The 144,179-nt window shown below is 45.9% G+C and overlaps 1 protein-coding gene across 1 annotated transcript; it reads left to right on the forward strand.

Moving 5' to 3' along the window:
- The first annotated feature begins 29,420 nt into the window (after positions 1-29,420).
- FABP3 (fatty acid binding protein 3) lies at positions 29,421-99,803 on the forward strand. Its single transcript, XM_069224897.1, has 4 exons — positions 29,421-29,744; positions 63,691-63,863; positions 87,167-87,268; positions 97,376-99,803. The coding sequence occupies exons 1-4, from the start codon at positions 29,672-29,674 to the stop codon at positions 97,427-97,429; spliced, it is 402 nt and encodes a 133-aa protein (XP_069080998.1). The 5' UTR covers positions 29,421-29,671; the 3' UTR covers positions 97,430-99,803.
- Positions 99,804-144,179: the final 44,376 nt, after the last annotated feature.

Raw genomic sequence — 144,179 nt, forward strand, 5'->3', positions numbered from 1 at the left:
CCTGATCTTCGACAGGAGAGGACCTATACTGCAACTGCTGCTGTGACCTCGGTCTGGAAGAGAAAATGTCTTGTGCGTCTGGGGAAAGGGCCCCTGCCTTCACATCGGAAGAGTTGGAGAAGCTTGTTGATGGGGTCCTACCCCAGTACACACTACTCTACGGTCCTCCAGACCAACAGGTAAGTACACAGGGAGCATGTTGTATGGGCTATGCCTGTGTGGAGAGGGCTGGTTGTAAGAAGGAAGGGGGCAGAGTTCTGAGTGAATGAAAGACGGTGGGTGCATGTGCCGCAAGGGTAGGGATGTGGGCCACTCACTTTGACGGCGCAGTTGGTAATGACTTCTCTTCTTCCCCTGTACATTTCATGTAGGTCAGCGCCCACCAGAAGAAGGATATTTGGCGTGCCATCGCCAAGGACGTCCGGACCCTGGGGGTCCACCACAGACGGAGCACCCACTGCCGTAAAAGATGGGAGGACATTTGCCACTGGAGCAAGAAGACAGCGGAGGCTCAGCTGGGGATGGCCTCCCAACGTGGGAGGGGACCAGTCGAACCATGACCCCCCTGATGTTCCGGATCCTGGCGGTGGCCTACCCGGAGTTGGATTGGCGCTTGAGGGCATCACAGCAGACACAAGGGGGTGAGTACACTCTCATTCAGCTGACTTTGCACGCAGTGGAGTTGTCTGGGTGGGGGAGGAGGGCTGTGGGTTTCCCTAGCCCCGGGCGAGTTCCGTAGGCTAGGCCCCTAAGTAAGGCATGGCCCTGTGGTCTCCAACCCCACCTCTGTAGAGTGCAAAGTACAGCTATTAATGCACCTGTGTCATCTATGTGTGCAAATGTCATCCATAGCCTTGTAGACCATTTCCCAGGAATTGCACTGTAGAGCCCAACAGCGCGACGTAGTGCAGGGGGCTTCTGTGTCTGTCTTGTCCGCCAATGGTAGCGGTAAGCCATGCACTCAACATGTCTTTCTTCTGTTCCCCCCCCCTTTTTTGCGGTCTCCCTGTTCTTGTGTGCATTAGCATCATCAGGCGGAGGAGCAGTGGCACCGGAGCACGAGGGAGCTGACTCCCACATGGCCATGGAGGGCCACACTACGACTCTGAATACACCGGTGGGACGGAGGGAGAGGGGAGTACCACTGCGGTGACAGGAGCTGAAACCAGCAACACGGACTCGTCCTCCGATGGGAGATCCCTTGTGGTGGCGGCAACATCTGTGCCCCCCACTTCTACAGGTACAGCCGCCACCCCCGCTACCAGCGCTGCCCTCCCAGCAGCCCCTCAGCCTTCGCCCCGTGCTCGCTCACCCAGGAGGGTGGGCATCACCTTCGCCCCAGGCACCTCAGCCCCTGCCCCTGTCACCTCTGCTGCCCTCAGTGAGGAGGCCATTGACCTCCTCAGGTCCCTCACTGTTGGGCAGTCTACCATTTTGAATGCCATCCAGAGTGTAGAAATGGAGCTGCAACAAACCAATGCATTCCTGGAGGGCATTCATTCTGGTCAGGCTGCCCTTCACCGTACCTTTCAAACTCTGGCCTCAGCACTGATGGCAGCCATTGTCCCTGTGTCTAGCCTCCCCCCTCCAACTTCCTCCACCCAGACCCAATCCCCTGTACCTCTGCCTATCCCAAGCACACCATCGGACCAGCCTGCACACACCTCAACACACAAGGGAAGCTCAGGCAAACATAAGCACCACACATCCCACAGGCACTCACGCAAGCATCACACACATACAGACACACCAACATCCACTGCCTCCACTGTGTCCCCCTCCTCATCGTCTCCCTCCTCCCTCCCAGTCTCGTCTACACTCACACCTGCATGCACTACCTCTACAGCCACTACGTCCCGCACCAGCACACCCACCAGCACACGCCGCTCACGTGCAGTCACCACCCCCACTACCATTCACACGCCTCCTGTGTCCTCTCCCAGTGTGTCTGTGACGCCGCCTCCGAAGATACACAAACGCAGGCACACACCAACCCAACATACATCCACCTCACAACAGCCTCTAGCGCATGCACCTGCACCCAAAACCACAAAACTTACACCTCCTACAACCACCACCTCCTCCTCCACTCCCAAACCCCCTCCAGCTACCCATCCCAGTGTCTCCAAACAACTTTTCCTGTCCACCCTTAACCTATTTCCCACCCCCCCCTGTCCAGCTCATAGGTCCTGAACTAGCACCTCAGCCACAAAATCTACGGGCCCAGTGGTGCCTGTTGTCACAGGTATGTGGAGTGCACCGGCCACCAGAAAAGCCAGTGTGGCACGCAGCCACAGCACAGCCAGTCCCCCCCCCTGTGAAACACCAGAAGTTGGCCAGTGCCTGGTGGGAGAGGGGGAAGACTCCAGCCACCCAAGCCGCACCCAGGGGTCCCGGGGGGAGTGTGGACTCAGCTGTGACTCCTCCCAAGGTGGGGAAGGGCCCGAAGAAAGCCGGCAAGTCTGGGAGGAGCAGCACGGCGGAGAAGACAGACATCATCCCCGCTGCCCAGGAGGCCACCGCCAGCCACAGCCCAGCTGCCCAGGAGGGCCCCACCAGCCACAGCCCAGCTGCCCAGGAGGGCCGCTCCAGCCACAGCCCAGCTGCCCAGGAGGGCCCCGCCGGCCACAGCCCAGCTGCCCAGCAGGGCCCCGCCAGCCACAGCCCAGCTGCCCAGGAGGTCCCCACCAGCCACAGCCCAGCTGTCCAATGAAGGACCGCCAGCCCCAGCCCAGCTGGACAATGAAGGACAGCCAAGTCAAGCACTGCTGAACAGGGCAAGGACCACCAAGTCAAGCACTGCTGAACAGGGCAAGCACCGATGAACAGGGCAAGGACCGCCAAGTCAAGCACCGCTGAACTGGGCAAGGACCGCCAAGTCAAGCACCGCTGAACAGGGCAAGGACTGCTGAACAGGGCAAGGACCGCCAAGTCAAGCACCGCTGAACAGTGCAAGCTCCGCTGAACAGGGCAAGCACCGCTGAACAGGACAAGGACCGACAAGTCAAGCAGCGCTGAACAGGGCAAGGACCACCAAGTCAAGCACCTCTGAACAGGGAAAGCACCGCTGAACAGGGCAAACACCGCTGAACAGGGCAAATACCGCCAAGTCAAGCACCGCTGAACAGGGCAAGGACCGCCAAGTCAAGCACCGCCGAACAGGGCAAGCACCGCCAAGTCAAACACCGCTGAACAGGGCAAGGACCGCCAAGTCAAGCACCGCCGAACAGGGCAAGTACCGCTGAACAGGGCAAGGACCACCGAACAGGGCAAGCACCGCTGAACAGGGCAAGCACCGCTGAACAGGGCAGGCACCGCCTACTCAAGCAACGCTAGCCCATGAGCGGCAGGGGCACCTCAGCCACAAACTCTACGGGACCAGTGGTGCCTGTTGTCACAGGTATGTGGAGTGCACCGGCCACCAGGACAGCCAGTGTGGCACGGAGCCACATCACAGCCAGTCCCCCCCCCTGTGAAACACCAGAAGTTGGCCAGTGCCCGGTGGGAGAGGGGGAAGACTCCAGCCACCCAAACCACACCCAGGGTTCCTTGGGGAGTGTGGACTCAGCTGTGACTCCTCCCAAGGTGGGGAAGGGCCCGAAGAAAGACGGCAAGTCTGGGAGGAGCAGCACGGCGGAGAAGACAGACATGATCCCCGCTGCCCTGGAGGCCACCGCCAGCCACAGCCTAGCTGCCCAGATGGGCCCCACCAGCCACAGCCCAGCTGCCGAGGAGGGCCCCTCCAGCCACAGCCCAGCTGCCCAGGAGGGCCCCGCCAGCCACAGCCCAGCTGCCCAGGAGGGCCCCGCCAGCCACAGCCCAGCTGCCCAGGGGGGCCCCGCCAGCCACAGCCCAGAAGCCCAGGAGGGCCCCGCCAGCCACAGCCCAGCTGTCCAATGAAGGACCGCCAGCCCCAACCCAGCTGGGCAATGAAGGACCGCCAAGTCAAGCACCGCTGAACAGGGCAAGGACCGCTAAACAGGGCAAGGACCGCCAAGTCAAGCACTGCTGATCAGGGCAAGCACCGCTGAACAGGGCAAGGACCGCCAAGTCAAGCACCGCTGAACAGGGCAAGGACCGCTGAACAGGGAAAGGACCGCCAAGTCAAGCACCGCTGAACAGGGCAAGCGCCACTGAACAGGGCAAGGACCACCAAGTCAAGCACTGCTGAACAGGGCAAGCACCGAAGTACAGGGCAAGGACCGCCCGGTCAAGCACCGCAGAACAGGGCAAGGACCGCTGAACAGGACAAGGACCGCCAAGTCAAGCACCGCTGAACAGGGCAAGCTCCGCTGAACAGGGCAAGCACCGCTGAACAGGGCAAGGACCGCCAAGTCAAGCAGTGCTGAACAGGGCAAGGACCGCCAAGTCAAGCACCGCTGAACAGGGAAAGCACCGCTGAACAGGGCAAGGACCGCCAAGTCAAACACCGCTGAACAGGGCAAGGACCGCCAAGTCAAGCACCGCCGAACAGGGCAAGCACCGCCAAGTCAAACACCGCTGAACAGGGCAAGGACCGCCAAGTCAAGCACCGCCGAACAGGGCAAGCACCGCTGAACAGGGCAAGGACCGCCGAACAGGGCAAGCACCGCTGAACAGGGCAAGCACCGCCTACTCAAGCACCGCTAGCCCATGAGCGGTAGGGGCACTGACGCAACAGGGACCGTCAAGGGGTGAGTGATGCACTCTGGGCACTAGTCCCCCTCCAGAACCAGTGGAGAATCACATCCACTCTGTCTGTCCTTGGCAGGATGAAGCACTCTGGGCACAAAGCCCCCTCCAGAACCAGTGGAGTATCACATCCACTCCGTCTGTCCTTGGCAGGATGAAGCACTCTGCGCACAAAGCCCCCTCCAGAACCAGTGGAGAAAGGCATCCACTACCTCAGTCCTTGGAAGGATGAAGCACTCTGGGCACAAAGCCCCCTCCAGAACCAGTGGAGTATCACATCCACTCCGTCTGTCCTTGGCAGGATGAAGCACTCTAAGCACAATGCCCCCTCCAGAACCAGTGGAGTATCACATCCACTCCGTCTGTCCTTGGCAGGATGAAGCACTCTGAGCACAAAGCCCCCTCTAGAACCAGTGGAGAAAGGCATCCACTACCTCAGTCCTTGGCAGGATGAAGCACTCTGGGCACAAAGCCCCCTCCAGAACCAGTGGAGTATCACATCCACTCCATCTATCCTTGGCAGGATAAAGCACTCTGGGCACAAAGCCCCCTCCAGAACCAGTGGAGAAAGGCATCCACTTGAGAGACTGTGGCTTTGCACTCCCCAGGATAAAGCAGTGGGCAAACCACCCACTGTATAGACTTGGGAGACTGTGGCTTTGCACTCGCCAGGATGCAGCAGTGGGCAAACCACTCACTGTAGAGACTTGAGAGACTGTGGCTTTGCACTCCCCAGGATAATGCAGTGGGCAAACCACCAACTGGAGAGACTTGAGAGACTGTGGCTTTGCACTCCCCAGGATGCAGCAGTGGGCAAACAACCCACTGTAGAGACTTGAGAGACTGTGGCTTTGCACTCCCCAGGATAATGAAGTGGGCAAACCACCCACTGGAGAGACTTGAGAGACTGTGGCTTTGCACTCCCCAGGAAAATGCAGTGGGAAAACCACCCACTGGAGAGACTTGAGAGACTGTGGCTTTGCACTCCTCAGGATGCAGCAATGGGCAAACCACCCACTGTAGAGACTTGAGAGACTGTGGCTTTGCACTCCCCAGGATAATGCAGTGGGCAAACCACCCACTGGAGAGACTTGAGAGACTGTGGCTTTGCACTCCCCAGGATGCAGCAGTGGGCAAACCACTCACTGTAGAGACTTGAGAGACTGTGGCTTTGCACTCCCCAGGATAATGCAGTGGGCAAACCACCCACTGGAGAGACTTGAGAGACTGTGGCTTTGCACTCCCCAGGATGCAGCAGTGGGCAAACGACCCACTGGAGAGACTTGAGAGACTGTGGCTTTGCCCTCCCCAGGATGGAACAGTAGGCAAACCACCCACTGTAGAGACTTGAGAGACTGTGCTTTGCACTCCCCAGGATGGAACAGTGGGCAACCAACCCACTGGAGAGACTTGAGAGACTGTGGCTTTGCACTCCCCAGGATACATCAATGGGCATGGAGCCTTCTCGTGGATCTGGCATCGTGCACTCATCCGGCTGAGGTGCCCCACCTTCCCTTCCCCCTGAGGTGCCTGTTGTATTTCTATCTGATGCCCCTGCAGTGTTCTCTCTGTTTTGATCTGGTATCGTGTGTGGGCCTCGACCATGCATTTTGGGCCCAGTGGTCCACGGACTATGACTGGTGCAATACCTGGACTACTAATCTTGGTTTATATTTTGTAAATAGTGCATATATGTATAGATTTGCTTACTGAATTTTGATATATTAGAATGGTTACACTCATTTCCTTTTGCCTTTGCATTCTTCCGGGGGGGATTGGGGGTGTAACTGTAATGTTTAGATATGCATTGGTGTGTGTGTTGTAGTGGGTTAGGGTGGGGGTGAGGGTGGGGGTGTTGCGTGTGTGTGTCCCTGTTTTTTGCCTCCCCACTCCCCTGTGTCGTAGGTGCAGTACTCACCGTGATCTTCGCCACCGGCGTTGGTGCTCCTGGTAGAGGAGCAGGAAGACTATCTCAGGAAGAATATGGAGTTCCGGCTCCATGGAGTCCTCGTTCCTCGTGGAGTGTGTAGAGGTGAATGTTTTTCCTTCGAAATTCCTGTTTCCGCCATGTTTTTATCCGCGGTGAATCCGCCCGGAAAAGGTAGTGGATTGGCCTGTCATAATAGTGTGGGCGGTACATTGTCCTCCGCCTGTCTGTTGGCGGCGACCACAGCGCTGTTTGTTTGTACCGCCGTGGCGGTCGGAGTGTTAAAGTGGCTGTCTTTGTCGGCGGTTTCCGCCACGGTCGTAATTCCAAATTTTTACCGCCGGCCTGTTGGCGGTCTTACCGCCGCTTTAACACCGTCCGCCAGGGTTGTAATGACCCCCAATGTGTTTTCTTTAGAAGAACATATAGAAGGAATTTCTGATTGTTCCATCCCTTCTTATAGAGGATGGGAGTTGGTGTTCCCTGCCAGCTTAGTGGGACAAGAAGGGTAGGCATGTTGCAGATGGTCTGAATTGCCACAATAGAGACACAGTCCCTGCTTTCGTCTGTGTTCAGGTTCAGTCTCAGATAATGGTCCTCAGGCCATATCTATTTGCGTAGGTTCATCTCCAGAGGTAGAAGGAGCATCAGATCGGGTTTCCTCTTGACGATGAACAGCTATACATGAAGTTCCCATATGTGATTGAACACAGCTTTTCCGCTTCTCCAATCGACCATCTGAGAGACGATATTCTATGGACAATGCTAAGTCCATAAGACCTTTCATTTCATCTACTCGAAGAGAATGTACCAATTTGTCTTTTATTTCTTCACGCAACCCTCTACGAAAAAGGGTGACGAGGGTGCAATCCACCGAAGTGGTTTCTGCCATCAGTCATCTGAACTGTGTTATAAATTGTATGACGTTCTGGTTACCTTGCTGGATGTTGCACAACACCTGTTCCACAGAGGACACCAGTCCAGGTTGCTTGAACACTTGTTTGAAGGCATCAGCAAAGGCGGTATAATTGGACAACCTGGGATCATCCGTGGCTAAGAAAGGAGTCGCCCAAGCCAGAGCTGGATCAGACAAGGCGCTGATCAGTTATCCCACCTTGGACTTATTCTCAGTAAATTGAGGCAGACGAAATCAAGGAATTCTTTCAACTTATTAGGATCCCTGGAAAAACATGGTGTAGTAGCAGAGAAGGTTGGATTGTCTTTGGTTCTAGAAGCCAAGGCTTGTCGTAATAATGCATTTTCAGCATGTATCTGTTGCATCTCTTAAGCCTGTTGTTGCACAATGTGCACTAGCGACTGTGCTGTCTCCACTGCGTCCTCCAATGGATCTTCCATTGTTTTCGGACCAAAATAGGGTTTTGTGCATTGCAATCTGTCACGTTCTTCCCTTCTCTTACTGCCCTTGTCGGATGGAACTGGAGTGCAACTTTGAATCCTACACGGTCTGGTCTGGCCGAGATAGGGGCAACGCTTTCTGGTTGCACCGGTGCTGCTGACAAAGTGGATGCCAAGGCAGTCCATTCCTTCCAGAGAGAGTCCCAGAGGAAAAACCCAAAAGAGAAAAAACCTCTTGCGCAGAAACTCCAAGAAGCAGTATAGAGAGAGCGTCAGGAAAACAGGACTTAGAGGACTGGAACAACTGGAAAGTCGCAGGAGAAGCAACAGGAATATTCCACAGGAATAGCAAGCAAGAGCGAGAACCACCACCAACAGGAAGTGTTACAACGCAGTAAGAAAAGAGCCCGGGCTCCTTATATACTGATGAACAGGAAGTGACAAACAGGAAAAAGGAAAAACGCTATCTTGGATTGGGAACATACCATTTTTAGAAAAGGACAAAGAAAAGATACCAATGCATGCTGGAAGGTGAATTGTATTATGGGAAGAAGGAATGTGGCCCCAATGCCCAGGAGAAGAAAAAGAAGAAGGAAGAAAAAGAAACAAGGACAGGGCCCCAAGGACTATGGAAAAGGTTAAGTATTGTATGAGCGTCGTGGAGGGCACCCGCCAACTCAGGAACTACAGCCCCATCTCTCTACTTCCCTTCCCCACTAAAGTCCTCAAGAAAGCCATCAACCACCAACTCACCAAACCCCTGGAGAGAAACAACCTGCTGGAGCCCTCTTAATTAGGTTTTTGCACCAATCGCACCACTGAGACCACCCTGATCGCTGCCACCAACGACATCAGGACCCTCCTCGACCGGAGTGAAACAGCGGACCTGACCCTTCTTGACCTCTCAGCAGCATTCAATACCATATCCCACCACACACTCATCAAGAGACTCCACCACATCTGGATCCAGGGTGAAACTCTCAAATGGATCGCATCCTTCCTCGCAGGATGAACCCAGAGAATTCATCCCCCACCCTTTACCTCGGAACCCAAGAGCATCATCTGCAGCGTCCCTCAAGATTCATCCCTCAGCCCCACCCTATTGAACACTTACATGGCGGCGCCTCTGGCTGAAATTGTCAGATCCCATGGCATCAACATCATATGCTACTTGGTCGACACCCAACTCATACTCTCGCTCTCAGAAGACTTCTCCGCCTGTAGGACTAACTTTTAAAACTGCATGATAAGTGTCTACAAATGGATGAAGACCAACTGCCTTAAACTCGACACAAACAAGAAGGAAGTGCTGATTTTCAGTGACAACTTCTCCCCGTGGAACGACACCTGGTGGCTCTTTGAACTCGGGTCCCACAGCCACACCGACTGACCCCGCTAGCAACCTAGACATCATCCTGGACAGCACACTCACCATGAAATGCCAGATCAACGCAGTCTCCTCAGCCTGCTTCCACACCCTCTGCATGCTCCAAAAGATCTTCAGATAACTCCCCATTAACACCAGGAAAACCGTCACTCAAGCCCTAGTCACCAACCTGCTAGACTTCAGCAATGCACTCTACGCATGAGCCACCACCCAACTCCTGAAGAGAATGTAGATGATACAGAACCCAGCTACCTGACTCATCCAAGACCTCCCCAAATGAACCCTCTACCTCAGGAAACTCCACTGCCTCTTCATCCAGAAAAGATTCCAATTTAAGATGCTGACACACGCCTTCAAGGCCCTCCATGACCAAGGACCAGCAAATATCAACCACCACCTGAACTTCCACTAATCCTCCAGACACCTGTGCTCTGCCTCCCTCACACGCACTCCCTGCAACTGTCAAAGCTACTGTGGAGAATGATCTTATCCTACCTTGCTGGCAAGTCATGGAACGACCTTCCCCTTCACCTCTGAACATCCTCTCTCCCAGAATTCAGAAAGGGACTCAAGACCTCGCTTTTTGACTGATTCCGGCAAGAACCTAGCGCCTGGATAACCTCACAGGTGATTAGCTGCGATCTAAAAATTCTAGTTGAGTTTAGGTTTGTTGCCGCATAATTTACTCAACCCTTCTGCATAATTTGGTACTCCTCTGCCACATAATTCCAGTGGCCCTGACTATTGGAAGGACTTAAAGGCATGCTGTGGCAGGTTGCCTCATTGTCATTTCATGGCCCAGTACCTCAGGAGCACTTTATGGCAGAGGACTGATATGCACTTTATGAGACATGAAGCCATTCCCATTTCATGGCTCATGATCGGTGCGTTCTTTCATGGGTCAAGGCATTGTTGACATTTCACGGCACACAATTTGGTGGGCATTTAGTACCCAGAGATAATAAAGGAATTTTCTGGCACATCGTCTGGAACTAAATTTATTGCACGGTCTCACATTTCCAGGTCATGGTACAAAATCTCATCTGCATTTCTTGGCACAGGACAGCGTTGGTATAACATTAAGGTGTACAGTCGCATGGCAGAGGACCTCATAAATCCTCTGCTTAGGGGATTTTAAGAACACTATTGTGCCTTTTGATGATTTATTAGGTAGGTCAGTAAGTCAGTAGTGGGCCTCGGACTTGCAGACATCTGTCCACCCGTGCCTATGAGGAAACATCATCATCGTTCACCAATCGACACTACCGTCTCATCCGTTATCTGCAAATGGTCGCCCTCTCGCAAGCTCAGGACAGCAGGCTCGTTCTCGCAGGCATATCCTTCCGGCATAGGGCCCCTCCCTATTTAACACAGAGGCCCGCTGTTGTTCAAGACCACTCTCTCACTTAGGACCCCCAAAGCCCCTCCTTAGCTCCGACGTGTTCCCCAGCCGACCCCTGCCCCCATCAGTTCAGCCAGCGGAGCCGTGACAGGTGCAGTATTGTTCCGTCTCCAGCACACAGCGGACATCTGAGAGCCGGGGTCAAACCTCAAGATTAAGCCTCGCCACTGGGCCCGAGATGGGAATGCGGGGCTTCGCCGCAGAACCCCAGAAATAACCCCTGCTTTTGTGTTGTAGATCATTAGGAAGACAGCAATCTTCAGCAACGGGCGTAGAGCGATGGGGGGCGGTGTTTAGGGAGGGGGCCGTCGGAGGGATGCCTATGCACCCGTCTTTCTTGCCCATGACTTGGGCCTGGTTCCCAGGGCTGGGGAGCCCTTTGTCTGCTCCAATTATTTCCAGTTACAGCCCCCATGGGAAATCTCCCTTCCTCCCCCCATTCCTTTGTACTTTGGCACCTCACTAGTGTTACACCAAGTGCAGGCGAAGGGCACAAAAAGCAAGACCATCCCTGGGAAGGATACAGTGTATTGGCGCTTTAATGCCTCGGGGGAAGTAAAGGCTTTTCGTCTCACATGGAAGAGAAAGTACAGCCCGCAGAAGGCGGGGCCAGCAGTTGGACAAGCACCACGGACTGTTTGCCTTTCGACACCGGTTCTTTAAAGTTCTTAGGGATAGCACAATAACTTTACCAACCTTGTATCACGTGGTGCAGGCCCAAGTGCATGCCCTGGAATGGCAGAAATGCGGGGCATTCTGACCCGCAGGTTGTACTTTGTTGCCTTTTGTAAGTTTTAGTGTCATATTGTACTTGTACTTGTATTTATGTAGTGCTTGCTACCGCCCCGCGGCCCCCCCATGAGGCTTTCATGCGCTTTACATTAAACAGCACACTGCTCCAGAACCCAAAGTTAGTGGTTAGTCTAGTGTTATTGGTTATTACTTACAAAGTAGTTTGTTATGATCTTTATAATGAAGCTGTAGACAATTTGTAGAAATGCAATAATAGAGACTAAGGAAAAAACACGTGACAGAGTAGGCTGTGTCCTTTGAGAGGAGCTGGCCAGGGGTGGAAAGTTTGAATGTGCTATTGAAGGAAAGGAAGAGGGTGACAATCAGACATTTTGAGAGATGGTCGGTTTTCATGCAGGGTTTTAGGGGTACAAAAGGCTTCTTCAGATAACATACAATCTGAGGGTGCAGCACTGTAGAAAGAAGCGCCATTATTTGCATATGATGTACAGTTTCATTAGAGACTTCTGACTGACACTTGATTCAAATGAATAGTATTTCCACTGCACAAATGCCACTGCACCACCGCTTCAGCAAGTGCAAGGGCTGGAAGCAGAAAATAATGAATGGGTGGATGTATATATTGTGAAATATCAAGAAATTTAGGCAGTGCTTGAAAAAGAAGGAACCTTGTGATTGTAACCATGTGAAAAAATAAAGGGGGGGGGGGGGGAATTCAGACATTGAAAGGATATCCTGCACATGCTCAAACAGATTTCTGCTAAAGTTCACCCTTAAAGTTTGGCTGACAGTACGAAAGGGGTCAGTCGGAGGTCCCTGGTTTAGCATGGCATTCGATGAGAGTAGAGGGGACTTCCCAGACAGTGGAAGTGTACTGCCTGCATTCCTGTAGGTGGGAGGTAGCGATCCTGACGCCGAAAGGAGAGGGGTGGAGTCAGGATTAACTCTAGAAATTCATGCGCACTTTATTAGCAAGAGGCTGCAGATTAGTTTTTCCTGGGCACTGTTCTTTGGTAGCCCCAGGGGTGAGAGTGGGACTGCAGTTTCTGTTGTTCAAGGTGTGGAGGTTTCTTGGCCAGGCCTGTTCTTGTGTCTGTCCCTAACTGCAGTGTCTAGAAGGCTGAGATACAGATATTTCACACCTCCTTGTGACTCAGTTGTATGCTCCTCTGCTTGGAATCAGCCTGCACCTAGGCTGAGTCTGTTTGTGCTTAAGAAGGACACTTAAAAAGAGAACAACACTAAATCTGTCCTGCTGAAGGAGATAACGGGGGCACTCTCTAAGATGCTATTTGCTTAATTTAACAATTGCACAAAATCAGCTTTTTAAAAAGGCAGAGAAGTAAGGTGTGGTTTCCAATATCATCGGATTTAGCTCTGCAATCTTCCTGTACCTTGAAGGTCATTTGTAACACACAGACATAGACCTGTGCACACAAGTTTATATTGGATTATTACTATTGAGGAGTGACATTGGAACATATGGTGCATTAAATGCAGAAACACAGAAAGGGGCAGGCAGTGGTGGCCCCTCCACGAGAGCGGAGGAGCATCGCCCGCTAAAAAAAATGCCTCCAGAACAGAAAATTAAAATGGTAATAAACTTACTTTATTACCAAGTGTCAGAATGGGGTAGGGAAATTGTTGCCGAGTGGCAGCAGGGAACTATGCACTTGTTTGAAGTGCCTATGTCCCTTTGGCTGGCCATTTTGTGACGGACAGCCTGACATGCGCACTTTAAACTTCTCTAACCCAGCTTAAGACAGCTGGGTTAAAGAAAACACAGACCTACAGCGCTTTTGTGAGCTCTGAGAGAGACCACACCCACCAATCCTGATACTTCTTTCATGCTGGTTTGGCTAGTGCAGCTTCCAGGGTCCCGTCACGCGTGGGACCCAGGAGAGAAGGAGAGACGTCAAGAGGAGGACGTCTACCCTAAGGTAAGTGCTGTTTTTTATTTTTTATTTTATGATTATTGTACCCCCGCACTTCCATTGTAAAAAAAGAACGATCCGCCTCCTGGGGGCAGGCAAGTCAGAACATTGTGTTGTGGCAGATGCCATACCCAATAATGGCATACAAATAGAACACAGCTGCAACCCCAGAAATATTAAGAACCATTTCAAATGTACATCTTGTTAGGGTACAGAAGCGAGGACTATTCTAGGTTATAATATGTAGTGGGGTAGAATATGCTGGGACATGAGCCCACGCGAAAGAGGGAAAGTCATGTTGCAGTAGAAAGCAAACTAGGTTTGTAGCTAATGATTACTTTCCTCATGCACATCACATTTTAATTCACATCTGATCATTTCTGTGCCCAACTTTTCAGAAGGAATCCCCCAGTCTACCATTCAAAAAAGAACCAGGAACGTGGGGTGCTTGGTTGTAGGGTGCTCTGGGGGCTGTGGCAATATGATCCTTTCCCAGGGTTGTGGGGGAGCAGTGCTTGAGATTAAAGGCCAAAAATATAAGAGCAGTGACAGGGTGAGATGGACGCTCTGCAGAAAAGATGAATAATTTGCTTTGTGTGGATCCTGGGCTGCAAAACCCCAAACAAGGGCAAACAGCAGGAAGGGCTCACCCACAAGACTTTTCTTGCCACATAAACTGAAAAGTAAAACAGTTTCACATAAGCAAGCCTACGGCCGCCATGAGCGCAAAGCGGACACACAAAAGGAAACAGAAGTTCGCTCACAGTGAAACGTATCAGCAAAAGTGAATTTATCCAAGTAACCGCAAAAGTGCAATTGTTTATGTAACAGGCAAAAGTGCAAATATCCATGTAACACGATCGATGTCATGCAAAGCACTCTACTACTGACCTGCGAGATTGCACTGCCTACACAATAAAGAGACAATATAGTGCAGAAACCATACAGAAAACATGGAGCCTCGTGTGTTTTCAGTAGTTGGCCAGTGCGCTCAAGGAGGGCTAAACACAGGAAAAGGCATGATGTATGCATGCTTTTCACTAATTAAATGAAGCTAATTTTAAAATGCAAGCCCACGCACCAACCAAACGGATGGGCTTGACATGGGAGTGGTTAAAAGCCCACAGAGAGATTACACCAGGGACAGAGCGCTTTGCACTCAACCCTAAAAAGAGAATCTCCATGCACATAATAAATTGGCCCAATAAAACAATGCATACACTGGCCCCCACCAGCTAGTGACCAGCACAGTGTCTCCTCCAGTTCGATCACCAGAAAGAACATTTTGGGGTTCACGGCAAGATCGAGGTGCAGTCGATCCCAGAGACCAAGGTTTGGTGATGAGAGGGTTCCTCCCATAACCATCTAATAAAGAAGGATCCTTACCACTTATTTTTCCACAACAGAGCCCACCAGGTTAATTATGGAGCTGTAGAGGAACGAGAAATGTAACACAACAAAACCACACGTTATGTATATGCATAATAATACCATAATCGGGCAATCCCACTAAGCCTCTTCTTCAGACTTGTACTTTTATCCCCTTGCATTTTGGCATCCCCAGTTGGGAGCACAGCTACAAATAAGCATTACTCTTACCTAATTTACAGCATCATAAGGCACATGAGGTAATAACTGTGGAAAAACACTCAGGTGCAAATAATGATTTAATATCTGATGGCTGCAGCCAATCAAAAAAAAACACTCCTACCACTATCCCCAAAATGATTCACTACAAGAGCGAGTGCAAGTAACCCAACTAGCATACTCTCGACTTAATGGAATGGGTGATTTTATCTCTAAATATTCAAAATGCCATAAAATGACCAACAGTTCAGTCCCCTGTTGCCAAGCACCCGTCCTCTCCTTGAACCCAACCCATGTAATCCAGCTAGAGTACTCTCGTCATAAAGTCTGTGCTGAGAGTACACTAGTTGGGTTATTTCATAAAGAAGAGTGGTGCTTGGCAACGGGGGGTGAACTGTTCGTAATTTGATGCCATTTTGAGTATGTTAAGATAAAATAGCTTGTTCCATACTATGTTTTGGGACTGAAATATCCTTCAGGTCTGAGAACATCGTCAGAAGCAGAAACTTACAGGAACTATGGGGCATATTTACAAGCCCCTTAACATCATTTTTTTTTTACGCTAAGGCGGTGTTAAGGAGGCCTTTCTTCATATTTACAAAGTGGCGCAATGCTTGCATTGCGCCACTTTGTAAACCCTTGTGTCACTTTATGGCTGCACCAGGTGTAATTTATGCAAGGTGGGGCATTCTGACACAGAGAGGCACAAAAAATGGCACAGTGAAATTTACAACATTTCACTGCACCATTTTTTCTGTCATTTTTAATGCCTGCTCAATGGGCCTTCCTGTAGATTGCTGCACTAGTGTCAAAAATTGTTATGCTAGTGCAGCAAAGCGCCACAGTAGCGTCAGAAATTTTGACTCTATTGTCTTAACGACTGCCATGGTGCGCCATAGTTTAAAGACTGCGAAACCATGGTGTTGTTAGTTGGGGCAGTGGGCGACGCAAAAAAAATTGCACTTTGGGAACGATGCACCACTTTCTTGTAAATATGCCCCCATATATTTTACTGCTTATCAAGATTGCATTCGCCTTGAAGAAGTTCCAAAAGGGCGAACCATATTGGCTTTTCCAAACTGGCTACAACTGAATGGATTTCCTGTGTGATGCATGAATAAATAAACTCTGGATTACTCATTACTTCAAGGACTCTCCTTTAATCTTGCATCACAGATTACTTTGGATCAATAATGACCCTCATCATGTGATTATAGTAATAACTACACGGTAAGAGTGCTAGGTTATATTTTACTTTATAGTAGCACCGGCGCAAATAATGTTTGGGTTGGCGTACCACATGTGTTTTTGAACTGGATTATGATCCAAGTGATAAAGATGGGAAATTACTCCATAGCAATTTTGGCACCCATTTTGTCTGTTTTTATTGTAGACTCTTTTCTACAAAGACAATAACCAGCTACAAGGTAAACAAGCATTTGCAATGCAACGGGTTGCGCGTTTGCTTGAGTCAGAGCTATTAGCATTGTAAATTCCGAACTGGACTTTTCTTGCCACACAAATTGAAAATAAAAAGTAAAACAGTTGGCATAAGAGTAGATTCAAACAGCCACGGCTGCCGTGAGTCTGAGCGCGAAGGAGAGACACAAATGGAAAAAGAAGTTCGCTTGCAGTCAAACATATCGGCAAAAGTGCAATTATCCATGTAACAGGGTCGATGGCCAAGGCGGTAAAAAAACTGCCCCAAGGAGGGACAAACATAAAGCATTTACCAATGATAACAAAGGATTTTTGAAAGGCAAGCCCATGAACGAGTGAAAGTGATGGGCGTGCAGTGGGCATGGTTAAAAGCCGACAGATCAGTGCTTTAAATGGGCCGGAACTGTCCGGTACTGCGTACCGTCACTTTTTTATTTTGAGAGGGAGAATACCAGCACTTCTCAGGAAAAACGTAATACTTTTAATTGGAGAGTACCACACTTCTCAGAAACAAGCACTTCTATTTTTTCATTTCAAGCACTGCCACAGATAGATTACAACAGGCCAGAACGCTTGAGCACATTACCTAAAAAGCAAAGTTGAATTCACACTCAGCTCCTTCCTAGGAGTAAGTGCTAACCCAGATACAAATTCTCCTTGCAACCCTGTAGAACTTACTGGCTCAAATGACCAAGTTAAAAAGGTATTTAACTGCTTAATCAATGAACTAGGGGCAAAAACATCTAAATGGGATCACTAGTCAACTCCATGTCACCTGCCCTGAGTCGGATCTCATATGCCTTTGTTGTTTTTCTGGTCATCCTCATTTGTGTAAAAGGTATTAACTTGATATTTTATTTTAATCAGGAGCCTAAATAGGGGCCCACTTAAATCAGTATTGAACCTGTTCCTCTTCGATATAGTGTATCCGAAACCTCAGTCAACCCTCCACCCTCCGGCATACTGTTTTTCATTTGGGAATTTACGATGCAGCCCCCCACCCACCACCCCCCAATCTCACTGACTAAGCAACGCCCCTGAGAATGATGCACAAAGTGCCGTCCAGTAACGATCGCTGCTCTTACATGCGGAGTCGGGAGACCCTCCACGATCTCGGCTCCTATTGGCGGGGTGTTGATGGTGCCAGTGGGTCAAGGAAGAACATTCCATTTAGTTTCCATCGAAAACCACCCATCTACAAGGGTGGTGGCATACTACCACTGCAGCGCCACCACTTTAAGTGACTCCAGGCAGTCTAAAACACACATAGCACGAAATGGCACTTTAAGCGCTCACTTTATGTGCTCCAACCCCAAATCTCATCTGCTGCGTTTCCATTGTCTCTACTTATAATGACTTAACTCTTATCTTCTCATTACAGTCCTCAAACGTTTTTCTTTCGTTTTTAAATGGTGCCCGGAATACAACTTCCGCCCCTTTCTACGTTTCGTTGGGCTTGTTGATCCCCTCACTCTTCCTTTGCGTGAATCTCCAGTTTTCAGCGTTGCTTGTCTAATGTTTTATTTGCTCCTTTCTCTTCCTGTATTGCCGACAGGCACTGAGCCTCTTCTTTCCGTTAGGCTTTGTTGATTTAAAGCTCAGTTGTTTCGTTTGATGTTCCCCCGATGCACTGCGCTGCTTGCTCTCCCATGGAAAGTGACCAGCTTTACATGAAGGTCAAGTTTAACGTTGAAGGGCATGTTAGGAGTGCAAGAGCTTCACTGATCTCACATCAAGTGCCTAGCCCCTGAGGCCAACCTGGGCTAAGGAAATGCCATTCCGTCATGGCAGAACTCTTATAACACCCCAACATTCCATCAAGAATTAAATATGCACGTGTTCCTCGCACATGCATGTCTCTCCTCATCTTGGTTCCAGTCAGGCATTTTTTAAATCAATAATGCCTTATTGCTGCATTGCCGCAGCTTCTGCTGAAAACATCTGGCGATTTCCAGCAATGATTGAAAGGCAAAACTCGGCACAAGCAGTGGACCTCGGGGAGAAAGGCACAGAAACACGTACTCCGTGGCTGTGTGTGTAAAAGGCCGCTTTATTGGAACAGGTGCACTTACACATTAATTCCCCTCGGCCTTCGCCTTACAAAACTAAAACCTCACTAGACATCAAGTTCACCTAACACCATCCTCCCCCCTCCCCTACCCTCCACCTCCCCCCTCTCTTTCAAGCCCCTTGGCACCCCTCTCGAGTCATGTGTATCTACTTCTCAATCCTGTCCGTTCGTTGTCATCCTGATCCTGTAAATCTCCCTACCCGCCCGTCGCGACCTGCTGCTGTCCCCCCCCCCGTACTATCCCAAATTGCCGATCCATCCTGCCCCTCCGCACGTGTTTAGTTGGCTGCAAACTCTAATCACCGCCAATCGCACCTGTTCCCAGCGACACCACCATACATAACCCCGCATGCACACCTGCTCCAATAACCACGTCCCTCACAGAACAAAAATATATATATACAACCGACAAGAAAAGACCCCCCCCCCCCCTCAGCCAATGACAGTAGGAAAAACAAAAAACCCGTATGCAATGGGGAGGGAGGGTGGGGAAAATTGCTTTTTGCCCTGACAAAAACGGGACCGGCCACCGTGTCACCTAAGACAAAATGGTGGCCGGTCATAAAATGGAGGACTATATATTCCCCCGCCCAGGTAGCCCAACATAGCCCAAATGCAGCCCACGTCGCCCGGGCTGTACCACCCTCCCCAAAAGCCCCGGGGGGGAGACCTCATTCTTCGGCTGGTCCCCCCCGGGACCCCATTGGGGAGAAAGGCACAGAAACACGTACTCCGTGGCTGTGTGTGTAAAAGGCCGCTTTATTGGAACAGGTGCACTTACACATTAATTCCCCTCGGCCTTCGCCTTACAAAACTAAAACCTCACTAGACATCAAGTTCACCTAACACCATCCTCCCCCCTCCCCTACCCTCCACCTCCCGCCTCTCTTTCAAGCCCCTTGGCACCCCTCTCGAGTCATGTGTATCTACTTCTCAATCCTGTCCGTTCGTTGTCATCCTGATCCTGTAAATCTCCCTACCCGCCCGTCGCGACCTGCTGCTGTCCCCCCCCCGTACTATCCCAAATTGCCGATCCATCCTGCCCCTCCGCACGTGTTTAGTTGGCTGCAAACTCTAATCACAGCCACCAGACAAACCCGCTAGGGTTTGTCTGCCACCCCCCCCTTCCTGACCGGGGAGCCACCCAACTTAAATTATTATGTCACCCGAAGCAACGCCCGTAAAAAATCCTTCAAATTAAATAAATACAGTTCCATGCCAACGAAAGACAAGTGGACCCCGTCGTCCCTAAAAAACTCTACATCTTCGAACCGAATGTCTCTGTGCTCCATAAACGAAATACCCTTGTCCACACAGAACAGCCGCAGCTCCTTATTCACCTTCCGTCTGGCCCTCTCCACTGCCCCTGGTTTCCTCGCCCCCCTCCAAAACCGACGCGGAACAAAACCCGTAACCACAATGTGACAGCCACTCCACTGGGTACTAATAGTCAACAAATCCCTCTTCATTGTCTTTAATAAATCCAGGCCTGTCCTACGCACCCTGTCATTTTCCCCAACATGCAAACACAAAACATCTGGGCATGGACCTGCCCCCCGTATCCCTGTCAAACGTGCGAGTAATTCGTCCCAAAGCATGCCACCTTTCCCAAACCATCTAATGTGATAATGTCGTAAGTCTAAACCCAGATTCTCCCCCAAAGAATTCCGCTGCGCTTGGCGATGAGCCCATTTCACGAAGGAATGCCCAACTATCCATATCCGGACGAATTCATCCTCTGGGCCCGCCACCACACCTAGAAAAGAAAATTAACAATTAGCGCTCGCTCGCCTGCGTCCTAACATACCTCCTAAAACAATCCGATCTCCAGCGACCCAAAGACATAAGTGCCTCCTTCGACCAACCCTGCATCCCGCCTCCGTCGCTATCCCTATGCGGAAGGAGTGTGTGCCAAAACGGTATGGGTCCTCGCCCACCATAACTAGCCCCTTTCGGAGAACTGCTAGTAGCTGCCCCGCTGTAACCCTCCTGCCTTCTGCGTGCTGGAAGACCACGCCGGAGCCCCATGCCTCCCGCCCATGCCAAAGCCGCGCCGATACCAAAGGGCAAATGTCAGACATGGGGTACCTGCGCAACCACACTACCACCCCTTCCGCCCTCTGATCCGTCTTCGAACTGCTTATTCTCACCGCCACTCCGTTCCTAGACAACTGTACGTTACTCCAAGACAAGGCCGGCCTGTGCGGGGATCCCAAGAGCTCCGACACTCGGAATGCCCCGAAGAACATCCACGACATAAGTGTCCGAAAGAGCAAGGCCTCCCCGACGGAGTAACATATATCCGGTAAAATTCGCACCACCGCCTTTAGCAGAGGCAGCGATAAAGGACACCTGGGTCTACTTACCGCCCCCTGTTCTCTCGCCCAACCTTCCAAGATTCGCTGCCCTAATTCCCCCGCTGTTGGATGGTAACCCCACAAACACTTACCCATGAACCCCAGCGCTGCCAGCTTGCCCGCTATAGTAACGCGCGACTGACCTTTTTCAATCAATAACAGTATGAATTGCACCACGTCCTCAACAACCTCGACCATGCTGGACCTCCGGCGTGCCCCCGACTGCGTAAACTCTTCCCATGCCTTGATATATGCCCGTCGCGTGGAGGGGGCGAGGGACTGTATTACCAGCTGAAGCATCCTCGCGTGCCTACGGTCCAGAGAGAGCCGGGCATCACCGTCCTGGACAACTCCATGCCCGTGGCCAACCCATGGAATCTGTCCCACTGTGAACGAGACAAAGCATCAGCGATGTCATTGTCCACACCAGGAACGTGCCTTGCCCGAAACGAAATATCATTCTTTAGACATTGCAAGACAAAAACCCGAAGCAAGCAAAGCACCTGGGCATCCCGTGCCGATTGCCTGTTAACCAGATGCACCACTGCTAGATTATCGACTCGGAACAGAACCTTCTTGTGAGCCAGCAAACCTCCCCACAGACACACTGCAACGACTAGCGGAAAAAACTCCAAAAAGGCAATGCTCTTTCCTCCCCTTTTCCATGCCTCCGGCCACTCCTCCGCACACCACCGTCCCTGCCAGAAAATTCCAAAACCCGACGCACCGGCCGCATCCGAAAACAACTGAACGTCCCATTCCCATTCCTGCCATACCTTTAACGGAATGCCGTTAAAGTCCTCCAGAAATATTAACCACATCCTAAGGTCCTCCCGCACGCCAACCTTAAGCCGTACATGGTGATGTGGCAATTGTGTACCCACCAGCGCCAGAGCCAAACGCCGACAGAAAGTCCTCCCCGCCCGAACCACCCTGCATGCGAAATTGAGATGTCCCAACAGAACCTGTATCTCCTGAACCGTGACCTTTTCCTTCCCCAACATGTGTGCCGTCCTGTGCAACATATCCACCTTCTTGTCCTGTGGAAGCCGCGCCAAGCCCGCCACCGTGTCCAGCTCAATACCAAGAAACGACAGCGCCGTACCTGGCCCCACTGTCTTCTCAGGGGCCAAGGGCACACCAAGGTCCCCCATAAGTTGCTGAAAAGTGTGTAACACCTCCGCGCACCGCGGAGAGTTATGTTCCGCCGCAAAAAAGAAGTCGTCCAGATAATGCGTCACCATCGCATGACCAGACACCTCCGTAAAAATCCATTGCAAAAAGGAACTAAAGCACTCAAACAAAGCGCAGGAACTCGCACAGCCCATGGGCAGGGCCTTATCCACAAACCAGCACCCGTCAAATTGTATACCCAACAGCTCAAAATCTTCTGGGTGCACCGGCAGCAAGCGAAACGCCGACTTTATGTCAGTTTTTGCCATCATTGCCCCTGGCCCCAACCTTTCGACCATGTCAATCGCCACATCCACGGACGCATATGACACCCGCGATCGCTCCTCCGGAATGAAATCATTGACCGACGAGCCTTCCGGCCAGGACAAATGCTGAATCAGGCGGAACTGCCCTTTTTCCTTCTTAGGCACAACCCCTATCGGGGAAACAATGAGATTGGGCAATGGCCACTGTTGAAAAGGGCCAGCCATGCGTCCTTCGGCCACCTCCTTCATCAGCTTCTCCCTTACCAAGCTTTCTTTTCCTTTCACCGAGCGTAGATTTTCCGCCCACCGACGCAAGCGCGGCCCCTCGTACCCCAAACGAAAACCGTGCACAAAACCCTGCCGTAGTAAGTCCGCATCCTGCCTGCAGGGATAACGAGTAAGCCAGGCCACCAACCTTTGAACATTAACCGGCGTACGAGCCCTTTCCCGCAGATCCAGTCCGGAAACGCTGCTCTCTCCCCCCGGGACCTGACTGCTCCCGCCCCCACGCGCCTGGGGTGGTACCCGACGCAGACCCCGCTGCTGCCTGTCCTGAACAGCTAGTGACTGGGTGTCTTCCTGCACATTTCGAGCACTCATGCCGAAACTTACAATATTCCCGTGAACAAAGTCCTTTATTGTAGTCCCAGCACGCCCCCGACGCTCCACCCGCGGTGGTTGAAGTACCGTACTGGGTGCCCCTGGTATTCCCCACCCCGTGGGTGGGGCGCTCTCGAAAGGGCCGATATGTAATAGGAAGGCCGCTCGCCGTAAACACTGTCTTGCCAAATTTGGCAGGACCCATAGTGTGCTGCCAAAGATCGGCATCAATTTCCCCCCATTGAACCTCGGAATCCGCCGCTAACCGCGCCCGAAATTCCTCGGCGTAAATACGCCACGCATATCCCCCAAAATTGAGGTGAGCCTTGCGTATAATATCAATATATTTAAACAACGCTACTGCCCGCTCCGGGAAGCGTTCGCAATAAACGCTTGCAAATATTAGAAAAGCCGCCGTCCAGTTCTCGATTGTCACCGGCACCCTAGGGCGCTTAGAGAGCTCCAGCTCCTCCTCTTTGGAACCCTCCTTCGCCCGCACTTCTCTATGTAACAGTTTAAAAACCTCCACATACTCTCCCTTCCAAATTTTCTCTTTGGTGGACTGCATAAGGTGCGCCCCCAAAGGTTTTGCGGTGCCCATATATGGCAAACGGGTCCGCTTCGTTGCCGTGTGTTCCGCCTTGTCCCCTACTCCTTGCTCCCCTTGCTTGTTATCAGCCTCCTTCTCCCCTTTGACTGACTCCTGTGCTGAGTTCCCCTTCGTTGCGCCCTGCGCCGCAGTGCCCTCCGTGCCAACCCCCGCGTCCGCAACATATACCCCCTTTGACAAGCGCGCTGCTCCCGCCCCTTTCGCCTCTATCGCCTCCACGGCTACCGATACCATAGTGACGCTGGCGTCCTCACCTGCCGACAGTGACGGTGGCCGCTCCTGTGCCTTCCGCCGCCTCCTCTGACCGTCTTCCCGCTGCTGAACCCGCGCCCGCGGGTGGTCCTGCCGCTCCTGTAATGACTTAGACAAAGCATTAGCGGGCCCCATCCCGCCCTGCCCCCACCATTCTTCCTCTTCACCATCATCGACCAGCTCCCCCTCCTCAATGCTGGCCTCTTCATAATCCAACATATCGTCCTCACTCTCGAAAGCGCTACCGGAATCTTGCTCCTCCTGAGCCCACCTTAAAGACGAACCTGCAGTCATTCGGACCGCGTGTCTCATAGGCGCCCCTACTGTAACCTCCAATGGGCCCGAACTCCTCTCCCGGGAAGCGGGGGCGCCGGCGGATGCAAAACCCCTGCCTCCGCACCGCTCCCCAAGATTGTCCGCAGCCACCCGTCTCACTGTCAGGCCTCCTGTTGATGCGCTTCGGCCAGCCGCACGAGGCTCCGCCTGTCCTTCGTACCAGGGTGCACGAGCCGCTCCACGCTCGCCTGGCTCCAGCTGCCCCCCACGCTCCCCCTGACAAAAAAGGTCCGGTGTGCCGACCGCCTCAGAATCTCCCGACGAAGGAAAACCAGACATGCCTCGTCCCCCCGAAACCACCCGCTGTCCAGCCTGTGTCCCAAACCCCTCTGGCTCCGCCCCACCTGCCCCTTTTGACTCCTTCTGCACAACGGCCCCGTAGACTCTTTGCGGGGGGCCAGGTCGCGTAAGTAAGTAAGGGGAAACTCCTCCGAGCTCATCCCCTTCAGCCCCCCCTTCCTCCCCGTCGCTGCCCGAGTCGCTCCACTCCAACATGGTGGGCCACTTCGCTGACACCGGGATCAATGGGTCATCTTCCACTAATCCACCCGCAGCCCCCGCCTCTCCTTCAATTTTTGGTGTCTCCCCCACCTGCCTGGGGTCCAGATCAAGATCCTGGCCCTTTTGCACCACCACCTCACCAGCTACCTGGTAGTGTTCCCGCTCCCCGACGCGTTTTGCCGCATCCCGCCGTAAACGCGGCACCTGCACCTTGCCTTGTGCCCCCAAACCACCCTCCTTAGACGGAGCCGCCCCCCCCTTTCCTTTTTTTGTCGGCATGCCAATTAGTTTGCCGAGGCCCGCCGGCCTCGCGACAACGCGTCCTCGTTTCCCCGGGGAGGACCGCCCCCCTCCCCACCCCCCTCTCCTCACCTGTAGCGGCCTCGCTCCCGCCCGCGGCGGTGAGCAGGCCATAACCGCCGCCGCAACACCTTGTGCGGCCTTCCTCGCCGGGCGCGGTGCGGGCAGGGCCTCCTGCCGCACCAAATCCATGCGCCCGGCCTTCTCTAAGAGCGCCAGTGCCGGGTGCACGTAGTCGCGCTCCATCTCCGACTCCCTGGACTCACAACCGCCGGCAAGCGAAAAGCCCCAACCAGGAATGCTATGCGCCCGGAGCCCCACGATCGTCGCCTGACAGCCTCAGGTAAAATGGAGCTAGGAATTCCCTTTTTTTTTTTTTTTTTTTTTTATAAAACCACCATGCCTCGATCTGTACCCGGTGTGAAACCGCTGTGCCCGGGACGAAAAAGGGGTATAAAATCGCCGAATTTCGACAATTCAAAAATTGCTTTTTGCCCTGACAAAAACGGGACCGGCCACCGTGTCACCTAAGACAAAATGGTGGCCGGTCATAAAATGGAGGACTATATATTCCCAAGCCCAGGTAGCCCAACATAGCCCAAATGCAGCCCACGTCGCCCGGGCTGTACCACCCTCCCCAAAAGCCCCGGGGGGGAGACCTCATTCTTCGGCTGGTCCCCCCTGGGACCCCATTGTACAGTGAATGCCCTGTGTGTGAGTCAGGACCGGCACGTGGCAATAATCACCAGAATCCTGAGTATGTGTTGGTGAATAAGTGAGACGGGACTGATTGTGTGTGCGCGTGAGAGAATCGGAAAATTAGTTTACAAGCGAATGTGAGTGAGATGCAGTGCTTAATTTGTAAATAAAGAGGGGCCGGTGCCCAAAGCCCTCCTCAAACAGGCAGCTGCTGCAATTAAATGTGTGAACACGGAATAGTCAAGCAGCGTAATCCTGAAGCCATCTCGGGCCTCTTCAATCAATATAAAGCCACTCCCTGCCCCTTCAGCTCACTCTTGTAGCTTTCTACTTTCTCTCTTTGTGACGCTTTTTCGTTTTTCCCTTCATCCGTCTTTCCCATATCTGTCTTTTGCTCGCAGGAAATGCTTGAGGCAGAAGAATAAGCGCCGGCCCTCAAAAATAAGAGCCGGCACTCAGCACCGGAAACAACAAGCACAAATTAAACACTGGTGAGATGGGTATAGAGAGGGCATTCATGAGTAACTAGAGAGGTAGGCCCAGGTTTATCAAACTTTCACGCTGTGCAATGCAGAAAGCCACCGTGTTGTGCTATGTGAAAGGGCACAAATACACTGTGTTTAAATTAATACAGCACATTTCTGTCCTTTACTTGCTTTGGTGCACTTTTGGCTGCCTAGCACCAATGCAGCCACTATTGCAGCATGGTGCAAGGGTGCTTGCATTGCAGGCAGGATTATTTTTGAGCAGGAAGGATCACCTCTCTGCACATGAACCATCGTCGGAGGCATTTTCCTCTTTCTGTGTGTGCTGCAAAATGCACACATAGAAAAAAGGAAAACACACGGAAAAATTAAGATATTTCTCCTCTCCTGGGGAGATGTAACATTTTGACACATTCCTAGGTCTACGACGAGTGGTAAATCTGGGAATGCACCAAAATCCTTGGGTGGTTGTCAAGGAACACCCACCTGCCACCCATTGAACGCCTCTCTGAGGTAGAGTATGCCAAGACAGCGAATTTTGCTGCCTTGTGTTACTTCAGATTTATCAAGCCATGCAGGGCCATGCAAGGTGGCCTTGCGTGGCTTGATAAATCTGACTTTAGTGTTGTGTCACCCTTGTGCCCCCTTGCTTGGCGCAAAGGTGACACAACACTGTGATAAATCTGGCCCAGAGTTTAGGACTGTTTGTGCTTGTGCATATGCGTTGGAGAGGTATATATTACAGTGGCGTAGCTGAATGTGAGCAGTTTACAAGTAAGTGTGTGTGTTAGCAAGAGGATGCACACACACAAGTATGAGAGAATGAGTGTGTGTGGTAGAGAAACAAAATTTATGAGTGCGAGAGAATTGTTTGAGTGGCTGTCAGGGAATGACAGTGGAAACTAATGGGTATGAGTGTATGTTAGAGAGGAGAGGGCTGTATATCTGTTTGCGCGAGGGAATGTTAAAAGAGTGCGTCCGCAAAAGTGATTTAGTGATGACAGATTAAACTACAACGTTCAGTGGTGGCAGTCAGAGCCGGCACTTGAGCGAAGTGATGGCGTTGATGTATAGCGGCTGGAGATGAAAGTATATGGGAGGGCACAGATGGGGGCTGATAGGATTTTAATTTCAGAAATTGTAACACATTAATATTGATTAGAACAACTTTAAACTCAATCTTTGGAGCCAAGGCAGAGGGACGTTGCTGTGCACAGAACCTTAAGGCAGAGCCCCTTTGAAAGTACCTCCAAAGATTGGTGCCCTGGACCTACCCTGGGCCCAGCTAGCTCATACCAAAAGTCAATACTGGTACCAGTTTTAGTGATGAGTCAGGAATACAGTACTCTTTCTGTATCTGCCTTCCACATAGTTTTGCTTTTCACATTAATGATGCAATAGTAAAAAAAGAAATATTGTATTGTATTATAGATGTATTTATACAATGCTTACACTCTCTGAAGAGGCATTGAAACACTTTTTAGTGAGTAGCATGCTACTCTAGAACCTACTATTAGGAGATAGCAGGATGATACCATGATTTTTTTCTTTGTTTTCTTTTGCATTTGTTGTGATAAGTTGGTGCTCTTGATTTCATGCATGTTCAGTATAGTTTTGGGTAGGGACAGAATGATAGGAATGAAACTGAAAAGGGGAAGTACAAGTTGTTTTTGTTAGTAGTGTTTGTGTGCTTGTTACTTAGGTAGCATGGATAGAAAGAAGGGTTGAAAGCTTGAGAAGGATGTTTTGGAGTTCAGACTAATCAGTTAGGTTTGGGATGAGATAGAATGAGGAGGGATGAAAAAGACATAAAGCATTTTTTTTTGCAGAACCTGGAGGCAAACACCAGTGAGAATGAAATGCCCAGAAATGACATGGGACAGTGCGAAATCTGTGAATACTAGAGAGAAGGATCAGCTCAGCGTGGCCCAAAGTACCAATCCCATGAGAGTAACGTCCGATGCATCTCAATTTGAAGGGTTGGGGGTATGGCTAGGGGCAGGAGGACATCAAGGGACAAAGTGACAGGTTTAGTTTGAGTGATAAAGAAGATACGGGTAGAGATAGCCAGTGTGGCTGTAGTTAGAGACACAGTTAGCAAATAGAGTAAACATTTTGGTTTGTGCCTCGGTTTGCAGGCATGGCAAAGATTAGAGGTCACAGGTTTAACAATAGGACTGATGTTAGGACTAGAGGGCAGGGTAAGGTTAGATTTGGAATTAGCATACACTGTCACAGTTAAATATAGTGTTAGACGGAGCTACCTGTAGGTATAAGTTTAGCAGCCTGGGTCAAGGTTAAAGAGAGTGGCGGCCACTTGTCAAGAGGAGTGGTGGGGAGGGGGGTATTAAAAAAATAAAAAAATCTTACCTTTATGGTGGGAGAGACGCTTCCGTCTCTCCATCCACCTGGGGTCTCGGAAGCACAAGCCTTCCAGACTCCCCTCCAATCACGACGCTGCTGTGAACAGCATGACAGCAGCGTCATGCTTGGTCTAAGCGCCCTGCTTTGGGGGTCAGACAGGGAGTAGAGCCATGTGCACTTTCTCCTCCCAGCTGTCCAGGACAGCCAGGTGCAGAAATGCAAAGTGAGCATGACTGTTTGGCCCGCCCAACGCAGCTGGCCAAAGCGTCATGCGCACTTATGTGCACATAGCCCTCCTCAAGCCCAGCCCAGTCTAGCCCCGCCCTAACCCTGCTCTATGAAAAATAAAATGATAATAACGTTAAGTTACATTTTATTTTTCGTCCACTGAATAAAGCATTGGGGCGACGCTCCTGTGCTTTAGCGAAGGAGCTGCCGCTGGTTAAAGGAAATGGTTAGGGTGATTGTTGGGTTTAGCAGAAAGGGTTGAGGTTAGGATAAGAGGGCAGTGTTATGGTTAGTATTAGAATTACTATATTGGGCTAAGGTTAGGGTTAGAATTAGGTTTTGCCAATTGGGTTAAAGTTATGGTTAGTGCCAGTGTTCGCAGATAGGGTTAAAGTTAGTGTTAGCAGCCAGGATTAAGGTTAGGTAAACAGACAGTTTTAAGGTTAGAGGAAAGAGTTAAAGGTAGGTTTAGGATTTGCATACAGTGTGAAGGTTGGAGAATGGGGCTGAGGTTAGTAGCAGGATTAGAAAATGGGGTCAAAATTAGGTTTAGGAATGGCAGGGTTAAAAAACAGGGTAAAGGTGAGAATTACAGTCAGTGATAGGGTGTAGTTGAGTGTTTGGGCTAATACCAGGGATAAGATTACACATCTGGTTAGAAGACGTCGTAAAATTAGTGTTAGGATTAGCAGATAGGGATAGGATTAGAAGACAGGGCTATGGTTATGATTAGAGGGTCGGTTTAAAGTTACCACTAGAAATGGCAGATACGGTTAAGGTCAGGAAACAGAGTAGCGGTTACTTAGCACCTCCCCTGCTCCCTGGCTGCCGCTCTGCCTCATCAAGGAACCCGCTGCAGTGTTCCTTTAAATCGCTTCACGTGGCCTGCAGCTATTTAAGGCCCGGCAGGGGCTGCGCAGATACACTGCTGCTTTCTCTCGCCCGCACACACGCTCCATTCATTCTCTCACCATGGCTGAGGCGTTCGTGGGAACCTGGAAGCTGGTGGACAGCAAGAACTTCGATGAATACATGAAAGCCATCGGTAAGCGCTGTGCTCACATGTATGCATTATCCCGCTCTCGCAGGCGCTATACCCCACAGGCGGTTGCATACGAGGGGTATGTCTTCCTGTGTGTAATCTGGTGTGCAGACATATCAATAACTGCTAGGTCTGTTGATTTTTAGCTGAGAAGGCTACCAGGCGCCGCCGGCGGAGGCTGGAGCAGAGACGCTGGAATCCAAATCTTATTTTCATTTTGCATTCGAGTTTCATAGGACTGGGGGGGCTATAACCAGTAAAAATATACATTCTGGTTCAGTAATACCAGCTGCGGGTCTTGGTAGCCTGCTAATAAACATACATATAATCATGAGTTTAATATACATACCGCATGTGTAGGAAATGATTAACTCGCCAGTATTTATATGATTGTCTTTTAAATGCACCTATTTATGAATGTCTGACTGCCACCTTTGTTAAGGCTACAGAAACACAGGCCTACATAGTATCGGGAAAATCCTCTTGGAAAAACCTGGGTTGTCAATGAAAACGCCCGATCTACACACTAGGGCTTCTAAAATTAAGCAGTTGGGGAAACATGCCGACCCGTCCAAGGCGAGACGTTCTGTGGTACCTGATATGCGAACACTTGAGTGATAATGGATTTTTTAAAGCATTTCTAAAGCGCCCAGTGGCCGCGGGTTGAGCGCTGGTGTGTTATAAAGAAAAGCGGAAACCTCTCATTCCGAGCAATCACCCCCTTTATAGTTAACTGAGCTGGGGCGCTTTGCTGATGGCACGAATGGACTCATCAGCACAAGGTGTTTCTGGAGTGCGAAAAGCAGGTTTAGAACCCAGGCCTCCCGACTTGTGATTGACGCTGACCCAGCCCTAACAGCCTGTGTAAAATGGCTCTAGAATCACTAATAGCCTTCTACTGCTCCCTCCCAACTATTGCAAGAGCCCTCTATCCAAGTTCACCTTAAATAGGGGGCTTTGGACCCCTCGGAGGCACATTACCAACTATGGGATGAGGTTACAATAAATATTTCGCAAATGTACAGTTTTAAGGAGAATAGAAGATAATTTAGGCCGGGGAAGCAGACCAGGCTGAAGAACATTACATGTTGAACCCTGCCCAGAATAAAAAGTACATATTTTATATCTGTTCTCCCGCCGCCTCGACACACACACACGCACTCTCTGTCTCTCTCTCTTTCTCTCTCTCGGTAAAAAATAACCCTTATCTTTTCCAAAATGAAGAAAAATTGCAACATCCTACACATTGTGACCAGAATAAAAGGTTCACGTTTTTTATTCTCCTAAATAAAATCTATTGGGAGAAATGGATAGATAGCATGTTTTAAAGGAAGGGAGCATCTGTCCCCGGATAAAAGCAGGGTAGGCAAAATAAACGTCCTGTATTACTGGGAGGAAAGGTTTGAGACGCACAAGAACAATTGGATTTTGTATTTCAGCCTGCTTGTGAGCGGACGTCTGCTCGCTACATTAGGACGTGGGACCCAGAGGCATTTTGTGCCAACTGTGAATTGATTTTCCCAGACACCCTCCCCGCCTCCCTCCCAGCACACAGACAATCCGTGAGTGATGTGTTCTTAATTCTGTACAGTCAGGAAAGGGGGCCTATGCTGCAGAGCCTAGGATATGTGTGTGGGGCGGGGGGCGGGGGGTGGGAGGGGGAGGGGAGGTGCTGTTAGCTGTTCTCTTCTGGGCAAGCAACCTGCAGCATAAGCCAAGCACCAAAACCCATACTTGCGTGTTGGTCATCAGTTGATTTAACCCCTTCTGGTCGTTACTTGATAATTACGGTCTGACAAAAAAAAATGTTGCCCTCTTTGAAGTAAGGTGATCAGACTATACATATGTGTAGAGACAAAAGTCGTCGTGTGATAAGGAAGGCCGTGTTAGTCTGCCCCTGCTTGACTTTTTCTGGCCTGCCGCGTTATGCCTTCCCTCCCTCTCCCCGTGACTCTGGAATCAACAATATGTGAGTCGGTTGGACGTGCGCCATGTTTTGCTGACATTCCACGGAGCACCTCTCTCGGCTGGTCGGCTGCAGCCAAATGTCATCCCCGCCCTTGTTTGGGTGCGGCGGCGACCCCTTCCAACTGCGCATCGGGGAGTCTGATGCAGATTGTCTTTTTTTTATTACGTTATGGGGCACCTGACTTTTTACATCCAGGCCCTCAATGGATTAAAGTGTTCAGTTCCCTAAACTGGGCTTCACAATTTGGCCCCAGTGATTGTGGACTGCGTCATGTGTATGTGGCATGCACGTACCCCTTTCAGAGAATACACACAGTTCTGTAACAAGAGGGAACTTTCGCAGTAGTATAATTCCCTCTGGTTGTATATGTCGGTTGTGTAAATACAACCTACACTCTGCGCCTCGACCTTCAGCCCAGAAAACCCACATTAGTCCAGGTGCACTGGGTGAATGAATCCCTTTGCCGCTAGTAGTCTAATTCAAAGGGCGCTTGGCCTTGGCTGGTTTTAGCTTCTCAGAAGTGCCTCGAAAGAAGACCATAACAGGGTTCCTATAATCTGTGTTCACTAGCATGGACACTGATCACCAGAGCCTGGTGGTCCACTACCTAGACATTTTAGTTCATGAAAACCAGACCATCACAACACTAAATCTATTATTCACAATTTTGGTTGCCATCTTTTTGGTGGTTGGATTATGGGGACCGTAGGGATCCTTGATTTTGGAATTAATTTTGGCAGAATATCTTCCACCTGGGATCAATCAATTTCAGCTATCTCTTTTTGCATCCAGGGGCGCTGAAAACCTATCTCTCTTTCCCTCCAGGTGCGCTGAAAACCTATGTCCAAGCAGACTTGATAAACTGTAAATTGTTTTCTGGGCAGTATTGCCCTATTTAATACATCATGCAAACAATTCTTTAGTAAAATATTTGTACCTCAAGCGCTGCCAAAGTAGTCAAACGCACACAACTTTCACTACAGGATGGCATTGTCTGGAGGATACTTGTTTCTTTGTACTTTCATATCTTACACGGTTGTAGATCACTTCCCATAAAGCACAGCACTATTCATCTGTTTTCCCTGAGAGCGGATCCACCCTAGACGTTTGTAAAAGGCACTGCAAGTGAATCCCATTTTGATTCACTGTATGTAAATCAGCCTTATCTTGGTTTTGTGAAATTCTGGCATATAAGGCTTCCTGGACTCTCTTCCTGAACACCCCTTTGCTAGGGCTTTCTGTTTATTGTGTTTGCACTTATTGTGACTCTCCTACTTGCCCATCTTTATTTAAATGACAAATTAATTTTAAAATGTACATCACTGAACTGGACATAGCGTTAACCACTGATGGCCCCAGGACCTCAAGAAAAGGTCTCGCACCACAAGCCCTACTCAAGTTTGCAAAGGTACTTCCATAAGTAGGGCTGTCTCCTTGTTCAATATATTTCACAGCATGGTAAAATCCTATATTGTTCACTTTTTCCGTGTTGTGAAATTGCCTCAGTACTGGTCAGTTATGAGTATACAGACATACAAAGACAAAACATATATAACAAAGTATTTTACAGATACATATACACCTACTGTGAGATGCACATGTAAATAGCCTCATACATACACAAAGTGAAACGGACATATGTGCATACATAGTTGGTTACATTCACTCATAGAGAGGTATGTACGCACAGGGAGTCAGACCAATGAATAGAAAGACAAACACATGCAGCCTGACATGCATACACAGACATAAGGTGCAAATATATAAATAAAAACCGACAAATACATACGATCCATGAATGTGTGTGATGCTTTGTTTTCTATATGATTTAGGTGCCCCAGTTTTGGACTTGAGAGTGGATTTTTGTGCTAAGAAATCGCTTTAAGTGCAGAATTACTCTTCTTGTGTAATTCTAGCATAATCTTGTGGAATTCCATGTGATTACACTACATGGAATTATGTGAGTTATGTTTACTCCTTCCCTTTACCCAAGTGTGGCCGTAAGTACAGGTGTAAAGTATGTACATTTGTTAGGTTGGTGTGTACAGAAGTGGTGTGTACTACATGTCCCCAGCACTAATTTCCAGCTCTACACATTTAGTCAGGATAGCTTCAATCTCAGATCTCATTAAAAGGAGCTATCTGTCTCTGCTCATCATCATTTTCTGTGTCCTTCACCCCTACACAGTGAAACTACTGCCATTCATTGCCCAACCATCAATCTTATTCTGCCTCCAAAATCTGAAGCTCTGTGAAAAACTATTGCTGGCGGACAGACCAGGAGCACCACACATGTTCTCTTCAGATGCAATAGAAGACCCTGTTGGCTCTTAAGCCTTCTATTCTATACAGGATAAAGAAATGCATTTTCAGGATCTTGGTTTTCATGTGCAAGTGCATGGCTCCTCTCCTCAACCATCCCACATGTAAGCATTGTGTTACTGGCCTAATTCCATTGCCACTGTCTCAGACTGCCTCTTTCTACCCAGCCATGCTCATTCCACTCACCGTCATGCTTCACTATCTTCCATCTCTTTGTTATTTTTTTATTTCGGTCTCATTGTCTGCTTACTTTAAGTGCTACACACATTTGCAATTGTATTTATATAGTGCTTATTACCCCTAACAAGGTGTTAACTCGTTTTTCAATGAGTAGCACTACTCCAGAACCCAAAAGGATTAGTGGCGGATTAGTGTAGGGACATATGAGTTAATTTTGAGCGGTGGACATGTGAGTCTGTTGGTTGGATTGAATAGAATGGTGAAGAATCTAAAAAGTGTTAATTGGGACATCATAGTAGTAAGATGAGGGTTGGGGTGAGTCAAAGGAGAGTTACATGAGAGAAGAACTTAGAAGGGTTGTTTGGGAGATCATAGTAGTGAAATTAGATTTTGGTGACCCAGGAGGGAAAGAGGAGGGAAGAGTCTAAAAATGGTTATTTTGGAGATCATAGTAGTGAAATGAGATTTGGGGTGAGTCTGAAAGTGGAGATAGAGGATAGATTGAGAGGCGTGTAGGGTGAGACAGAGTAGTGCATTGGAGATAGTGAATATTTTTTTCTTCTCCTCCTGTAGTAGGATCAAAGTAATACATATATAGATGCATGCCAACATAGAAAGAGTATATATGTTTAAAGAAAATAATATATTGAGATTTAAAGTTGTATTGTATAAACACAGACTTTGAAGTATTGCAGTACTTTAAGGTAAGTTTTGAATTTGGGTTGAAGTGCCAATCCTGGAGTAGATTATATTACACACCGTTTGGATTTTAGTCATGTATACAAGGACACGGGGGATAACTTTATGAGCAAATTCATCAGAATATTTTATTAGGCTTTTTTCAATAATAGTATGGATCATTTCTGGACAGAGCAATAATGAATGCTAGTGTTTAACTCTGTGCACCTGCCATTACTCCTTTGCTCTGCCCACTGAGCATTTAAAGCCACAGTCTTATTTTTAAAACCTATCCACTTTGACTTTCCCTACCTTTGGATGTCTTTCATACGCCAACTTCCAATAGTCTGCACCCCATCAATAACTGAAGAAAATCACTTAATTTCTTCCCCCTTTCTCATTACATCCAACTCTTCTTTATGTATTCTACATCGACTTTTCTCAAGCCAATCATCGCTTCTTTCTCACATTTCAATCACCCTTAGAACATTGTTCATTCTAAGACAATGCTTTCAGTATCACTCCTCGTTGCTTAAAGTACCTTAATCTTATCCTTTCCGTGCCAGCCATGTTTCTAACAATCCTGGACTGCATGCCAAATGCCACAGCTCTTTGGGCAACTGCAGGGATCAACTCTAATCCTTCCATGCTGACCAAGTCCCAGTCTTCTATGATGCCTCCACCTTTAACCTCAAAGGCTCCTTCCTGCCCATGTTCTGCCTCAAATGGCGACTTTTTCCTGAAAAGGTTTCAAGTGGAACTCTTCCTAACTGTTTCTTGAGCCAATGAAATTTTTACCCAAAATACACGAGCAGGTCAAGGGAATCTTTAAGTGTGTCCTCTTCAAACTATGTTCTGGTGGTAGTCACCCCAGTCTACCAGAGCACCAACTACAGACTGTGTGACCGTTCCCTAAAATCTGACCTTACACTCACATACCAGAAATTAGTACCCTGCTGCTTCTCAATGTACAAACATATATGTAAGCTTTAGGTATGAATGCACAAATATAAACACTTTTTAAGAACTGTTAACAAAGTTAATGCAAAAATGCATTACAGGTTAGTTTCAACAAAATAATCTATTTATTATATACATTTCATACAAAACTAACAAATCAGTGACCTCACAATAACTGGTTATATTTCACCACATTGGTATGGGGATGCTCAATAGTAATCTCAAAACCACAGGCTTTCCTTTTCATGGGGATGTAAGGATTGTTTTCGGACCCTTAGCGGGTCTCACTGCAAGGAACCCAATCTAGAAACACACAGTAGCCATTCTCAGTTGGGGCACCTACCCTTTCAGTCCTCCACCATTGCCAGGGTTTCCTTTGTTTACCTTGATGGGGAAACTGTGGACTCCCTCCCCTCCACCCCCCCAATATGTTAGTTGCCATAGCAGCTGTATCAAAATGCACTGCATTCCAGAATAGTGTAGATTGAAAAATGAAATATACGTCAGAACAAGGAATGTTGGAACCACGCATGCCTGAACAACGACCACGTTGTTACCACTAATGCCTTTACCACGAAATCCTTAACAATGATTTTTCATTGTAAAGGCATGCATGGAATGGCATCCATGGTTCCAGCATGCGACCCCCACTCCTAAAACCTAAAACTACCGTAACCCCCACCCTTCCCCTAAAACTACACCACCCCTAAAACCTAAACTACCCCGACCTGCCCCACCCCGCCATTAAAACCTAAAATTACCCCAGCCCCACTTATCTGACCGCGTCCTCACCGATCCTGAGTCTGTCTTCCTCTGCCTTAACCACGCATGTTTGTTGTTCAGACATGCGGGGTTAAGGCAGAGAAAAACAGGGTCGTTGTTCCGCTTTCGTGGATAACGCCCGTCGTTGTTCAGCCAATGTTGTTTAGGCTGCTTCCCAGAAGAATTTATTCCATCAGTGACACATGCTGCTCTGTCCTTCTCCAGCACCACAGAGTACTGCTATGAGGACTGGACTCAGTGCACTTACGCTAATACATTTCTATTTATATGCATTTCAGTATACTGGAAAGATAAAAGGCAGAGTTCACCTCACCAAGATTCAAACTGTTCACAGAGCTGTGGACCTTAACTCACTGAGCAAACATTCAATAAAGTGCTAACATTTTGTTTTATGACTTATGAATATTTTTGACTATCTATCTGTGTTTCTGTTTCCCCAGCCATACTCGAGTCATTCATCCGAGGACACTCCATCCATCCATCCCAGCATCTTACCAACTAACCCATCCATGCAACACCTTCCCAGCAATCAAAACACCCTCCCATCTATCCACCCGAGTACTCATCCAGGCATCAATCCAAGTACTCACTGAGGTCTATATCCACTCACTCACCAAAGCATTCATCCACCCATCCGGTCATTCACCCAACCACTCACCTACTCAGACATCCGTTCTAAACTACACCATTTGTTCTTAAATGCTCACATTGTCTGGAATGGAGGAATATGGTGTTTTGCAACCGTGCAAGCACACTCTGAACTCAAACACAAGACACTTGCGGAAACAAGTATAGACTCAAACTAAAGTGCATTTTCTATGCTGTGCTTGGTGGCATTAAGCAGATTCCACATGTCTTTTTTTTATGTGTACAAAGGAGCTCTACTCAATCAGGTTGGTTCATTTATAAAACACACTGACTGCACATTGATATCTAATGGAGCCAAATTACTTAGGAAGCTGACATTACAGATTAAATAGATTTCTCCTGCACCTGTGCAATGTTTGTGTTGACTGCCGCACTGATTCATTGTTGCACAATATATATTTTTAATTACCCAGTAAGTGCAAATGTTGCCATTCCCTTTGAGTGATGCAAAGATGCACCAACCACTGCAACAACAGTGTAAGCTATGTTAACTGAGATGTTAGTGCACATAATCCATCCCCAGACGGTTATGCCATGACATACCATGACAGTGCACTTTCACATGCATGTCCCAAGATCATCCAGAGATTGTCCATTAATTATGTTCATATTGTATCCGCCTTCATCACGGACAGTAGCTGACCACCAATCACTTTAGTAGGTCTGGGCAGAATTTCAATTACAACAGAGTAATTTTGGAGATTCGCATTACTCTGTGACGGGGAATTTCTGATAATACCATGAGTAACCCTGCCTGCGTAATTAAGACTAATTTGGGGGAAAACTACAGCCAGAGCACATTTAGTGAGTGCGAGCAGCTGCTTGTGCTCACTATTCATGTTCTGCTGCATGTAGCACGGTTTCTTAGTTCAAAAGGCATCCTCTCATTCATTTTGGACACAAGGGTGCCGTTTGTGCTAAGAAAATAGAGCTAAATGCCGTGAGTAGGTTGGGGGAAAATCTTACCCCAGGAGCACATTCAGCAAGTGCAAGCGCCTGCTTGTGCTCGCTATTCGCGCTTTGTTGCATTTAGCTCTTTGTTATTGTAAAATGTATAGTCTTGTCAACTTTGGATGGGAGGGGCATTTTTGCACTAAGAAATAGCACTAAATGCAGGATTACTCTTCATGCATAATCTTGCAGACTTCTTACGTAATTCCGCAGGATTACGCTACTCGGAATTACGCAAGTTACATCCACCCCTACCCTTTACGTGAGCATGACAGAATGAACATAAGGGTGCATACCAATGAAAGAACATACCAGAAAGATCCAAGCCGGGGGTCGTTATGCACAACATGAGGGTGAGGAGGAGGCAGCTTCCACAATTTCTCATGGGCACGCCCACAAGTCCCCCATATCTGATGTTTTGAAAACAGTAATACAATGTTTATTCAAAATAGCTTGAATGCTCAAATCTCGACATGAACGCACCAATAGCTCTGAGCTTGTCTCATAATCATAACTTGATCCCGACTTTGAGAGTCTCTCCTTATTTATGGTCTTAATCATGAAGACCTCTCTTCAAATTTAGCAGCGAGCAAGATATGTCTCAAAATCCTAGATATGCCCTTTCGTAAAGTTCTCAAGCATCTGAGTTCACAAGTAATGACCCAAACTAGAGGGTTTTCATGTGGAACCTCACTTGGTTTCAACAGACCCACCCGGTACATACCAGGATGTGCCTCACCTCCTCTTATGTTACCACTCACTGCATCTTGATCAGACAACATGACCAGCCGTCGCACATAACACCAACACATACATTTAGCTGCACCTCTGCACTCCTACAAACACATGTACATCAGGCAACAAAATGATACATCAAGCCAACTGTAGCATGACCTTAGAAACTCCCCCTTATTACTCACTCAACATCTTCCACTCCACATACAGGTCATTCCAACTAACACCCTTTTGATGCTTACTTGCTTCCATCAGTATGTCTCCAAAGGAGAGCCGAAAGTGCCTCAGAACAACAGTGCTTACATCAGTACCTTATATAAATGTCAGTAATATTGATGACACTGACATGCTATTGCCAATGTATATTTGGCCATGTCATAGTGATAAAATAACTCTGTGGTGGTATATCAATTATGAACCAACCAGTAGAAGGTTGATGGAATTTTATATGACCAAGCTACATATTCTGGTGGGATGTGTCTCTGCTGCAGTGCATACATCTTTTGTGAATAATGCTATCAATAGACAGGCATTTTTTTAAACTAGATTTAGCCACGTCTCGTTCAGTCAGTATGGCTGGGCTGCTGCATGCCACCATTGCATGTTGCTATTAGCATGGTAACGGAGCCATGTAATCAACACAAGACATGGAAACTCAATGAAAACACAATAAGGCCATGCTCATTTTCAGAAATTGCAATTTTTCACACAGGCTAGTGCTGAAAATTTTTGTTTTGCCCTGGAGAAGATCCTGGAGCTTAAAATCCATAGTTCGGTTTGAATGGAATTCTTCCATAAACCATCATAACATTAAACCACAGCTCCACTAATCCTAGCCCCGACTCTAACGCTAAACACACTTGTAACCCTAGCTCTCACCCCAGTGCTTGATTTGAGCCCTTTTTTGTGTTGGGGTCCAGAGACATTGTTTTTTAGAGACCAGGACACATTTTTAATAATCAGAATGACTTAGAACAACAAAGAGGGAGTAAGAATGAGGAACTTAAATATGAAAAAACAGTGAAAAAAATGAAAAGGCAGGGATGAAAACGAATATGCAAAAGTGAGATAAAAGGGCAGGAACACTTGGTGGATGAAAGAGGAAGAAGGTGAAATCAAGACCATAAAGCTGTTGTTATTTATCAGCCTCAATATTAGGCAGCACCAGCTCTGGGCTTCTGAGAAAAAATTGTGCCACAGCACGTATGCTTTCATAAATTTAGTGCTATCTCACCCTAGACTTAATTATACAAGTGTAAACAACACTAACCTGTGCCCTGACACCTCCAGGGCCACTTAAGTGGTGCAAACATGGCTGCATGAATTGTGCAGCACTTGCGCCATGCAGGGTGATGCAAGGGCAACACCACCCTTAAGCCATATTTACCAAACCATACAAAGCCACCTTGTTTGACTTGGTATATCTGGAGTAACTTAAGGCAGTGCAAGTCTCTGCTTTGTGTTGCTCTGCACTGGGAAGGTGTTACATGGGTGGAGAGTGGGTGTTCCCACGCATCATCCATGGATTTTGTTGCATTCCCAAAACCGTATACCTCCCCAATAGAGGTGCAATGAAGAGAGATATATTTATTTCTCCTAGTTATTCCCTCTGTGTGCTTTATAGAAAGAGGAAAATGCCCCTAGGATTGTTTTGTGCAGGAAGGTCTCGTCCCAAAAACAATCCTGGGTGTGACACAGGTACCTTAGCACCATGGTGCAAGGTTGTCTGAGATGTCACTTGGTTGCCACAAGTGCGCCAGATGGGGTGCGAGTGAAAGAGAGAGATATATATATATATATATATATATATATATATATATATATAGAGAGAGACGGTGTCATATGTTGGTAAATATGGTGCATTCCTGCTCTCTCTATTTGACGGAGTGCAGCAAGTTGTCTTGATGCTTTGCGCTGCGTCATATCTTGATAAATCTATCCCACAGTGATTGCTACCACTTGCGCACCATTAAGGGTAGAGCGTAAATTACACTCCCATAGAGTTCTACTCTTGCATCACTAGCAGGCCTATAGTAAAACTGAACGCAAAATGCTGAAAATAAAGAAATAACAAATGCACACTAAATGCTTACATCGGGCACAAAAGAACGCTGTTTGTCTAGCAAAACAAAATGAAACCCCTGTGAAAACGATACTCTCACCACGCATCTAAATGTAATTAAATCTTCCTAATGTCAGCAAAGTCGGTTATAAAAAATAGGTTTGTTTTCAGCATATTTCAAATTATTTGAACTTTACATTTTCCGTAATTAGGTATTGGGCGATTCCATTTTCTCTATTTTTTTCTCTACCACACACAGCTGTAGCCCAGGCCCCCCGCCCTCTTTCTAGACAAAACATCAGCCACTAAAAAGCCTCAGACATCACCCCAGAGTGGGCTGTACCACTGCACTGAATAGATAAGGAAGCTTCGTCTGCTGGTTTATCAGGATCCTTTGAGTTAAAATTACCCCTTTGATTCTTGAACATGGCAAGTAACGTCGCATGTGTTTGTAGGGAATATTTTCCCATGTGAGTTTAATACATACCGAATGCTGGCAGCTGGAGCGGGGGATGGGCATCCTCCCTTACTGGCACTTGGTCTCTCCCAAGCCATCTTCCGATGAGCAGACAGTGGGCGAAGGCTGCATGGGCGGCACTTAGCTGGCTGGTGCTAGAGTTTTTTTATTGATCTTTGCAAAAACGTGTCGTGCAACGGAGGTCTATTAGAATGATCTGTAAATTTATAGGATGCGTCTGAAAGCCCAGTGGTGCAATTTGCAATCAGAAGAGCAAAACTCATTTTAGGGTAGAATTTAAAGACAAGAAGCACATTTTCCACCCGTCTGTTAGCTTTGAGCAGCAGGTTTCAAGTTATAGGCATCATAAGACTGCACACATTTTCACAGACGAATACACTCCTAACCTAAACAGTTGGACACGCACTTACAAAGGATATGACTTAATCAAAGCTTCTCTTTAAAAGGAGCTCGTTATTGGAAGACTCTCAAAGTCGTTCAACAATGAGACACTGCCAGAAGCATTAACTTCCCTCATATTGCATACACGCACACACATTGCCTCAGCTAAATTACCTATGAAATAAATTATTCAAAGTTGTTGTGGGCCACTAGGCGGATGACTGCAGCAAGCACTCCTCAGGCCAGGTGCGGCCGCTGGGTTAGACGAAGGGTTAAAAATATGGAAAGTGGCCGTTCAGGGGTCAGTCAAACTATGACCAACTAGTACGACTTAGGTATTGCGCAGCGTCCAGCGTGTCCGCCTAGGTCGCGGACGTAACTCTAACCCGCCACTGTCTGCATTTGACATTGCTTGTCAGTCTCTCCCGACGCAGCCCACCGGTTGCATCTCCCTGCAGCCCCGCCTCCAAATTTCTGGTGATACCGGTGACATCCAGGAAGCAATCAGTGCGTGGGCTTCGGCGGCAGGTGGAGTGAAGGGAAAAGAGACTGGGCACAACATATTCTCCCTGGGAAGCCACCGCCCACACAGTGGCCTCCAAGAAGCATGAGATGCCGGCCCGGAATCACCGCAGGTCAGGTGACCACCTGACATGGAAGCAAATTCTGGACAGGACTGTAAAAAAATCAGGACAAAGGGTCAAAGTTCAAGACAGAGGGCCTGATTACAACTTTGGAGGAGGTGTTAATCCGTCCCAAATGTGACGGATATACCACCAGCCGTATTAGGAGTTCCATAGGATATAATGGACTCGTAATACGGCTGGTGGTATATCCGTCACATTTGGGACGGATTAACACCTTCCTCCAAAGTTGTAATCAGGCCCAGAGTATCTAAAATTAAGGACAGAAGGTTAAGTTTACTGGTACTTCCAACGAGAGGCCATACTTACTCCATTATCAGTGCATTTATTTACTATTTATACATGGAACTATTGATTCACATGGTCTTTATGTGATTGCCTCTAGGTATGCTGCTACATTCAGGTGGCACATTATGGGGGTCATTCCGACCCCGGCGGGCGGAAACCGCCCAAACACCACCCCGCGGTCAAATGACCGCGGGGACCATTCTAACTTTTCCGCTGGGCCGGCGGGCGATCTTCAAAAGATCGCCCGCCGGCCCAGCGGGAAAGCCCCAGCAAAGATGAAGCCGGCTCCGAATGGAGCCGGCGGATTTGCTGGGGTGCGACGGGTGCAGTTGCACCCGTCGCGATTTTCAGTGTCTGCCAAGCAGACACTGAAAATCTTAATGGGGCCCTGTTAGGGGGCCCCTGCACTGCCCATGCCAGCGGCATGGGCAGTGCAGGGGCCCCACGACACCCGTTCCCGCCAGCCTCTTCCTGGCGGTGTAAACCGCCAGGAACAGGCTGGCGGGAAGGGGTTCGGAATCCCCATGGCGGCGCTGCATGCAGCGCCGCCATGGAGGATTCCCCCAGCCGGGGGAAATCCGGCGGGAAACCGCCAGACCCGGCTGGTCGACCGCGGCTATCTGATATGGCACCGCCAGCCTGTTGGCGGTGCTACCTCCGGCCTCCACCGTGGCGGTCTATGACCGCCAGGGTCGTAATGAGGCCCTATGTCCTTGTTCAATAGTAAATTAATGCCTTTGAGCACGTGCCAAGGGCATCACCCCTATCAAGATTTACCCAAACTTTTCTAGATAGAAAGCAACAGCAACATTTTGATTATGTTTCTGAATATTTTAAAACCTATGGCAAACAGTTTGGGAGACATGAAGGTAAGTGAAATCTGCTACGTTAGACAAGTAGAACAAAAACATCTGACTCACCTCAAGCTCTAGTCAATGTTAAACCTAAAAAAATTCATGAAGGAGGGCAGATGGTGTGGGCGACAGTCTCCAACCTGTTAGGATGTGAGGTACCCACAACTTGTCTGCAGGCTCACAGCGCTAGAGTGCTAGAGTGTGCTAGAGTGTGCTTACGGAACTCTACATTTAAATCCGAATACCAGACAAATAGAATTAAAGATTAGGATGAAATTGAGATCAAATGGGAGATCCACAGCAACTGATTCAAAGTATTGTTGCTAAGAACCGGACAAATATGAATGAGAAGAACAAGGTGGGGCACTTCCTAAAATCAGACAAGATGGGCCCGCCCTGAGGGTCAAAGTATTGTGTACTTAGGGAATTGTCTCAGCAGAGAGGAGAAAAACAGAAGTCATTGTCAAGTGGTTGAACAAGCGGCACCCACCCATCCTGGCCAGTGGTGGCTGCCCCCAATCAAAAGTGGTGAGGCAGAGGGAGTAAAAATTAAAGAAAAAAACGTACCTGCTGCTCCGGTCCTGACACCGGCCGCCTCAGTGCTCCTTGTCCTCCTGGCAGTTATTGGGGCAAATTGCACAGGCTCCAAATCCAGATGCTGCTCTCATGCTATACCAAGCATGAGAGCAATGCCATGATTGGCCTCAGTGGCCTGGTCTGACGCTAGTTCAAGCACAGGGACCCTATGCCATTTCGCCTCTCCTAAGATGGTTGGCCAAACCAACATGCACACTTTACAGTCCCCACCACTCCTCCTCACTATTGCCCAGCCCCGCCTCACCCTAGATTCCATTGCTGTCAGAGAGACAGTGACAAATGAAATGATAACATTGTTTTATTATCTTTTTTTTGTCACTGCCTAACTGAGCGGGGGGGGCAACGCTCCTCCACTGTTATGGAGGATCCACAACTGACGCTGGCCCACCGAGAACACCAGGGAGTTGCCAAGATAAAATCATGCCTCTGAAAGAAGGTGTGGTGTCCTGGGCCTGAACAGGCAGTTGAGGATACAGTAAAACAGTTAATTACACAAGCAAGGGTTAGCCTGTCTAGAAAAGACAAAAGTCTTAAAGGTCAGTTAACTGGTCTCAATATATCTTAGATGCACCCAGGTAAATATGTGCATCCCTGGCATCTCAAGGATATATCCGTATGATCCTCACCCACAGGTACCACCAGTGGCATGCTTCCTCATCGGATCCACACCCACTTCATCTAGTGTGAGTGGGCTCAACGCAGTTTGTAAGCAGAGCTCTTTGTCGGAGGGATAACAAGTGCAAGTTAAAATTGCCTTCAGGATCCTGAATCCTATTCACTAGCAAGGTCCTTTGACGAGAATAAAAGCAGTGAGATGTTTTGTGGTTAAAATGACCCATAACATCAGTGTGTTGAAATTATTTATCCTCTATCTAGTGCCAGAAAGGGTCTTCTTCAGGACTGGAAATTTACGTAATATCCCTGCGATAAATAGTTGGCAACCACCAACTGTGATGTGATTGACCAAGGTGCAGATCTGGAGTGGAGTCTACAACATTTCCTTCAGCTATATAGGAACACACGACTGCCTCCCGCGTGCTCTTCCATGACCTGATAGGGCAACCCTTTTATCTTTCCAACCTTGAAAGAAAGGCCAGTTTCACACTGAGGATTGGTGCATTTCAGTTTTGGTCTTTGGACTCTTAGGGGCTGATCTAGATGTTTGCCTAGAGGGAACTCGGTTGCACCAATGACCGTGTTCACAATGGAGTTCCCTCACAGTGAGTTTGGATGGACGGTGACTACTCTGTCAACACCTTAGACAAACTTTTCAGATGGACCAACAGAGTAAGGGCTGTCGGAGAACTGGCTATATGTCCGCCACCCAATTAGGATGGGAGTATAGATACATATAGCTTTTTTTACTGTCCTTCACTGGCAGGCATATCCTGGTGGTAAGGGACAATAAAAAATACAAAAGCCATGGGAGATAATTCCCATGGAGTGTTGGGCATTATCTTTTTTTTTATTTTCAAAATGAAAATCCTGCTTCGGGGATTTTCTTTATGAAAAGGAAAAAGAAAACAATTTGGTGGGAGGCACCATCATGTTGACAGAGGTCTACACCAAACTGTGAAAAGCATTGAGAACTGCCGTAACCGCGATACCTGACAGTGCTCTAGAAATGACCAACAGCTAACCTGCCAGTACACAAATCGGCCCCTTAGTGTTCTTCCTCTTCGCTTAAACTATTTAATTACTTTTAGTTTGATTGTGTGGGAGTTTATTTGTGAGATTTGGTTAGAACATGATAGGGTGCCATTTTTTTTTTTTAGATGACCGGGAACCCTGATCTATATTGTCTGGAATGTTTAATGTGATTAGATGTAACCTGTAGAGGTTTTATAGGGCATGCTTGATGTGTTCCCATATTCTGAGTTTTAGACTCTGTCTGGCAACCTAGATTTGGATTCATTACAGTCTATTTAGGATTTTTTGGAAAGGCCTGTGTTGATTGTATACCAAAAGTCCAACTAAATCATCACCAGAGCGCTGGTTAACCCAATGCGCTTGTTCATTTGCATGACCGGTAGGAATCTTTCCAATAATGAAAGTCAGAAGTTGGTATTCTTGAACTTTTGGTTAATTTACATTGCAGTTTATGCTTGTGACTTGAGTGTGCCTTACGATTACCCAGTCCAGTGCTTAATTTAAAAGAATAAATGCTGCTTCCAAAATATTTCACAGGAGGCTGCCACCCACTTTCTTTATTGGCACTAATCACTTCTATCAATAGAATGGACCACTGCCAAATGGCTCCACTCACTTTCTGGAAGGACACTGCCCCAGCCCCCATCCAAACCCAGGTGTTTCTTAAATGGGAGCAGGTAGCACATGTTACTGTACAGTAATATTGAACACATCAGGCCCACTTCTCAGTCAGGTTGGTAAGGAGTCACTAGGGTCATGTGCCATAGTTAATCCTGGTGGGTTCAGGTTCGAACAGTTATTTTTTGTAACTGTATCAGCAGTGACATACCCATGACCGGGTCACGCAGCATCACTGCTGCACCACCAATTTGACCAGGCTGGGTCTAACAAGTGGTGATGTGCCCTTCCTTGGCTGGTTCCAGCCTCCCAGTCCTGTTTCCACCATTGCTACTAAGTGACATCCAGACCATCTGCCATCTGTCACAGTAAGGACATGCCAAAGACAACCTGACTCATGCACTGTGTGGCCTGCTACAGCACCCCCTTCTTATGCTGTTGCCTGCCCATCCCCAGCTCGGGTCTGTTGTGTGGCTTCACATCTGGCACCTTTCAGGCACCTCAAAGTCCACATCATTTAGGGCCAACTGAGAACAAACCGAGGATAATACTTTGCTAGACCCTTATTCTATTGGTCCTGGGTGTGCACATTGCATTCCACTTGTCTATGTAGGTGACATTAAGACACCTTAACAACTTGCAATCCCTCAGGTACCAACCTGTCTCGGGCTTACGAGCACTTAGCTCAGATATGTAGTTTGTAGCAATCAGTGTCCTTTTTAAGTATGGAACGACTGTGCTATTTTCAGTCTTTTCATCGTCAGCACGGAGAGGCAAATACATCCAAGGGCTAATGTCTACACAAGAAGTCGGTGATGTTTCCCTTCACTACTTTGCCTGGGTTTTTTTAGTGTGAGAATGTTGTCCAGAGGAAGAGGGTAAAGCTCCCCACCTCCAACCTAAAGCCCTTCGGTTATGTATGGCAGAACCAAAGTATTGGGGACGTCTACATGGTAATCTGGGGATAGGATGGCAATGGTGAGTTAGTGATGAGCTGCATTTTATGCAGTGGTACTCCCACCGAAGGTATTACCCATGCTGACAGTGGTTGGTGGCAGTGGTGGAAGTGGGAGACCCAGGGAGTAGTGATGGAAAATGCAACACTTCTCAATGCAGAAGTATGGAACCTACTAATTTTACAAAGTAGGCACTGAGTTGGAGGAAGGTACTTGTTGGCAGTTGCGGCTCGTTGACCTCTAAAGGGACAGGGTGGCTCACTGGAGGGGGGGGGGGCATTTAAAAATAAAAAATATATATATAAACTTACCACCTCGGTTGCCGAAGCGTCGCTCCTCTGTCCCTCCTCGCTCCATGCTGAAAGTAGCATTAGGATTGGCCTGGAGCGCCCAGCCAGGGTGCTTCCGGGCAGACTGGAAGCCTGTGCTCGAGGCAGCCGGCCAAGCACACATGCGCTCTGAGGGGAGTGCTGGGTGCACCCCCCTCAAGTGCTCGTCAACTCCAATGCCCCTCTGTAGGAGGCTGGCCTGGTTTGTAGTGGGTACCTTGGGTACTTACACCTTATACCAGGTCCAGTTATCCCTCCTTAGTAAAGTAGTAGTGTTCAAGCAGCTTAGTCTGATAGAGGTAGCTACAGCAGAGCAGCTTAGGCTGAACTAGAAGACATGCAAAGCTCCTGGATTACCACGTATAGGTACTCAGTACTTGTAGACAAGCAAAGACAATAGTCAGTGTTACCAAAAATAAAGGTATTTATTTGGGGTGACACAGTTCCAAAAATATCTTATAGGCAATACTCCTTCTGGAGGTAAGTATTATACACAATATATACACTAGACACCAAAATTAGACCAGGAAATCCTATAGAATGCAATGGGAGAAAATAGGTCTAGGGGCAACACAAACCATACAGGGAGTGCAGAATTATTAGGCAAGTTGTATTTTTGAGGATTAATTTTATTATTGAACAACAACCATGTTCTCAATGAACCCAAAAAACTCATTAATATCAAAGCTGAATATTTTTGGAAGTAGTTTTTAGTTTGTTTTTAGTTTTAGCTATGTTAGGGGGATATCTGTGTGTGCAGGTGACTATTACTGTGCATAATTATTAGGCAACTTAACAAAAAAAATATATATACCCATTTCAATTATTTATTATTACCAGTGAAACCAATATAACATCTCAACATTCACAAATATACATTTCTGACATTCAAAAACAAAACAAAAACAAATCAGTGACCAATATAGCCACCTTTCTTTGCAAGGACACTCAAAAGCCTGCCATCCATGGATTCTGTCAGTGTTTTGATCTGTTCACCATCAACATTGCGTGCAGCAGCAACCACCGCCTCCCAGACACTGTTCAGAGAGGTGTACTGTTTTCCTTCCTTGTAAATCTCACATTTGATGATGGACCACAGGTTCTCAATGGGGTTCAGATCAGGTGAACAAGGAGGCCATGTCATTAGATTTCCTTCTTTTATACCCTTTCTTGCCAGCCACGCTGTGGAGTACTTGGACGCGTGTGATGGAGCATTGTCCTGCATGAAAATCATGTTTTTCTTGAAGGATGCAGACTTCTTCCTGTACCACTGCTTGAAGAAGGTGTCTTCCAGGAACTGGCAGTAGGACTGGGAGTTGAGCTTGACTCCATCCTCAACCCGAAAAGGCCCCACAAGCTCATCTTTGATGATACCAGCCCAAACCAGTACTCCACCTCCACCTTGCTGGCGTCTGAGTCGGACTGGAGCTCTCTGCCCTTTACCAATCCAGCCACGGGCCCATCCATCTGGCCCATCAAGACTCACTCTCATTTCATCAGTCCATAAAACCTTAGAAAAATCAGTCTTGAGATATTTCTTGGCCCAGTCTTGACGTTTCAGCTTGTGTGTCTTGTTCAGTGGTGGTCGACTTTCAGCCTTTCTTACCTTGGCCATGTCTCTGAGTATTGCACACCTTGTGCTTTTGGGCACTCCAGTGATGTTGCAGCTCTGAAATATGGCCAAACTGGTGGCAAGTGGCATCGTGGCAGCTGCACGCTTGACTTTTCTCAGTTCATGGGCAGTTATTTTGCGCCTTGGTTTTTCCACACGCTTCTTGCGACCCTGTTGACTATTTTGAATGAAACGCTTGATTGTTCGATGATTACGCTTCAGAAGCTTTGCAATTTTAAGAGTGCTGCATCCCTCGGCAAGATATCTCACTATTTTTGACTTTTCTGAGCCTGTCAAGTCCTTCTTTTGACCCATTTTGCCAAAGGAAAGGAAGTTGCCTAATAATTATGCACACCTGATATAGGGTGTTGATGTCATTAGACCATACCCCTTCTCATTACAGAGATGCACATCACCTAATATGCTTATTGGTAGTAGGCTTTTGAGCCTATACAGCTTGGAGTAAGACAACATGCATAAAGAGGATGATGTGGTCAAAATACTCATTTGCCTAATAATTCTGCACTCCCTGTATACTAAGAAAGTGGAATGCGAATCACTAATTCCCTCCTAGACAAGTGTAGTGTTTTCTGAATTGCTGGGAGAGTAAGAATACAGTAAAGGTAAGTAAATTACCCCAACTCAGAGCCCAGAAAAGCAGGAGTAAAGTACTGAAAGTTTCCTTAGGACACACTACACCTCATTTTTGGGATTTTGCAGCAGCCAACCAGGTCTGCAAAGAACAACTGCTGGATTATTGGACCTGAAGACCTGCAAAGGAAGGGGACCAAGTGCAGAAGTCAAAAGAAGTTTCAGAAGGACACGAGCCGCTGCCAACCCAGAAGAGGGTGCAAAAGAAGAGTCCCCAGTTAGTCGAAGACTGCAGAAATACACCCTAGGAAGCTGCCAGCAGGTTCCTGCATGATGCAAAAGATGTCCCATGGCGTGAAGATCGTTGCAGACAAGATTTTGTGTTGGAAGGCGCCAACAAGCCTTGGCTACAACAAAAGTGTGTTTTTGTGTCAAAATGGCGCTGGATGGACCCAGGACGGACCTGGGGGCCTCATCTCTGTATGAGGAAGAAGAGGGGGCTCTCTGCACTTTAGAGAGCCCTCAGGATGGCAGCCAGCACCCCCAGAAGCCGCAGGATCTGATTTCAAAGGCGGTGCAAAACGCGGTTGATGCAGCACAACAAAAGAAGGTCCCACGTCGCCGGAGAACAACTCAGCGAGTTGTGCGTCGCAGGATGGAGTGTTGGGGACCTGGGCCAGGCTGTGCATGAAGGAATTTTGCAATGAGTGCACAGAGGCCTCAGGAGGCAAAGAAGACGCACTACATAGGGGTACCATCGCTCTCGGGGAAGGCAAGGTCTTACCTACTCCAAATTGCGCCAGCAGGACCTCAGGACCGTTTATGCCTTTGATGTCCACCCTCTGTGTCCTTAGGAGCACGCTCGTCACTGTGAGAGGAGTCCCAGGGTACTGGTCGTTGCCTTGGAAGGTGCCTGCTTGGAGCAGGGGAGTGACTCCGTCACTCCACTAGATATTTCTTCGTTCCTTCTGGTGCAGTATGAAGACGAGTCCCCAGAGCATGCACACCATGGAAACTGTTGCAGTTGCTAACTTGGAGCTGAGGTTGCTGAAGAAGAGTGTCTCTTGTAGACACTTTGTTGCAGTTACAGCGTTTCTTGGAGCAGGCTGCGGTTGATCCGAGGTCAGAAGAGTCTGAAGTTGTTGCAGAGGATTCCTGAAGGAAACTTGCAAGCATATTCTGAAGAGAACCCGCAGGAGAGACCCTAACTAGCCCTTATAGGGGGATTGGCTACCTTATCAGCTAAGGGCCTATCAGGAGGGGTCTCTGACGTCACCTGCTGGCACTGGCCACTCAGAGGCCTCCAGAGTGCCCCCACACCTTGCAAAGCAAGATGGCTGAAGTCTGGGACACCCCTGTGGTGATGATGGACAGTGGAGTGGTCACTCCCCTTTCTTTTGCCCAGTTTTGCACCAGAGCAGGGGACAAGGGGTCCCTGAACCAGTGTAGAATGGTTTATGCAAGGAGGGCACCATCTGTGCCCTTCAAAGCATTTCCAGAGGCTGGGGGAGGCTACCCCTCCCCAACCTGTAACAACTATTTCCAAAGGGAGAGGGCGTAACACCCTGCTCTCAGATTAAATGCTGTGTTCTGCCTTCCTGGGACTGGGCTGCCCAGACCCCAGGAAGGCGGAACCCTGTCTGTGAGGTGGCGGCAGCTGTAGCTGCAGTGCAAGCCTCAGAGTTGGTTTGGCAGTACTGGGGGTCCATGGTGGAGCCCCCAGGATGCATGGAATTGGCTTCCCAATACCAGATTTGGAATGAAGGGACAATTCCATGATCTTACACGTTACATAGCCATATTCGGCGTTACTATTGTGAAGCTACATATAGGTATTGATCTATATGTAGTGCACGCGTGTAATGGTGTCCCCGCACTCACAAAGTCCGGGGAAATGGACCTGAACTATGTGGGGCACCTTTGCTAGTGCAACGGTGCCCTCACACTTCGGAACTTTTCACCTAACCTTCAGCAAGTGAAGGTTAGACATATAGGTGACTCTTAAGTGCAGTGAAAATGGCTGTAAAATAATATGTGCGTTATTTTACGCAGGCTGCAATGGTAGGCCTGTGCAAGGGTTTGTCTGAGCTCCCTATGGGTGGCAAAAGAAATGGTGCAGCCCATATTTATCTCCTGGAACCCCAATGCCCTGGGTACGTAGGTACCATATACTAGGGACTTATGGGGGGGGGGGGGGGGGGCCAGTGTGCCAATTGAAATTGGTAAATATATTCACTGCCCTACTGTGACAAATTTAAAAGCTGAGAGAGCATAAGCACTGAGATTCTGATTAGCAGAGCCTCAGTGACACGGGCATCCACATTCGGCCATAAACTATGAGCACTGGGGTCCTGGCTAGCAGGATCCCAGTGACACAGTAAAAACACACTGACACACACTCACAAACAGGCCAAAAGTGGGGGGTAACCATGCTAGAAAGAGGCTACTTTCCTACACCCACCCCTTTTCAAGAGAATGATAATAAACACTGTTTATTGTCTTCTTGAAAAGGTTTTGCAGCTACTGCTGCTGGTGGGGGCGGGGGCAACACTCCTCGACCCTAATGGAGGAGCTGCTGCTGCTTGTTGGTACTTACCATCTCATGCTGGGACTACTTGAACCTAGGTGTAGGCATAATGGTGAAGCCAGTGTTGTTGAATGACCTAGTATGGACTGGAAAGTAAGTCAGCTAATAACTACCGGGAGGAATATTTATTAAGTTTTAGCACAATGTAGCACAGCAATCAAACTTGCAGCGCTGCCTTATTCAACAGGAAGAAAGGAACGCAGAACTGTATTTATTAACAAGCATTGGGAAAGCCAATAGGTCTCTGTTGGGACCAATTTGCTTTGCCAATGGTTTTTAGTGATGTCGGTATGCATCATGGTTAGAGGATTAGACTTGTTTTTATGATGCAGTAGACATCGTCAATTTGTAGGTGTGTGCACCAAGCATGTGCAGGCACCACACAAGCATGTGTCTATAGATTGACTAAGCCCTTTCTTAATTTACCCATTTGAGTTGGCTCTTTAAATGAAACACAAAAACTCTGTGGGCGGAAGCAATATAGGGTGGGGTAGAAGGAACACGGAGGGACCAAGAGAGAAGAAAGCCCATTCAAGACGATGAATAAGGATCAAGAAAATGAGAGTGGGAATACAGCCATTCAATAGTAAGCAAAGGGCAGTGTAAGTGGGAATGCTATAAGCAAACAATATGTCTTTCGCAAACAGACAACTTCTGCTTTCTTGTAGGTAAGACCTAAAATTGGCCTGCTGGTCCTGTGATCCCCACCACTGGCTCATAAACAGAGTGCCTAGTCCTACACACAACCTTTGCACCATGGTGCAGTGCTGTGTGTGTGCTGTCTAACATAGGAATGGTACTGGAGGCACATCCTTCCTTTCAATGAAAAAGAACGTGCCTAAGCAAATTCAGATACATTCCACACATTGGTTGTGTGCTCTATAGTTAGCACACATCCAAAGTGCTAAATAATTGGAGAAATAAAAACATTTTTCCAAGTAGGTATTATTTTTTGACACAAATCTCGGTATTAGCATTTTAGTAGTTTGGGCATTGTATCAGAAACTGTGGGTATTTGCGTCATGGGGACGTTAAATTGGTGTGACATAGGCAGATCATTGCAAAGTGGGGCAAAGCAGCAAAACCTGCAATTTGCACTGAGAAAAGGGTACCTCTCCGGTTCAAAATAGGTTTTACACTGGAAAGTAAATAAGCTGCAAAGATTTTGTGCCTCTTTGGGTCACTGTGCATCAAGGCAAATTTTTAGTAAATCTGTCCCAGCTGTTTGCCACTCTTAAAAGGACCCCCTGGGTTGGTGTGTGTGTGTTGGTGTGTGTGTGTGTGTGTGTGTTGGTGTGTGTGTGTTGGTGTGTGTGTGTGTGTGTGGTAAGTTGTGATCTGTGTACATTGTGCTGTTATTTTTATTAGTAGTTACACACAACGGAATACGTTTTCGAAAATAAAGTATATGTAAATGTTTTAACACTTTACATTCTCTGTCACTCAGATCAGCAGCATAATTTACTTTGTGCAGAATACATATCAAAGAGGAATCCTGTCTGAATGTTATAGGTGCACATTATTTCCCACATACCTGAGTAATCCTACATTCGTTGGTATGCCTCGCCATGCACCAACAATGTTAATACACTAAATATGGTAATTGCCTGGTGCCCACACCTTCTGAGGGGTCATTTGATAAAGTGGTCAGGACATTAAGAAGGTCTGGTATGCATAAAAACAGATTCTTTTTTCGTCTGCCAGCCAGGGGAAACACTTCATCGAATAGTAATGTGCATAGCAGACCTGCCAAATCTTAACCTTGGAGTTCTTCGGAGGTTAATGGAAATTACACTTAGATTGAATCTTTTTGGTTCATGTTACTGCACCTTATCTCTACCACCTCACTCCTCTGTGCCTGTTCCTGTATTTAGCTGTCCCTTTCTTTTTCTGCTTTTTGGCTGGCAGCCGGTTGTGGCTTGAGCTGGTTTTGTGTGCATTTGTTCCTGAAAGTTGAACCTATAATTAATTATTGTTTGTCACGACAAGGGTTTGAATTATCTGAAAATGAGTTATAAATTAAAAGGTCTGTTTATAGGCCCCCCAATATTTTTCACCACCGTTATTTTTGCTCTGATAATTACTTCTAGATACAGCTGAAGCTCCCAACATTCAACAGTTGAGTATTAAACTGTCAAGTAGGCCATTTTATCAGCTGCTCGACCAAATTCCAGAATTCTTGCAAACAGTGTTTCAAGTTGCATCGTTAGTGTAACAATGGCCTTCATGAAAGTATCAAAAAGTCCAACTCATGATCTTCATGCTGCAATTTCATGTTCCTCTAAATATGCAAAAGAACGGCCTTCTGAACTATTTCCAATATAGATCAAGGCCACAGGGTCAAAAAACAGGCTGGGCTTAGCTACCAGCTGTAACTGACAATATCAAATAAGTGTTCCCAAGGCACAGACTAGCCTCCTTTGCAGATCCAAAACGTTCTACTTGAGATGTGGCTCCAGAAAGTGAAGTATTATCTGCAGGACCTTCCATAAAGAGAGGCGAGAATGCTGTCAGTGTTACAGTAAAAAGGGGAATGCTAAATCTCGTGCATTTCAATTTCTTTCCTGTTTCTGGTGGTCACATCAAGCTCTCGAGCTTCTTTAATTACCACCCACCATTGTGTTATACCACGTACTGACTTACATCCTTGCAGGGCGTTTCCAGACTGTCTAGGTAACGGCAGTAGTGATTGGTATGCGGTGTGTGGTGTGTTGCTTTGCAATTGATCTTGTGACAAAAAAAATGATTGAGTGAAATGTGCTTTATGTTATGTGTGATAGGTCTGCTATGCTGTATGGCATGTTTTGTTATTTGTACAATTACCAGTCTGATATGTAGTGTGATTTCTTCTACATTGTGTGGCATGTTACTTTTCCAGAAAGTTTTCTTATGTGCATCTTTCATCATGTGTTATGTGATGTGTTGAACGTGTGTTATGGAATTGTGTACCACGTGCATTTGTATTCTGTGATATTTTGTGGTATGAGGTATGCTGTTTGTCTAGCATGCTGTGCTGCAAAAGGTGTGTTGTATGCTTCGTGGTGCGTTGTACAGTATGATTTGTTCTGTGGTATACTATATTGGGTGATGAGTAATGTGTGGTACACCACATGTTCTGTGTTTCAGTTTGTAGCAGAGTGTTATGTGTTGTGTTGCATGGTATGTAATGTGGTTAGTTCTGATTTGTGGCATGAAGAATTGTTCATGTATGCACATTTATGGAGGCCACCTTGTGCGTTTCTTATATTAACTTGAAGCTAGTGGTGGCCGCTGCCAATGTTCAGGGGAGGGAAGAAGGGAAAGAAAACATTTAAAAAAAACAAAAACACTTACCTTTCTCATCGCCACAGCCCACTGCTTCACGCTCTTCTTCTGGTGTCCCAGCATTCACCAGCACAAGCTCCCCAGCAATCCTGGCGCTGCTTTTATGCTAAACCTAGGATTGGTCTCAGCGGCTCGTACTGCCCTGGGGTCTATGCAGTTTCTCCAGCCCGGCTGTTCAACACATCCAGGCTGGATAAACCTATGTGCGCATGTGTGTTTGGCCGGTCTCAGATATATGGTCAGTTATTGTGTCATCCACATTCTTCCCACTGCAGCAATCATATGGCACAATGGGTCAGCCTTCTTCAGATATTGGTTAACTTCACTGTGAGAGATGCCATTCTGCCATTTCACAAGGACCACTTCAACAAACAAAGTAGTCCTCTGAAGTGCCATGCATCAGAAAATGATGATTTCTGTTTCCAATTTTTTTTTAATTCAAAACAAGAATTGTTAATGACAAAAAGGCTCACCCACATGTTCTTTGGAGATGAGGGAATGGTAAGAGAAGAAGGCCCAATAAAGGCCTGTTTTAATGTTTTTTTTGTTGTTGTTTTTTTTGTTTTTTTTTTTAGGTATCACTACAGACAACATAATCTAAGAATATTCCTTTTACCAATACTTTTAAAGTGCATCTAAAATGTGTGTGGGCTTTGAAATAGCCCACTTCGATCACTGGATTTTTCTTCATTTTTCATGGTTTGCCATTGCCCTGATGGGCTAACCATCAAGGCTCTACCATTTCATGTATGGTTACACTATCCCATTTGTGTTGTGGGTTTGATGATGGGCTGAAGTAGACCTTCTGTTAGACTGCAGAAGTACTGTGATCTGTAGGCTGTAATACAGAGATGGTGTGTTTTTGTTGATGAATTTACTGGCATGATGGCATAATTGCTCATGTATATCTAGTTTTTGTTTAGGAGGTGCTTCCTATTTGTCTTTGTAACAGGCTAAGATTACTCAAAAATTGCTGTTGCATGTTCTTTTGTTTTACTTTGTCCTTATAAATGTCAGAGGAAGTACACACCCCTAGCACCCTCAGAGCCCAGTGAACTAAGCTTTGTGCTAAACTGTGGTAGGCAAGAAGCACTGGGTAGGACGTCACCACTTTAGTAAGTACTGAGTGTCTCGACGTCCTTTGGTGGTCCCAGAATTTCTATCATGGAGATTTTACTCCCTTTTTCTATGGTGCTGCTGACTGGAGTATTGCTGGCAGCAAAACAATACCCAAAGTGCTGAGGCAAAGCCAGACACCAGCAACCACCTTCTTCACAAGGCAGCAGTACGCAGGTGAGTACAGAGAAGTTCTGCTCAGACACTGAAAGAGAAACCCTCATGAAAATGAGTTATGAGAAGGCTGTTGCAAAGTTGCTTTGAGCAGCCTGTCACAGAGACCTTGTATGCCTGAAGATACAGATTGTAAAGCTCAGCGTGTGTTTTTTCCCAATTATTCTTGGTCGTGTGCAGCCAGTCATCGCCCATCCGTATACAGTGACAGAGCTGTTGTATGCTACTAGTGACAAGGCACTCATGAGAAGGCAATCACAAAGCAGTCAGCACCAGAAGGCAGTGAAGCAGTGGTGTGCAGTCACCCACTGAACTTGCAGTCAGCAATAGAGAACCACTGGTGTAGTTGTATGCAGGCAGTCATAGGCATTCCCACTGAATAGAGACATTCACTCACATTTTATTTATTTTCACTGCCCTGAATTCGTCAGCTGTTTTTTTTTGCCAGAGGGAATTTTCAAGCTTACACGTAAAGAATTTTCAGTTCTATTAAGGACACGGATGCAAGCATTATGCTTTCTCTTTTACTGTTCCAAACAGCAGCCAATCAAATAACAGTAAAACAAAAACATCAATACCCATGATGCTCAATAATATTATTGCATGGTCCAATCATAACACAGGACATTAACCCATAAAAGCCATATCCCCAAAAGTCACTTCCTCTTTCTTTGTCTTAGTCAGATAAGAACCAGAACTCAGTAGAAACGCAACTCCTTACAGATTAACTCTCCATGATCAACCAATCCAAAGTCCAGAACACCATAATTGGAGCTCAAAAGGTGGCAGGACATGTTGGAACACAAGCGCTTCAGCAGAAAAACTGAGATCCATAGACCTGCCTTCTCAGAAACAGGATTCAATAGAACCAAACCATCAAGGTGTCTTCTGATACATTCCTAAAGGTGACAAAAAATTGAAGGTAATATTTTCACCAAAATAACAGATACTCAAATATGAAACATCTGTATACAATCCATAATTCAGGGTGGGCAAAACCCAAAACATTCACAAGAATGAATCACAGAACATTCAGACCTAAAACCAAATATAGTTCATATAGAATCATGGGAGGGGTAATCCTCGCATATGTGGCCTCAATAGAATTGAAAATTCTCGACGTGTAAGCTAGAAAATGTTTTATCCTATGTTAGGACCAGAGGCTCCGATTATGCTTGTTTAAAGCTGCCCAGTTACCACAGTAGCTACATCAACCATCGGTTTGTGATAGAATTTCCGAAAATTAGATTCTGAAGACCAATCCTCTGCTCTCATGTCCTCCAGACGCCAGCCTAGCATTTGGGTCTTGGTAGCCATTGCTCCCCTAGCTGAATGAGCCTCAAATTTAGTAGTGTCTGTTCCTGCTTCATTTATCTACCATCTCATCCATCTGGACAAAGTAGCAGGCGACACTGGTTTAAAAGGGTTATGTAACAATATTAACAATTGACCCCTAGAATCTTGTCTGATATCATCCGTAGCCGTTTCATAATCTTTCAAACATTGAACTAAACTGAACTGTGGATTTTCAGGAAACATAGGATATGCTATCAACCTGCAATTGTTTTTTGTTCTTCTAGTGATGTTAAATGTAACACCCTCTGGAGAGAAGACTCACCCTGCTAAATCTAGAACCCTAACATCTGACACATGTTTACAAGAAATGAGACAAAGTAACATAGTTAACATCACTGCGATTTGCTTTCTGGAAAGATAACGATTAGATGGCCATTTGTCTAAGAACCTCAAAACTATGTCTACATCTCAAAGGAAAGAAGAGCTGAGTTGAGGAGGAGACTTCATGCGAATCCCTTTCACACTTTGCAAAGTAAGGGATGTTCCCCAAGCGGCTTACCTTCAATCTGTTCATGACCAGCTGAAATGGCAGACCTGAAATTATTGACTGTATGATAGGTATGCCAGAGCCTGCAAGTTCTGCTAAGAAATTCACAATCATGTTAACGTTCGACCCCCACAGGTTCGATACCTCGTCCTTCACACCAACTATACCATCTCTGCCTAGCTGAAGCATACCGTTTATGAGTGCGTGTTGCTTGAAACTTGCAGCTTGTTGCAAAATGCCTAGGGAATTCCATCTTGACCAGAAACCGTCCAAACCATCAACCACAGTTTTCTCAACAGGACCAAAGGATGTAGAAGGCCTTGCTGACTCATCAGAAGATTCTAACGAGGCGGAATGAGAAGTGGAGGAGCGCAGGCTAACAACAGAGCTTGGGCTAGGCCCTTAACACAGGGGTCAGGAGCACAGTCTCTGCCTTTCGTTGTTGAACCTGCGACAGAACCCTGGGAATCACCATGAATTTAGGAAAGGCATACCCCCGAAACTGACTCCAGTCCTGGAGAAAGGCTCCTGTCGCCAGAGCCAACGGATCCAGGCACCAGCTGAAGAAAGTTTTAATCTGGAAATTGAGACGTTACGCAAAGAGATCTACATCGCAAGGACCCAACTCCAAAAGAATTTGGTGGAAAAGATCCTGATCCAATCTCTGGCATCCCTCAAATACCTGGAATTCCAGTCTGCTATGGCATTCTGAGACCCCAGCAGATAAACTGCAGTGACACTGTTGGTGGCTGAGACAATAATGCCGTGGCTGTTTCCGCTAAAATTATGGATTTGGTCTCTGCTTGTTGACATATCACTGACAAGATATTGTCCATCCTCAATAAAATACAACAATCCGACTTCTGAGGGTAGAGACTCTTTATGGCAAATAATCCCTCTAGAAGTGCCAAACAATTTATGTGGCGAAGTAGCTCCCACCTCGACCAACGGCCCCCCCATCGCAATCGATCCACATCGTGCCCTTCAGCCCCACTGACTGGCATCCGATTTGATTACTATGTTTGGGTGAGATCTGAAAATGGCTCTGCCGTCCTAGGCTTCCATATGATCCAACCACCGGTGAATTTCCTTCTTGACTTCCTCAGATAATGGAATCGGTTCTGAATAAGCCAGACCCTTCCGAAGGTACTGAATTTTTTATCTCTGAAGAGCACAATAGTGAAGTGAGGCCAGGAAGATGGCCTGAATGGAAGAGGACAGAAGTCCTACTATCCTGGCAATTGCTCTCAATGATAGTCTGGTTGGCTAAAGCAGACTTCAACTCCTGCTTGATGTTGCAAATCTTTTGAGAAGGGAGAATCAGCTGGGATAGGACTGAATCTATCACCTGAGAAGAATTCAACAATGACTTCTGTGCATTGATCATGAATCCCAGTTCCTGTAAAAGTTGAACAGTCTATTATAAATTACTCCAGAGAGTCTGAGCATCCTGTGCCATCAGCAAGATGTCATCCAGATAAATTATCAAACGAACCCCTTTTGCTTGAAGGGAATTGACCACTGGTCTCATCAGTTTGGTGAAGCACCAAGGAGCAGATGACAGGCCGAAAGGGAGAGCCTTGAACTCTAGACACTGGCCTCTTCACAGAAATTGTAGGTAGCTCCTGGGAGGAGGAAATATGGGAACTGAGAGGTAGGCGTCTTAGGTCCAGACAGACCACTCAATCACCCTCTAACAAAATGTCCCTCAGCATGTGTATTCCTTCCATTTTGAAGTGTCTGTAATATCCAGTGATTAAACTCTTTTAGGTTTAATACTAGACGATGACCTCCACCTTTTTTGTCTCCCAAGAAAATAGGGCTGATGAAACCTAAAGTGTGAGGGGAGGAAATACCCACTGCTCCTTTGTCAAAAAGGAACTGAACCTCTAGATCTATGAAAGACTGATCTGCTAGGGAAAAATACATTGAACCTGGGGCCCATGATTGTTTTGGAGTACTGAAGAACTCGAGGGTCCCCAGAAATCAGTTTCCAATTGTGTAGGAATAAACCCACACTGCCCCCCAACATCACCCGAGAAGAAGGTATGACCCTTACCGGAATATCCAACGTTTGGATCGCTCCTTGTTGTTCTAGTCTGGGACCTCAGCAGAATCTGGAGTGTCCTCCTCTGGAACGGGTGGGGGTAAAAGGTGGTGTCCGCTGATTCTCCATACCAACCGCCTCTGAAGTAGTAGGCTTGAGGGCTTGCATATGATTCTTGGCTGGGCATACGCCTTCCATAACGACTAGCACTGAGAAAAAAGGCCACATTTGAAAACCTTTTTTAAGGGACATCTGTACCTTGTCGACGGAGGAGTAGGTAGAGCAGAATTTAGATAATTCTTTGACGAACAGTGCTCCAAAGGGCATCCCTTCTGCTGCAGGACCTGCTTTCGAAGTTGCTAAATCGTTTAGGTTGGGATCGATACGCATCAGGAAGGTCCTTCTGCATTCGGAAGAAATAGCACAGTTAGTATTGCCTAGTTGGCAGATGGCTGGCTGTGCCCAGCTAATCAATATATCAGTGTCCACTGCTGCTCCAGACTCTTTGGATTGAAAAGCCAATTCTAAAATCTTGGTTAGGGCACTTGACATGTCCAAAAGCTTGTCCTGGCAGTTACACCACACCCTGTCAAAGCCCTTCTTTGGGTCCTTGGAGAACTTCCTCATGAACATGACCATAGTGGGGTCCACTTCTAGGGTGTTAGCAACTTTACCCTCTAAGTCTGGCCGGGGAATTCCGCTCGACGGTGGGCTCAGACCTCCTTATCAAAACTCTTGCGTATGTAAGATTGTACATACTTAGCCACTTCCGGAGTGGGGACCCAATTGGACGCTCTCGGTGAATAATCTCAGTAGGGTCAAAATTGAGAACTTTCAGAGGCAAGACATGTTTCTTAGGTCTTTTACTGGGACCGGGAATATCCAGGTCATCTGAGTCTGAGGAGGAGTCAGTATTAGAAAAGGATGGTGAAAAACTAACCTTTTTTTACTACAACAGTTACGTTTGCTGGCTCCTTTGCTTCAAACTCTTTCAAAGGCATCAGCCTGTGCGTCAGAGGACGTAGACTCAGTGTTTTTCCCTTTGTCCTTAGGCTTAGAACTTTCACCAGGCGCCGAGTTCTCTGGCATCCAACCTTGAGTACGAGCGTAATCAAGCAACTTAACGGAAAAAGGTCCCACTGCCCTCACAAGGGCCTCGTTGACAGATTGTTGAACCCTACAATCAAGGTCACTGACCAGATTAATTTACAGATGGTCAGTATTATCTTCAGCCATTCCATTGAGCCATTCTCCTGACTGAAATTTTTGGTATTCAAACAGAAGATTGCGCAATAGAGATCAAAGGGGGAGTCTAAGAACCCCTGCCAGGCTATTTTCTGATATGCCTATAGAATGTGGAGGGAGCAGCCTGTCATATACACTCTAGGAAGTGCCTATTCTATTTATACAACCCTACACTCTAGCAGTAGGGTTTCAAGGGAGCACAGAGGGCAAAAACAAAACAACCAAAAAAAACGAGGGCCACTGCTTCTCAGTTGCGTCGTGGTGAAACGAGCCGGCTTCTCCAAGAAAATTGAGGGAAGAAATGCCAACTCGTACACGCGCCAGGAAAATGGAAATAAGACTACGCGAAGGCCGCATAGTCCGCCCCCGCTCCACTAGGCAGTGAGATGGCCAGGCATCCAAAATTGAAATTCAGCACCCACCGAGCGTTGCACATTATAACTATCAAAGCGAGCAGAAATACTACGCTAGTGCTAAGACACAAATAAAATTCAAGATTAAGAGAGAATCGCAATGCTGTACTTTTCTGGCTGCTGGAGCAGCAAAGAAAGAGGAAGTGACTTTTGGGGTCACGCTTTTATGGGTTAAGGTCCTGTGTTATGATTGGACCAATTGTATTGAGCATACTGGGTACTGATGTTTTTGTTTTACTGTTATTTGATTCACTGCTGTTTGAAACAGTAAAAGAAAGAGAAAGTATAATTGGAGCCTCCTGTCCCGACATGGAATTCGTTCTTCCAGCAATGCCGTTGATTGTTTTGTCTCAACTGCAATGATTTTCAATCATTTTGTAAAACAGATATTTTTGCAGATCTGGCCATGTAAAGACTGCTTGCCAATTTTTGAATTGTAAAATAGATTTTATTGTGATTTCTTTTTTTTTTTTTTTTTTTGCATCTCTTTTTCTGGTTCTGGAAAAGCCACATACTTGAATGTATTACTGGATGTTGCAGATTGTTTGCACACTTGTAATTACTTTCTCTGCACACCCCTTTGCAGCAATCAAAATAATGCCGCTTTGGAAATTGTCTGTTTCAGAATTCAGTTCAAATCCATTTGGTCTTAACCCAAATCAATTTTCAGTTGTTTGTGAAATCTGATTGCGCTCACCAAAGCTTTGTTATTTCTTATTAAAAAGTATTTTTTTTGTGTTTGGGAGTCCACTTAAGGATTCCATTTCTAAGTGAGGTTTACTACACTGTATGGTGGTTACAAGGTTTTCAGACATGGCAGTACTTTTTCTCCATGGGTCAAGATTTGTCAAGCGAACCCGCAACTAGCCATTCCAAAAGCTTCTTCTTATTGCTGATATTTCGTCTTGCTGTAGGTGTCGGCTTTGCCATGAGGCAAGTGGCCAACATGACCAAGCCCACCACCATCATCAGCGTGGATGGGGATACGATCACCGTGAAGACACAGAGCACTTTCAAGAGCACGGAGGTCAACTTCCAACTGGGGCAGGAGTTCGATGAGATCACAGCCGATGACAGGAAAGTTAAGGTGAGCCCCTGGGAGAGGGCGGTATGGAAAGGATAGACTGTGGCTATTGTAAACTCGCAGGCTGGTTTTGTAGACAAGGGATATGAGGGAGGCAGTGCTATTCCACCAGATATGATCATGCTGGATCCTGGACACAACTGCATAAAACTGCGCTGTTCCAATGCAACTCATGCATCCGCATTGACTGACCAGTAATAAAACACATTTTTACTGAATGAACAGTGCAAACATGGTTTTTCTCAAGTCCACATTTGCAGATGTTCCCTTTTACTGATCAGTGAGTTAAACAGTTGTTTTTGCATTCCTCCACAGGTACAAAAATATATTTAAAATGCACATAATCTGCCCTCCGTTTTAGGAAACAGGCCTATCGCTCCAGGCTAGGTGTATGAACACCGGTGTATCCAGGGGGTGGGGTGGGGTGTAGGGTCAGATTGGTCCTGTGCCCCACTCTGTCTGTCCTTGTTCCCCCTTGTGCTTTGCTACCACAGCTACTGAATGTACCAAGGGCAACACAGAAACAGACACTGCACCTTACCCCAAACATTAATTTGTCCAACTCCATTTCATTGCAATGGCGTATTGTTTGCTTAAAATTATAACTCTGGCTTTGTATGTATGTGGGCATATGTCTAAATATACTTATGTAGATATAGAGACATATATGCAAAGCCAGAGTTAAGCATTTTAAGCAAACATACACATGTTTACGTATATAAAACCTTTGTAGGTGGCCCCAAAAGTTTTATCTGGGACCCAATGAGTGCCACCATTAAAATCTTCTTCTAGAGATGTCACACTTTACAACTTAGGTAGCAGAGGTTCTCCTTCTGAACATCGGATATTCTGAGAAAGGTAAATCTGCTATAGCGCTTTCACTTTGAGGACTTTCGTAATTAGATGTGGCATAGTTAGACAGCCGAACTATCAATTCACCACAGAGATATGTATACTAAAACGTTCATACATTATAATGTCAAAGATTATACATTCAGGTTCATATATTGATCATACTCATTTCCACTACAAATAGTCTAGTATGCTTTAAAGCATATGCTTGCATAGAAATACAAAAATATAGGTTAAATACACTTGAAAAGTGAAGAACCAACTCTTCTAAGTAATGCAGAAACTAAAGTCATGGGACTAGACAGTAATCCTATCTTGATTATACCAAGACTTAATTTCGTCACCAACTGACACATTAATGTTTTGCATAAAACATTCATACCTTAGAACTAACACCATTTATTTTTTTGCTTACGGGTTGCCAAGACTGCTGAGGGGCTTCACTACAAGGAAGTGTGCAGGCTGGCGTTCAGGAGCTTCACTTTTCATTGTGTCAACATTCCGTTATCAGAATGTTTCATATTCTGACAGTCACTGAACCTCACATCTAGCCGTCTGCCCTATCCAGCAGTCATCCTTCTTCGCTAATTTGCGAAAGGCCTATTCACTTTCATGCAAGATCTTTCTGTAACAATCTCAAAGGTACCATGGACAACCGAGGGGCTAAGCATTTATCTATACTATGTGTACAAGTAGCATACAGAAGCAAGTGTCAAGGCTTACCTTAATCATTTACTTAATGGAAGGCTTTATGTAGAGAGCGTGTGCAGCTCTGAAGAAGACTCACAACACTTAAACATTCAGCTAAGGGCCCAATGTCGGTCTTTAAGGGGGAAGGTGAAGCCTCTGAGTACAGTTAAAGAAAAGGAAACCAACAGTTTTATGCACACTTCCCCCGAGGCTGTCAGAAAAAGCACAAAAAGGAGAAAAGGAAAACAGTAAAACAGAACTGCACCGAAGTGTACGTTTCTTTTTTGGCATAATATTTTGGAAATCTCTTGACATCTTTCAGCCAAAATTTGTACTAACCACTGAGGGCCAGATTTAAAGAAAAGTGGCAGAGCACGGTGCTGTGCCAAAATTGGCAGCGCCACACTGCGTCACTTTAGAAATGCCGGAATGCACCGTATTTAAGGGAATACGGCGCACCCCTGCGTTCCCCCTGCGCTGGCACTAAAGTTAGCTGCCAACGCAGGAATCCTTGCACCATCATGCAGGGATGTCTGTGTTGAGGGGTGTGATTGTTTATGTGCGAGAAGGTGTCCCTTCCTGCACATAAACAATCACTAATGGCGCTTTGGCACTTCTGTGTGTGTGCTGCACAATGCAGCACTCACAGAAGTGCCAAAGCATCATTTTCAAATCATTGTTTATGTGCAGGAAGGGACACCTTCCTGCACATAAACAATAATTTCTGGCATTTTGCTATTTCTATGCATGCTGCAAAATGCAGCACACATAGAAAAAGCAAAAAATGACTAGGAATAAAAGTATTCCTCCTAGTTGTGCCTTAGATTTTGGCGCTGCCTCAGGTTTACGAGATTTCATAATGCAATGGGTGTTGCTGTGGCACGCCCACAGCAACACCCATTGCACGCCCCTTCCACGTACTGTGCTGTGTGGGAAGGGGGCCGTATTTACAAAGTGGCGTTAAGCTACAAAAAGTGGCTTGATGCCACCTTGTAAATACAGCGTTGTGCTTAGCGCCACAGGAGCGTCACTAAAAGTGACGCTCCTAAGACGCTAGGGGCCTATAAATACGGCCCTAAATCTCTTAAACCTGAGGCAGTGCCAAAATCTAACGCCACCCCCAGGGGTGGCATTAGCAGGGTACAACGAGGAGGAATACTTTTATTCCTCTTCTTTTTTTTGCTCTTTCTATGTGTGCTGCATTCTGCAGCACGCATAGAAAAAGCAAAATGCCAGAAATGATTGTTTATGTGCGGGAAGGTGTGCCTTCCTGCACATAAACAATCATTTGAAAATGACGCTTTGGCACATTTTTGTGTACTGCATTGTGCAGCATACACAGAAGTGCCAAAGCGCCATTAGTGATTGTTTATGTGCAGGAAGGTGTGCCTTCCCGCACATAAACAATCACACCCCTCAACCCAGACATCCTTGCACAATGGTGCAAGGATGCCTGCGTTGGCAGCTGAATTTAGTGCCAACGCAGGGGTGCGCCGTATTCCCTTGAATACGGCGCATCCCTGCGTTTCTAAAGTGACGCAGCGCGGCGCTGCCAATTTTGGCACAGCGCCGCGTTACGCCACTTTTTAAAAAAAAATCTGCCCCGAGATTATTAAGAACAGCTTGATCTCATGAACTGGCAAATCATCTCGTGTCACCAAGAGGTCCTGATTTCCCTTTCTAAAACTGGAGGCCGACATACTGCCGAATTACTTCTGTTTGTTGAGGGACTGGTGCTGTGCACCACACAAAGCGAACTGAATGACATCCAGAGCAATAGGTACATTTTATGTGTGTATTTCAATTTGGCGAAGACACCCGATGCCACGCCCATGGCCCTCCAACAAAGCAATGAAAACCCACCTGTGCTCACTGCCCGCAGCCGGATTCACAGACCTTTTGCCCCATGTTATTTATCACTCACATCCAAACATGATCCCATCAGTATTTTAAATGTTTGCGTTTTTTATTACTTTATGAAAACATTACAAATCTTTCTGTATAATTCCCAAGATGTATCCAAGGAATGCGCGTGCTGTTCCAAAGCCTGTCTCCCTCCCCCATCTGAGGGAACCCAGAGTTTTCACCTGCCCAGCTGCGCTTCTCTTTGAGAATGGTGGGCACTGCCGGTTAATGGAGCTGTGACTGGCATGTTCCAGCAGCAACGGATTTAACCTATGACACAGTCTGAGCTGGCACCCAGAAGCTGCACGTGGTGGAAAGTATTTTAACTCTGCCTCTGTTGTCTGGTCTGCGAGTCGTGTGAGCCATGGATGTGTATGCGTGGCCCAGGCTCACGCCGCGCCCTTCAGATGCCCTCAGCTGCTGGCACACACAATAGGAGTGAGCGGTAACTCCAGCCAACAGGCGAAGGATAACACTGTGGAGCTGCTCAAGCCCTCAGGGGCAGTCGAAGGCAGGCAGGGAGTGTTAAAGGCTCCTCCCTTCCTAAATGAATTATGGGCGACGTAGTTCTCGCTGCTTCCTGCATTATTAAAATATTGTTCCAGTGCATTTGATGGAATACTAAATGTTTCAAGGTTCCTCAATGAACGGATTTTGAAATCTTTCTTAAATATTAAGATCTCCTCCTCCTCTTCAACATAAATCCAGCCACTGGTCCCCTCCTCTGACCTTACAGAGAGCTTATTCCTTTTGTGTGAACAGCGAGGGAGTACCTACAGTTGCGGCTCTAGGATTGTGGACCTGGAAAGGCCACGAAGAACCACGGATGGCCCATAATGATGCACCAGTGAGAAAGTGAAAAAAACAATCAATTGTCCTAGGAAACCTACTGTTTAGTGCACTCAGAAAGGTTTCCAGGTTGTACAAGTCTAGGAATGGAAAGTTGCATAATCTTTAGTAATTATGAATCTTGTGGTGAAGACCAGTGGCCCTACCTTGTGTCCGGTACAAAACGGGACCTGTGAGTAGGGGGGGGGTTAGGAGTTGGTCGCAGAGCATGGATGTGGACAGTCTGTCCAGGGACCACTGTGCACAGCTGCAGGCACCGCAGGACAGGCACTGGAAGCAGGGTGTTGGGCTCTGTGGATAGGTCTAAGGCCATTCCTTGACCCCAGTGCCTGTGGAGCAGATCCACGTCCACCATTTACCAAACGGAAGGGGCTTCAGAGTGAACGGGCACGTTTGACGCATATGAGCTGTGAAGTACATTGATAACACTGTGAACCATAAACAGCGAAATTCAATATTTAAGTGGATGCTTTCAGTTTGTCGATCATTATTAAAACATTCTTTCAGCAGTGGTTTCTGAACCCATATTTCACAGGAACGTAGCATACCCAAATGTTACTTATTATATTATCCTTATTAATTATGGTTGTCAACAATTAAAAAGCCTTGAAAGCAGTGTAGTAAATTTAAGCACACGGCAGTGCGATGTAGTGATTTTTCTCGATACGCATTTTTTTGTTTAAAATATTGTAATTCAAGAAATACATAACAGATGATGTGACATTCTGTGAATATCTGCAAACCACTCTGCCTTTTGGGTGATCATCCTGTCCCAAGAACCCCCGCTTTTGTATTACAGAATTAAATGTGCATTTTATTAACACTTTACACATGCTCATTACCAGTCCATTGTTTGCAATAGCACAAGAAGAACGAGTTCATATTCAGTGAATTTCTGAAAAATGTCAGCACTGTTTCACAGACCCATTACCAATGTAAGTTCTGCACATTTTCAATAGGAGTTAAAGGTACAGTGGATCCGGACTGACACACTGAATAATATGTATAAAAGGTACTGATACACTAATTAATGCAAAAAACAAAACTGCACATAGTAGTGAGGTACAACATACTTTACTAAATCTGAATGATGATGACTTCGCTTCTTGGAAATTTCAGAAATTAAGGAATCTGTATAAGACTATGACGTGTTTTCATATTTAAAAGGTGCATAACTGATGTGTTTCAGTACTTTTTAGACTTTTGTTTAAGTCTTGTAGCACGCATCCATTGTAATTTAAACATCTGGTGAAATCTGTTTTTCTTATACAAATACATGTTATGCGACGTTTGCTACAGAATATTTTGCCAACTTGTAGCACTGAAAATGACAAGTGTCCCTATTAATGTAATCCAGTGTCACTTATTTTATCTGTCCTACAAGGACGAAACACCAGACGTGCCCTAGCTTGGATTCAAAACAGTGTCCCGCACATTATCCTTTTATCCCATCTAAAGCACATATTCACATGTAAATGTACTCAAATCTTGTGAATTAAGTAGAATCATCCATACAATGTTCCGCATTTAACCTAGTGCCTAGGTGTAACATTTATTTCATCTTTCGTTTAATTTGCTTTTCATATATCATCAAGAGTTAAGAATGTCTTCTCAGAAGGAAGACAATAAAACAAATTACTATTGAGATAGACAAATTGTATGCAGTATTTACTTTTCTTGAAAAGGCAAAACCCCTTTCCATCATATTATTGTTTCTGTCTTATGCATCTAATAGTGGGAACATGCAGTCTCTTTTGTTGTTGTCGGAGTGTTGCAAGGTACCCCTGCTACATTGTGCATGTTAACAGCAGCCTCCATCCCTGTTGACGTCACTCATGATTCTTGACAATTAACGTCCTTAAGGAGCCCAAGTCATTGCTCATTATCATGAAAGTTAAGCAGCTAAGCAGAGTGTGGCAGAAGGGCCGTATGAAACACTAAAAAGAAAGAACAAACAGTGGATCTCCAGTTGTGAGTGGACATTGCGTGGGTCAGTGAATGGTTAAGGAGACCTGGTCCTCCTGACACCCTCCTCTAGAACGGGGCCTGGTAGTGGCGTAGCAAGGGTGCCCTGGCCCCCAGGGCAAGCAGTGAAAAGGGCCGCCCATAATTGTTTGTTGGGTAGCAAAATACATCAGTAACCAGGATTCAGGGAGCCCTGGTGCCTCTGCACTTACTGAACCACTGATATCCATGTCTCTGCTCTCCAGTGCCTTCTCTCCCGTTTGTCCTCTCTTGTCTTGCAGTAGAAAGAGGGGCACAGAAGGGCAGAAAGAGTGGCAGGATAAACACTCACACACCCCACGCCAACCCCTACATGCCTCACAACAACGCCAGCGCGCTCACCAGCAACAGAAATACCACTACCCACCCACAACACCATCATGCACCACCACATCAGCCCCCGCAACCACCTCAACTGCATACTCCTAAACACCCGCTCCATACACAAACATGCCATCGAACTCTGGGACCTGATCACGTCGCACTCCCCTGACATTGCCTTCCTCCCGGAAATTTGGATGAATCCCTCTTCCGAGCCCGACATAGCCTTAACCATCCCAGAAGGCTACAAAATCCATTGTCGAGATCGTCTAAACAAACCATAAAGATCACCACCAACACACTCGATACCCTTGACAGTGCAGAACACCTACACTTCCTCATTTACATAAACACCAACACCACCCTCAGAGGTACCCTCATTTACAAACCACCGGGACCTCGCCCCTCCTTCTGTGACACCATCGCTGACATGCCCTCACCTCCATAGACTACATCCTCCTTGTTGACATCAACTTCCACCTGAAGAACCACCACGACCACAACTCCACATCCCTTCTAAAAAACCTCACAAACCTAGGACTCAAGCAAATAGTCACATCACCCACCCACTCAGCAGGACACATGCTAGATGCGATATTCACTTCCAGCAACCACATAACCTTCACACACACCACCGAACTCCACTGGACCGACCACCACTGCGTCCACTTCTCCTTCTCAAAACCCCCCCACACACCAGCACCACCACACCCTACCGCATGTGGGACAAGATCCCCACAGAACCTGAACGCCCAGCTCGCACAAACCGCTCCCCCCAACACCAACGACCCCAACATTGCTGCCCATAACCTCACACAATGGATCACAACCTGTGCAGACTCCCTCGCCCCTCTTAGAAGAAACATCACCTCCTGCACCAACAAGTACGCCCCTTGGTTCACCACTGAACTCCAAGTCTCCAACCGCGAATGTCGCAAAACAGAAAAAGCTTGGCGCCAGGAACCCTCCATGACCAACTTCTCCACCCTCAAAACCACCATGCGCAAACACCACTAACTCATAAGGACCACCAACAAGGAACGCATAGACAGTAATTCACATAACAGCAAAGAACTCTTTACCATCATCAAAGAGCTTACCAAACCCAAATCCTGCAACATCGACCCCACTCACACACATAACCTCTGCAACTCCCTCTCCAACCACTTCCACTCCAAAATCCTCGACATACACAACAGTTTCACGACACCAGCACCCACCACATCCCACACTGACACAGCCAACAATAACACACCTCCCCTCCTCAACACACTACACAGCTGGGCCCCCACCAGCGATGAAGAAACTGAAGCAGAAATGAACTCCATCCACTCAGGCTCCCCCTCAGACCCCTGCCCTCACCGCATTTTCAACAAGGCCAGCCCAACCATTGCTCCCAAACTTTGTGCCATAATCAACAGCTCCTTCAACGCCGCCACCTTCCCTGACTCATGAAGAAGTAACCGCTCTCCTGAAAAAACCCAAAGCAAACCCCTGATGACCTCACGAACTACCGCCCTATCTCCCTTCTCCCCTTCCCCGCCAAGGTTGCTGAGAAGTGAGTAAACGCCCGCCTGTCTCACTTCCTAGAGGAAAACCATGCAACGACGCCTCCTAGTCTGGGTTCCGCAAGAACCACAGCACCGAGACCGCCCTCATCGCCTGCACCGATGACATCAGAGTCGAAAAATGCAAGACCGTCACACTCATCCTCCTGGACTTCTCCGCAGCCTTCAACACTGTCTGCCACCAAATACTCCGCACACGCCTCTACAACGCAGGAATCCGACACAAGGCCCTGGACTGGCTTGCCTCCTTCCTTGCCGAAAGGACCCAGAGAGTCCTCCTCCTCCCTCCCAATCTCCAGCAACCAAGATCATCTGCGGAGTTCCCCAAGGGTCCTCCCTCAGCCCACCCTCTTCAACATTTACATGGCCCCGCTCACCAACATCGTCCGCCCACACGGAATCACCATCATATCCTACGCAGATGACACCCAGCTCGTCATCTCCCTCACCAGGAACCCCACCACCGCCAAGACCAACCTCCACGCCGGACTCCTAGACACCGCCAACTGGATGACAGCAAGCCACCTCAAACTAAACTCCAACAAGACCGAAATCATCATCATCATCTTCGGCCCCAACAAATCAATATGGGACGACTCCTGGTGGCCCACCACCCTAGGACCTCCTCCAAAATCCGCCACCCACGCACGCAACCTCGGATTCATCTTAGATTCTTCCCTCTCCATGACCCAACAAATCAACTCAATCACCTCCTCCTTCAACACCCTCCGCATACTGCGAAAAACCTTCAAATCAATACCCATAGAAACTAGAAAGACAGGCACTCATCAGCAGCCGGCTAGACTACGGAAACGCCCTCTACGCCGGCACCACAGTCAAGCTTCAGCAGAAACTCCAGAGGATCCAAAACGCGGCTGCATGCCTCATCCTGAACCTTCCATGCCATGAACACATCTCTACCCACCTCAGATCCCTCCACTGGCTTCCTATCGACAAAAGGGTAATCTTCAAAGTCCTCATCCACGCACACAAATCCCTCCACAACACTAGACCAGCCTACCTCAACGAAAGAGTGAACTTCTACACTCCCACCCGCCACCTCCGCTCCGCCGACCTCGCCCTCGCCACAGTTTCTCGCATCCAATGCACCACCTCAGGAGGCAGATCCTTCTCCTACCTCACCCCCCCCCTCTCAGCGCCTTGAGACCCTCACGGGTGAGTAGCGCACTTTATAAAAAAAAATGATTGAGTGATTGAGGATCACAGGTGCAGAGAAAGAGGGCTAGTTAAAGATTTTATAGTGAGGCAGACAGACAGACAGACACATAGGTGCAGAGAGAAAGAGATAGAGAGAAATAGATAGGCGCAGAGAGAAAGAGATAGATAGGCGCAGAGAGAAAGAGATAGATAGGCGCAGAGAGAAAGAGATAGATAGGCGCAGAGAGAAAGAGATAGATAGATAGGTGCAGAAAGACATAGATAGGTGCAGAAAGACATAGATAGGTGCAGAGAGAGATAGATAGGTGCAGATAGAAAGAGATAGGTGCAGAGAGAGAAAGAGATAGGTGCAGAGAGAAGCAGAGAGAAAGAGATAGGTGCAGAGAGAAAGAGATAGGTGCAGAGAGATAGATAGGTGCGGAGAGAGAGAGAGATAGATAGGTGCGGAGAGAAAGAGATGGGTGCGGATAGATAGGTGCAGAGAGAGATAGATAGGTGCAGAGAGATAGATAGGTGCAGATATGTACAGAGAGAGAGATAGGTGCAGAGTGAGAGAGATAGATAGGTGCAGAGAGATATGCGCAGATAGGTGCAGATAGATAGGTAGGTGCAGATAGATAGGTAGGTGCAGATAGGTAGGTGCAGAGAGAGATAGATAGGTAGGTGCAGAGAGAGATAGATAGGTAGGTGCAGAGAGAGATAGATAGATAGGTGCAGAGAGAGAGAGAGATAGATAGGTGCAGAGAGAGAGAGAGAGATAGATAGGTGCAGAGAGAGAGACAGATAGATGGGTGCAGAGAGAGAGAGAGACAGATAGATAGATGGGTGCAGATAGATAGATAGATAGATGGGTGCAGATAGATAGATAGATGGGTGCAGATAGATAGATAGATGGGTGCAGATAGAAAGATAGATAGATGGGTGCAGATAGAAAGATAGATAGATGGGTGCAGATAGAAAGATAGATAGATGGGTGCAGATAGGTAGGTGCAGAGAGAGATAGATAGGTAGGTGCAGAGAGAGATAGATAGATAGGTGCAGAGAGAGAGAGAGATAGATAGGTGCAGAGAGAGAGAGAGAGATAGATAGGTGCAGAGAGAGAGACAGATAGATGGGTGCAGAGAGAGAGAGAGACAGATAGATAGATGGGTGCAGATAGATAGATAGATAGATGGGTGCAGATAGATAGATAGATGGGTGCAGATAGATAGATAGATGGGTGCAGATAGAAAGATAGATAGATGGGTGCAGATAGAAAGATAGATAGATGGGTGCAGATAGAAAGATAGATAGATGGGTGCAGATAGAAAGATAGATAGATGGGTGCAGATAGAAAGATAGATAGATGGGTGCAGATAGAAAGATAGATAGATAGATAGATGGGTGCAGATAGAAAGATAGATAGATAGATAGATGGGTGCAGATAGAAAGATAGATAGATAGATAGATGGGTGCAGATAGAAAGATAGATAGATAGATAGATGGGTGCAGATAGAAAGATAGATAGATAGATAGATGGGTGCAGATAGAAAGATAGATAGATAGATAGATGGGTGCAGATAGAAAGATAGATAGATAGATAGATGGGTGCAGATAGAAAGATAGATAGATGGGTGCAGATAGAAAGATAGATAGATGGGTGCAGATAGAAAGATAGATAGATGGGTGCAGATAGAAAGATAGATAGATGGGTGCAGATAGAAAGATAGATAGATAGATAGATGGGTGCAGATAGAAAGATAGATAGATAGATAGATGGGTGCAGATAGAAAGATAGATAGATAGATGGGTGCAGATAGAAAGATAGATGGGTGCAGATAGAAAGATAGATAGATAGATGGGTGCAGATAGAAAGATAGATAGATAGATGGGTGCAGATAGAAAGATAGATAGATAGATGGGTGCAGATAGAAAGACAGATAGATAGATGGGTGCAGATAGAAAGATAGATAGATAGGTGCAGAGAGATAGATAGGTGCAGAGAGAAAGAGATAGGTACAGAGAGAAAGAGCTAGGTGCAGAGAGAAGCAGAGAGAAAGAGATAGGTGCAGAGAGAGAGATAGGTGCGGAGAGAGAGATAGGTGCGGAGAGAAAGATAGGTGCAGATAGGTACAGAGAGAGAGATAGATAGGTACAGAGAGAGAGATAGATAGGTGCAGAGAGAGATAGATAGGTGCAGAGAGAGATAGATAGGTGCAGAGAGAGATAGATAGGTGCAGAGAGAGATAGATAGATAGGCGCAGAGAGATGGATAGATAGGCGCAGAGAGATGGATAGATAGGCGCAGAGAGATGGATAGATAGGCGCAGAGAGATGGATAGATAGGCGCAGAGATGGATAGATAGGCGCAGAGATGGATAGATAGGCGCAGAGATGGATAGATAGGCGCAGAGATGGATAGATAGGCGCAGAGATGGATAGATAGGCGCAGAGATGGATAGATAGGCGCAGAGAGAGATAGGCGCAGAGAGAGATAGGCGCAGAGAGAGATAGGCGCAGAGAGAGATAGGCGCAGAGAGAGATAGGCGCAGAGAGAGATAGGCGCAGAGAGAGATAGGCGCAGAGAGAGATAGGCGCAGAGAGAGATAGGCGCAGTTAGAAAGCTGGGTAGGCGCAGTTAGAAAGCTGGGTAGGCGCAGTTAGAAAGCTGGGTAGGCGCAGATAGATAGAAAGCTGGGTAGGCGCAGATAGATAGAAAGCTGGGTAGGCGCAGATAGATAGAAAGCTGGGTAGGCGCAGATAGATAGAAAGCTGGGTAGGCGCAGATAGATAGAAAGCTGGGTAGGCGCAGATAGATAGAAAGCTGGGTAGGCGCAGATAGATAGAAAGCTGGGTAGGCGCAGATAGATAGAAAGCTGGGTAGGCGCAGATAGATAGAAAGCTGGGTAGGCGCAGATAGATAGAAAGCTGGGTAGGCGCAGATAGATAGAAAGCTGGGTAGGCGCAGATAGATAGAAAGCTGGGTAGGCGCAGATAGATAGAAAGCTGGGTAGGCGCAGATAGATAGAAAGCTGGGTAGGCGCAGATAGATAGAAAGCTGGGTAGGCGCAGATAGATAGAAAGCTGGGTAGGCGCAGATAGATAGAAAGCTGGGTAGGCGCAGATAGATAGAAAGCTGGGTAGGCGCAGATAGATAGAAAGCTGGGTAGGCGCAGATAGATAGAAAGCTGGGTAGGCGCAGATAGATAGAAAGCTGGGTAGGCGCAGATAGATAGAAAGCTGGGTAGGCGCAGATAGATAGAAAGCTGGGTAGGCGCAGATAGATAGAAAGCTGGGTAGGCGCAGATAGATAGAAAGCTGGGTAGGCGCAGATAGATAGAAAGCTGGGTAGGCGCAGATAGATAGAAAGCTGGGTAGGCGCAGATAGATAGAAAGCTGGGTAGGCGCAGATAGATAGAAAGCTGGGTAGGCGCAGATAGATAGAAAGCTGGGTAGGCGCAGATAGATAGAAAGCTGGGTAGGCGCAGATAGATAGAAAGCTGGGTAGGCGCAGATAGATAGAAAGCTGGGTAGGCGCAGATAGATAGAAAGCTGGGTAGGCGCAGATAGATAGAAAGCTGGGTAGGCGCAGATAGATAGAAAGCTGGGTAGGCGCAGATAGATAGAAAGCTGGGTAGGCGCAGATAGATAGAAAGCTGGGTAGGCGCAGATAGATAGAAAGCTGGGTAGGCGCAGATAGATAGAAAGCTGGGTAGGCGCAGATAGATAGAAAGCTGGGTAGGCGCAGATAGATAGAAAGCTGGGTAGGCGCAGATAGATAGAAAGCTGGGTAGGCGCAGATAGATAGAAAGCTGGGTAGGCGCAGATAGATAGAAAGCTGGGTAGGCGCAGATAGATAGAAAGCTGGGTAGGCGCAGATAGATGGAAAGCTGGGTAGGCGCAGATAGATGGAAAGCTGGGTAGGCGCAGAAAGATGGAAAGCTGGGTAGGTGCAGAAAGATGGAAAGCTGGGTAGGTGCAGAAAGATAGAAAGATGGAAAGCTGGGTAGGTGCAGAAAGATAGAAAGATGGAAAGCTGGGTAGGTGCAGAAAGATAGAAAGATGGAAAGCTGGGTAGGTGCAGAAAGATAGAAAGATAGGTGCAGAGAGAGGGATAGGTGCAGAGAGAGAGAGAGAGAGAGAGAGAGAAAGATAGGTGCAGAGAGAGAGAGAGAGAGATAGGTGCAGAGAGAGAGGGAGAAAGATAGGTGCAGAGAGAGAGGGAGAAAGATAGGTGCAGAGAGAGAGGGAGAAAGATAGGTGCAGAGAGAGAGGGAGAAAGATAGGTGCAGAGAGAGAGGGAGAAAGATAGGTGCAGAGAGAGAGGGAGAAAGATAGGTGCAGAGAGAGAGACAGTTAGATGGGTGCAGAGAGAGAGACAGTTAGATGGGTGCAGAGAGAGAGGTGCAGAGAGAGAGACAGATAGATGGGTGCAGAGAGAGAGACAGATAGATGGGTGCAGATAGAAAGATAGATAGATGGGTGCAGATAGAAAGATAGATAGATGGGTGCAGATAGAAAGATAGATAGAAAGATAGGTGCAGATAGAAAGATAGATAGATAGATGGGTGCAGATAGAAAGATAGATAGATAGATGGGTGCAGATAGATAGAAAGATAGATAGATAGATGAGTGCAGATAGATAGAAAGATGGGTGCAGATAGAAAGATAGATAGATGGGTGCAGATAGAAAGATAGATAGATGGGTGCAGATAGAAAGATAGATAGATGGGTGCAGATAGAAAGATAGATAGATGGGTGCAGATAGAAAGATAGATAGATGGGTGCAGATAGAAAGATAGATAGATGGGTGCAGATAGAAAGATAGATAGAAAGATAGGTGCAGATAGAAAGATAGATAGAAAGATAGGTGCAGATAGAAAGATAGATAGATGGGTGCAGATAGAAAGATAGATAGATAGATGGGTGCAGATAGATAGAAAGATAGATAGATAGATTGATGAGGGCAGATAGATAGAAAGATAGATAGATAGATTGATGAGGGCAGATAGATAGAAAGATAGATAGATAGATTGATGAGTGCAGATAGATAGAAAGATAGATAGATAGATTGATGAGTGCAGATAGATAGAAAGATAGATAGATGGGTGCAGATAGAAAGATAGATAGATGGGTGCAGATAGAAAGATAGATAGATGGGTGCAGATAGAAAGATAGATAGATGGGTGCAGATAGAAAGATAGATAGATGGGTGCAGATAGAAAGATAGATAGATAGATGGGTGCAGATAGAAAGATAGATAGATGGGTGCAGATAGAAAGATAGATAGATGGGTGCAGATAGAAAGATAGATAGATGGGTGCAGATAGAAAGATAGATAGATGGGTGCAGATAGAAAGATAGATAGATGGGTGCAGATAGAAAGATAGATAGAAAGATAGGTGCAGATAGAAAGATAGATAGAAAGATAGGTGCAGATAGAAAGATAGATAGATGGGTGCAGATAGAAAGATAGATAGATGGGTGCAGATAGAAAGATAGATAGATAGATAGATGGGTGCAGATAGAAAGATAGATAGATAGATTGATGAGTGCAGATAGATAGAAAGATAGATAGATAGATTGATGAGTGCAGATAGATAGAAAGATAGATAGATAGATTGATGAGTGCAGATAGATAGAAAGATAGATAGATAGATTGATGAGTGCAGATAGATAGAAAGATAGATAGATGGGTGCAGATAGAAAGATAGATAGATGGGTGCAGATAGAAAGATAGATAGATGGGTGCAGATAGAAAGATAGATAGATGGGTGCAGATAGAAAGATAGATAGATGGGTGCAGATAGAAAGATAGATAGATGGGTGCAGATAGAAAGATAGATAGATGGGTGCAGATAGAAAGATAGATAGATGGGTGCAGATAGAAAGATAGATAGATGGGTGCAGATAGAAAGATAGGTGCAGATAGAAAGATAGGTGCAGATAGAAAGATAGGTGCAGATAGAAAGATAGATAGATAGATAGATGGGTGCAGATAGAAAGATAGATAGATAGATAGATGGGTGCAGATAGAAAGATAGATAGATGGGTGCAGATAGAAAGATAGATAGATGGGTGCAGATAGAAAGATAGATAGATGGGTGCAGATAGAAAGATAGATGGGTGCAGATAGAAAGATAGATAGATGGGTGCAGATAGAAAGATAGATAGATGGGTGCAGATAGAAAGATAGGTGCAGATAGAAAGATAGATAGATAGATAGATAGATAGATGGGTGCAGATAGAAAGATAGATAGAAAGATAGATGGGTGCAGATAGAAAGATAGATGGGTGCAGATAGAAAGACAGATAGATGGGTGCAGATAGAAAGATAGATAGATGGGTGCAGATAGAAAGATAGGTGCAGATAGAAAGATAGGTGCAGATAGAAAGATAGGTGCAGATAGAAAGATAGGTGCAGATAGAAAGATAGATAGATAGATAGATGGGTGCAGATAGAAAGATAGATAGATAGATAGATGGGTGCAGATAGATAGAAAGATAGATAGGTGCAGATAGAAAGATAGATAGATGGGTGCAGATAGAAAGATAGATAGATGGGTGCAGATAGAAAGATAGATAGATGGGTGCAGATAGAAAGATAGATAGATGGGTGCAGATAGAAAGATAGATAGATGGGTGCAGATAGAAAGATAGATAGATGGGTGCAGATAGAAAGATAGATAGATGGGTGCAGATAGAAAGATAGATAGATGGGTGCAGATAGAAAGCTAGATAGATGGGTGCAGATAGAAAGCTAGATAGATGGGTGCAGATAGAAAGCTAGATAGATAGGTGCAGATAGATAGATAGATAGATAGATAGATAGATAGATAGATGGGTGCAGATAGAAAGATAGATAGATAGATGGGTGCAGATAGAAAGATAGATAGATAGATAGATGGGTGCAGATAGATAGAAAGATAGATAGATAGATGAGTGCAGATAGATAGAAAGATGGGTGCAGATAGAAAGATAGATAGATAGATGGGTGCAGATAGATAGATGGGTGCAGATAGATAGAAAGATAGATAGATGGGTGCAGATAGATAGAAAGATAGATAGATGGGTGCAGATAGATAGAAAGAGAGATAGATGGGTGCAGATAGATAGATGGGTGCAGAGATAGATAGATGGGTGCAGAGATAGATAGATGGGTGCAGAGAGATAGCTAGGTGCAGAGAGATAGATGGATGGGTGAAGAGAGATAGCTAGGTGCAGAGAGAGAGAGAGAGAGAGAGATAGATAGGTGCAGAGAGATAGATAGGTGCAGAGAGATAGATAGGTGCAGAGAGATAGATAGGTGCAGAGAGATAGATAGGTGCAGAGAGATAGATGGGTAAAGAGAGATAGATGGGTAAAGAGAGATAGATAGATCGACAGATGGGTAAAGAGAGATAGATAGATCGACAGATGGGTAAAGAGAGATAGATAGATCGACAGATGGGTAAAGAGAGATAGATAGATCGACAGATGGGTAAAGAGAGATAGATAGATCGACAGATGGGTAAAGAGAGATAGATAGATCGACAGATGGGTAAAGAGAGATAGATAGATCGACAGATGGGTAAAGAGAGATAGATAGATCGACAGATGGGTAAAGAGAGATAGATGGGTAAAGAGAGATAGATAGATCGACAGATAGGTTCAGAGAGATAGATGGGTGCAGAGAGATAGAGAGATAGATGGGTGCAGAGAGATAGAGAGATAGATGGGTGCAGAGAGATAGAGAGATAGATAGGTGCAGAGAGAAAGGGATAGATAGATGCAGAGAGAAAGAGATGGATTGAACGGTGGAAAGTTTACATGTGAGCCGAAAAGCTTCACTGCACCCCTGCGCTTCCGTGCCTGCCATGGGCCTGTCGTGCTCCGTGTTGTGCCGTTCTGTCCTTTACTGCCCACGCTCCTATCTGTTCCGCCAAAAGAAAACACTGATCTGCTAGGCCACAGGCAATCACTTACAGAGAACAAAATCAGTGACAGTAGCAGGATAAGTAACATGTATCTGGTGCAGGCAGGTTGGGCCCCCTTTCCCTCTGGGCCCCGGTGCACTGCACGGGCTGTACCACTGTTAGCTACGCCCTGGGGGCCTCGATGCCTACATTTAAAGCAGTCGCTGAAAGGTAGGGCTTCCTATAGGAACCGCTATTGTATAGTGAACGGGTTTATGGGGGATGCTTGAAATGGGTTATGCTGAGGCTCGGTGTAATCTGCATGAACCTGCAGTACCGGGAGTCACCATGTAGGGTCAATAAAATTCCTGCACCTACACTGGTCTGCGCTCCACCTACACTGGTGTTTTCTCCACCACAAAGTTCCTTCTCTGTCTCTTCATACAGTAAACCCCTCCCAGGACATTTGGCAAGCAACTTTATGGTTTCAGCTTTTTAACACGTAATTACTTTGCTTAAAAAAAAAAAAGACTCGAGCCTGGTTGGAAAATGAGGGAAATCCATGGAATTAAATGATAACATTGGAATTCTTCCTTCCTAACTTTATGGAAGCTGGGACATTTGGATTTCAGGCCCGCAGGACGCCATAAGCGCAGCTAGGAATCAACCTCAGAGCACCCTGACCATTTCAGCGAGGTCTGTGTGCTCAAAAATGTCCAGTCCAAGAAATACTTTCTGCTTAGGAGATTCTTAAACACATTACACTACCAATATACCCCGTTTCTAAAGAAGAACGTTCGAGGGAAAGAAAATAGGAAAAGAGGTGGGAACACTTTTGGTAAAATATGGGAAACTGCGCGACATAGCCAGGAAGCGATTTGTCTCTCGGTGCCCCTGGTGTCATTTTGGCAAATATGTTTCCAGTCACATCCATTTGTTGTTGATTTCCTGTTCTTCGCTATTCTCTTGTTGCCTCCCAGATGTTCAAATCTACACACATCATATTAATGTACATGTCTGACGCATTAACCACAAGACCTCGCCCACAAGAGATGTATGCTGTGTTTTATTGAGACTCCTCTGTACAAAAGCCTTGTGTTGAAACGTCGTACATGAGCCATTCCCTTTGACATTTGGTGCATGAGGAGGGGGTCCTCTTGGTGTACGCTGCCGACTGGACTTGGGCCAGCGGTACCTACCCATCTCCCAACAGGGTTTCCATCAGCCGTGAGGGAGGCCGCGTGGGAAAGAATTGACACTGTCCAGACAATCCATCTTGGGGGCTGGTACTTTTTGTGGTAATTATTAAAGCAGTGCTTAATTTGTAAATAAAAACGTGCCGGTGCCCAAAGCTCACCTCTTAGACACGCGGATGCTGCATTTAAATATGCGAGCACAGGATGCTAAGGCAGCCTAATCCTGAAGCCATCTCGGGCCTCTTCAAACCATTTAAAGCCACTCCTTGGTCCCTTACGCTCACTCCAGCAGCTTTCTGCTTTCTACCTTTGTGACGCTTTTTCGTTTTTTCTCTTCCTCCGTCTTTCCCATAAGTCTCTTTTGGTCGCAGCAAATGTTTGAGGCAGAAGATTAAGCGCCGGCCCTCAAAAATAAGTGCCGGTGCTCAGCACCTGAAAAAACAAGCACAAATTAAGCACTGGATTAAAGCCAATAGAAAGATACTCTTGCGGTGGTCTTATGGTTTGAGGTGAAGGAGAGTAAAGCTATGGGTGGTTGATGAGGGAGACCAATAAGTCTGTACAATTAGCTGACAGCGAGCACCTGCAGGCCTATAGGAAGGTGCCTATGGGCACTGATTCCAGACTAAAAAATAACACATTCAGGTTCCAGCCTTTGAGAGAAAGCTCACTCCCTTGGTCCTTCACATCTCAGAGTCCATGGATACTCAAAGTACGGCCTGGGGCCTCATACGCTCCCTTGACCTTTACATTTACCTGGGCAGCAGGAGTACAGGGCTGCTGTTGTTCATAGGACTCAGCTCTAACAATAAAAATATATTAAATAAATAGCCTATCGTTTATTTCAAGGTTAACCGGTGTTAAGGAAAGGAAGTAACTAGGTAGTCCTGAGCTTCACTTTAGAAACAAGTTCATTTTTAAACATCTGGCAGCAAAAGTGAGAAAATATAACAGTTGCTTCAAAATTCAAAAAGTGTATGAAGTTAACATGCTGAACCCTTTCTTCTAAGTATAATTTATTATAACAGTGCTTTGAGAAGTAATAATTTAAAAGTGATAGTTTTCAAACATGAATTTAGAAACATCGATTCTTACCCCTACCCTGACAAATACACGAATAGTGAATTAAAGAGGCAAGTCAGATGTTATGTGCACTTTTTGAGTGGCCTAGGTTCCTATTATACCTTAACAGCATTATAGTTTATAAAATCAAATACAGAAGCACACCCTGAAATTTCACTGTCCTCATATTTGATAATGAGAAAGTAGGAAAAGTGAAATTAAACAATTACCTAGGATCACACAATTTGGGAAAATGGGGAAGCTGAGATTAATCCCAGGTTTTCTGGTTTCATATTGCTCAATTCACCCACTAGATGTATATCCTTCCCCTCACCTATCCATACCTGACCGCCAGTCCTTCCAACTACCTCGCCCAGCTGCCATTCCACTGGCATCAGTGCGGCCCTCTGGCACATCAGACCAACATTTTTGGCACCTTGGGAAATGTTTGCAAGTTCCCATGGCTCAGACTGTACACTCAGATATGCCCACTATATGTGTACAGGTGGAATGAAGCAAGGGTGAAAAGATGCTCTGCTATATGCATTGAAAGCATGCATGTAAGCTTAGCATGTAGCTGAACGGGTGTGCTGCGTTCCATTACTACCACTCGTGTTTTACCTCTGCAATTTAAAGTGTGCGCTCACACAGTCACTGAGATGTATGTTATATAAAGCACCGTTGCATATACTGGAAACTACATTATTATATACTTATGTTATTTATTCACCTTACAATTTGGGTTATGTCTTCATGCGCTGCTGATACTTATGTATTAATAAACACAAAATTTGCACGGTTTCAATAGATTGGAGATGCGTTTGATGTTTTGAGATGCCAACTACAACAACACAAGCATCAGTGCATTATAAGTTCTAAATAAATTCAGCTCTCCCTTTCTATACCACAGCTCACTCTTTCCAGCACTGATGAGTGACACAGTTCGGGCAACCTATCCTGACCATATAGTTATGTACGTTTTAGAAAGCATAGATGTGCAAACTAAATTGAGTGTATTCCTGTCAGGCCATTATTTTTGTAAGGAAAGTATAAGTCAGAAGTGACTAACCATACCTCAGCCCTAACACAGAGGTGGTTCCTCCGCAATGACGGAGAAGCGTCGCCCCCCCGTCCAAGAGCCCGGAGACAAAAAATAAAGCGACAGTTACACTTTTGTTTATTTTTCATCTGCTGGCTAAGCCAGCAGTGCAGGGAGGGGCAGGCCTGGGCCATGGGAGGTTGGAGGTTGGAGGTTGGAGGTTGGAGGTTGGAGGTTGGAGGTTGGAGGTTGGAGGTTGGAGGTTGGAGGTTGGAGGTTGGAGGTTGGAGGTTGGAGGTTGGAGGTTGGAGGTTGGAGGTGGGAGGTGGGAGGTGGGAGGTGGGAGGTGGGAGGTGGGAGGTGGGAGGTGGGAGGTGAGAGGAGGTAGGAGGGAGGAGGACAGAGTGCAACAAAGTGTGCATGTGTGCTTGGCCAGCCGTCTCATTTCCGGCCAAACACACATGTGCACTTAGGTTTCTCCAGCCCGGCTGAGTTTAACACCCAGGCTGGAGAAACTTCACAGACCTCAGGGCTGTGTTTGAGCGTCAGTCCAAGACGTTCAGACCAATCCTGATGCTGCTTTCATGCTAGTTCTAGCATGTAAGCAGCATCACGATTGCTTGGAAGCCTGTGCTGGTGTCCCAGTGAATGCTTGGACAACAGAAGAGGGGCGAGATGGCAGGAGGTAGCAGGAGTCGGAGCAGATAAAGGAATGTTTTTATTTTTTTATTGTTTTCCCCCCATTCCCGCCCCAATCCTTGATATTTGCAGTGGCTGCAGCTGCCCAAACAGCATTTCAACCAGAAGAGAATTGGCCAGCGCTGAAGCATACAAGTTCCATATTGCCCACTGCTCTCAACCAGAGCACACGTTCTAAAAAATATAAGGTACCCAATTAGCTAATGCAATGATGTCACAGGAAGTGACACTCCCGGAATCATGTCATGGCCCTATGATATCCCTCTTGCAAAAGGGAATGGGCATACTTTACAGACAAAGCTGATAAACAGTCTTTCCTGTACATAAAAATGTAAATATCTGCATACAACATATGTATGAATATCTAAATTAAACATATGAGTACATACTTTTTTACTGAAGTGAAGCAATGAACATTTTAGCCAATAACTGAATCTATTATTTAAAGCACAATCCAGGCATAATAACATTTAATCACTAAATAAGCCCTCATTATGACTTCGGCCATATGACCACCAGTGTTGGCAGTCTGAAGACCGCCATATTATGGCTGCTGGCTGCTCTCCGCTACTATTTGGCAGGGAAGCCGCCAGCAGCTATACTGGCAGTCGGCGGTCTAGTGGAGCTTGCTCCGCTGCCACCGCCATGTCACCACAACACCGCCCGCCGTATTACAACATTGTAAACGGTGTGGCGGTGTTGTGTTGGCGGGGCACTGGCGGCAGAGCAAGCGCCATGGACCCCGTTCCCTCCCGGATGACCACTGCAACCACCAGGTAAGGTGGTCGTCCGGAAAGGGGTGGGGGGTATTGAGTGTTGTGCCTGTGAATGGGTGTGTGTGTGGAGGGGTGGGGGGAGTGTTTTTGTACATGTGTGCAACTGTCTGTGTGCTTGTGTGAATGCCTGTATGCAGGGGGTGAAGGGGTGTCATGGCCATGTGTGTGAATGAGTGAGCATGTATGGATGGATGGGTGCGTGTATGTATGTACATGTGGTGCGTGTGTGCAGAGATCAGGGGTGGCGGGTAAGTTCAGAGATCAGGCTGGGGGGTCAGTAAGGGGACTAGGGGAGGGGAGTCACTGCTTAGGGAGGTAGGGGGGCTTCTGATGGGGTCAGGGTTGGGGGGCCTTCTACATGGAGTGGGGGGGGTTAGGGAGTCCTGTTGTGGTGACAGCAATTAGTATTCCTATTGCCAGTATCCTTACCGCGAGGGATTTTGTGGCAGGGCTGCCGCCACGGAATCCCTTGTGGTAAGGATACTCATAATACCGCGGGCGGTATTAGGTGGACTGGCGGGTCGAAGGTGGTCAACCTTTGGCTAGGCGGTCTCACCGCCCTAGTGGTACAGGCGGTGAAATGGCTGCGGTGCAGCCAGTTCACTGCCGCAATCATAATTTGGAGGTCCTGCACCGCCACACAGTCGGCCCGCAACCGCAGGCTTGGCGGGGCAGGACCGCCAAGGTCATAATGACCATACTGTGTAACAATGGTAAAATGTATGGACATGATAATTAACACAGATATTGATTAAGAAGCTATATTGCTGCATGCTCATTTCATTAAGCCATGAAAGAGTTAATGGTGGGCAAATAAAAAACCCAAAGATGGCCTCCTGCAGGTCCATTCTCTCAGACAGAGTGCCAATAAGATGGAACATTCTGCGGTCACATTTAAGTGTATGTGATTGCACACGCTGACACACAGTTTGAGAATGTGAAGGGGCTGAAGGTTTTGTGAGCTTGGAGGGACAGGGGAACCAAAGGTGACAACATCCAACAGCTTTTACTGGGCCTTGAGTTATGAAAGATGGAGTTCCCCGGGGTACACTTCTATTCATATTATTATCATGATCATTATTATTGATATTATTATCAACAATAAAAACGGCAATAATACCCAGACCTTGTTATAATTGAATGCTTGATATGCCACGATCTGCCATTTCTAAGCTTTGCAAAAAAAGAAATTGTTATTCAAATGTTCGACCTGTTAGCCCAAGTGTTGCTTTGTTTCAGTGCTAACATATGTGGTAGCCATACACACGGATCATGTCTCTCTTGTTTTTCAGTCTGTTGTAACTCTGGATGGTGAAAAACTGCATCATGTCCAGAAATGGGACAGTCAAGAAACTACTTTGGTCCGTGAGATTCAAGATGGAAAAATGATTCTGGTAAGACAGATATATAGAAGGTGTCTCCGGCCCTAACAATGGGAGTAGGTTGGTATAAATGTGTGACGGCGATGCCTTTTGCAGTATCGTCATTGCATGTTAATGTCAAAAGCAGAGGTGTTCAGCCAACAGTGCTCAGTACGAGTGGGCTGAACTCAGAGTATCATTCCATGGAATTTTGCAGAGATACATGAAAACTCTGCAATCTTCAGTGGAGTTCCTCAAACGGACAGAAATCGGCAAGTCACACATTTTTGGCAATGAGAGCTAAAAAAAAATTCTGCATCAATGGCACAACATGCACCAGCCAGAGGGTGCTGCTTCTCCAGTTGGTGTTGCTGTCACTTAAGTAGACTTTCTATTTGAGGGACAGGTTTCTTACTGCAAACTGTCATGACAACCCGCAATGGGGATGCCACTTCTTTCGTGTTTGCCAACGTACAGCTGTTGTTAACACACCAGAAATCCATGTGAGTCTACGATTTACTAACTCAAAATCTTCCACCAAAACTTCCATGTTTATCACCCCTCTGGGATGTAGATTACATGTAAACAAATATGGTAGAAATCCTTACACTCAATGACGTCATGCAAGAGGCATCAAACAGGGATTGTTATGTTTCAGTTATGTTATGGTTATGTTATGCTATTGTTTTGCAGCATGAATCCTTTTCTAGATTCACATGCTGCGCAATATTCTGCCATTTACTGGTTGGGTCCGGAAACATGTCTGTTCTTTCTTTCGTTTTTTTTGCTTTGGGCATCATCAACCACCATTTGGTGGTAAGTCCATCCCTTGTGTGGCAACAGTCTGCGGCCTGGAAGTTCCTGTGTTTGCTCTGCACCTTCATATTCTTTTTTCCTCTGTTTGGTCTGGAAGCAGGCCTGAGGAGGTCTGAAGAGTCACAGAGAAGAGGGAAAAAAAGACAAAAACAAGTAAGATGACTAAAAATCACCGAAGGTAATGAAAAGATCTAAGAATCAGTGGAGGGGAACCTTCTCGACCCTGAAGGGGGACCCCTCCAGCAATGCCCACATGGTCCGACAATGAAGAGAGGGGAGGCAGCGGAGGATCATGATAAATACCCCCTTTTAGTTCTGCCCCAAGGGTAACCACAAATTCACACAAACAGACCCCGATGAGGTCTGCAACTTTTGCATACTGAAGGACCACAAAGACGAAGAGTGCGAGGCCTGTGCAATGTTTGTACCGAAGACAGTTAGGGTTAAACGCCAACAAAGGCTAGAGCACCACACCATGGCTAGCACTCATAAGATGCAGAAATCTCTGAAAGACCTTGGTTTATCAAATGACGAGGAGGAAACGTCGAGGAGGCCGAACCAGCACAAGGAGATGAGTCCGACATAGAGGACCACAATGCCAAAAGGAGACAAACATCGGAAGACGCTGAGAATAAATGGCGAAAGGTAATGAAACCACTGATAGGCACGGGTGCTAAGTTCTCAGATTAAAAGTCCTCAAAGGCAGCCTCAGCATAAAAACACCTGATGACCAAAGGTCGGCACAAGCAGAGAGTGAGCGAGAGAGAGAGAGAGAGAGAGCGCGACACGGGTCCCAGTCAAAGGACACCGACTGGGGGCAAGTCGTCGACAAAACCTTTGATGCAGGCAAGTGCTCGAGAGGGAGATGGGCAGAGATCCAAGGCTAGGAGAGCCTTCAGTGCCAAAAAGAAAGACAACACCCACAGTCGATGCTGAGGTCGAAGAAACGAAGGCCCAAGAACAAAATTGCAGCCTTACTTCAGAGAAAGGACTTTGACGACTCCTTGAAGGAGCTTCGAATCCCAATAAAATCTTCGGCACGCAGAGAGGTGGAAGATGAACATTCAGAAATGGAGTCCCCAGCAACCCCAGAGCAACACAAGGAGGAACAAGAAGAGTTCTATGAACTTTAGTTCTGAAGATGCAGCAATTTTTGAGGAACACAGCCAATTTAAGGACACATGGCAGGACCTCAACGCCAGATCCTCTGAGGAAGGGGTGGACAGTTACCTTGTGAGGCCTTCACCTCCCAACAACTTGTCCCTATACAACAGTGGTCTCCAAACTTTTTTATGTCACGCTCCCCCAGTTGAAAAATAATAATCATTGGGCCCCCCCTCAATATTTTTCACAATTATTTAATACAGATGGCAATGTTTAAATATGTCTAGATGTATTTAAACATTGCAGTTAAGTACTATTGCCTTTCTAAAAATGCAATAACATGTTTCTGCTTAAAACAAACCACTGTTATCTGTGTAATGCTTCTTCTGACCAGAGCCTGGCGCACCCCCTGGGATCACTTGAGGGCCCGCCGCCCAGTTTGAAGACCCCTGCTATACAACAACTTAATCGAAAGGGCTGCAGACACCTACGGGGTGCAGATGGAGGATAAAAAGGAGGAGGCATGCTTCCTACTGAAAACACTGATGCCCTCACAAAAAGCGAACCTCTACCTCCCTATGCTTACCCGCATCCTCAATCAGGGGGAAGGAGGTCTTCCGCAAACCGCCACAGACAGCTCCGTAACTCCTTGAGTGGGGAAGAAATACTAAAATTCCACTTAAGATCATAAATATTGAAGGCAACGTTCCCACAGATTCAATCATTGTCTCCACTGCGAGGAAAAGAAACAATGGTCCCCCATCAACGAGGCCAGCACCACAGAAGGAGAGCAATAGACTCGATCTGGTGGGGAGGAATATGCAGAAAGAAGCAGTCTCACTGTGGAGAATAGCTAACTGCAATGCGCTTCTTAACTGCTACGGCCATCAACAATGGGACGAGATAAAGGAGCTAATGCAACATCTTCCTGAGGAGTACCACAAGAGGGCCAAGACTGTGATAGAGGTGAGCAAGAATATCACGAGCACCTGCCTTAAATCCAGCCTGGATGCAGTAGACCCAGCCAGCCAGCAGGCAGATGTGCACCACCACAACACTCAGACACGCCTGGCTCAGGGTCTTAGGCTTCAAAATAGAGGTACAAGCCTCTATTATCAACATGGCCTTCACAGCTGAAGCCCTGTTCGACAGTCAGTAGATGAGGCGCTACAACAGATTAAAAAAAAGGACAATGACACTGCAAAGGCCAAGGGGGCACTCCAGTTCAGATGATCCTTTAGGAGAGAGAGAGCCATAAACAGAAGACCTACAGGCACGCCGGCATTCACATCTGGGCAGCTGCAGCCCCAAAGCCTCACTCACCAAAAAGTATAGCAAACACCACACCATCACTGACGATGCCTGGCAAGACAACCCTTTTGAGAGAGGCCAAGAGGAAGAGGCCAACCTCCCAGAGGGGAAGGATCAACAAGCAAGTGACTCATTCGTCACCCAGCCTCACCACTAAACACCCAAGGGGGGCAAAATAGGAAGATTCCTCGAGGAGTGTAGGACAGTCACATCAGACAACTGGATCTGAAACATAATCAAACATGGATACTGCATAGAACTCACCAAGACACCACCACACAGTCCCCCAATGGCAAAGAACTTCAAGGGACAGGAACTCACTCAACTTCGAGAAGAAGTCAAAGACCTCTTCTAAAAAAGAGCCATAGAAAGTGTTCACCAAAGGGAAGTGGGCAGTGATGCCACTGCCCGCCATACTTTCTGGTACCAAAACAAGACTTAACACTCAGACCAATCCTGGACCTCAGATTTCTAAACAAGTTCATACAAAGTCAACACTTCAAGATGACAGCACTACAAGAAGTAATACCACTCCTAAGGAAAGGGGATTATATGGCCACCTTAGTTCTACAGGACGACAACCTACACATACCTATGAACCAAAGACAAAAGATGTTTCTCAGATTCGTTCTGCACAAGGTACACTACATGTTCAGGGTGCTACACTTTGGCATAAAAAATTGCACCAAGCATGTTCACAAAGTGTCTAGTGGCTGTAGCAGCACACCTAAGAAGACAAGGCATTCATATCTCCCCTTACCTAGATGACTAGTTAGTAAAAGCACACTCAAAGCAAAGATGCTACAAGGACATGCAGACAGTAATTGCAACACTGCAATGTCCCGTCTTCACAATGAACCAAAAAAAGTCTTCACCATAACCGGGACAAATGAAGGTGTTCCTCGGAGCAACCATAAATTCAAGAACAGCCCAGGCATACCTAGTCTGCAAGAGAGTGAAGGCTATTGCAGAGCAAGCTCACCTTTACCAGAAGGGTCTTTCTGTGACAGTGAGGACTCTCATGAAGTTGGTGAGCTTGTTGCCATCATGCATCCTTCTCATACTGAATGCAAGATTGTATATGCGCCTCATACAGGAATGGATCTGCAATGGATGGTCACAGGCCACAGGCAGCTGGGAGGATGTAGTGATTGTCACAGCAAAGGTACAAAGGGAAATATAATGGTGAACTCAACAAATGTGAATGTAGGGATACCCTTCAAAATACTAGCTCCTACGGTGATCATAACGGTTGGGGAGCAAACACAGGCACCCTGAAGGTCGGAGGACTGTGGAACCCCATGGATGCAGTAAAATAAATAAATATCTGGAGATTAAGACAGGATTTCTTGCCAGCACATATAGTGGGACAAACAATACTGATCTAAATGGACGAGATGACTATGTTCTACCTCAACAAAGGAGAGGAAACGAAGTCCTACCCTTTGTCCAAACTGGCACAAGAGATATGGAGGTGGGTGGTCCTAAGGGAAATCATGCTACAGACAATCCACCTACCTGGGATCAGAACATAGACACAGACCAACTGAGGAGGCAAGACACCACCTCCCACGAATGGGAGATGAAGCAGGAGGTACTGCACAGTGTCTTCAAAATCTAGGGTACACCAAGCATTGACTTCTTCGCAAACTCCCAAAACGCAAAATTCCAAGACTTCATATCCAGCTTCCCACGCCACCAATCCAAGGGGAATGCCCTGTCAATAAATTGGTAGGGGAGATTTGTATACTTTCTTTTCACCTATTCTTCTGACCCCAGGGATACTGGACAAAGCCAAACAGCCAGAGACATAGTTCATCCTCATAGCCCCACAACGGGTCAGACAGACCTACTGGTAATGCCCAAAGGGCAAATGATCTCAATCAGGGCAGCACAGGATCTGCTAGCCATGAAAAGGAAGAGCGTACCATACGGAACCAGCCACTCTCAGCCTAGCAGAATGGTTCTTAAATACTCAAAATGTGGTTATCTACAGCTACTCCCCAGGACCATGGAAATCCTTAAGGAGGTTATAAAAGCAAGCACAAGAAAATGCTACAAGTCGTGCAACAGATACATCCACCAGTGCACAAACAGCAAGAGCAAGGAAACAAGGACAGAACAGGAAACTGTACTGACATACATCACACGCCTGTTAGACAACAGCCTGACCTATGCATCGCTTAAGCTTCACCTATCACAATGGTATATTATACCAGAAGTTCAACAAAGAGCAGTCTCTTCATATTTCCAGTGGTGAAAAGATTTCTGGAATGGTCACAAAGGGTAGTGCCACCAAGAGCGATACCAGCTCCAATATGGAACCTAAACACAGTATTAACACAATTGATGACAGAGCCTTTTGAATCGGCGCACAAAAACGATTTAAAGTGCCTAACCGTAAAGACAACCTTCCTAATAGCTATCACATCCCTATGCAGAGTCAGCAAGCTACAAGCACTGACAATACAACCATAACTGTATTGCAAATCAACAGGGACAAGCTAGTACTCTGAAATAATCCACAGTTCCTACCAAAGGTAATATCTCATTTTCATATCAACCTAAGCATAAGCACCTGCCTTTTTCCAAGAACCAAAGACACAAGCAGAGAAAACCCTTCACACACTGGATGTGCAGAGGGCACTAATATACATCCTACAGGAACCAAAGGGTTTTCTTAAGGGAAAACAATTATTCCTCTCCTTTACCAGAGCAAGCAAGGGATCACCAGTGACCAAGGGAACAATCTCACAATGGACAGTAGAGACTATTCAATCTTGCCACAACAGAGTGGGGAAAACATTACCCATGGGCCCCAGAGCACACTCAACCAGGAAAAAGGGACAACGTTTGCATTCCTATCAAACGTACCCATTGACAAAATCTGCATGGCAGCAAATTAGTCATCTCCACACGCCTTCACAAAACACTACTGCATGGACATGCAAATGAACAAGTGAGCACTAGTGGGACAGAAAGTACCTCAACATCAGTTTGCCAACACATCTACACTTCAACCCAACCTACCCAAGAACAGGGTTTCCACTACAAAATCTAATGGACAGCATGTGAATCCAGGAAAGGATTCATGCTGCAAAGCAAAATGGTTACATATGAGTAGGAATACTTTCACAAATTAAAGAATTTTCTGGATTCACATGCGACCCTCCCACCTCCCCAGAAATGAAAGATGAAGCAAACAGGTAGAAAGAACATTACCGTTTAAAAAATGGAAAAAAGAGAAAAAGGAATTTGAAGATGGCGACCATGCACAGGAACTTATGGTGTGCCGTCTGATTTCACACAAGGGATAGACATACCACCAAATAGTGGTCGATGACACCCTAAAAACCAAAATAAAAAAATTAACAAACACATTTCTGGATGCAACCACTAGACTGCGGAATAATGTTCAACATGCGAATCCAGATCATTCTTCAAGCTGTAAAACTATTCCTACTGGTAAGTAACCATTTTGTTATGGCATGTTGTATTGTGTTAATAAAGCGCAAAGTCTACCAGTGTCTTGATCACTTGCCACGGACGATCTTTCCTTGTTTGAAGAACAAAATAGTCCCATTCTTCAAACAGATCAGCAGTCAACAGGCCCTTGTCATGTAATATGCAACAAACAGGCATTTAAGTCACTGCGGAAAAGCTTTTGGCAAAGCATGTACACTGAGATGGACATCCTCACTGGAATCTGAGAACTTTGAACAGGTCCACGGGCAGGAAATAGATCCGTCACATGCCTGGCACAGCCTGACAATCAGCTGACAGTAACCCAAACCTACTCACCTTGCAGGCGATCACCGATTTTTCCACGTATATCCTAAAAATACATTTAATAACGTGTCAATTGTAGTTTTATCATGCTCATTATTTAGGTTATGACCCATGGCAGAAGGCCAAAGAAATGTCATTATAAAGAAGGTGGCTTAACCACTGAAGATTAGAAATTAGTTGATGGAGATTTTGGTTTTAAGTTATCATAATCAGGTTTGTGCTGCCCTAACAAAAGTAATATCTTGCAGATTCTTCCTTTAGCACTAGAAGCACTTGAGGTTTGTGGAGTCCAGCTCGTAACCCCTGCTGTTTGCATCATGACAAGCTTTCACAACTGCCAGATTCGCGACCCCATATGTTTAGAAAAAGGCCGTCCAAAAATCCCTTCAGAACTTGGGTACATAAATAAAGGAACTCTAAGAGAAATGCTTGTAAATGTAGTTGAAAAAAATCCGAGAGGAAGGTGAAGAAACATCAAATCTAAATAAAACAATGAATGTTGACAATCAATAAAAGTATGGGCAAATCAGATGCGGCGTACATTCTTGAGTTATATACAGTTGGTTTAATTACTTAGTTGTCATGTTATTTCAATCCTCAAACATAAGGGGTTGAAGCTGCAGCATATGTACATTTATGCTTACCAGAAAATATTGAAATACATAATGTGCAGCAGCATATATGCTTCTCTGCACTTGCATGGTATGGATTCCAGAAAATATCTATGGGTTGCTCTAATTGTTGAAAAGTTGGCACTTAATTATGTGGAGAGCAGCTTGCTCTTGACATGCCAGCCCCTGAATCAAAGAGTAAGCGAGGCTGTGACCTGGACTGTATGCTTGGGCAAAATGTCCGACCTCAAATTCTCAATGAGAAAATAAAACACAAATATCTACAAATGTACGCCAAATGCTATAATATGTTAAATGACAATATCAAGTGTGCCACCCAGAAACCTAGTAGCCCTCGTAGAGATACAAGCTAGACGATAAAGAAAGTGAACAAGGGAGAAAATCAGGCCAACATCAGACACCAACAAATGGAGTATAAAAGGTTCAAACCCAACACCACACAGTGGCAAAGATATAGTGCCATTCACACCGAAAACGGTTAAAAGGTACAAACTAGGTGGAAGATACAAGAAATTCCAAACTTGTCAGTATCAAAGTAGCACCAATGCCACAATCCAGGGCGTCTATAGGAAAAGATGCCTGAAACCTCCATAAAGCAGTGAGTCCTACAGAAAAGTCACTAATATAACTGATGCGATCTCAAGAAACAGAAACCGGGGCGGCCTCACTCATGTCCGACTAGTCCATACAGGATGGGAAGTACAAATTCGCTCAGAGAGAAAGAATGAAGGGGAAGCGTGCATCCTAAACATGTCACGAGAAATTAATAATGGCAGTGGCCAATTTGGGGAAAGGAAAGAAACTTACCTCGAAAGGGCGTACGACCTCGTATTAATAAACAAACAACACATCTCGATTAAGTCTACAAAAACGAAACTAAAGTAGCCTAATCAGAATCCTCGCAGGGAATGCATAATAGGAAGAGCGCGAGACTGCTTAGCATTACAGAATGCATTAGAAACATTCCCGGAACGTGAAGAAAGGCAGTGGCCATGTTTTTCAAAAAACAGTTTCAACTAAGCGTGTAAGCGATTCCTTTGAGCGCATCTTTGTTTATATTGTATATTTCTGAACAGTACCAGCAGAAATGTTTCCTTGAGGCAAATTCCATCGTCTTCAGGAGATTGTTGAATTACTGCCATAGTCTAAATGCTCCTCCCTCCAAAAGACAGTAGATGGCAGTACAATGCTTGTAAACAGCCTAAACCACTGGTGATTGCCCTTGGGTAGCATACGAATCCTCTGTCTACAGTGGCACAGTGGGTGAAAAACAGAGGCCTGCCTTATGTAAATCTATACTGATTCTGCTCCTCATGGGAGCAGTCCATACCGAACTTGTCCAATGAGGTCCCTTCTAAAAGAAATCCCAAGGAACACCAGGCCAGTTTTGAGATTGTTATGCCTCATCAGTGAGGTATGGCTTGGCCCCTCTCTCAAATAGACCACTGTCCTTAGGCAGCTTCATGTATGATGGGGCCAATAAGGCGAGCAGGATGAGGTGAAGAACACAGATATGTCCTTAGTTTCAGGCTTATGCCAAGCTATCTTAGAAAATGCTGCCGCTAACTAAAAGGAACTGGTCACATTGACTCTCTGACTCCACAGGGGAAGAGCCCAGTGTGCAGCTCTCACATAGCTCTTTTCATTGATAGGGAAGAATGGATTTGGTTGGTCGTCAATGCTCTGAGGACTTGTAGGGGCTATCACAGGGGATGTGCTATTGCTTACTATCAAAGTGTCTTCGGGGAGGATCTTGGGTTCAGTTGAATCACCTGATCGCTGGAAACAGCTGAGGATTCTGGCATTCCTCCGCCCCTTGCTAAAACCCTATTTATGTAAGTTTATGACCTGAACACCCACAATATGAGTATATGAGCAAATACTGACATAATGAAAACAATAGGGCAGAGTAGTGGCTATATAGACAGTCGATCTCATTAGTTAGTCTGCATTAGAACACTCGCAGATTAATTAACAAAGACCTTCAAAGTTGAGAAATAAGTGCTCACTCCAACTCGAAACACCAGGTAACAGAAGTGAGCACAGTATGAAAATCTCCTACATAACAAACCACAAACCAATGACTACCAGTGAATAATACTTCCATTCATGCCATGTGGTTTAGGGCATGTGTGTGATCTCCCAGCCATCTGCTCTATTTTATTGTAGACCATGCTTTGCATCTTCATATCGCCTGTACACTTTGAGGAAGGATTTCTACAAAGAGATAGCAGGGCAAGATTAATTAAATGTTATCTCAGCAGTTTACTTTAGTTCAGGGTTTAATTACTACGCTGGAGTAGTGTACATAGTTTTGTATCAATTTATTTCCTTTACCAACAAATCTTTTTTCTTTTTTGTATTTGATAATGCAATAATATGAATTGCTTGTATTTTATGTGTGTATGTCTGTGTTAAGGGGTGGCGAAATAAGCTTTTATTAAGATGTGCTATATTCTGAGGTTGTCTTCTCTTTCCCTTTTTTCAGACTGTCACAATGGGCGAAGTAGTCAGCACGCGCACTTATGAAAAGGCTTCCTAAGGATCGCCGCGGACACCTGAACCCACCTTTTCCTCCCAAAACCTTTGTTGTCCCCATTTCCTTTACCTCCATGTCTGCACCCAGAAAATGTAACCCTTTACTGCATCAGTGCCAAGGCGCTAAAAAGTGCTCCCTGGTTAAGTGATGAATACTCATCTCAAGCAGTGGCTATCTCCATCCTGTTTACTTGGACCCCGGCAAGCCTCAAGTATCCTGCTTTATTTCCTCCCGAGGGGGGTCTGCAGCCAGAGACATGTGTGCCTTGGATCTAGAGAATAAGTGTTTTTTGACTTCAAAATGAGTGCGTTGTTGTTCTTGCTGTTGCCTTTGTCAACCAGTGAACTACCTTCAATATTACGTTTAGGCAGAGACTCTTTATTCCCAGACAGAAGGGGTGACAGTAAAGGTTCACATCAGCTTGTCAGAAGAATAGGCTTTACTACCCGGTGATGGGGATTTTACTGCTCTATTATCACACGTCTGAGTGATAATGATTGTGACGTTTTGTAATCAGATCCTGACACTGATGATATCTACTTCTATTCTACTACCACAGCAGTAACACTGTGATTCTTGTTTCACAGCCCTGATGTCGCACCTCTGAGACTGTGATGATGGTTTCAGTGCACTGATATCACAGCCCTAATACTCGGATGGTGGTTTCACTGCACTGGATCAGAGCTCTGACAATGTGATGATGGTTTCACTGCACGGATAGCAGAGGTCGGATACTGTGGTGATGGTTTCTCTGCATTGGTTGCACACTTCTAATGACGGTTTCATCAGATTGCATGAATCTTGTAGAGATGATGAGACCATGCTCTGCTCCAGCGGTTTTACTGCTTTAATTTCACAGTTCTGGCACAAATATGTTAATTTTATCATTTTCTGCCTCCGAGTCTAAAAAAAAAATGTTTATTTACTCTCTCAGGTCTCAAAAAAGTGTTTCCCACTTCTAAAGATTCCTTTCGTGGAGGGAATAAAATGACATGGCAGGCAGTGACACCTGTAGTAGGTTCCAACCTGCAGATCTCGAGTTATGTAGGGGCGTGTACATGGTGTCCACCCCATCCCTATGAATAGAGACACTGGAAAAGTGGACTTTTCCACAGAGCATCCAACACAAAAAGCTGCTCTTCTGATTGTGCTCCTCGTGAATTGTGCAGGGAGATTTAGATACACAGATCTTGCTGCCTGTTCGAACATCTGAGATCCACGCTGTCTGCTTCTTTATAACATGGTGCCACACCAGATATTTTCCTTAGCCTCCTGTGCGAGCGTTGTTCTTGCTATACAGGGAATGGTATTTGTTGGTGCTGGAGTGAGTTGAGTCCCATGGTAAAGTATGTGCCTGTCCTTAAAGAAACCTTTACCTACCAGTGAGTTTTAGACAGATAGCTACAATTCTGATGGCAGACTGTCTCACCATTCTGTCATTCCGTTAGTACACCTTATCTGATCATGAGTTGATGCGATTGCTTTTTGAAAAATCTGCCTGCTAATGTCTCGTCAGCCTGTCTACCGAATTTTCATACTCGTATTGGGGTGCCCCTGCCTAGTGAGCGAACAAGGACTATGATTTAGGGTTGATACCTTTTTTATGGCTGGATCATTTACATTTCGTAATGGCATTCCAGTCTAAAAAACAGTAGGCTGTTTAGAGTGGGTCAACACAATGAATCCAGTTGGCAAGTCCCTCATTTGTTTATAACCTGCGCCAATGAAAGTTTGAATATTTGTTTTATTAGCAGAGCAACTGCTGTGGAAGAAGTCCTTGTGTGGGTTTGGTGAACAGCACCCTGATAGATCTTGACTCTCGCATTTGTGCCTTCATATTCGAGGGGCAAGAAACGTGCCTGTTGATTGAGACACCAGAACCCATCAGCCAGACCTTTCCAAAATTGAATTTGGATTCTTTCTGTGTTTCTTTAAATGTGTGTATTTTGAGGACTTGCTAGATTTATTTAAGATGGGAGAGGCATAAAGAAGGAATAGGCTCCAAGAACGAGGGTGGTGTTGAAGGAGGCACAGGTCTCTGAAAGGTTGTTTGAGGTTGGTCAGAATCACTCCTGCATTAAGTCAATTGACTGGTTACTCTCTAATCCAATCCACCTAGGCAGGGCCGGCTGGGAAAAGGCAACACATGACTTCTTCAGAAAGGCTATTTGGAGCATAAGGCAGGACCAGGAGGTATCTGGCCAGGGATCCGAAAATGGAAGGGGCTTGAGTGATCGGTTTGGCATGTGCCAAAAGTTAACTCGTTGTTTTTCATTATCTTTCTGTTGAACCTGTAATAACAGTGTTTTGGATACGGGGATGATTCCGATAACATGTGTAACACAGCTCATCAAGTATTAAAAACCAAACTAATTTACACTTGTTACATCTGTAATGATTTTTTAGACTTGTGAAGCCCAGACCAAGATTCACTGGGCTTCATAGCGTTGAACAATGATGGAAACATTACAGAAAAAAACTGAGAACCCAACAAGTATGGCAATGAGAAATCATAAAAGGCATGTGTACGTTTGAAGAAATACACATGGTGGGCAAAAGTGTGAAAACATAAATTTCGTAATTATTTGCAGTTGGAGATATATATACACAGAGATGTGGCTTAGGGGCTGCTGGTGGTCTTTTACTTTAAATGCATAGACAGCATTAGCATTTAACTTGCTTTTGATTTTTCTGTTGAAACACGAGGAGTTTTATTGCACATACCATGATCCGAAACTGACCTAAAGAGTATTTTCTGTTTGTAGAATTTTGGGGTTTCCGGTTTAAGGCTACTTTCTCTCGACCTTTGGCATTTTTATCTTTTGTGCTAAGAACTCCCTGACGTTTGAGTGAACATATTAGACGATAACGTAAGCCAATTTAAAGAAACATATACATAGGTGTGATATAAGCCCATTTGTACTGTCTGAGATGAGATAGCGAATCACATGGAGAACCACCATTAAGGAGGCAGAACTTATTTTGGGGGGGCCTTGTAAGTACAGAGTTTTCATAGTCAATTCCGATAATTACCAGAGTTTCAGCAACCAATCGGAGACCGGACACAGAGATGGAAATGTTCATGTTCTTGAGTAGCCTGAACTGAATTTGCATTCTCAGCTAGATTTTGGAAATGGCGTTAAGGTTCGAGTTTTTTTCTAGGTTATGACCCAGTTATTTAGCATTGCCTGTTAAGACAGGGTTATTCCCATGTAGAATGGAGTGGACACCCAGCATTTTATTGCGAGAGTCATTTGGTTAGTGGTAGTCAAAATCAATCAAGATTTGTGTGGATTCCATCTGAGGCGGGGACTGGCCATCCATTTTTATGTGTGAGAATTTTGCTAGGTTTACGACACACTTGTGTGGTGATCTTTAAATACAGCTGATTGTTGGCTAGATTGGCTACTTTCCTTGCCAGTGCACAAGAGATAAGAGTTATTTGCAAGGCTGGATGGTTTGTGGATGAGAACACTTTCTTAAGCAAGGTTGGTATGATTTCTTAGGGGCTGTGAGGATTTACTCAAATGCAGAACACTGTTTTGGATGTGGAACAGTGTCTGTTCGCTGTCATTAAAGAAGGTTGCTCTCCTACATGCTGGAACCAGAACAGCTGTGATGTCACACACCCATATAGATGCCTTCCTATGAGAAATAGCATTTTGCGATATCAGGCAAACAGTAGCCATGAAGGTATTCTAGTGAACACCACCCAGGTCAGATATTTACTATGTTGGTCACCAACCCACAGAGCTGCACTGTCTCCGGCTATCCCCTCACAGATCCAGGTTTCTGTAACCAGCCCAATGCTCTCTCAAACCCTGCTTTATTGCTAAGGCCCCATCCAACACCTCCAGCTTCCTACCAAAAAAGAGCAAACAAATTAAATAATGGTTTAAAGGTAAGCTGCAGGGCTGCACTTGTATCAAGAATTTTCGCTCTGCCAACTAATACTTAACTTTCCCAAACAAATGCACCATGCATGGCATTCCTATGTCTCCATCGTCTAGGTCTCCATCACTGGAAGGCACTGCCGCCTGGTAATTCAATTCAATTCAAAGAAGCTTTATTGCGGCTACAAGAGCCAAAAAAGCGCGAGCAGTAATAAATACAAATAAATGCACATGATAAAATAAAATTGCAGGTAAATATGGTGATCAAAGGGAGTAAAATATAAATAAAAATTAAAATGGAATAAAAATGAGATAGAATAAAATGGAATGAAATTAGATAAAATGAAATGATGTGAAATGCACTGTGCAGGATGTTGGGACAGTCTTATTTGGAGTCTTTGTCCAGGAGAGTTTTCCCTCTAATAAGCCAACTAGCTCCGAGGAATTTGGCGATAGCGATCACTAGCGTTGGCCTGGTGTCTGATCTAAGGATTCGCAGAGCTAGCGCAGAGCAGCGTGCTCCCAGTAGTCTGCATGCCGGGGCCAGCCATTTCCTACGGGGGGCAGTATACGCGGGGCATGCAAAAAGGAGGTGATGGAGATTCTCGACGGGGGCTTTGCAAGCAGGGCATGCGGTGGATTCGTTGTGTGACCAGCTGCTGGTGAAAAGTCTTAATGGGAGTGTTCCAATGCGGAGCTGGAAGTACAGTTTCCTTTCCCTTGGGGGCCGTGATTAGGTCCCAAAAAGTTTCGTACTTGCATGACTCTTTTAGGTTGGCAAAGTCACAAGATAATGTAGTGTGGAGTGCAGCCCGAGTGTCTTCGTTGTTGGCCCTTTGCCAGTAAAGTTTCTTTAGTTCGCTTTTCGAGGGAAAGACTGACGTGGCTGGTGAGTTCCAGAGATCATCGAGCCCGATAGAGTGAAGTAAATCCTTGATGGATCGTAGCCAGGGGATTCTGTGCAGGTGGTCGGCTTTTAGGATGACCTGTAGAGCTTCGGTGAAGATGACAAGTTCCGGAGTGGTCCAGAGACGTCGACAGTACAGCAGAGGTCGCAGGCGGGCTTTGTGACCAATGCGTTTGATTCCGAGGTCCTTGAAAAGAGGGAACAGTGGGGTGCTTAGCGGAAGGGACACAAGGTTTCTTAAGAAGTTGTTTTCAGCGGTGGTTAGGTCTTGGGTTTTGTTATAACCCCAAAGTTCAGCCCCGTAGAGCGCTGAGGAAACTGCCTGGGCTTCGTATAACTGTAATACTGGGCGAATTGGTTTTGTGTGTGAGAGGTGGAAATTTTTTAGTAGAGCCCCAGTTGTTTGTCTTAATTTAAGGGCTTGTTTTCCTATGTGTGGCTTCCAGGACATGTTGTCAGTGAGTGTTATGCCCAGGTAGCGGAAAATGCCCACCTTCTCGAGTGAGGAGCCCTCTAAAGTAAATTTCCCTTTGAAAGATCTGTGGGGATTAAGGGTCATTAGTTTGGTTTTCGTTGCGTTGATTTCGAGTCCCTGGGATGAACAGAAATGCTCGAAGCACGCAAGGAGTTTCCTTAGACCACTAGGGGTCTTAGATATCAAAAGAGTGTCATCGGCAAAGAGTAAGACTGGGATTTTTTGTGTGCCAAGTGAAGGTGCGTCAGCCTGCAGTCTGAGGAGGGAGGGGACAATTTCGTTGATGTACAGGGAAAAGAGGGTCGGGGCAAGTACGCAACATTGCCGCACACCCCTAGAGACGTGGATTCTATCGGTAAGTTGGCCCTTGTTGCCCCACCTGACTTGTGCGTAGTTGTCCTCGTGGAGTCATATCAAAATGGCAAGGATGTGTTCCGGGATTCCCATCCGATAGAGAGTGACCCACAGTTTGTTGCGAGGTACTAGGTCAAAAGCAGATTTGAGGTCCACGAAAGCTACATAAAGGCTGCCTTTACCGATGAACACTGTTTTCCAATATAATAATAGGAATCTGAGGGCTTGATCAGTGGTGGAAATCTTCTTTCGGAAACCGGCTTGGAGGGGGCTAAGGATATCGTGGTCAATTATCCATTCTTCTATCTTCCCTAGGAGGCAATGGCAGAAGACTTTTTGGACACAGTCAATTAGACTAATGGGTCTATAGTTACAGGGAAGAGATCTGTCGCCCTTTTTAAAGATTGGAATAACAATGGCCGCTTTCCAAGAGTCGGGAATTGGCGCCCCAGATGCTATTGCGTTAGCTAGAATGGTGAGATATCTTGACCAGGATGCTAGGTCTGTTGAGAATAGGTCTGCAGGGACGCAGTCTGAACCAGGGGCCCTGCCGCGTTTTAGAGTGCTTAGAGAATAAGTTATATCACTTTGGGAGAACAACAGGGGTGCTGCGGTGGTTGGTGCTAATGAGTGAAGTAGGAGGGGGTCCGTACAAACAGAGGTGGGGCTATCATGATCAGGGGAGTACAGACTACTAAAGTGGGCTATCCAGTCTCTTGGGGCAATATTGGTTGTGATGTCCAAACCACTGGTTTCTGGGCCTCACGCTGCCAGGGACCAGAACAGACTATAATTTCTCTCGCGCACAGCGTCGCTGAGTGATGTCCACCATTTGCTATCTTGATCACGCTTGGCTATGCATATTGCAGATTTATAGGACTTCCTAGCTACGCGGATGGCGATGGGGTCCTTGGATTTAATGGCTTGAACTAGGCGCTTGTTTAGGGACCGGCACGTTTTGTTGAACCAGCGGTGCCTGGCTTTGGGTCGTTTGTCGTCGTGGGCTGGGGGTGCTGAGAAGTGGGTTGCGATATCCCTAAAGCAGGAGGTGTGGATTGAGCTAATATCCTGGTGGGGTGTTGCAGAACCTGTCTCTAGGTCCCTTAGTGTGGATTTTAGGGTGTTGTTGGCAGCATTGATGAGTGCGGGCCGGGCCACAATATTGTCCCATTTTAGGTGTCTTTTGTTGTTGGCCAGGTTAATACCCTCGGGTGCTACTGCTGCGGGGTTAGACGTGGCTGGGAGGTTACCTAGGGCTAATGTGTGGACAGAGAGAGGGTTGTGATCACTTTCGGTCCGTTCGATGATTGTCATATCGATGACTAGAGGCCATAATCTTATATCGAATAGGCAATAATCGATTCTGCTGGTGTGGTTCGTTTTGTTGTATGTGTGACTACCGTTGGTGTCTGAATTAGTTCTGCCATTTAGCGCCCTGAGTCCAAACTCCATGGTCAATGATTTTACCTGAATCGCAACCGACGTCCACCTTTTGATGGGTGGAATGGACAGGGCGGGGATAGACCAGACTTGATCTTCCTCGCGGGTGGACCTGAGATCGTCCCAGTCAAGGGGTTTGAATGTAACGTTGAAGTCTCCAGCCACAATGGTTTTATGATGGCGGGGATAATTTTGTAAGAGGGCTACGAGGGCGCAGAGGGTTTTGGAGACTTGACCCCCCCTGACCCCTCGAGCGTAGATATTAAAGATGTTCACCACAGAGTCAGGCCCAAAGGATAGACGAAGGCCTAACAGGTCGGGAGAGGCGGTAGGTAGCTGTGATATATGGCAGCTAAGCGATGTTTTGATCCAGATGGTCAGACCCCCTGAGGGCCTGCCTCTCGTGCTGGCCACAGCGGGGATGTGGAAATTTGAGTAGCCTGTTCGGAAGAGTGGCTCGAGTGACCATGTTTCCTGTAGGAGACATATGTCATGTTCGTCAATAAATGAGGAGAAGGATGGAAGGGGAAGAATAGATTTCAGACCTGCCACGTTCCATGAGACAAGTCGTACCCCAGATTGTGACTGAGTTGTCCTGCCTAAATGCCCGGGGTTTTTGAAGTTGGCTGTCAGGGGTTGGTTTGGCAGATGTGGCTGGGGGAGCAGGGATGGGTTGATGCCAATGTTTGCCCGTGAGGCTTGTGGTGGTTGGTGATGTTCCTCTGTTGGAACAGGCCTGGTCCTGATCAAGGAGATGCTTGCGGGCCTAGACAGCAGCTCTAGGTTTGGTGGGCAATGTGCCTGCAAGATGGGTGGAGCATCGTTGTCATGATTGCTCGGTGAGCCGGAAATGGTCGCGGTGTCATGGGTAGGGGGGTACTTGGTAATTGTATGGCTCAGGGAAAAGCTTCATGGGCAGTCTTACTGTAGGTAAATGGTGAGTTTGGAAGGGTACACTGCCAAATCACAGGGGTTTCCACCAGACTACCATAGTATCTCCAGAATAATGCATCATGATTTCTATATCTTTATTAAGATCCGATTCTTTTCATTTTCACCACTTGCTCTAACTGGTCCAAGAGTCTATATCCTGCCCTCTTTTGATTTCTCCTGCCTCCTCCATAGTCCTCCATACTCATAGTATTATCCACCTTCCCTCTACTTAGCCGCTGTTCAGAAGCATGAGCTGAGCTAATCACAAATACTGTTTGGGGAACACCACACGTTCAAAAAGGCGGCTTCCTCATGCACTTTATTCTTTTGTCCTCCTTTCCCTCTGCTAGGTCCCTTTTCCATGTCTCTTCTGCCATCCCTTTCACAGATTCAAGCGCTTTGGGGGAACTTTCTGGTGGTTTTAATCTATTTATAGGAATAAGCTATGTAGCACTGAACTAGCAGCCACAATATGAGCAATGATTATAGTGTCACAAGAACCCCATATATATATATGCAGCTCCCATCCAAGTAGATTTGATTTCCCCAGCCCTTAAAGAAGCTATGACAGCGGTGAAAAGGGAAACTGATGGGTTCTCACCTTACAGGAGTTAGGAGTGCTTGAGATCAAACCTGTCAGGGAAGCCTTTGCTGGTAAAAAAAAATAAAGGGGCCTGTCCTGAACCCACAAAATCATTGTACACACACACCCCCCCCACCCACCCCCCTATATTACCGGTTCACTGGATTTAGGTATGAGTTCCTGCCATTATCCTCGCAAATTAATCAGTGGATTGCAAGCTATTTTACTGGTAATTGGGAATAATGTGTAGCAGGGAATACTTGTTCTAATTATGCATCTTTTTCTCCTTTCTTGGGAAAATAGCGGTCACAAATTTGCACTGTTTACCACCAGCGTCGAGCAGCCATTAAATGGGTGCAGGGACTATTTTTATGCGCCTTGTGCAGGTGATGGTGGGAGGATGGAGAATAGAATCGTAGAGGGGAGAGCTGGGAGTACGTATGTTGCCCCCCTCATGATGGCATCTGCCAGCAGCACCTCTTTCACTTGGCGAAACACTAGGTCAGTGCAATAGTCCCATTCCCAATAAATGTCTTTCTTTCTCAGGGCCCTCAGCAGTTCAGACAGAGTGGCCAGGTTCGGGATGAACCTGCCCTAGTATGAAGCCATTCCGAGGAAACTCCTTATCTCTGTGGCATTTTGGGGGAATCAATGCACTCCTTATCACCCTCCACCTTCAAAGTTCATGCTTCAGTACCTCCATAGCCTTCTGTGGGTTGAAAAAGTTGTTATGTAAAAGCTGGCTGGCTCAAGCTCCAGTTGGTGGTACCCAGCATTAAGGTGTAGTTTCCACTGAGCACTGTTTAGGTCCGCCACAATGTCAGATACCATGGGAGTAATGTGTCGCTCCTTTTGGATGGCATTATTTGGGAGCCGTATGTCCACACACAGTCTGATGGCTGCTGCTTGTTTGAGCTTGGGCACACTCACTAAAGGCAAGACCCAGGGAGTGGGGCCAGTGGCCTTCTCAATTACCTCTTGTTCCTCCAGGCCCCACAGCTCTTTTTCCACTATCACCCACAGATGAAAAGGAACACTTTGATGGGGGAGTGCAGTGGGCCTCACTGTTTCATCAATGTGCAGCCATACCTTGAGGCCTTTTTAACCATCCAGGCCCCTCACACAGTTGGGGAAACGGCATGATGGTGGTAGTGTCTTGAAAAGAAAACAAGCTCCAATTCCTCTGCTGTATGGCACCCTAGAAGGGTGCAGGTGTCTCCCTTAGTGACATGGAATCGAGCTTGCGCCAACCACCACGACTTCCAGGACCCCATCAAAGGCAATGGCTCTGGGTCACCATAGGTATATATTCACACCTTTGTTGGAGTGAGCTTGGGGTGTGGCTTGATCTTGTTGAAAGGACTAGAATCCGCAAGATTGATGGAGACACCAGTGTCAATTAGAGCCTTCACAAGTGACCAAAAGTTTCACAGTACACATTGGCAGAGGAGGATTCTGATGACCATCACTTTTGCAAGCAAAGGGGGCAATCACTTCATTGTCATCATCAGGGTATGCTCTCAGATGGACCCCTGATGACGGCCTTCTGTCTCCTCCTCCTCAATCGTCCGCTGTCGCAGAAAAGCGTTCCTTTTTCCTGGGTACCCAGTACTTGCATCCCTGTACACCACTTTGGCTTACTTTGGCTATGTGATTCATGCATCCACATCAGCAGCATGCCTGACCCTGATTAGGGCAGATGTTCAGTGTTTGTGTGTCAGGCTGCAGTTACCACCCGTTCCTTCTGGCAACACGGCCATGTTCGGGTCATGGGGACAAGCAAGCTGTCTCTAAATAGCATCCAACTGCTCTTCCCTCACCTTCATAATTCGAGTTGCTAAACAGGGGACTGCTCCTCTTACTAAAGCCACATCCATGTCATTGGCCCACCTATCTGTCAGTTCATGTGATTTTGTCAGGACCAAAATGGCATCCAAGGAGATCTCTTGCTGGAGCAGTAGGAGCTTCCTCAAGAAAGCTGACCTGCAGTCCTGTGTCAGCTGTGTGATCTGTTCGGGCTGATTGATGGTAGTACACATGCTTGCCAGCTACCTGAGTCACACATATATGCCTTCCACTGACTCATCATTAACCTGTCGTTGTTTAAACTGTTCATAGTCTGGGTTGAGGTGGGGTTCGAAGTGCTGGTTCAGTGCCTCTACTTCGGCTTTAGCCAGAGTCTTACCTGTTTTGGGAAGATTCTCAAACCGGTCGTACAGCTCAGCCCATTGAAAGTAAAGCAACAGCGACCTCTTCATTACCCGACCTCTTTTACGGGTGGAGCGAAAAGAATGTTGCAGGCGTTCAACCCAAGAACGCCAATGTGGGGCCGCTATAGCTGGGTCCACCAGCTTGTTAAACTGGGGTAATGCCGTGACTGAGGAGGTGGCGCGGTGAGCAGGAGCCATAGGGTGGGGGTTTGCTGCTGCTCAGACGTTGCTTGTGTCTTTTGAGTTGTACATCCTTCAGCCTTTTAGACGTATGAGCCGGTGTACAGGGTCATAGCGATGGGTGTGATGGAGGCATACTTTTTGACAGTTTCTCACACCTGTGCAGGACAACCAAGTGTAGCCTCCCTCTGGAGGTATATTGAGCACAGCTACCAAGTATCAGCGTGGCCCCTGACTGTCAGACGGACAGATCACTTCCATATTGAGTCTGGATGGGGCTTTCCCTACGCCATCTGTCGCACACTTGTCCCTTACATTCCCCTTAGCTATACAATATATATATTTTTTCCTACTCTTCCCTCAGTACTCCATAAGTCTATTTTGCCCCTGTATTGCTGGCGTTCTCCCACCTTATTTGGCAGCAGTCACTGAGGGACAAGACTGCATTAGGGTGACCACCTGGCACTGAGGCAAATTCTGGACAGGACTGTAAAAAATTCAGGACAAAGGGTCAAAATTCTGGACAAAAATTCAGGACAAAGGGTCAAAATTCAGGACAAAAATTCAAGAACAAACGTCAGTTTTACAGACACACACAAGAGAGGCCATGCCTCACTATGTTGTCAGTGCATTTATTTACTCTTTTTTAACATAGCACTATTTATTCACTGTGGACCTTTTGTGATTGCCTCCTGGTGTGCTACATTCAGGTGTCACATTACGTCCTTGTTCAGTAGTAAATAATGCCTTTCACGGCAAGGCCATCACCCCTACCCAAATCTACCCGATCTTTCCTGAAGAGAAAGTAACAGCCACATTTTGATTATGTTTCTGAACATTTCAAAACCCCTGGCAAACAGTTTGGGAAACATTAAGGTAATTAACCTTATGCTAGTTTAAACAAATTGAACAAAAACATCTGGCTTACCCCAACCGCCCATGGACTTTCAACCAATTTTTTTTTAAAGAGGCAGGGCAGATGGTGTGGGTGACAGTCTCACACCTAATGACAGGATGTGATGTAGCCATAACTTGTCTGTAGTCTCACTCCACTAGAGTGTACGTTTGGGACTCTACATTTATCTCACAAATGGGAGCCCGGACTACCAATCAAAGATAATAAAAGAGTAGGATGAAATCGAGATCAAATGGGAGATCCACAGCAAGTAATTCAAAGGGTTGTTGCTAACAACTGGACAAATAAAGAAGAGAAGAACAAGGTGGGACAATTCCTAAAATCAGACAAGATGGGTCCACCAAGACTATTTGAAGGTATTGGGTACCTGGGGAGTTGTCTGCACACAGGAGCGAAACAGAAGGGGCACTGTCAAGTGGTTGAACAATCAACACCCATCCACCTTGGCAAACTCTTCTGGTGCAATGGTTCGCTGTTAGTGCTTGTGAAGGGTGAGCAGGGGCCAGACCACTTGCAAGGTTGTGCAAGGCAATTGCCTGCTTAGTCCATGTCTTTATATGGTTTTGAAATTGAGCAAAAGCCAAACTAGAGATCTGGGTTATCCCTAAGTGTCAAGTACACATAGAACCTTCAAAATATTTGGGATGTAAATTGCACAAACAAAATTTACAAATTTTAAAATTGAATTAGTGTTTCTTTAACATATGGCACTGTTTTCGCCTTCATACACAATTAGATCTCAGATTGAACTGGGAACCAGTTACCTTTCAATACCTAATGATTAATATCTACCATTCTTACACTGATTTCCAGGATGAAAATCTCGGCAGAGCGAACGTTCCCTCCAGGCCCAGTTTGCTTTTTGGTCTTCTCTTCTGCTTTCTGTAGAGGCCAGGTGGCACTAGCGAAGATGGTGTGCTACCCCAATGATAGTATTATTTTGCAAACCTTCCCCTGCTCGTCCTTCATTCCTTCTTCAGACAGGCCACACATCTGATTTGGTCGCTGCGGCGCCATCGGGAGCTCTTTCCACTCTAAAGCTAACTGTGACTGCGGGTGGATTAGATCTTCTGGACTTAGAATGCTTTTATTCAGCTGCAGATGTCCAATGGGTGGCTCACTGGCTTTCTGCCCACCTCCCTGCATGAGATGGGGTTTACCAGTAAAGACTTTTAAGGAAGACTTAATGCACTGCTCATCGTTTCCTACTGACCATTCTACGGATCACCATCCGGGGTTATCATGCATGGCTTTCTCTTGCCTTGTCAGAACCTGTAAACTCACTGACACAAAGAAACCCTATGCTCCTGCACTACCTTTGCTAAGCCTTCCCACTCGCACAGGATGGCTGTGCTCAGAGCAACTCCATCAGTGGCATGTTGCAGGTGTCTTAAAATTGGGGACTTTGTTTCTGAACAGTGAGCTACTAAATTTCCAAACCCTTGTGGCAGACTACCATCTTCACCCCGGTCAACTCCTTACTTACAACCACCTTAAATAATCATTAAATGCCCTATTTCATGTCTGCTACCTAGCACTAATCCTACAAGAGGTGTGCCAGAAGCTCTGCACCATAGGAAATGGTGGCAAACTGATTGAATGGGTGTACAGACCTATCCTGCAACATGGAAACCACTCCAGGTCTTCTTGTCATACTACCTGGGTGATTGATGTACCAAACCTCTGCAAGATATGGACTAAAATACTGGACTTTCCCCACAAAGTATCCCACAGCTGTCACTTTAAGTAAATTCATAGTGCTTCCTTGTGAATGCATTCTGCCCGTTGCTTGCCATTGGCCTTGTGGTTTGTAACTCACAATTTGTTGCTTTCAATTTGCTGGCTTTATTTGTTTTAGGCTATGCAGCTTGAATTCCTCCCTTCCCTTGCCGAAACCTTATTTACAGTATCCTGCTGAGTGCTCCCTTTCTGTAAACAGGCCTGTAAATCTTGTTCTTATCTTATCATATTTGCTGTGCATTCAAAGAACAAAGTCAAATGTCAGGCTCTGTCTTCGGTGGGAACTTAGGCGGTCATTCTGACCGCGGTGGTCGGCAGTCGCCGCCCTCCAAGCGGTTCCCGCCGAAAGACCGCACTGCGGTCAAAAGACCGAGGCGGTCATTCCGGCTTTCCCGCTGGGTCAGCGGGCGACCGCCAGAAGACCGCCGGCCGGCCCGGCGGGAAAGCCCCTTCAACAATGAAGCCGGCTCGGAATGGAGCCGGCGGAGTTAAAGGGGTGCGACGGGTGCAGTGGCACCCGTCGCGATTTTCACTGTCTGCTAAGCAGACAGTGAAAATCTTTGTGGGGCCCTGTTAGGGGGCCCCTGCACTGCCCATGCAAGCGGCCCATGCCCATGCCAGCGGCATGGGCAGTGCAGGGGCCCCCAGGGGCCCCACGGCACCCGTTCCCGCCATCCTGGTTCCGGCGGTGGACACCGCCAGAAACAGGCTGGCGGTAAGGGGGTTGGAATCCCCTTGGCGGTGCTGCAAGCAGCGCCGCCATGGCGGGTTCCCTGGGCCAGCGGGAAACTGGCGGGAAACCGCCGGCTCCCCTTTTCCGACCGCGGTTTTACCGCCGCGGTCAGAATCGCCAAGGAAGCACCGCCAGCCTGTTGGCGGTGCTTCCGCCGCACTCCGCCATGGCGGTCATGGACCGCCAAGGTCAGAATGACCCCCTTAGTGTTTACTTTCCTTTCTCTGACTTCAAAGTGAGAGGATTTATGCGACAATCTTGCTGGATACTGGGGTTACGAAAGAGTTTTTTCTATCACATGACAACATTTAAATAGACTTCAGAATATATCAGAATTAGAAGTACAAATCAAGCAAATTTTTGTTAATTCTGAACTGTGCTGGAAACAAATACCTTTACATGCTTAAAACAAATCATTGAATTAGGTGATGCAATTTCCACACATCATGGTCTCTGCACAATATAGTTTGATTTGAAAAACTGTATATCTGTGCAAATGTAATGGTCATTTCAATCAAAAATGTTTTGTCTGTAATGGCAGTGTGTTACCACACCATGCATGCTCCACTCCACTCTGCTCTGCACCACTCCACACCACTGCAGCCTACTCTGTATCACTCCACTTTACGCCACTCCATGCCACAGCACTCTTCTCCATTCGGAACCACTCCACATTATGCCACTGCTCTCTATGCTACTTCACATAATGCCTCTCTACTCTACTCTGTACTACTCTACTCTAAGCCACTGCACTTTACGCCTCTCTACACCAATGCGCTCTGCTCGTCTGCACGCCATACCACTCCAGTCTAGGCAACACAAATCTAATCCACACAACTCCACTCTCTGCCACTCTGCAACGCTGCACTGTACGCCACTGCACTCTAAGCTAATACACTCTATGCTAATGCACTTTACTCTTTAACACTCAACTCTATGCCCCTGCACTCTACATCAATACACTGTACATCATTCTAATCTACTCTGCAACTCTGCACTCTATGCCACGGCACTCTACACTACTTTACTCTATGCCATCACACTCTATGCCACTTTATGCAACTCCACTCTAACCTGCACTTCTCCACTCTAAGCCACCTCACTCTACTGTGAAATAATCTACTTTATGCCACTGCACTCTGTGCCACTGCATTCTATGCCACTGCACCCTACCCTGCACCTCTCCACTCTATGCAACTGCACTCTACTCTGAAACAATCTATTCTACGCCACTGTACTCTATACCACTCTGACCACTGCACTCTAGTTCAATGCACTCTACACCACTGCAAGCTGACACTCTGCAACACTGCTCTGGCCACCACTACTGTATACTCTACACCACTCTGCTCTGTACTACTGCATTTTGCACCAATATACTCTATTGCACTGCATTCTATGCCACTCTACTCTGCCCAATGCCACTCTATGCAACTGCACTCTACACCAGTGTACTCTAAACAACTGCACTGCCCTTTACTCTGCACCACTGTACTCTATGCCACTGTTCTCTGTACCACTCTACACCACTGCACTGACACTCTACTCTGCAACTCTGCACTCTACACCACTCTACTCTATGCCACTGCACTCTAGGCACTATACTCTACACCACTCTACAATACTTCACTCTGCACCACTCTACACCACTACACTCTATGCCACATGAGTCTACTCTGCACTCTATGACACTGAACCACTCTGCATTACTGCACTCTCTGCTACTCTATTGTATGCCACTCTACTCCACTGCACTCTGCACCAATGCACTCTAAACAACTGCACGCCACTGCCCTCTACTCTGTACCACTGTACTCTACGCCACTGCTTTGTGCCACTCTACTCCACAAAACATCACTGCACTGACACTCTACTCTGCAGTGTTGCACTCTCCACCACCGTACTATACACCAATGTACTATGTACTACTGCATTCTATGCCACTGCACTCTATGCCACTCTACTCTGCATCACTACACTCTACAGCACTTTGCCCTACTCTGCACCACTCTAAACTACACCACTGCACTCCCTGCAACGTGAGTCTACTCTGCAATCTATGCCACTGCACCACTCTACACTACTGCTCTCTCTGCCACTCTATTGTATGCCACTTTACTTCACTGCACTCTATGCCACTCTACTCTGTCCCACGCCACTCCACTCTAAACCACTGCACTCTACGCTAACGCACTCTAAACAACTGCACTGTACCCCACTGCACTGTACTTTGCACCACTGGGCTCTACACCACTGCTCCTATGCTACTCTACTCCACTCCACACCACTATGCCACTAGCTTTAAGCCATGCTGAACAGCAGCTACTCTGGTGCATAACATGGCTAATGGCTAAAACACACTAGCAAAGCCAATAACTCTTTTGTAGATGAGACCTATTGCTTTGCCAATGTTTGTTAGTACTATGAGGTACTGAGGTACCTGAAAGAACTGTAAAAAATACAATTACATCATAATAAAGGCTGCTACAAAATGCGCAAATACATTTCGGTTAAATAAATAAAAAAACGCTTCTCAAATACAGATTTGAATAATATACAGTTTATACCTAGTGCTAAAAAATGTTATAACACTCCATTAAAACCACACACTCCACAGCTCACCTTGGAACACCATTACAATACCTCTCTGAAAGAAATATCTTTGCCACCAGAAAACTTCAAGTGACTCCTTTTAGTAAAGTCAATGCAGGTTTTCAAGCCCCTTTGTATTTGCAGATTTACCAGTTACACACATTTGCATGTCTTTAGGGAAAGAGACCCCCTGGCAAGAATGCCTTTTCTTATCTGTCTGCCCCTCCCTCCCTCAGAGCACAGGAGACCCCCTGCCTTCCAACCCAGCTGGGGAAACTCCTCTGCCTGTAATTTCGCCCTGCCTCCGTTGCCCTTTAGGTGAAAGCCTAAAATTACGGACAAATGCCGTCCGTTAAAGCTTTCATCACGGACAACGGACAGCAGGGTGAAATTACGGACAGTCCGTGAAATTTACGGACGGGTGGTCACCCTACAGCATCGGCCACGCCCTGGACGTATGAGGCAAGACAGGGTGCAGAGAGTTCGCCTACTTATGGGAGGAACCGCTTCACATTCCTGTGCAACGTCGGGCCTCACACTTGCAGTGCCTTGCATCAGTGGTAGGTTGAGGTGGGAGGAGCAATCCTTGCCCTAGAGATGCGGCACGGCCAGCCAGGCCAGAGAGGTGCAGGTATGTAAAACTCCTGGTGCAACAGCCGGTGCTGCCAGCAGGGCTGAGGATGGAGTGCTCTGCGGCAGACTGACCGCCTGCAGAGGAAGTCACTCAATCCGCAGCGACACTTTGCTTGTGGGCTGGGTGGTGGTAGCAGCACATGCAGGGCATCACCATCCTCGTCACCAGTGTATAGTCTGCCTCGTGCAAACTCTTGCCTGGGTCACAGCCAAGCTGCCACTAAAATGACGCACACACCAGAGTACTGTAGGAAGCTGCGCAGAATGCCCCCGAGCACTTACTCTGCCCTTTATTTAATCCCCTCGGGCTACGCCTGACCCTCGGGGTGTGGAAGTCATACAAAGTATTGTAGAGGCCGGATGGCACTCTACACTTGTGGTTATCGTGTCCAGTCCAAACATAGTAATCCAGGCTCTGAAAACTCCGGGATTCTCAGAATGGTATTCTCTAGGATACTGCCATTGGACACCTGTGATGAGAGTCTAATTATTATTATGTGCTATTATTCTACACTTCACATGAGTAAAGGTTATCATTACAATTGGGAATATTATAGCAAATAAAAATAGCACGAGTGAATGCAAAATAAATTCCAAACATTTTTCATCAAATATCTATAATTTATTAGTCTAAAGCCCCTACTGCCTTGCAGCTTGATAATACCACAGTTTATCTGTTATCTGCTGTGCTATGCAGAACATGGCACAGTATTTTTCTCTCTAGCTCCCCCGAATTGCAAAGGATTTCATAAAATTTTCCTACAGAAATTCTGATGGAACAAATGGGAGGGGGTAATCCACCTTTGGGGTGTACCCCCACTATTCCCGGGGTAGTTACATCACACAAATATATTTAACATTAACAATAACTTTAAATACAGTTTCATACTCTTAACTCATATATATATATATATATATATATATATATATATATATATATATATATATATATATATATATATATATATACACACACACACACACATGTGCGGTGCATATACACAGAAAATCATCCAAGATTTGGGTGTATGTGGCTATAATTTTCTAATTATGTTGGGGTATGGACCCAACACATTTTGGCTTGACACAGCAAGCCGTGTTGATGGATAGCCCCCATTTTCCTTCAGTGCACATATAAACAAAAGTGTCATGTGACATGGGTTAGACATAAGAAATAGACTGTATATAAATCTTAAAGGTCAAAGTGAAGTTATAGTTAGGTAAAAGTTTCAGTGACAACAAAATGTTTAAAACTCAAAAACACCAATGAAATTCACCACTTATAGAGTTATCGCCAGTAACTATAACTCATGCTCTAGGGTAACTACTTTTCAACCACCATCGCGGGCAGTCCACCCCATGCCGCGCATGTCTGACAGCTGTGCGAGCCATGGATTTGGGTGAACGACCTGGCCTGTGGCCAGGCCCGGCGTCACTCCCATTGTTGCAGCCAAATCCCTCAAGCCACTTCAGGCCCCCATCCCCTAAGACTTTTTTTTTTTTTTTTAAAGTGGAGAGGGTGTGCAGCCACTCCTCCTCCCCCACCTCCCCCAAGCCACTTTGGACCCCAGGGACCCCATCCCCTGGAAACCTTTTTTTTTGGTAAGTTGAGGGGGTATGCAGCCCCCCAGAACCACTAAGTGCTCTACAGATGCATCCTCAGAGCCTTTTTGTATTAAGGGGAATGGGGCATGAAGCCTCCTCCACAAGCAACTAAGGACCCCGAGGACCTCATCCTTGTGGCCTTTTGTTTTTAAATTAAGGGGAGGGGGCATACGGCCTCCATCCATGAGCACCAATAGTGGTGTGTAATGGGGAGGGTGGTGTGTGACCTCCCTCACCAAACCACAAAGAGCCCTAGGGATCTTATCCAACGGCCCCTTAAGGGGAGAGTGTTGTGAAGCTCCCCTTCCAGAGCCAATAATGGCCCCAGGGACTCCATTTCCCCAGGCTTAAAGCATATCTTTTAAAGGGACCTGGGCATGCAGCATGATTTCCTATGCTAATTCCTATAGGAAAGTTTGCTCTCTGATATAGAATTGACAGCAAAATGCAATTACACCAAACTTAGTAAAAAGTTAGAACTTTACTAAAAAAAACATACTTTTTCTTAATTGGTGTGAATCCATATAGCCCTTTTTGAGAAATCAGAATTGAAAGAGGGGCTTAGGTTGGGCATGAAGAGGTTAATGCTGGTAAAAAAGTTAGAGTTATGCAGACCGTAAGAGGCCACATATTGGAGAATATGTTATGGAGCCATTATAGTTTTCGGAGACTCAGTCCTTCTGTCCTAAAAGTAAACATTGAAGGCCACATAAGGGGGAAAAGCGGGGCTAGTCTAAATCCCAGAGATGTGCGGATGGGATCCCAAAGGGATCTAACTTAAGTTATTAATTTTTTTCTTAAAATTCCACCAATACAGCTGTACCCGTACCTGGTACAGAACCCAGCAGTATCAGGTGCTGGTACCGCTGAGTACTGTGGAGGGGTTAGGAATGGAAATGAGGCAAGAACTAACATTTAAAAAATGAAAAATCACTGAAATTCACCAGTTATAGTTTCATGGGGGTGCGCACTGTCAGCTGGTGCAGGCGAGAAAAAGCAGACCATTCATTCCCAATAGATCTTCTTTAAAAGAACAAATGATCGCTGCAGTCCAGGGAGTAGGGTTTGCAAATTTTCTTAACTTCTTTACAGCTTCACTTCCACGTTTCAGCCTTCTCTGTCTTGTTCACTGACCATGAATTCGGGGTCGCACTGTGTACCGCAGTAGATCTGTGCATCGGCCAAAACCAAAATTGGGCAATTTGTGCCCTTGAGGTGTCCCTTAGAGACATCTCTATGTGTTGTTTGGGGTCAAGATACCTCTAGCCTGACCCCTTATGTGTGTTTTTATTTATGTTTTCTCCCCGGGGGCCAAGCCAAGAAACAAAGTGACAGCTGCAACTTTCCTTTGTTTGTAGCCAGCCAATCAGGGCCTTGCTGTTTGCTCGGATCTGCAGGTACCACGGTTTCCATCCCTAGATATCCATATATTTTCCCTTTCATAACTCCGAAACTACGTCACAGATTTACACCAAATGACAAAAAGCACAATCCGTGGACCAAGATCTAGCTTCCTGACACATTTGGTGTATTTCCAGTTACCATTTTGGACTGTACCTGTGTCTAAAGTTTGCAAAATCCCCATAGACATATAATGGGGAGAAAGTCTTTTGGGACCCCCCCTTTCCCTTTCTTCTCAGCCCCCACCACTTGATGAATCACTCTGAAACTTTCCATACAGCAGCTGAACTAACTTATGTACTAGTTTTGAAATTTTTGTGAAGATTTGTCAACGGCACCAAAGTTATTAGTAAAACAACAAATGCTTAGTCTATGGGAAAAGTTGCTTTTAAATATAACTACTGATCTCAAATGTTTTGCTTTGCCAATAACTTTGCCGCCATTTCACTGATCTTCATGAAATTTCTAAAACTACACTGCCACTCACCTCAGCTGCTGTCTTGAAAGCTTCAGAGTGATTCGTCAAGTGGGATCCGAGAAAAAGACGGGGTTCCAAAACACGTCTTCCCCATGGAATTTCCCATAGGGATTTTAGACACAACTGCAGCCTGATCTACTAGGCGAATTGCATCAAATTTGGAAGAGAGCTAGCAGAGCACTTTGGTTATGTAGTGCAAAGTAGTTTCAGAGTTATTAAAGGAAAAATAAATTTGTATATCTAGGGATGCGGATCTGCGGAACCATGCACCAAAGCAAGGCCCTGATTGGCTGCTTGCATCCTGATAGAAAAGTTGCAGCTATCCTTTTGGTTTATCAGCTTGGTGCAGGGGGGAGGGAATAAAACCGAAAAGTGACATAAGGGGTCAGCTTAGAGGTGACCCCATTGGACCTATGGGCAAATATTTTTCTAAATTATTTTGGGGCCAATCCGAGGATCCACCACAGCTCTCAGCACGGGCCCCCCAGTGTAAATTTCTGATGGATTAGCAGATCCAGAGTCCAATGAAAAAATTTACATTCACTAACACACTCACTCATCAACCCCGCGTGGCGTTACGTGAGGGGCTGTTGGCCTCAAGCTAGGCCCTGCGGGCAATCCCTCACCATGCACAGCCATAGGCCTTGTGCAGTGGGGGTTGGCTGCATGCAGAGGATTGGGCACAGACAATGGCCGCCGACCAGGCCCTGCAGTCAACTCCACGCTGCTTTAAAATAAAAACAGAAATGCACTGAAAAAAACAAAGGTTATAGGCACGTTACAGCTAGGAATTCGCATTTAAAAAAAAAACCTTTAGAAATTCACTAAAGAAACCAAAGGCCATGAGCGGCGGAGGTTGGCTGCACACAGTGTGTTGTCTGCACAGAGAGGGTTGGGCACAGAGTCAGACCCTGCAGCCAACCCCGTGCTGCATTCAAAAAAATATACATTCACTGAAATAAACAAAGGTAACAGGGACATTATAGTTAGTAATTAGCATTTAAAAAAGATTAGAAATTCACTAAAGAAACCAAAGGTTACAGGGACGTTTTAGTTAGGTTCAGAATTTCTACTCACAAAACCACACAAATTCAGCTGGTAGAGTTATTTTAAGTAACTATAACTCATACTGTATGGTAGTTATAACTTGTGCTCTTGCCATGCACAGTTTTCTCATCAATAATTTTGCAGCAGATGTTGGCAAGATATTGTCAATGATGTTGTATAAGATGTTATGAGTGTTGTAGAATATGGGGTAATAGGCTGTGCATGGCAAGGGTGAACAGCTAATTACCCCACATATTACATCACTGATGACATTTTCTATGGCATAATTGATATTATCACATCAACATTTGCAATAAAATTAATGATAAGAAAACTGTGCATAGCGGGGCGCGAGTTACAGTTACCTTAGGGCGCAAGTTATATTTACTTGAGTTAACCATAACTATAACTGCTGAAGTTCTGTGGTTTTGTGCGAACAAATTCAGAACCTACCTATAACATTCATGTAACCTGTGCTTTTTTCAGTGGAAAAAAAATAATATATATATATATATACATTTTTTTTTCAATTTTCCTCCGGCACCAGTTGCACCCTATACCTCAAGGGGGTGGTGCGATACTACTGGCGAAGCACCCCAGTTATGGATTTCTGCTTCCCAACAGCATTCCATAGAAGGTTCACTTAGGGCAAATGTGGTGTGGGACACATTTAAAAAAAATAAGTACATGATGATGATGTGTTTCGGCTATGATGGCCTTGATCACATGACCGACAGTGCAGCTGCTGAGAGTATATAGAGGAAAACACAAAGAACTTACTGCCTATCAAAACAAAGAGGACACCATCTTGCAGTGGCTTAGTACATAAACAATGTGCGGACATTGAATCACATAATGTGGTCACACACCCAATATTTTAATGCGCAGCAAGTCATGTGATTAAGCCTCTGATGGCCAAAACGTGTCTTCATCTTGCACCGATTTATCAGATTTATCCCTATACCATAGGAAATAGTTTTTTTGTTTTGCTTTTAACTTTGCCGTTGTGTGCAAAATCTTTATGGAACTTTCCTCCCCCCAAAAATTCTTCCACCCAGCTGCTTTCTGCAAAGCTTCAGGGTAGTCTGACCAGTGGGGTTTGAGAAAAAGAGGGGATCCCAAAACAGAATTTCCCCATGCAATTTCCCTAGGGATTTTTAATCAGCGCTACAGCGAAACTAACTAAAGAATTCTACCCTATGTGACAAAAAGCTAGATATTTACCAAGAAAAGTGTGATTTTTATGATTTGGTGTAAATCCATCAATCAATGTAGTTTTTTGGGGGAAATGAAGGTTCAAAATTTATAGAGCTCTGGACAATTGGATCAGCTGGAGCATTGCGGGCAAAGAACGTCAAATAATAGAGTGATCTGATTGGCTGATGAGGCTTCCCGCCCCCCCACCCCATCCCATTAGCCACTTTGCGCCAGGGTGAGCAAGAAGCTCATGAGTCTTGCGGGAGGACAGGCTCTGTTTGGCTGGCTGCTACACAAAGAGAAATGTTGCAGCTGCAATTACAGGGCACGGGGAGAGCACATTCTCCATGAACCGCTTTTAAGCTTACATATTACATCACTCATGAACAGTTCTATGAAATCATTGTTAACATGATGACATCTAAAAGTACGTCACTAACTTGCACACTTACTATGCACAGTGATGTTATTATAGTTACTTCATTTAACTATAACTGGTGAATTTCAATGTTTTTTTTTTTTTAGTTTAAAAGCTTACATTTCAACTTACAGTTTCAACTAACTTTGATTGGCGTCACTTTAACCTTTTGTTTTTTCCAGTAAATTGGATTTTTTAATGTAAAGTAAGATATTTTTACAATATCTCACCATAAAATCACTTTAGCCTTTGAAGGAGTATATATAAATTTAGCACAGTAGCTACTGTGTAGTTATACATAAGTCAGAGTTTTCACAGGAAGAGTTATTTGTGTTGCTAATACTTTGGCACCATTTGACTCACCGTCATGAAACCTTCCCAAAAAATGTTTGTCCACCTCAGCTTCCTCCCTGGAATGTTTTGGTGTGATCCATCAAACGGGGGCTGAAAAAATGGGTATACCAAAACACGTTTCTCACCATGCAATTTCCATAGGAAAAATTAGGCAACTAAACATAGAAAGAGAGGAAAATGTTACTTATCCTGAAGTATCTATTCGTGGTATGTAGTGCTGCAGATTCACTTGCTGTGAATTCTTCCACCACATAGTGCTGGGCTCTGACCTCTACAACTTGTTTTCTTTGAAAGAACTATTTTTGAGTCACTGGACTTAGTGACTCCACATATTAGTGGTATTGCGCATGGGCATTGGCTCAACTGTTAGATTGTTTTTCCCAGCATGGAGGGCAAGACTGGAGATCCAGAACAGAGAAGACAGTAAAGATGACCATGCATAGCAAAGACATGAAAGATGACAGGAAAATAAATCTCTGCAACAGCCTCAGGGGACCTGGGAGGAGAGTGGGCCATGTGAATTAACAGCACTACATGCCACAAACAGAAGCTCAAAGGCTAATAACTTTTTCAGTTCATGCCATGTGTAGCTGTGCATGGATGGCAAAGCAGTGTTCTCAAAAGCTTTGACTTTGTCTGATGACATTGCAGAAGATTGGAAAAGTGTACGCAGGGCAGCCTGGCCAATTCTAGCTTGCTGTGAGGCCAGGACACCCAAATAGTAGTGTTTGGTAAAGGTGTAAAGATTAGGGGCCAGATGTAGGAAAGAAGCAAATTGCGACTTGCAATTTGCGAGTCCGTGCGACTCGCAAATTGCAAGTCGCTATATGCTATGCAGAAAGGTGTCTCAGACACCTTCTGCAACTCGCAATGGGGTCGCAAAGACCCACCTCATTAATATTAATGAGGTGGGTCGCAGTTTGCGACCCCATTGCGAGTATGGGCACTCACAGGGATGGTGGCCTGCTGGAGACAGCAGACCACCATGTCCGTGACTGCTTTTTAATAAAGCAGTTTTTTTTTTCTTCTATCTGCAGCCCGTTTTCCTTAAAGGAAAACGAGCTACACTTAGAAAAAAAAACGAAACCTTTTGTTTCGGTATTTTTCAGAGCAGGCAGTGGTCCATAGGACCACTACCTGCTCTGAAAAATTATTTTTGTTCCCCTTTGGGACTGGGTTACCATCCACTTCAAGTGGATGGTAACTGCGATTTCATTTGCGACCGCTTTCACGGTCGCAAATGAAATTGCATAGCGATGCGAGTCGCAAATAGGAAGGGAACACCCCTTCCTATTTGCGAGTCAGGTCCGACTCGCAAAATGCATTTCTGCATCGCGGAGAGGCTTTTGCGCCTCGCAAACGGCGTTTTTCGCCATTTGCGAGGCGCAAATCCTTTCCTACATCTGGCCCCTGATGAGGTAGCCCCTTTGCATAAATCAGCTTGTGGTATATTTCCTAGGAAAATCGTAGACGCTCCTTATTCCTAGTGGAATGAGGTCTGGGAGTGTTGGCCAGGGTTCTTTTAGCTTTGGCATAAATTGTCTCCATTCACTTGATCAACCAACATGCAACCCCTGCCTTGGAAAGAAAAGTGCCTTTGTGTGGCTTGGAACAGGACACAAACAACTGTTGTGTGTTACGGAGAGGTTTTGTCCTAATGATATAATACATTAGTGCTCTTTTGACATTGAGAGTGTGCAGAGCAAATTCTGCGACAGTCTGTGGGCATGGAAAGAAGACTGGCAGCTTGATTGTCTGGTTAAGGTGTAAGGTAGAAACTACCTTAAATAGGAATTTTGGGTTGGTTCTGAGAACCATTCTATACGGGCGTACCTGGGACAAAGGCACTTCCAAGGTAAAAAGGTGTATTTCACTAACTCGTCTTAGGGATCTGATGGCTACTAGAAAAGCCATCTTCTGAGACGAGAATTGCAGTGGGCAAGAGTGAAGTTGTTTAAAAGTAAGACCCTGAGTCTAGTGAGGACTATGTTAAGGTTCCAGATAAGAGAAGGAAGTGTCAGGGTTAGAATGGCCCTTTTGAGGCCTTCTATGAAACCTTTTGTGACTGGTATTTTGAATAGTGAAACATGTTGCCTATTCTGCATGTAGACTGCTACACCAGCCAAGTGTACATGAATAGAAGTGTGGGTGACGTCTGACTTTTGTTAGTAAAGGAGGTAAAAGACAATGGGGGTCATTCTGACCCCGGCGGGCGGCGGTTGCCGCCCGCCTGTCGGGAACCGCCATTTGGCCGCACCGCGGTCAAAAGACTGCTGGTGCCATTCCGACCTTCCCGCTGGGCCGGCGGGCGCTAACATTGTTAGCTCCCGCCGGCCCAGCGGGAAGGGGGCCTGCAACACTGAAGCCGGCTCCGAATGGAGCCGGCGGTGTTGCAGGTGTGCGACGGGTGCAGTTGCACCCGTCGCGCTTTTCACTGTCTGCTTGGCAGACAGTGAAAAGCAGGCTGGGGCCCTGTTAGGGGCCCCTGCACTGCCCATGCCAGTGGCATGGGCAGTGCAGGGGCCCCCAGGGGCCCCTAGACACCCATTACCGCCAGCCTCTTCCTGGCGGTGTAAACCGCCAGAAACAGGCTGGCGGTAAGGGGGTCGGAATCCCCAGCGCCGCCATGGCGGATTCGCCCAGCCGGGGGAAATCCGGCGGGAAACCGCCGGACCCGGTTTTCTGACGGCGGCTTTACCGCCGCGGTCAGAATGGGCAGGGAAGCACTGCCAGCCTGTTGGCGGTGCTTCCGGCATTTTAGCCCTGGCGGTCTCGGACCGCCAGGGTTAGAATGACCCCCAATATCTTGTACAAATACTATGAGAGGATTTATATTTTCAGAAAGACAATAGTGTATGAAACATTTCCACTTGGCTGCTTAACAGGCCCTGGTAGTAGGCCTGTGTGCCTCTTTGAGAAAAGACATACACGTTTCTGGTAGGTTAAGGTAACCAAGCTTTAAGACCATAGGAACCATATAGCAAGGTTCAGCTGCTGAGGGGTGAGGTGTCTGTGAGTGCCATGGTTTCGTGTGAGAAGATCCAGCCAGTTGGGCAGCTTCTTGTGTGAGGCTAGATAGAGTTCTAGTAGTGTATATTACCATGGCTGGTGCGCCCATCTTGGTGCCACTAAAATCAGTATGAGGGATACCTGTCTCAGCCACCTGACCACAAACTGAAGAACTGGGAGAGTCAGAAAAGCATAGGTAAATATCCTTGACCAACTCATCTATAGTGCATTGCCCATGGACTGTGGGTGTGATAGTCTTGTGACAAAGTTTGGGCATTTAGCATTTTTGGCTGTGACAAACAGATCTATCTGTGGTAATCCCCAACACTGAAAGTACAGTAGTAGGACCTGGAAGTGGAGTTCCAATTCGTGGACTTAGTGCGATCTGCCGAGCAGGTCTGCCAGATCGTTGTCCACCTCAAGAATGTGCTGAATGAGCCCAGATGGACTCTGTGATGTATCACCCACAGCCATATGTTCTGGGCTACAATGGACAGTTGTGGTGAATGTGAGCCCCCTTTTCTCTGTAAATAGAACATAGCAGTTGCGTTTTCTGTGTGCTACAGGACTGTCTTGCATTCAGTAAGAGGGTGCAAAGTCAGGAGAGCGAGCTGAATGACCAGCAGCTACAAATGATTGATATGAAAGGTTTGCTAAGATACAAAATTGACTCTTAAGGGAACAATCAATAGATATTTTTGGACCAATGAAACATGAATTTTTTATTATTTCAATGTACACTCTATGCAGTTTGCACTTGCCACTCTGGAAACACTTCTGGGACAAATACCTAAACATCTCATATAGTCTCTAAAACGATTATGTACAATACATTGCCCTTATGTGTTACTTGTTGGACGGCCGTAATCCACCTTCATTTCAAACAATACTAGTCTGTCTGACCAGGTAGTCCATTAGGCTAAACTGAATTGCCACAGCAGATTGCTGTTATTCTCACTGTAGAACGAATAGGGGGGGGGTCCATCACTGTCCATATATCAGTAAATAATAGGGACTCCTCTTATGTTGATGTCAAGCGTTTCAGCCTATTTAATTCTGGGCAGATATAGCATTTAAAAGCCTTTTCGAATTGTAATACCAAAAAAATGGTATACTACATAAAATGACCATTAAATCTATATTACATGGGGCAGACTATTCAACAAGTTAAACAAATAATACTACAACATACGTCCATCATATGATAGGTGGTTTACAGCTGTCTAACAAGTAACATATAAGGGGGTTGTACTGTATATAATGGTTTTGGAGACTATGTGGGATGTTTAGGTATTTGTCCAAGAAGTGTTTTTCTAGAGTGGCAAGTGGTTAATACTGCATAGAGTGTACATTGAAATAATAAAATAAATTATGTATATTGGGACAACAATAATTCATGTTTTATTGGTCCTAATGATGTCTATTGATTGATCCCTCAAGAGTCAATTTTGTATCTTATGATTTCTTTGATTGTCCAGATTCTAGGGCGGTATATTTGGGCGCAGCCCTAGCTTTGCTTTACATGAAAAGTTTATTGGGCAAGGGTCCACTTACCCTGAACAGTGAGGTGATTGAGATGCTCTGCCCATCATGTGAGTGAGGCCCCCCTGGTGATGGTCTGTTGTGGAACTGGGTCCAGGTAGGGCTGCTCCTGTAACAGGTTATTTGAGTTCCACCATGGCAGAGAGTGATGTGTGCCACCCCAAACCAACACTAGGTCCTCTAGATGACCCTCCCCTTGAGACCACTGTGCTGCTAGGCACTCCTGTAATGGGCACATGTGGAGCCTGGCATAAAGGAATATAGCTATGCAAGAGGTTATCATGCCTAGTAAATGCATCACAGTTCTGTGACTGTCAGATGATGACTGTCACCTGACTATCTGGCTGTAAAAGAAGCAATATGTTTTGGAAGGCTTATACTCTTGCTGGGCTGGAGTTCGACTTTCCCACTTGAGCATCTAGAACGGCTCCAATGAACAGCTGTAGTTCAAGGGGCTGGTGGTGGGATTTGGTCAGATTTATGGTGAAGCTCAGAGTATGCAAGGTGCGATTTGTGGTTTGGGTGTGCGCTGAGCACAGTTGCTGAGTGGTGCTATTGATCAGCCAGTTGTCTAGGTAACGGAAGACGCAGATGCTGCTCCTCCAGAGATGAGCTGCCACCACCACAGCTAGACACTTGGCAAAAACCCCTGGAGCTGTGGAAACCCTGAAGGGGAGCACTTTGAATTAATAACGATGACCTCTTACCACAAATCTTCGGTATCTACTATGTGCTGGGAGGATGGTTATGCAGAAGCAGGCATCCATCAGATCTAGGGGAGGGGTCACAAAGTCGCCCTTCTGCAATAACTGTCTGATGTCCTGTTGAATCACCATGTGGAAGTGTTCCCACAGAATATGTTTGTTGAGAGGCCTGAGATCGAGGATGGGCCTGTGAGAGCCGTCTTCCTCAGTGCTCAAATGGAACTGGCTCTAAGGCCCGCAGGTCTGGGAGAGCCTTCACCTTCTAATAAAGAAGTCTCAACTGTTCTTCGAATAGTTTTTGTTGTCAAAGTGGGATATTTGGTGGTGTTTTTGTGGGCTCTAGACAATACATCTACCGTATGATATGTAGAACCCAACGGTCTGATGTGATTTCTGACCACCCGGGTTAGAAACGCCTTCAATCTTCCCCTGACACATGTGTGATCAGAGGGAAATTGAAGAGTATCATTGTTTTGGGGGGGGGGACACTGTGAGTGCGTGGCTGCTGGTATTATGGGATTGTCTGTCTGCTGACATTTAGGATTATTCAGCCCATTACTCCCTCCATTCAGTTCAATTCATGTGTTTCTCTTGACATAACCAGAAACTTGCAGAGCGTGATTTTAATGCCAGTAGCTAATTGGTTTCTGCTGGGTGGCTTACGCCGCAATGATTTTACCCATTGAGAATCTTACTTAATAGTTTGATTTTATTGAGTTTGGTTGTGGCCCGCAACCCCATTGTTACCAAGCTTATTCCAGTTTAATTACATTTTCCATTGCGATCTCTATTGTTGTGGCATACTACCACTTATATTTTGGTCATTCTTTCTCAGGCATGAAAATGTATATGTCCTGATAATAATTCTAGCATCATGTGGATGATCGAAACGTCGACTTTGACACTCCGACCCTTTGCCATTTTTTAAATGATTGTATATAAGGGCTGAAGTGTTCCAGATTGTGACTGATGTATTTGACAGATTATTGTTGCATATGTCTGCCTGAGTTTTGCATTTATATTGCTTGGTCTCTGTTCATCTTCTTCCCACTTATTGTTTGTACTAATTCAAAATTAAGGTATGTCTATTTTTCATGAATGTTGATTGGACTATGTATATAGGCATGATTACATTCCCATTTTAACGTTTCTGTATGTGCTGATGAGCGACCATCTGGGCCAAAACTCTCTTGCCCCCAGCATCCATCTTCCTCCCGTCTTTACGCCATGGCGGGCAAGGCAACAAGCGTGTTGGGTCGGAAGAGTCTTTTTGATACAGAAAGTGAGGCACATCGAACAGAGGTGTTCATGGGGGGTCTAGAGACAAGCAAAGATTGCAGACTTCGTGTAGGTCAGATCTCAGGTACTTGGTATGGCAAGTAGGACAGAAATGGAATGGATTCCTTTCCATCACACATACATTCTCGACCCAGATTGTGGGAGTCGAGAGGTTGGTGACCAACACGGAGTAAAAGGGTGTGCGAAGGCATAGACTGATGAGAAAGCAGGATTGTTTGGAATAACCAACAGGGAAACGGATCCAAAGGCTCAACGAGAACACCACAATGTGCCAAACCAGAACTTACATTGACACGCCTGAACCCGACAGCAGAAAAAAAAACAGTTTTACAACAAATTTGGCAGAAACTAAATCTTTCCTCACAATATGTACCTTTTGTAATTTGTTGTAAATCTGTTTCATATTTCTAGAGAAATTAAGGTTCAAAGATATAGATATATTGACAGTTGATCCCATGGGACACCATTAGGAGTTCCTCTGGTATCGCAAATTAAAAAAACAGAGTTATGATTGGTGTTAGGGCTTTTTTCCAATTAGCCACTTTGCTCCCACAAGAGCAAAATGTTTCCCGCTGGAGCTTGAGCTGTGATTGTTTGGACACATCCTGAACAAAAATGTTGCAGCTGGCATAACAGGATTTGGGACTCAGGCCCCATGTCCTAGAATTTTTGTAAAAAAGGTATAAGGGTGCAGGGTAAGGGTACACAGACTCTAGGGGCATGGGAACAGGAACTGGCTGCAAATTGATCATAATACAAGATTTATTTTACATTTATAAAAATCTTAGAAATTCACCGGGAAAAAAAACAGTTGTTTAGGGTTCGGTGCGGTCTAGATAGTTTTAAGGACAGAGGTTTAAGGCCACAGGGCATGGGGGGGGGTCAGTTTTTTTTTAGGACAGGATAGGGTTAGTTTAGGGGTTCAGGACATGGTGGTCAGGGTAGTTTTAAGAGCAGTGACTGGGTTTTAGGGTGAGGGGGTCGGTCTATTTTTTTAGGACACGGCAGGGTTAGTTTTAGGGTTCAGGGGTGGAGGATCTGGGTAGTTTTAAGAGCAGGGCGGGGTTACTGGCCAGCTAGAAGGAACAGGAGAGGTAAGTGGGGCTGGGGCTGGGTTGGGGGGGTAGTGTTTTGGGGTGGGAAGCCGTTTTTAGTGTTCAAAGCGGGTGGGGAGAATGGGGTAGTTTTGGGGGCAGGGCAGAGTCTGTTTTAGGGTTCAGGGTGGGGGCTCAGATGTAATTGTAAGCACAGTGACTGGGCCCAGGGAGAGGGTGTTCGGCGGGGGGTCGTCAGGGTACTTTTTAGGACAGGGCAGGGTCGGTTTTAGGTGTCAGGGTGGGTGGGCTGGGGTAATTTTAAGGGCAGTGACCGGCGTTTTAGGTCTCAGGGCGGGTGGGGTCAGGGTAGTTTTTAGCACAGGGTGGGGTCGGTTTTAGGGTTCAGGGTGGGGGGTTGGGGTAATTTTAAGGGCGAGGTAACTTTTAGGGCTCAGGGTGGGGGGGATTAGAGCTCGGGCAGGGGATGGAGGGGCAGTTTTAAGGGCTGGGGCAGGTGAATTGCAGGGTAGGGTATCAGGTGTTAGGGGGCAGGGCAGAGGGAATTTACCATGCATGTTCCTTTACTAAGCATGCTCTTACAACGAAATTAATTGTAAAGGCATGCGTGGTAAAGACACAGTCATTGTTGAGACAGCGTTTAGGGCATGCGTGGTTTAGGCATGCGTAATTCCATCATACAACCAATTTAATCCTTGTGGCACAGGGAGTTACGAGACCCATACCTGGGCATTGTCACAACATTTTAGCAGGCTCAATTAGAAAAATAAAAAGGGTTGGAAGGAAATGCTTATAAAAATCTTATCCAATTGCATTTGCTCTCAACCACATTCCATTCCACTGCTTCACTGCTCACTGTGCCATTACAGAAAATGACCAACCATATGCAAAATCAGTCTTGGATCTGGCAAAAAAGGAGTAACACATACAAAAAAGGTGATGCGAGGATTGCTTGCAAATAGACTGAAACCAGTAGTTCCCAACCTGTGGTCTGGGGGTCCCTGGGGGTCCAGGAAGCCTCTTCGGGGGGTCCATGACTGCTTAGAAAATTAAATAATATTAACAGATTAATAAAGTCTATAGAAATATAGCAGCTAAATGTACAATTGAAAATGTTAAAACATAATGTAAAGTGAAGGAATTTGAAAGTGAAGCCTATAATTGAAATTAGTATCCTCGGATTGATTAGTGGGAGCAGTGCAGGTGCATCAAACAGTAAATAGTATGGAAAATGTGTGGCTTCAATTGAATTTACAAAAAGCTACAACCTTTCCATTAAAATATTTTTTTTTATTTATATTTGGAAAATAAATAAAATGTGTTTTCATTTGTGTATGTTTGACCAATGCTTGTTTCTGTATTTTTTGTGTATTGTTTTGCGTTTTAAATCACCGTCAATGTTTAGGCCGGGGTACCTGGCTTCAAATAATGGCCCGTATTTATACTCCGTTTGCGCAGAATTAGCGTTGTTTTTTTCGACGCAAATTCGGCGCAAAACTAACGCCACATTTATACTTTGGCGTTAGACCCGTCTAGCGCCAAAGTATGGGCAAATAGCGTCATTTTTTTGCGTGAACGCCTTCCTTGCGTTAATGAGATGCAAGGAAAGCGTTCCCGTCTAAAAAAATGACGGCGACGCAAATGCGTCGTATTTATACTCCCGGGCAAAAATCACGCCCGGGAGGTGGCGGGTCAAAAAACCCCGCATTTGCGCCACTATTTAACGCCTGGGTCAGGGTAGGCGTTAAGGGGCCTGTGGGCTCAAAATGAGCCCACAGGTGCCCTCCCCTGCCCCCAGGGACCCCCCCTGCCACCCCTGCCCACCCCAGGAGGACACCCAAGGATGGAGGGACCCACCCCAGGGACATTCAGGTAAGTTCAGGTAAGTATAATTTTTTATATTTTTTAATTTTTTTTGGGTGGCATAGGGGGGCCTTATTTGTGCCCCCCTACATGCCACTATGCCCAATGACCATGCCCAGGGGACATAAGTCCCCTGGGCATGGCCATTGGGCAAGGGGGCATGACTCCTGTCTTTACTAAGACAGGAGTCATTTAAATGGCGTCTGGGCGTCGAAAATAATGGCGCAAATCGGGTTGAGGCGATTTTTTTGCCTCAACCTGACTTGCCCCATTTTAAGACGCCCTAACGCCATTTTCCCCCTACGCCGGCGCTGCCTGGTCTACGTGGTTTTTTTCCACGCACACCAGGCAGCGCCGGTCTGCTAGCGCCGGCTAACGCCATTCCATAAATACGGCGCCCGCATGGCGCTTCAGAATGGCGTTAGACGGCGCTTAATTTTTTGACGCTAAACTGCGTTAGCGCAGTTTAGCGTCAAAAAGTATAAATATGGGCCAATGGCTCAGTGGGCAGTCTTCAGATTCCGTTAATGATTCAGTGGGGGTCCCTGGGATGCAGTAATAATAAAATATGGATCCACAGAAGTCGAAAGCATGGGAACCACTGGCCTAAACCACTAGAAATCGCTCTGGGTAGCATTTTTTGTTACTTTTAACATATTTTGAGCTACTCAAATCTTTATTGGTTTTTCAAAAAAGAACAGGCTATGATCATCATTTAAATACTACCATATATACATAAAGTGCTATTGATACATATGAAGATAAGCAAAATAATCTAGGAAAAAGAACAAAGAACAATCAATTACCACATTCTCATATATGTGAGATTAATCGTATCGTCATAACTTTTGAGTATGCAAAAGAACAATAATACTTAGGTGAACACTATACCCTAAATAGATGTAAACTTGTCAAATTATGGAGAAATAAATTCTAAAAAAGGGCCCTATATATAATAAAATTGTTGCAAATTGTCATTTAGTTTAAAAATAATTTTCTCTAATTTTGTAACATTGAACATGCTCTCAAGTTACGATTGAATCGTCAGAATTACATTTGTCTTCCAATAATGTAGTCTGTTGACTTCAGCTAAGCTGAATGCTGTGGAAAGCCATTTAAACATGTGAATTGATATGAAGGGGCACATCTGAGGCATCATGCATGAGTGAAAATTGCTTTGTTGTGGAAAGATTAATAAGAGTATTCTTTTAAATAATTCACAATCTGAAGCCTGCTTGTGCAGATTCTTGGACATTCCCACAGTATATGAACTATGGTACAATCAGATTCTTTGCTTCTCTAACAGAGAGAATTGGTACTACGTTTGGCTGAATTTAATTTGGCCGGAGACCAGTGCCAGTTATGCAGTATTTTTAGTAGTGATTGCTTTTCACCCATGTTGCCATTCTAGACAGAGGTCCACCTTATGAAATTAGTACTCACCCTGCTCATCATGGGAACTTTTCATCACAAACTGCCAGAATTGGCACCCCCAGAAGGGGCCACAAGTCCAGATTTGGGTCACATTCTCGCTCTGCAACTGGATGCAAGCTACACATCACTGTTGAGGCCTAATAAGGCCCAAAACTGTCTGGAGTTGCTTGTGTTCTAGTAATCTTTAGTGGGTCAGACTGACTGAAGCATGTCTATCCAACATTTTTCTTGTGTTTAAGTGGGTCACTCGGCTACACCCATGTGTTGGTCCAGAGGTCAGTGTACCATAAGAACTAAAGCTATATGCATTATTATTGATACCCCCCAAAAAAATATGTTATTGGCTGGTTGTGCTCTTGTTCAGGGAGAACATGGCCAAATAGTTTAGAAAGGAAAATCTCATAAGGGGTAGGGCCAATACTTGTTTGCATGTTTGGTTCTTGCTGGCTTGACATAGAATATCTAGGAAAATTATGATTGTCAGACCACTTTCTGGGATGTCACAGGGCAAGCATGGGCTACTGGGCTACAAAGTAATGACAAGTTGTTTGCCTCTAGTGACCCGGGGTCCGTCCTTCTATGGCTCTGCAAATAGGGCCAAGTACACTTGACTCCACAAGGTAGCACGAGAAAGCAGTCAAAGGCTTCTCTGGGAGGTAGTTTGGGAGGTAGTATGAGGTGTACAGACTTAGAACACAACACAAACAACAGACACAGTAATTCATTGTTCAGCACAATGTTTTTCTCAGAAATTAGTTACAAATTTAGTGATTGGTACAACAACTTCCATCTACTTCTGTTATGCTATTAAATGAAGTTGCAGCATGTGAGTCTAACCCATGGGAGAAAGTGAAGAAAAGTAATGATAATACCCTAGAATTGCAAATTTAAGTATATACAAAGAAGAAGTGAAGGGACGATTTAGACTGTCCACCTGACCTACCCTAATAAATGAGTACAAGCTACTTAACCTAGTCTTTCGAGAATAACTTCATCTGGCAACTTCTGACTTCAGTTAAGCAAGCCAACCTTATAATGTCAACAGATAATATTATTCATGAGGCAATTTCATGAATCACAATATTTGTGTATTCTGCAAGCAACCTATGTTCACACCAACTCATATTATCATTTCATTCAAATCAATACACATAATCAATACAAACAGGACAATCGAATCAAACGTGTGAGACACTTTAAACTAGTTAACTGAATTTCAGAAATTACTGGAAGTGTTTTTTGTATTATTTCCAACTCAACCTGCAGTCATTTTATTTATTTACATACTCCCCAAAATAAAAATAAAAAATCACCAAATGTGCAAGCACCCATTTTTGTTCCTCAAGAAAAGAGTGCTTGATTAATTGAGAATTTATGAAATGTGCTGCTACCCTACGGAGTTTTCTTGTGCTGGAAGGTGGAAGACATGGTTTGAATCTGCTTGCAAAACAGAGTAAGAGGAAATATGAAGAGAGGCAGGGCCCGCAACAGTCTGATGGTCAGCTATGCCAAGGATCTGCTCCCTAGGGTGGCATGTATAACTTTATAACTTTAGAGCATGTAGGAGATGAATAATAGAGGTTCAAGGGGTCCTGATAGGATGATATTGTTAGAATACATTTTGAATGTAGGCAGGATGAGACTGATGGAAGGCATAATGACAGAGTCAAAGAGGTTGAAACACATGTTCTCAATTTTAAGCCAATGGTGGGACGTCAAGTGAGAAGGATTACGTTTTTTTTAGCCTCAAAAGGGGATGAGCAGCCATTTGTAAATGATCTGAAGATGGATTACTAGAAGTTTGACTAAACCCAAAAATAAAGTGTTTCCATAGTCACTGTTTGAAATACCAAACTCAAACCAGATAAAAATGGAATAATTTTACTAAGAAATTTGAGAACAAAGAAACATGTAAAAACACATTTGGAAATGTGATATTTAAATTATATACTATAATATGAAGTGTTTTGATGAATCATATCTGTTTTTCTATTTATTTATTTTCTTCATTGCCTTTCGGAAAGGTGCTTTAACCAATTCCAGAACTCAAGCTTTACCAAACACACTCCCAACAAGGATCAAGTGCTGATGCAAAGATGAAATATATTCTTGATCATTCCACAGCATACACCACAACAGACTATGAGAGTATGATCTGTGTGTTTGACTTCTGTATATGTTTGTATGGTAGGTCCTTGTTTGGCCTGTCACGTTCAGAGTAAAAGGTATCAACTGGTCAGAATTGGTGATGCAAACCCATGACCTTGAGTTTCCACATTAGCCACTGATCTGTTGAACGTCTTTATGGAACCACTAGGAATCATGATGAATAAGATGGATGTCACCACTCAGCATTATGTGAACAACATGCATTGGAGGACTTCTAACATTAAGGCCTGATACCTCCTCACAGCTGTCCTTGAAACCACAAAATCTTAGATAAGAAAAGTCTCTCTATCCTTTATCCTCACAAATCCCAGTTCCTGCTAGTTCATACCACAAACAGCAAGTAAGGTCAACACTTTCAGGTATGCAGAATTAAATATAAATGGCTTCATTCCACATAATTAGTTACAAAAAATATATAAGCTACTTTTTTTACCACTGTCAAACCATAGGTGCTCTTATTATTTAGGATGCAAGATTCTACTTGGAAGAAGCAGTGACACAATTCCGCGCTTTTACTTAATTTTACATCACTATTTAAGCTCTGTTAATCTCTTACATTAACGTTGATAAAACTGTGTTCGCAGGCCTACCATAATCCGCCTTCCACTCCAATGCAAGGATTACTGATTCAACAAGAAATTCAAATACAACACAGTAGTCTTCTAAAACCTTGTTGGTATGCAGTGGATATCATTTAAACTGGCGTGGCTTACAAGCAACCCCTAACTTTGGCCATACTACTTTGCCTAATCAACTTGCTTAACAATTCAGAATGGGCACGCTCCACCTGGAAACAAAATTTAAAAAACTGGCTCTTACCTGCTGTTTGGTGAGTACACAATATGGTGTTCCTTGACCTCTGAACTTTCTAGTTCAACCAATGTCATTGTCTTTTTGCAAAAGTCAAAATATTTATATTCTGCAGCCTCCTGGGTGGCATATCTTAATGCAGGTGCCGAAATGTAACTGTGATCTGGTACACTCCACTGTATTTCTTGTTCTATTCTCCTCCTCCTTCTCACAATTCACATGCAACCTCCTCCCTTTCAATCACTTGATACTAAGCTATCCAATGTTATTAATTTCTAAGTCTCAGCAACCACCCTACCCCACATACTCTATGTAAAGTGTACCTGTAGGAAAGGTCCTGTTTTGTATCATCACCACCCTTAGGTGTCGGACTAACGTTTCTGGTGTTATGACTCTCTAGTTCAGGCCCCAGTGCATATGCTCTGATGCCCAACGTACAATTGGCCAGTTGACACCTTTAGGATATCTACAATTCCTTGTATATGGTACCAGCGGTACCCATTGCTAGTAAGATAAATGTCTCTAGTGGACCGCAGCATTTAATTGTGCCACAACTGCAGTGACAAGTTGAAAACGTGATTCTAGGCCTGTCACTGCAGTCTAGTCAGGCAGATTTAAAACTGCCAATTCGCTATGGAAAATTAAACCCCTTTTTCAGATCGAATCATTCCCATTTAATACTAATAAACCACCCCTATGGAAGGCCTTGGTGGCCCACCAAGCATGGTGCCTAGTAGTAAAAAAAACATATGTTCCTTTTGTGTTTAACATGCCCTGACAGTGAAAACACAAAATTGCACTTTCAATGTGGCACGGCAGGTGGTCCCATTGCTGGCTAACATGGGTTTTCACAACCCACTGTGTTAAGTTGTATTTGGGACCACCAAAGATATTACTCCAAGGTATCAAATTAATTATTACATTAAACCTGACTCGTAGCTGAGATTGGATTTAAGCTAACCTTTTAAAGAAAGGCGACTTTAGGAGGTCACAACTTTGTTGCCAAAATCTCTAGTATCCTTTCCTGTCTATATGCAGCAGTTGTCACCCGAGACAATATGCGGCCATTCCTGCTAGGTAGAGCGAAGTGTTCCGAAGAACAAAAAACATAGAAAATTGCTGGTGGGAAGAGGTGTAACCTCCTCCAGCAGAAAGACTATAGGGCGATGGGTACATATGGCCCATCTTCTAAGATGCTACTGACTCAGTGAAGTAAATAGTGATCACACCTTTTGCCTGTCCACTCCATTGTGTAGGCAAGCAAGCTGCCATCTCCTCATGAGAGGGAAAATCTACTGCAGAACCTGTTTTCCCAGAGGAGTGGATCATTATACTGGGTACACCACAGGAGTGTGCACACAGCTCCTCAAGGGGGAAGAAGGCTTGCCCATTGGCTAGTGAGTCCTCCATTCCCATAAACGAGATGGCATAAAAGGGCACCCCAGATCCATAGTACTCAGATCATTACTGGACTGGAAGGAAGACAGAAGGACTGCCTTGCTGCTCCCTCTACCCTGCAAAGAAAGGCTGCACCAAGACTGGACTGTACCTGCTGCACCTGAGCGACCTGCAAAGAGGACTATATCCACTTCTGGACAAGAGCTGCTTTTGTCCAGGATGGAAGAAGTGACTCTAAGGGCTAGTTAGCAAGCCTCCAGTTGAGCTTCAGGACACCAAAAGCTAAGAAACCCTGTACTCCTTGAGAGCCCAGCTGCCCAGGGAAGTCTGCTGGCCACTGGACGTCTAAGTGCCTATTGGGCGACGGAGTCCTGACATTCCTGAGGCAAGTCCATTGTCCCTGTAGCCGAGGTTGAAGTGGATTCTGGTCCCCAAAGAAAAGGATCTACTTACCTGCAAGTAACCGCTGAGAGTGCTGTACATGGGAGACCAGCTGACCACTGGTGACTGGACTGCACTGGACTCCTCTACTGCAATATGGGAGCCAGAGTCCCAAGGCCGGAGGTGAACCTGACACTTGAGGATACAGGGTGGCCCCAAGAACACTCAATGGATCTCTTCATCCTCTCTTAAGCATCTTCAGCATCTCCAGCTTCTTGCATCTCCAGCATCGTGCATCCCCAGCATAAGGACAACTTCTTGCTGGACTGCAGAAAAGGACAAAGCTCCCTTGTGTCTGAAGAAAACTAAACTCCTCTGAAGAGCTATATTGATAGTGAAACACAACTCAGGTGTTGCTTTAACTCATTCCAGGTTGGCTAGGATCATATTTTACCAATTCAAAGCTGTAATACTGTGCCTGGAGGGGTGAATGGCCTTTGTCAGTTTACAACTCAACGAGGATGGCATTGTGTCAATCCTATGCTTAAAGATTTTGCTGTACAAATTGCAAAAGACTTTGGGCCATATTTATACTTTTTGACGCAAAACTGCGCTAATGCAGTTTTGCGTAAAAAAAATTTGCGCCGGCTAACGCCATTCTGAAGCACCATGCGAGCGCCGTATTTAATCAATGACGTTAGCCGGCGTTAGCCGCCGGCGCTGCATGGTGTGCGTGGAAAAAAACGACGTACACCAGGCAGCGCCGGCGTAGGGGGATATGGAGCTTGGGCGCCAAAAAATGGGGCAAATTTTTCGCCTCAACCCGATTTGCGCCATTTTTTTCGACTCCCAACCCCCATAGAAATGACTCCTGTCTTAGCAAAGACAGGAGTCATGCCCCCTTGCCCAATGGCCATGCCCAGGGGACTTCTGCCCCCTGGGCATGGTCATTGGGCATAGTGGCATGTAGGGGGGCACAAATCAGGCCCCCCCTATGCCACAAAAAAATAAAAAATAAAACACTTACCTGAACTTACCTTAATGTCCCTGGGATGGGTCCCTCCAGCCTTGGGTGTCCTCCTGGGGTGGGCAAGGGTGACAGGGGGTGTCCCTGGGGGCATGGGAGGGCACCTCTGGGCTCCTTCAGAGCCCACAGGTCCCTTAACGCCTGCCTTTTCCAGGCGCTAAAAAACGGCGCAAAAGCGGCCGTATGTCATTTTTTTTGACCCGCCCACTCCCGGGCGTGAAGTTTGCCCGGGAGTGTAAATACGGCGCACATGCCTCGGAGTCAATTTTTTAGACAGGAACGCCTACCTTGCATCTCATTAACGCAAAGTAGGTGTCCACGCAAAAAAATGACGCAAACTCCATGGACTTTGGCGCTAGACGTGTCTAACGCCAAAGTATAAATATGGAGTTAGTTTTGCGTCGGAATTGCGTAAAAAAAAACGACGCAATTCCGGCGCAAACAGAGTATAAATATGCCCCTTTGTCTCTATCTACCTTGGGATGGATAGCACTGTGCTGATCCTATGCTTAAAAACCGTCCTAGATAAACAGACAATTGAGAGGAGCAAATCTAGAGTGTCGCTGGTGTTGCAGGGTGCACCTTACTGGAGCTGCTCTCCACCTAAACTTGGGAACTACCCAGAGTTCTCTCTTATTTTTTGCATAATTTATGCGTCACTCTAACCCTGAAAGGGCTTTGTTTTGACTTATACTGGGTGCTTCCTTGTATCTGGACAAAATAAACTCCTCTGAAGAGCTATGCTGATAGCAAAACACGTGTCAGGGGTTGCTTTTACTCATTCCAAGTTGGTTTGGGTGGCATTTTACCCGTCCAAAGCTTTAATACTGTGCCTGAAGCGATGAATGGCTTTTGTCATTTTACAGCTTGGTGAGGATGGCGTGTCAACCCTATGATTTTGCTGTACAAATGGCAAAATATGTTGTCCATATCTAGCTCGGGATGAATGGCACTGTGCTGATCCTATGCTTAAAAACTTTGCTATATAAACAGACATTTGAGGGGAGCAAATGTAGACTGTGGCTGGTGTTGCAGTGTGCTCCTTACTGAAGCTGCCCTCCACCTAACCTTGGGAGCTACCCAGAGTTCTCTCTTCTTTTTTGCATAATTTATGCATCACTCTAACCCTGAAAGGGCTTTGTTTTGACTCATACTGGGTGCTCCCTCATGTCTGAACAAAACTAAACTCCTCTGAAGAGCTATAACGACAGCAAAGCATGTGTCAGGGGTTGCTTTTGCTCATTCCAGGTTGGCTTGGATAGTATTTTACCCGTCCAAAGCTGTAATACTGTGTCTGGAGTGGTAAATGTCTTTTGTTATTTCACAGTCTGGTAAAGAATGGCATTGTGTCAACCCTATGCTTAAAGATTTTGCTGTACAAAGGACTTTGGCACATATTTATGGATTTTGACGCAAGACAGCGTTAGAGCGGTCTTGCGTCAAAATCCATTGCGCTTGCTAGTGCCATTCCATTGCGCCAGCCAGTTGCTATATTAACAGAATGGCACACGGTGGTGCAAAGGACAGGCTAGTGTCTACAGAAAAGATGCTGGCTGGGGTGGGGGGGATGTCGGGAGGGGAAAAAGCATTAGTGGGTCAGGAATGACGCTAGGCTTGTTAGCAGCAATAACTATGCCGCTAACCAGCCTAGCGTCATTTCCTGACGCACTACCACCCAAACATGACTCCTGTCTCAGTAAAGACAGGAGTCATGCCCACCACCCCAATGGCCAATCCAGGGGAGCAGTGTCCCCTGGGCATGGCCAACATACCCAGTGCCAAGCAGGGAGCCCCATGTAAGAGGCCCCAATGGCACTGAAATAAAAATAAAAAATATACTTACCTCCACTTAGCCAAGATGGGGTCCCCCATCCTATGGTATCCATCTGGTGTGGGTGGTGGTGTTCCTGGGGCACCTGTTGGCTCATTCCATGGTGTTTAGCCTTGGAAACGGTTCCACAGGTCCCCTAACGCCTGGTCAGACCCAGGCGTTAAATATTGGTGCTAAGCAGACTTAGCACCATTTTTTGGGTTTGCCTACTCCGTGCACATAATTTTTGCGTCGGAGTATAAATTAGCTGTGAGGGGGTTAGCGTCATATTGGGGACAGGAATGCCTATCTTGTATCTAATTAGCGCAAGGTAGTTTGCCACATCCAAAATATGGCTCTAAGCCCTATATTTTGACACCAGACGGGTCTAGCGTCAAAATATAAATATGGAGTTAACTTTGCACCCTTTTAGCATCAAAATAAATTATGCTAAAAATGCGCAAAGCAAGTATAAATATGTACTTTTGTCTCTATCTAGCATGGCATGGATAGCATTGTGTTGATCCTATGCTTAAAAACATTAATAAATAAACAACCATTTAAGATGAGCACATCTGGAGTGTTGCTGGTGTTGCACGGTGCTCCTTACTGGAGCTGCTCTCCACCTAAACCTGGGAGCTACCCAGAGTTTTCTCTTATTTTTTGCATAATTTATGCATCACTCTAACCATGAAAGGGCTTTGTTTTGACTTATACTGGATGCTCAAGTGTGTATGGACAAAGTAAACTCCTCTGAGGAGCTATAATGATAGCAAACCACGTGTTAGGGGTTATTTTTGCTCATTCCATGTAGTTTTGGATGGTGTTTTATCAGTTCAAATCTGTAATACTGTGCCTGGAGTGGTGAGTAGCTTTTGTCATGTTACTTGCTCGATGAGGCTGGCATTGTGTCAACCTTATGCTTAAAGATATTGCTGTACAACTGGCAAAAGACTTTGGGGCATATTTAAACTTTTTGCTGCAAAACTGTACTAATGCAGGTTTGCGGCAAACATATTAGCGCTGGCTTGCGCCATTCCCTAGCGCCAGCCATGTGCCATATTTATGGAAAGGGGCTAGCCTTATGTGCCCCCCTACATGCCACTATGCCCAATGACCATGCCCAGGGGACATAAGTCCCCTGGGCATGGCCATTGGGCAAGGGGGCATGACTCCTGTCTTTACTAAGACAGGAGTCATTTAAATGGCGTCTGGGCGTCGAAAATAATGGCGCAAATCGGGTTGAGGCGATTTTTTTGCCTCAACCTGACTTGCCCCATTTTAAGACGCCCTAACGCCATTTTCCCCCTACGCCGGCGCTGCCTGGTCTACGTGGTTTTTTTCCACGCACACCAGGCAGCGCCGGTCTGCTAGCGCCGGCTAACGCCATTCCATAAATACGGCGCCCGCATGGCGCTTCAGAATGGCGTTAGACGGCGCTAAATTTTTTGACGCTAAACTGCGTTAGCGCAGTTTAGCGTCAAAAAGTATAAATATGGGCCAATGGCTCAGTGGGCAGTCTTCAGATTCCGTTAATGATTCAGTGGGGGTCCCTGGGATGCAGTAATAATAAAATATGGATCCACAGAAGTCGAAAGCATGGGAACCACTGGCCTAAACCACTAGAAATCGCTCTGGGTAGCATTTTTTGTTACTTTTAACATATTTTGAGCTACTCAAATCTTTATTGGTTTTTCAAAAAAGAACAGGCTATGATCATCATTTAAATACTACCATATATACATAAAGTGCTATTGATACATATGAAGATAAGCAAAATAATCTAGGAAAAAGAACAAAGAACAATCAATTACCACATTCTCATATATGTGAGATTAATCGTATCGTCATAACTTTTGAGTATGCAAAAGAACAATAATACTTAGGTGAACACTATACCCTAAATAGATGTAAACTTGTCAAATTATGGAGAAATAAATTCTGAAAAAGGGCCCTATATATAATAAAATTGTTGCAAATTGTCATTTAGTTTAAAAATAATTTTCTCTAATTTTGTAACATTGAACATGCTCTCAAGTTACGATTGAATCGTCAGAATTACATTTGTCTTCCAATAATGTAGTCTGTTGACTTCAGCTAAGCTGAATGCTGTGGAAAGCCATTTAAACATGTGAATTGATATGAAGGGGCACATCTGAGGCATCATGCATGAGTGAAAATTGCTTTGTTGTGGAAAGATTAATAAGAGTATTCTTTTAAATAATTCACAATCTGAAGCCTGCTTGTGCAGATTCTTGGACATTCCCACAGTATATGAACTATGGTACAATCAGATTCTTTGCTTCTCTAACAGAGAGAATTGGTACTACGTTTGGCTGAATTTAATTTGGCCGGAGACCAGTGCCAGTTATGCAGTATTTTTAGTAGTGATTGCTTTTCACCCATGGTGCCATTCTAGACAGAGGTCCACCTTATGAAATTAGTACTCACCCTGCTCATCATGGGAACTTTTCATCACAAACTGCCAGAATTGGCACCCCCAGAAGGGGCCACAAGTCCAGATTTGGGTCACATTCTCGCTCTGCAACTGGATGCAAGCTACACATCACTGTTGAGGCCTAATAAGGCCCAAAACTGTCTGGAGTTGCTTGTGTTCTAGTAATCTTTAGTGGGTCAGACTGACTGAAGCATGTCTATCCAACATTTTTCTTGTGTTTAAGTGGGTCACTCGGCTACACCCATGTGTTGGTCCAGAGGTCAGTGTACCATAAGAACTAAAGCTATATGCATTATTATTGATACCCCCCCAAAAAAATATGTTATTGGCTGGTTGTGCTCTTGTTCAGGGAGAACATGGCCAAATAGTTTAGAAAGGAAAATCTCATAAGGGGTAGGGCCAATACTTGTTTGCATGTTTGGTTCTTGCTGGCTTGACATAGAATATCTAGGAAAATTATGATTGTCAGACCACTTTCTGGGATGTCACAGGGCAAGCATGGGCTACTGGGCTACAAAGTAATGACAAGTTGTTTGCCTCTAGTGACCCGGGGTCCGTCCTTCTATGGCTCTGCAAATAGGGCCAAGTACACTTGACTCCACAAGGTAGCACGAGAAAGCAGTCAAAGGCTTCTCTGGGAGGTAGTTTGGGAGGTAGTATGAGGTGTACAGACTTAGAACACAACACAAACAACAGACACAGTAATTCATTGTTCAGCACAATGTTTTTCTCAGAAATTAGTTACAAATTTAGTGATTGGTACAACAACTTCCATCTACTTCTGTTATGCTATTAAATGAAGTTGCAGCATGTGGCTCTAACCCATGGGAGAAAGTGAAGAAAAGTAATGATAATACCCTAGAATTGCAAATTTAAGTATATACAAAGAAGAAGTGAAGGGACGATTTAGACTGCCCACCTGACCTACCCTAATAAATGAGTACAAGCTACTTAACCTAGTCTTTCGAGAATAACTTCATCTGGCAACTTCTGACTTCAGTTAAGCAAGCCATCCTTATAATGTCAACAGATAATATTATTCATGAGGCAATTTCATGAATCACAATATTTGTGTATTCTGCAAGCAACCTATGTTCACACCAACTCATATTATCATTTCATTCAAATCAATACACATAATCAATACAAACAGGACAATCGAATCAAACGTGTGAGACACTTTAAACTAGTTAACTGAATTTCAGAAATTACTGGAAGTGTTTTTTGTATTATTTCCAACTCAACCTGCAGTCATTTTATTTATTTACATACTCCCCAAAATAAAAATAAAAAATCACCAAATGTGCAAGCACCCATTTTTGTTCCTCAAGAAAAGAGTGCTTGATTAATTGAGAATTTATGAAATGTGCTGCTACCCTACGGAGTTTTCTTGTGCTGGAAGGTGGAAGACATGGTTTGAATCTGCTTGCAAAACAGAGTAAGAGGAAATATGAAGAGAGGCAGGGCCCGCAACAGTCTGATGGTCAGCTATGCCAAGGATCTGCTGCCTAGGGTGGCATGTATAACTTTATAACTTTAGAGCATGTAGGAGATGAATAATAGAGGTTCAAGGGGTCCTGATAGGATGATATTGTTAGAATACATTTTGAATGTAGGCAGGATGAGACTGATGGAAGGCATAATGACAGAGTCAAAGAGGTTGAAACACATGTTCTCAATTTTAAGCCAATGGTGGGACGTCAAG

Source organism: Pleurodeles waltl, chromosome 3_1 (assembly GCF_031143425.1).
Source record: "Pleurodeles waltl isolate 20211129_DDA chromosome 3_1, aPleWal1.hap1.20221129, whole genome shotgun sequence".
NCBI classification, from domain to species: domain Eukaryota; kingdom Metazoa; phylum Chordata; class Amphibia; order Caudata; family Salamandridae; genus Pleurodeles; species Pleurodeles waltl.

Excerpts from the sequence above, each read along its gene's own strand:
- FABP3 (XM_069224897.1), top strand. The coding sequence starts at position 29,672 with ATGGCTGAGGCGTTCGTGGGAACCTGGAAGCTGGTGGACAGCAAGAAC. Across the intron at positions 29,745-63,690 it reads TGAATACATGAAAGCCATCG|GTGTCGGCTTTGCCATGAGG; the intron begins GTAAGCGCTGTG and ends GTCTTGCTGTAG. Across the intron at positions 63,864-87,166 it reads CCGATGACAGGAAAGTTAAG|TCTGTTGTAACTCTGGATGG; the intron begins GTGAGCCCCTGG and ends CTTGTTTTTCAG.